At 40.8% G+C, this 105,690-nt stretch overlaps 1 protein-coding gene across 2 annotated transcripts; it reads right to left on the reverse strand.

Annotated features, from left to right (window-relative positions):
- Positions 1-2,052: 2,052 nt before the first annotated feature.
- ENTHD1 (ENTH domain containing 1) lies at positions 2,053-101,927 on the reverse strand. 2 transcript variants are annotated; one of them, XM_059187033.1, is made up of 7 exons: positions 101,833-101,927; positions 96,816-97,318; positions 79,017-79,259; positions 60,853-60,971; positions 47,275-47,398; positions 12,694-13,089; positions 2,053-3,248 (listed from the first exon to the last, which is right to left on the reverse strand). In XM_059187033.1, exons 2-7 carry the CDS (start codon positions 97,162-97,164, stop codon positions 2,647-2,649), a joined length of 1,833 nt encoding a protein of 610 aa, XP_059043016.1. In that variant the 5' UTR covers positions 97,165-97,318; positions 101,833-101,927; the 3' UTR covers positions 2,053-2,646. The 2 variants fall into 2 exon arrangements, with proteins under 2 accessions (XP_059043016.1, XP_059043017.1); XM_059187034.1 differs by lacking the exon at positions 101,833-101,927 and adding an exon at positions 101,275-101,616.
- Positions 101,928-105,690: the final 3,763 nt, after the last annotated feature.

The raw sequence follows: 105,690 nt of genomic DNA on the forward strand, positions 1-105,690 counted from the left end.
TTTAAAAGAACCAAGTAGAATTCTAGAAATGAAAAGAAGAATAACTGAATTAAAAACTTAATGGGAAGATTTAGCAAAGATCAGATACAGGTGAAGAAAGAACTGATTAACTGGAAAGGTAGGTTGGAGAATAATCACCCCGATTCATGTAGTAAGTTGTGTAGTATTCCGTGATGCAGTGTCAGGATATCTGAATCTTCCCTTCACATGGTTCAGCAACACATGCATGTGACTATCTATTTACCTGTCTACATAATAAAGACAGAAACATGTTTAGTAAGAGAGGGAGATAAAGCAAACATAGTAACATGTTAACTATTAGTGAATCTTGATGGATATTTAGATTTCTCTCAACTGTTCTGTCCCCAAATTTAAAGACCAGCAAAAAGGTAGCATTTATAATAGCACAAAAATATCAAGCATGAAAGGATTAAGTCTTTAAAAAGAAATAGAAGCCCTCTGTGCGGGAGATTATGAGTTTACTGAAGAACACTAACAGAAGACATAAATGAACATAGAGATACACCATGCTCATGGACTGAAAGACTAAACATAAAATTTGTAAGAGAACACCCACAGAAACATACAGATATACCATGCTCCTAGATTAGAAGATTAAATTTGTAAAAAAAAAAAAAAAATTTCCTCAATCAAAGAGTAAATTTAATGCAACTCTGATCAAAATCAAATAGGGCTTTGAATCACTGTATTGTACACCTGAAACCGATATTACACTGAATGTTAAGTAAGTGGAATTTAAAAAACTTAAAACAAATCTAATAGGATTTGGAAAGAACTTGGAAAGGTGCTTCTGAAATGCATATGGGAGAAGAAAGGGTCAAGAAGAGGAAACCACCCTGGGCTTCTAAACACTACACACTACTGCTTTGTTCAGAGGTAGCTCCTTCTCAGCCTCATTCATGGATTGCTCAACTTCTTGATGATCTTGTTAGAATGCCCCAAGGGCTCAGGCCTTCAAATTCTCTCCACTCTCATACTCACTCCTTTGGCAATTTTATCCAGTCTCATAGATTGAAATAACCACTCATTACTAACCCCTGCCTCCATTCCAATCTAGGTCTCTCTCTCAGACTCAAGTCTCACATCCAGTTGTCTACTTGCTATCTCCACTTGGGTTATGCAATCTGAGATTTAACTGATCTAGATCCAATGCCTCAACATTTGCCTTATCTGCAACCTTCCTCATTCCAGTTGATGGCGAATTCATCTTGAATTTCAATTGCTCAATCCAATACCTTGGGGTTTGGCTGTCACTCTCCTCTATCATATATTTAATCCAATGCATCAGCAAATCCCTAAACGAATCACTTTTGACATACCTTCACTATGCCTACCTTGGTTTGATCCACCATCAGCTCTTATCTGGGTAACTGCCATTGCCTTCTGATTGGCTTACCTGCCTCACCCCATGGCCTCCATCTCTCCCCCAAAGCCAACACGATCATTTAGAGCCCTAAGATCATTTTTCACCCTAAAATCTTGTCACAGTTTTTATTTCATAAAGGTCAAAATCTCTAACAATGGTCTTCTAGAACCTGTATCATCTGGCACTACTCCTTGCCCTTTCCTCCAGGACCTCAAATCTCCTACGTTCTTTCCTGTCCCCACTTCACACCAGCCACAGTGACTTCCTTGCCCCTCCGCAAATATGCCAAACCTCCTCCCACATCACAGTCTTCCCACTAACAGTTCCACTGGCAGTTCCCTCTACTTCTTAACCCAGTTTGCACAGGGAAAATCAGTTTTGGCTTGGGAATGCACCCAGCATTAGGATATTTTTGAATGTCCCATATTTCTTCAAAATAATCAGGAATTATTTTAGCTTTTAGTTGGTAATTGTCGAAACTGAGTGATGGGTACACAGAGCCCTTGCACTGTCCTTTCAAATTAATATAAAACAGGAATAAAAGCATCTCTGGTGATTCTGGTGTGCAGCAGGGTTGAGAAGCACTGGTCTACGACCCCCAAACTAGATCATTTTCCCATAAATATAACAACTGAGACATTTCTACTTGAAAGGCTGTCAAATTAAAAAGATACATGTTAGATGAAAAATATTAAATTTATTTTCCAAATCCAAGAAAAAAGTATGCATTTGAATTCACTTTGCAATATAAATTAACATAAAAACTCCTGGTCAGTGTCTTACTTGTCTCAGCTTAACCCTCAACCAACAGTGGCAGCCACAAGAAGGGAAAGATTGCTGGCCCTTGGTTTGGGGAATCTGAAACTTGGCACGAGACCATAGGAAACATCTATCCAGGCTGTGAAGGGCTTTGGACTGCCTGCTTATCCAAATGCTCTAGAACAGCCTTCTGTAGTTTGTCTTCCCACAACCTCCACTAATGTTTAACGTATCTTGAGGTAAAGTCCAAAGCGTGGAAGGATGAAATTCTCTTCAGCTTCAAAGGAACATTAGTTCATATCTAAATCTGATATTATCAAAGGTGATACCTTTTCTCTTTAAAAAAATAAACCAAATGAGTTTATTGGTTTGAAAGAGATTGGTTAATAAGCCTGACAAGGAAAAATCAAACCACCACCTTATAAGAATCTACAGGAGGTCATCCTAGTCTTTGGGAAGTGGAACCACATAAGTTCTACCAAATATGGCTATGGAGCTTATTAGATGTGATCCGACGTCCCCTCAGAAGACTGGGGAAGCTGTGAAGATTTGCTTAGTTGTGGACTATTCCCACTCATGCTCACCAGATGGCTACTGATTACATGAAGTTCCCGTATCACCACGTTCAGGTCTTCGTGTAGTCTGACTACGGCATTTTTCACCTCTCCAAGGAGAGCTTTAATGGAATCGCTTCCCTCAGGCTCTTTTGGCAGGCCTTCAGTTGGCTGAAAACTCGGACAGGACAGAGAGGTAAAGTGGTCTACATTTGCAGTGGGAAACTCTGCCCAATTATGGCCAGGAGCAGGACTTGCCTGCTTCCTGGCAGACTCAGAGTTATCTGGAAGACGTTGCAGTAGATTGAGGTTGTCATCTTCCTCTTCATCAGAAGACACTAGGCCCCTAGGAGCTAAGGGGTGACGCGCCCTGGCTCTCTTATCTTTACCCTTAAAGGAGGCAGAAGACTGCTGACGGGACAGAGTCCAGAAGGAAGGTCCAGCCAAAATCGGGTGAAAGAGATGAACAGACTTTTCTGGAGAGGCTGAGTCAGGAGGTGACAGAGATAAAGTAGAAAAGGAGGACGTTCCTTCAGAGGTGGTTGACACTGAAAGGTATAAATGGGAGAGAAAGATTATGCAATGTCCAAACGAGAGTAATAAATAATTTTACAATGTATAATCCTATGGGCAAGGTCTCAACATACACTCCTTAAAATGGTATATGTTAAATATTCATAATAAGCCTAAATAAACCCAAAGCAGGAAGTGGAGAAAATCCAAAGAGGTATCCTATACCACTACTGCCATGGAAATGAAGCTAACAAAGTACCAATATTCGCCTTGACTCTGAACTGTGCTGGACATATTTTTACACTACACTTACCAGAGAGCAGAAAAGTAAAGTATTACACCCTATTCTACTGACTGGTGGCATTTTAAATTGGCATTTAAAGTAGACAGTGTGAGAAAGCTGTAACTTAGATTCCTTCTTCTTTTTTTTTCTACAGAGAATATTATGGCAAAATGAACAACCAACTACAAGAACCCGAAAGCTATGAAACAAATTTCTTTCTCTAACTGCTCAAACACAGTCGAGATTAAACTCCAAACAACCTGAGATGTGAAACATTTGAGTCCATGTATATAATTTTTTTTCATCAAAAAATAATAAATAAAAAGCATTCTAAACCTGTTTTCCACAAAACTAAACATTTGATAACCATTTTAACTCCATTTCAGGCAAAATCATACTCTCTTCTTTTGCATTCATTCTACATCGTTATTTCCCAACCCGTGTTCTGAGGAACGCTGTGTTCCTTAAGATGTAAAAAGATGTTTGGTGAAAACAGGATTGTAAAGTCAGATAAGACTGGGTAATTGCACACTGTGCCTCCCTTGAGGAGTTTAATAATGAACATTAGCACATTGGAAGTTCTGAGAAATCTACAATAATTTATTCAAGGGGTTTCCAAACTTCCTTTGACACAGAACCGTTTCCTGTCTTGGAATACTTACTTACACTCATGCGTGCATTAGTGTACGAGTTCCAAAACTCGTACAAATCCAGTTCAAATTCCAGTTCCAACATCATTACAGCTAACTAGACTTGTTACTTTAGTAATAATTTAAAAAGCTGAGGTCAAAGAACAGGGAAATTAACACCGACCCCTTAACACACATGACTTACATATTATTTTATTTGCTTTACATATGCATGTCCCTTTAAACCAAATTGAATCTCCTGTAAAAAAAAAAATGACTGGGGCAGGCGGCTTCTATTTTCTGCTTCAGAGCTCTCTGAGGCCCATCTCCAGCTTTTAGGAAAAATTCCAATCACAAGACATTGTGGGGGTGAAACGCGTCTTCTCAGCCGATGCGACAGCAGGGCACGGAAAGGAAACCGGGAGCTTCATCGGCACATGGTCGAGGCCAGAGGAGCGCACGGAAGAATCTAGGTCAGCCTCATCCTGACGTCTGTCGTCGTCGTGCTGAAGAGACGGCATGATGGTGATGGGCGCCTCGACGCATTCGGAGTCACACCACCGCTCCGAGTGTGCTCTGTTTGGGCGACAGTTGTCCCCTAACATGGCCCTGCCCCATTCTTCTGGGTTGGTTTCCATACCCGATGTCTCTTTCTTGGTGTCCCCTCATTTGGGGGTAGCCCATTGTCCAGCAGTTCACTGAGAAAGGATAACACAGGTGTGGCAGTCACGTGGGACGACACGATGACAATAACTGGTTCACTTCCACCGGCTTTCTCTGGACGCTGGCGGTTCTCTGAGCGCCCGGAACATGCGGCAGCAGCACTCGGGAATTCGTCAGAAATGAGGTTCTTGGACCCAAGCCCCCTAAACGAAATAAAAAACTAGGGTCGTGCCCAGGAAGCCGCGCTCCAGCTGGCCTCCAGCTCTTTCTGATGCCTGCCCAAGTCGGAGAATCCTGGCTTTCTCCTCTCTGTCCACCTTTCTTTCCCGTTGGAGCTGCAACTGCTGCCTAACCGGCTTATCATTGTTTACAGTTTCGTAGCTTCGATTCACAGGCTCTTGCCCATAAAAAGCCACTTTATCTCTAATTGCCGCACACCAATTTACTTTTGTTTCCAAACACACCACAGCTGTAGCAGACACATGAAGCTCTCTTCAGGGTGCCTCCTGCCCATTGCGTTATCCTGCTCGGGCTCCCCCTCACTGCAGAAGGCTATGTGACTCTCCTGTTGACATTCGTCCTGTCCATACAGTGCAGCCACCAAAGCTGCAATGCAACAGAGACGCGGCAAGAATGGGCTGCCATTTAAAAATCTCCCTGTGTGATAGATGCATGCCAATTAATGTCGCACTTGCTTAAAGATAGCACCTATAAAATGATTCCAACTGCTCATGTGTTATCTTTAACTTTTTATACTCACAGAAAATATCAGACCCGTTGATTATTATATTGTAACTTTAAATTTCAGAAGCATTTAGAAGAACTGCCTTGCAAAAATATAATGACAAATGTGTTTCTAGAAACATTTCTAAACTCTCTCCAGCTGTAGTCATAAATGTAAATTTTTCTGTTAGCGGCAGGTCCTTAGTCAACTAAACACTTCCAACTACTCACTGTAGAACAGAGGAAATTTTTATTTTTTGTCCAGTTCCTTCCTCTCAGTTTTCCTGACATATAATGACTGTCAAGTTAACTGTCCACATGAAATAAGACGTTCTGGTTTTGCTCGGTGATGTAAAAAGTACCATTTTACATAAGTGTCCATAGCAAAATTATTCGTAATAGCCAAAAAGTGGAAACAGCTCAAATATCCATTAACTGATGAATGGGTAAATACAACATGTTTATCTCTGCAGCAGGCTATCAGCCACAAGAAAGAGGGAAGTACTGATTTATGTGACAACATGGATGAACTTTGAAAACACAGTGCAAAGGGAAAGAATCCAGACACAAAAGACACATATTGTATGATTCCATACCATGAGAGGTCCCGAGAAGGCGAAAAGAGAAAGTAGATTACTGGTTCCGGGGGAGCGCTAGGGGGAGGGAGGAATGGGGAGTGACAGCTAATGGATGCAGGACTTCTTTGGGGTGATGAAAATGTTCTGGAATTAGTGGTGATGATTGAAAATTTCTGGCGATATACTAAAACCTACTAAATTGTACCCTTTAATAGAGCACATTTTCTGGTCCATGAATTAGAGCTCAGTTTTTAAAAACACAATATTTGAAAATTTACTTTAATGTCATTATTAAAAATAAACTATATGAAAGAAACAGATTTAGGAATAACATAAAATTTGAGAGAAATGCCAATGAGTCCGCCCCTAATCACTAATACTAAATTGTTACTGGGACGATTGGTTTATTGGATTAATGATGACTTCTCTTACTTATCTGTGAACTGTAAATTTGGTTTGTTGAATATAAAACACCAACTCCGTGTGTCTTTTTGTCTACAAGAAGGCAGGCAGGAGCTGTGCGGCTGGAGGAGTTGCTGGGGCCGAGTCTGGGGGCAGCGCCGCAGGTGCCGCCCCTACTTTCTTGCAGGTACGATTAGACTCGCTTCTACCCTCCACTCTGCCCGCTGCTTCTGAACCAGCCTGACCGGGAGCTCAGGGTCAGCTGAGCAAGTCTGCAGAGCAGTTTTCTACCATTTTCCCCATTTCTTTTTGGAAAATGTTCATTATTTTGGCTCTAAAGATTTCCACAAGCAAAAAATTAAAGGGCGTGTGCATGTGTGTGTGTGTGTGTGTGTGTGTGTGTGATGTGTGGTTTCTTTCCTTAGCAAAGATGGACTGACAAACAGCTCTACCGAACAACCACTACTGACATCCAGGTACAAAAATGGGATCAATGAGACAGAAACAAAGGCTGGAGCCAGGGAGAACACTCACCGCTAACCCAGCACGAGAATGTATAGATTCGTTTCCTCCCCCCAAATTAGAAAGTCAAGTCCAGCGCAGGCTAACACGCTTCCCTGAACTGTGGCTCGTGAATATAATGATCTGACTTCCATGTACCTACTAGTTCCCTTTTTCTTCCAGTGTGCGTGACAAATGATCTAATGACCTAAAAGAATAGTTGGACCTACAGCTAAATAACTTAAAATTTAAACAGAGGAGGAGAAGGAATGGACTTTTCTAGGAACAGAGTTATTTAGCATCAAAAGGTCAAGGAAGTTGCTGCAGCAAATCATTCAGTGAAAGTATCAGAATGAAAATATTAACGTGTATTGGGCGGCTGCCTTGAACAGTCCCCCAATGGCTGAAATCCGCTACACTGTAAGTGCGGAAATCTTTTAAAATGTACCCAGCTCATTATCTCCAAAGAGTTTATACCACCAGGCCTGGACCCTTCATATACACAAATACTTCTTAGAACAGTAAAAATAGAAAAAACAGAAAACAGACGCTGTCTTTCTAGTCTCGGTCACTCTGCACCCACAGACACTAGCCATCAACCCTACCTCATCATTTCCTGAATTCCTCAACCACGAGCGCCTTCAGCGCTTTCTGGAACAGGCCATCACTTAGAACGGCCCTGCTCTGAAATCTTGCTTTCCAAGAGGACATTTTCTTGATTATTTCCAGCCCTCTTCTTCCTTTTAATGCATCTACACTTTGGCCTCATTGAGCCAGAAGATCCAAGGATCCGTGTACCTTCTCTCACTCCATCAACGCCCACCTGCCTCTCCGTTCTTGTCTTCCCTCATCACCTCCGTTACCCCCATTCCTTCCCCCATTACCCCCACCACGTTTTTTCCGCTTTATCTGCTGCTAATTCCTAATCTAGGAGTCATGCTAATTCCTAATCTAGGAGTCAGCAGACCTTTCCTATAAAGGACCAGATGGTAAATATTTTGGGCTTTATGAGACCTACAGCCTCTACTCCAACTAGTCAGCTCTGTTGTTGTAGCACAAAAGCAAACAGAGATTACATGTAAACCAATTGCTGTGGTTGTTCCAATAAAATCTCACTTACAAAAACACGGAGGGGCCTCATTTGGCCCCAAAGCTATGGTTTGCAAGCTCCGGTCCTAATCTTATTTCAATTCAAATATCTACCTTTTTTATTCCTACCCCGAGGCTGCTCAGCACTATTGGAGAAAAGGATCCGGCAAATTAGGATTCCTACAAATAACGGTGCCTGAATCAGGGTCTTATTGGCTCCTTCTTCCCTTCTCTGAAGTGGCTATTCTAAATCTTACCCGTCTTTTTACCGCAGTTCTACGACTCCAAACCCCTCTGTCTGGGCAGGTGACATCAGACAATAAGATACGAAGGCCATGACACATAATGTGTGGGGCAAAAAGCTCCACACATCTCAGTTATGAAAAACCACGAGCCCCTTCCCTCACATCTGATACATCCTCGCCCCTCCTTCGGTACAGGCCCTCGGGATGAGGTGAGTGTGTTCTATTCTGGGTTCTAGCCCGCCTGCTTGCCCCCGGCCGTGCCCCATCTCAGGCTAGTGCCCCCCCTTGTCTCCTGTCTCCCACTCGGTGGTTTCCTTCCCAGCGACAGCCCCTGCAACAGCCCCTGCGGGGCTCCCTGTCCCAGTTTCGCCCCCTCCATGACAATCCTCCACATTCTCTGACGCTAGTTTTTCTAGAACGCATATGAAAAGCCACTCACCAGGCTTAATACCTTTAAGTGACTTGCATTCTCTTCGAAATAAAGTCCACAATAAACTCCTTAACCTGGCCCCCACACCTCCTCTGTCCTGGCATATTTCTCCGGTGTTTGATTCTGTTATTTCTTCATGCACACTTTCCATTCCTGTCTTACTAGGCTGCTTTTAATTCACTTATTAAATACTGGGTACCTATTACGTACACGACACCGAGTTTGGTGCTGGGGATTCAATAGTAAACAGGCAGACAGGGTCCCGTCCCTCAGGAAGGGCTACTCCACTCGGGTGGGGGGCGGGGGAGACAACAAACAATTCAATACATACATAATTATACTACACTATAATTAGACTATACTATAATTATGTAGGTATTGAATTAGAATGTAATGAATTCGAATGAGCACACGCGCTAGGAGGATAATTACAGGTACTAAGACAGCATATAGAGGGAGAGGATTTGAAGTAATCGAGGGGGTCAGGACATCTTACACAAGTGCTCTTTGAGCGGAGGGTGAGCAGGAGCGAACTGGGGAAGGGGTAGATCAGAAGTGTTCCGGTCCGAGGGAACAGCAGCACAAAGGTGGCCAAGCCATTTGGTTTACTTGGCAAACAGAACACCAGGCTGCTGGGGGAGCAGCAGGTTATTTGATTTCTAAGAACGCAGGGAGAAGTCTGGGGTTCCAGTGGGGCGCAGAAGTCCTCATGTTGTCTGGCTGCTCTGTGGAGAAGGACTCGGAGCTCCCTAAAATCTCTTTGGTCAATCACAACATTACTCCTCGGCCTGGAATGCCCTTTCTGGAAGGATCAGAGTTTCCTCATTCCCAAGAATAAGCAAGGATCTCCTGGGGACTTTTGGGAGATAACCAGGATGGATCTGGAGGGTTAGGAGGGGGCTGAGGGCCTCGAGCTTGACAAGTGGAACTAAAAATACAGACGCTGGAGTAACAGCAAACTCTTTTGCTGGCACTCGACGCAGGCAGGTCACACGAGCAGTGGCTGGGCTGAGGCCGTGAGCCCCGGCAGTGGGACTCCAGGGCCCGAGCCGCTAACAGCTCCCCGATTCAGCCTTTCTTTACGCTGGGTCGGAACATATTCTCCGTCTCCATTTTAAAATCCAAACTACAATATGAAATTTTTCCCTTAAATAGTCATATACATTTTCAAAATTAGAATAAAATTGAAGTTTATATTTACCCACATATTTATCATTTCTACTGCTCATCCTTGCCTCCCCCCTCCCCACGCACTGGGGTCTTCTTCTCCCTGTGTAGTTTAACAGTCAGTCAAGGATCCAGGCAGAGTTCACAGACAGAATGTGGGGTGGGGTTCACCCCTTCCGAGTTTTCTTCCCTGTTGGGATTTCCCGCAGAATTGCCCAGCTCCCCGGCCAGCATTGAAGTTCTCTTTTAATATTTCGTAGGACTGAAGTGTGCCCTCAGGGTCTTAATGTTGGCTAATGTATGTTTCCACTTTGGAGCGTGCATATCATTCTTCCCTTACAGATGTTAGTATTCTGATGAAATCCTCCATGTTTCCCTCTGTGCTCTTGGTCTTATTCACCCCAGTTATCCTAAAGTGCCTGTCTTACAATGTCAGTACTAGCTTATCTGTGGGTCTGCTTCTGCTGTCTGTTTTTCTTCTGGATTCTGAGTGCCAAAAATCTTGTGCGAAAAATGACAGGAGCTCTTAGGAAAGGATTTCGCTGTCATCTAGAAGAGAGATGGGATACAAAGGAATGACTTTGCTCCAGCTGGAGCTGGGTTTCAGCATTTGTGAGGGCTGGTCTAGTTCTGGTTTGCGCTTCCCCCTGGAAGGTAGTTCTGGTGCTCATGGGGGAGCCTGTCAGAGGTCCCAGCTGAGAGCATGGAGTCCTTACCGGAGCTGCTATGGCATGGCCGATCCTGCGCTCCAGCCCGTCTCCTAGCCCCAGGAGAAAGCCAGAATCTCTTTTTAGCATGTTGGGCCCTAGAAGCTGCTTCCTGTTTAGTATCCTGGCACCACATCCAGAATGTGTGCAGCTTTAGCAGGAGGCAGATGTTTCTCAGGAGGAAGTTATGCAAAGACTTTTGGGCTTTCTCCTCTGGACTTCCTCTCCTCTGGAATAGTGACCCTGGAGTCCCTGCTACCAGGGAGGCCCTGAACTCCAAGCCTGTCTCCCAAGGTCAGTGAGACCGTGGAGAGTCCAGGCCTCTGACTTTCCCTCAGTTTCTATGATCCTACTCTGCCAACAAGAAAATGATCCACAGTGGGAAAACTGAGGTGAATGTGGGACCAACTAAAAGTAAACTAGTTTCCTACTTCGTTCTCACCACTCTTGATGCCAAATGTGTGGGTTTTACACACAAGGATTTCTCTCATTCTCTGTATGTGACAAAGACATGTATAGGACACCTGGGTGTCCTACGATTTCACTCCACTCTGACATTACCCAGAGTTAGTGCAGACCCAGAGATTAAGGGCTCGATTCCTTAATCTCAAGACTCAAGTCTCAAGACTGCCCTGTGCTTTAGATGCCAATCAAAAGTCCACGTTTCCCATCTCTCTGACCTGCTGTCTGTAAGTTGACGGATCCCATGATCCCCTCCTTGGGTCTGATACTTCACTACAATGGCTCGTGGAACTTAGGAAAGTGCTTTACTTATTATTAGTGGTTTATTATAAAGAACACAACTCAGAACAGCCCATGGGAAGGATGAGCAGGGCAAGGTATCGGGAAGGGGCCCAGAGCTTCTTGTCTTCTCTGGGTGCACCACCCTCCCAGAAACTTCATGTGTTTGTCAACCAGGAAGCTGTCTAAACCCCACAGTCTGAGGCTTTTTATGGAGGTTCCATTATAGAGATATGACTGATCAAATCATTGGCCCTGGGTGAATAACACAACATCCCTAGTGGTCAGGGGCTGGGGAGAAAAGTTCCAACCCTCTCACCACCTGACTGGTTACCCTGGCAACCAGCACCCAACCTCCAAGTGTCACCTCAGCATAAACTCAGAAAGGGAAGGAAGGGGCTTACTACAAATAACAAAAATATAATTCTTCTCACCCCTATCACTCAGGAAATTCCAAGGGTTTTTGGAGCTCTGTGCCAGAAACCAGGGATGAAGACCAAATTCACATTACTCATTATATCAGAACATCACAGTCCTTTTCTGGAGGGTCCTAACCCATTCTGTGTTTTCTACCTTGGTTGTTACAGGGCTTCAGACCAGCTTTTAGTTTTCCAGCTTTAACCAGCATTGTCCACGGGAAGGTTAGAACAATACTATGTACTTCATTATAAACAGAAGCAAGTCTTCCTTGCTAACTGGCTTTAGAGGAACTCTCAGCTAATTTTCATAACTAAGTGTACTTGGTACACAGGCAATGGCCAAAAACTATTTTCAATGAACTTTTGGGGGTATTTGTGGAAGAGATGAAGTCAAAGTAACAACTTCCCAGTGGACAGCCATGCACCAAAACCATCACAGTCACTGTGACCGGTACGGCGTGGTAGGGAAGAGATTCTCCACCACTGTTTTGCAATCAGTACAGCCCTTTAAAAAAGGCCACACGTACACATGCACACACATATATTGTGTGTATACACAGCAATAGACATAATAACTAATTCTTTTTTATACAGTCTTTTAATAAATAACCTAAATGTCTAACAGGAAGCTATTATTTAATGTTAGTTCTTTCTAATTTGTTCGGCATTAGAATCGCTCAGAACCTGTACTTCAGCCAAGCACTTGGAGCCCCGAGTTGATGAAGTGCCTCTTGGATCTTTAATAAAAGGGGTGTTTTCCCAACGAAGAAGTCCCTCACTCTGGCACGTACATTTTAATACCACTGGATGGGGAGAACCAAAAACAGGGCCAGAAAGCACAGAGAAGTAACAGATGAATGCTTCAAAAGAAGGATGTGTGTGTGTATGTGTGTACAGACTCACCCCATGTGGTCACAGACTTGAGGTTTTCCTCGTCCAACTGAATAACGCTGGATTGGGTTGGCTTCTGAAAGTCCTTACTGCTTAGAATCTCCTTCACTGGGTTAAAGGTTTTAAATGAGGGAGAGACGAAAAGTGTCTCTACAGAGGCCTGGTTGTAGAAAGTAGACTCTGACTTTGACACCCTTAAATTAGGGCTGATAAACTCCTCTTTATCCGGTGACTGAAATGACGGTAAGGTTGTCAACGTTTCAAAACTTTTTGCAACTGACTTCTTTTCTAGAGGCATTTGCAAAGGGTGTTCAGTTACAGTATTTGTAATGGTACTGTCCGATTTCTTGTCCAAACTCACATTTGTCTGCCAAGATGGGCTCTTTGCCGAGGGAGCAGGCACAGCATCTGTAAAATAACAAGTAAAAACTATGGTCAAAAAATACAGCGGAAAATATTCTATTCAAAGTCCATTGCAATTTTACTTTTTTATATTTTTTAAATTTTTATTTTTTTGAAGTAAACTACACCACATGTGGGGCTCAAACTCATGATCCTGGCTCAGGCTCCACTGACTGAGCCAGCCAGACGCTCCCAAATCTCTTGCAATTTTAATAAATCAGATTTTTTAATGCCATAACAGGATTCTCTATTTAGTTGTTTCTACTTTCTTACTATGTTTCTCTCGTGCCTATGAAAAGTATACCCCGGCGATTACTGATGTCTTAGTCATTTGGTGGCCGTTTCTCTCTCTCTCCTCACTAAAACACAAGACAAGGAAAGCTTCAAATAACTTGTCTTTAAATATTTCTCTCTTCACCCACTTATCTGTCTCTGAAACCACTATATTTTTAGTACCTTCAAACATTTGCCTTTTACAAGATAAACTAGAGAAAATATGCCACATCATACGGGTCTATCCCTATAGAACCTCCAGCTACCAAAAAAAAAGAGAGTCTTTTCCTCTGTAACAGAAAAAAAAATGTCTTCTTGGGGCACTTGGGTGGCTCAGTCAGTTAAGCGTTTGGCCTCAGCTCAGGTCATGATCCCAGGATCCTGGGATGTAGCTCTGCATCGGACTCCTTAATCAGTGGGGAGGCTCCCTCTCTCTCTGCCCGCTGCTCCCCCTGCTTATTCTCTCTCTCTCACTGTCAAATAAATAAATAAAATATTATTTTTAAAAAGTCTTCTTGTCCCAGTGTCTATGCAGAGCCCATGAAAGAAAACCCAACTTTAGGTAGCAGCCTAATTTTAATAAACCCTTTGTCTACGCGGGAGAGCAATCTTTTAGAGCCGCTGTGATGATTACCAAAATGTAAGTTCCATTTGGTCAGAATCCTTGTCCATTTCATTCATTCCTATCACCACAGTGTACCTAGACTATGACAAAGGACCTGGAATGTAACGGAGAAGTAATATCTATTATAAATAGAAAGAATTGAAAGGAACAGATATTTAAGGTGGGTCTGATACAGAAAGATCTATTGAATCTATAAATTATGAGCCTGGTCCAAATTTCTAGATGCCAATTTTTATCAACACTCAGTGCTAGGGCTTTGCTCTCCAGAAGTTTTACCTGAAGCTGGATATGGAAGAAAAGAGAATTATTTTAAGACATAGGGTTGATGAAATGAGAGGCATAACGAGACGAGAGTGGGCAAAAGGAAGATGAAATCATCTGAAGCTCCCAGAAGAGAAGGTACAGGAACTGTGTAATCCATTGTCAATGGCTGACATCATTACCTCCCTCACAACGCATGTTTATCTGCTGTCACCATCACGGTCAGGCTTTGAGTTTTTAAAGAAAAACAAATTTCCTTTCACTCTAAAAACCTTCCTTCCCCACTTCATCCACCGTTGGAGGTCAGCCTGGGCAAAAGGGCTGCTGGGATGCCCCAGCACTGGACCTCACCGCCGCTGTCAGGCATTCTGTTTTTTCCAACCCTCTCAGCTGCAAGCTTTCTCATCTTTGCAGATTCAATTCGAGTTTCACGTTCTCCTGCCCTAATCCTTTCCTTGCCCTATCCTGTTCTGGTCTTTCTTAACCAAGCCCTGGTCGGAGCCCTGTGACTCATCAATACATTTCATCTTGTCTCTCCCTGGTCTGGCCCCCACCCGAGAACAGGGCCCTGAAGAGATATTGGCAGGGGTCCTGTTTGTGCTCCTTAAAAGCACAGCCCCTAGGATGTGTTCAGTGAATGCCTGTTGAGGAAAAGAACAAATCAAAGCACAAGGATAAAAGAAAAATAATAATAATCTTCCTTTTGCCCACTCTTATCTCATAAGGGGCTCCTACCTGGGTCATGATCTCAGAGTCCTGGGATGGAGCCCCACGTCATCAGGCTCTCCCTCTGCCCCTCCCCCCGGATCATTCTCCCTCTCTCTCTTTCTCTCAAATAAATACATTTTAAAAATCTTTTAAAAAATACTAATATATGGGTGCCTGGGTGGCTCAGTGGGTTAAGCCTCTGCCTTTGGCTCAGGTCATGATCTCAGGGTCCTGGGATTGAGCCCCACATTGGGCTCTCTGCTCAGCAGGGAGCCTACTTCCCCCTCTCTCTCTACCTGCCTTTCTGCCTACTTGTAATCTCTGTCTGTCAAATAAATAAATAAAATAAAATCTTTTAAAAAATACTAATATATTCCTGGTAGAAAGCTAGATTTATGTTATTCTCAAGTACATGTGTACATCACCATATTTCCATAAAAGCATTCCTTGAAAGTTAATTATAGTCAAAAATTTCTCCATTGATTTCCATTTTACATTAGAGAAAAATGGGGGAAAAGCATTTTCTATTGTAACAGAATCATCTTAAAATTTAACAATATGTAAAGTAAAATAACTTAGAATGACAATGACTTTCTGATGGAAATATTCGTAATAACACTCAATCTAAATCTCAAAGCTAGGATATATAAGCTCATCTGTACAGCCATCGTTTTACTTTATTATTATTTTTTTAAGTAATCTCTATACCAGTGTGGGGCTCGAATTCATGACCCCGAGGTCAAGAGTAGCATGCTCTATCCACTGAGCCGCTGGCCATCATGTTAATGTTTAGTACAGAAACTTAAAATTACAAAAGAAAGAGTAATCTTAAAATTCAATGAGACAGGGTACCTGGGTGGCTCAGTAGGTTAAGCGTCTGACTTTTGAGTTTGGCTCAGGTCATGATCTCAGAGTTGTGAGGTCTAGCCCTGCCTGCATCAGGTTGGGTATAGAGTCTGCTTGGGATTCTCTCCCTCCGTCTGACTCCCAGCCCCTACCCTAGCCACTCATGCTTGGTTCTCTCTCTCTCTCAAAAAAAAAAAAAAAAAAAAATCAATGAGACAAACCAGACTGAAGTCTATCCACCCCCTTTCCTAATTGTCCAGGAAGAAAAGAACACAGTCTTCTGATTGTTTAGACTTTCTGTTTGTTTGCTTGTTTGTTTTAAGGATTTGATTTGTTTATTTGTCATAGAGGGAGAAAGCACAAGCAGGGAGAGTAGCAGGCAGAGGGAGAAACAGGCTCCCTGCTGAGCAAGAAGCCTAATGCGGAACTCAATCCTGGGACTCTGGAATCATGACCTGAACTGAGGGCAGATGCTTAACCAACTGAGCCACCCAGGTGTCCCTAGACTTTGTTTTTTAAACTGACAATCTTTTTTTTTTTTTTTTAAGGTTTTATTTATTAGAGACAGAAAAAACAAGCTGGAGGCAGAGAGAGGGGGAGAAGCAGACTCTTTGGTGAGCACGGAACCTGATGTGGGGCTTGGTCCCAAGACCCCGGGATCAGGGCCTGAGCTGAAGGCAGATGCTGCACCTAGTAAGCCACCAGGTGCCCCTAAACTGTAATCTTTTTAATGAACAAAACACTATGATCTAAAAGAAGAAAGTATGAAAACAATTCAAAAATCATGATTTTAAATGCAGAGTGGGTGACAGAGGAAATGTTTCCTTAACTGGAAGGTGGAAGAGGCCTAAGAGTCCAGAGAAAGCAGCACAGGGTCTCCGCCGCCTCCTTGCTCCACCCCTTCCGGGGCGACAAGCGCAGCCAATCCTCCGCAGAACCGCCACTGCTTTAGTTGTAGTTAATATTCACAAATCCTTCAAAAACTCCCTCTTGTTCCAGTGACAAAGTCTAAATTTCTTGGGCTTTAAAGGCCTTCCATTGCTGCTGCTTTGTTTTGTTTTGTTTTTCCTTTCCTTTTCTTTTTGGTTATAGTCACTTCAGAAAACGAACGGTACCTACTGAGGCGGATACTGAGTAAAGAGAGTCTACCCCATCTGCATGGGCTCTACAACCTCTGGAGGATTAGGTGTGGGCATCAGCCCTACCACAGGGTTTGGTGAGCTGCTAAATGCCAAGTAGGAGGTGGCAGGCTTGGATCTTGCAAATGCTCTCCTGGTCAATGCTTCCAGTTTGGAAGGATTGCACCCCTGGAGAGCATGGCCCTAACAGCTTCATTCTTCATCAATGGACCCACTGAAAACCCTCCAACTTGATTTCCATTTATATACATATTATCTAGAAACCTCTGCTGCCTTTCAACTAATAATAACTTCGTTTTATTGTTTCTTTTTTTAAACTGAGCTACAGTTGACATATAACTGCACTAGTTTCAAGTGCACCACATAGTGATGTGATGCGTGTGTTGTAAAATGATCACCACACTCAATCTCCTTAACATCCACTACAGTTACAGCTTTTTCTTGTGATGAAATCTTAGACTCTCTTAGCAACTTTCATATATACAACACAGCACTGTTAACCTCAGTCACCATGCTGTATATTACATCTCCACAACTTAACTTATGACTGGAAGTTTGTACCTTTTGATCACCTTCAGCCATTTCTTCTTTTCCCATTATTATTATTCTATTGCTTGTTTTCTGTCACTGCTCAACAGGAAACTAGCCTCCGGCCAGGTGCTCCCTTCCTCACTCACACACCCCACGTTCATTCAGTTCCCTTTAGCCTCATTCTCCACGGCTCTTTATCTGTACTACCATCGCCGCCTCACCCGGTATGCCACCATGGAATGCCCTCCCCTTCCTTTATCTATTTTTAACCCTACCACCTTTCAAAGTCCATCTCAACTACTTCTGGAAACTACTTCGAATCACTCTACCAAATCCTTCCCTTCTCTGCCTAGTAAATATTCATTTCTGTAAATTTTTTTTTAATAAATTCATTTTTTCCACAAATTATATGCTCTATAGAGTCTATACAGCTCTGTTCGCTTTGGACTATATTAGACTCTGGAGACATACCTAAATGCAAGTCATTGTTTCTACTGTCATTGAACGTAAGATCATGGGTGGATTTTATATAGGTAGATAGGTAAAATATATATACATTCTTGCATATACATACATATATACACACAAAAGTATATGTATGACAGGGGTGCCTGGGTGGCTCAGTGGGTTAAGCCTCTGCCTTCAGCTCAGGTCATGAACGTAGGGTCCTGGGATCGAGCCCCACATTGGGCTCTCTGCACAGCGGGGAGCCTGTTTCCCCCCTCTCTCTCTGCCTGCCTCTCTGCCTACTTGTGATCTCTCTCTCTCTGCCAAATAAGTAAATAAAATCTTTTTTAAAAAGTATATGTCTGACAAACAATAGAAATAACTAATAATACAAGTTACCAGTTCAATTTCATAATGTGTAAGAGATTGTAGTTTCTCAATAAGTGAGTGAACAAAAAAGAATATGTTTGTATAATACGTAAATTGAACATGTTTCAGATTGGGTTCCCCCAGAAGCAGTCTTTGAGAAACAGACTTGGACCCAGGTAGCTGACCTGGGCACTGATCCCAAGAGCATGCATCAAGGAGTGGGAAAGGTCAAACAAAATAGGGATAAAGTCAACAGAGCTTATTAATGGCCCGATGACCATTGTGGGCAAAAGAGGTTTGATCCTGCTGCAAAGCTGTCCTTTCAGGAATGGGATGGAGTCTCTCGCTTTCACTGGTTGAGTGTTGCCCCCATGAATAATAAATCGGTGGCCCTTCCAGGCTATCCTGTGCTTATGCTGAACAAGCCTCTGGGCTCTAGAGGAAACTCTGGTTGAGAACTTGGGAAACATAAGCACTCTTGGGGCATATGGGAACCGGTCACCGGGACTGCAGTAGTCCTCAGAGGCAGGCCCAGAGAATATGGGGTGGGGCATTCACAGCACTACTATAAGATATATTCCCTTATTACCTTTCCTTCCCCAAAACCCACTGAAGTGACAGAAGTGGAATAAAGAGGTATAAATCTAGAAGGGCAAATAGAACAGGAGAGAAGAGAGGACAAGAGAAGATGGGAGATGTCAACAAATTGTTAGAAAAGGGATAGCTGATGGAGTAAGGAACCAAACTCCCAGACGCTGTAGAGGGGAAGGCAATGGGAAAAACAGTCAATTCCTACCACTGAACTCCAGAAAGTTTCAGGAAGAGGAGGGTGAGCACTTTGTGCCTTATTATTTCAGGGAGAGGATCTCTTCATTCGGACAAACAGTGAGAGATGTTCTTGTCTGGATGTTCCAATATACATAGAAGAATGTGGATGGATGCTGAGTAGCCAGTGGATAGGCTGGGGCAGTTTTAAAGCTATTGTCTCTTAGCTTTGCGACACTGGGGACAGGACACCACAGACCACACCTCTGCTTTGCTGTCCCATTTTGTAGAACAATTCTTCCTAAACCTGTCTTTACCATGCTTAATTTCTTTCAGTTCTTCAAATTTATCATGTTTCTCTTCCTACCAAGCTTTCACCCACGCTTTTTTGTGCCTAAAATGCTCTTCCCCCTCTTTATATGTGATTTCCAATTTCCAAGGTGATGTCCATTAGGTAGACATACATTTACATATCTCTGGTTTTGTTCATTCTGCTCCCTTAGCCTAGAATATCCTTTATCCCTACCCTTCTCTATCATTTGTCTAAACTCAATGGAAATACTACCCTTTTGTGAAACCTTTATCCTCCAGCTAAAACGAATCCCTCTTTTCTTTGTTTTTGCATAATACAATGTGGATATTCATATTTTTCACTTATTTCAATTATTAGTCTCAATTTGACAGCTATTTATTAAGTACAAGGATGTGACCGGCACTGTCCTAAGCTCTGTAGTAGCAGTAAACAAATTTGTTGCTTATGATTCATTATAATTTCTTGTTTACAGACACATCACCTCCAGTATACTGCAAACTCCTTCAGGGCACACATCTTCTCCAACTTGCTCAACCCATAAGGTACTAGCAGAGGATGTGACAGTCATTTGATAAATGCCAGTTCAATGATCCATTATATGGATGGTCTGGTATTAAAATAAACTCAACTGTTGAGAAATAAGTCCTGGGGACATCCTAATTCAGCCCCTTTGTGATACACACGGGAACCTGAGACTTCCAGGATCAGGAAGGGTAGAGCCTCCAATTCCTGAATTCTAAATCAATGCTCTTTTTACTAGGGGCAAAGAAGAAGAAATAAATTGTGTGGTAGAATCTGCTGTACCAAGTACTTCTTCACTGACAATTCTTCTAATGGTCCCTAGCAGGGAAGTGACTGGTGTTTACCCTGAGGGGTCACTCCTTTTGTCCCTGGTGCCACTTTTAGAGATGCAGGGCCATGTGGAGGAGGACTGAGTTAAGTACACAATTGGCCCAGGTATCACTGCCTATTTATCTCCTCCCAGGAAGGGCTTTGGGGTAGATGTTTTCTTGGGTCCGTATAAGGAATGCACAACATTTATGGAAAATTTTCTGAAGCCCATAGGAACTCCTGGGGATTTTCTGGAGAACAGCAATAAATATTATTTCTATATGGTTGAACGCAAAACACAGAAATGTATAGTCTGTAAACACTAAAGCAATTGTTTCACAAGGGCCTCCCAACTTTCTCTGGGAGAGAATTTCTCTGAATTCCACTAAAAAGCAGATAGGACTACAGAGTGAATTAATTTGGTTGGCTGGCTTTATCTGGTTTCTCATTTTCTTTCAATTTAAACCTGAATGTCAAAGAGCTTTGTTCTCAAGTATCTATCTGGCAGACTCCTGGCTGAGAAGCTCAGTATTAAATTATGAGACTGTACCCAGTTTTCTTTATTGTACAATACTTTGCACTTGCCAATATCCTTGATTAATGCAAAATAGGACCTTGAAACATCAGTCATTATAAAGCTGGTTTGATTACTCTTGATAGTTATCTTTAGGAAGAAGCTTATTCCCTGTATAAGACATCAGGCTGCAAATTTAAATACAGACTATCACTAAAATGCCTAAAGTAAGGAGGTTAAAAAAAACACACACACACACACAAAAAAGAACCCCCCACCAAAACCCAACAACACCTCTTCATGCTTCCAGCCAAAGGGCAAAAGAGAAGAGCTGTGCTGTTGGAGGTACTGAAAATGTTTTTGCTCGTTTGGAGATGATGATGATGAAATCATTTTTGAAAGGGAACATCGGATTTAATTCTGAGTTAAGAGACTTTGCCTACAGATAGGAACATTCTATACTGGTAACTCTCTTTCATTTTTCAATAATTCTACTGCCTTATTTCAGGTACTATAATCATCACATATTATTTTATATTCTATGATATTGTGAATCTAATAATGGGTGTTAATTCCAGCAGAGCTATTGCTGTGATCAATGCTCCTGTTGGTCTGATACATTGGATCCAATTACAGCTACAAAGCAGAGAACTGGCAAGCCTGACAAAAGATGGATGCCAAAATATGTCCTTCTGTAGTTTAAAAATGTGTAACCAAAGGAGCTTCTACTTTTGCAGTTATGTTAATCAAAGGAAATAGGATCTGATGATAAGAGGTCCATTTTGCCAAGATGCCACAGCTATAAATTATTAATATAGAGGGCTGATTTGAATTACTCATTAATATATTGGTTTAACGTAGACAGACAAACCACTAATTTAAAATGGATACTGAATGTGAAACTTGAGTAACATGTTTGACATGACAATGACAATCTTAATATATTTTTCTTATAGGATATGCATAAAACTCCAAATAATCATATTAAGTTAGATCTCCCTCTGATCTAAGTGTGTGTGTGTGTGTGTGTGCATAGTTGTAGGTTTTTGAAAATTTCATTTCATCATATATCATCACATTTAACTGCAGAATATACTGAAACCAAGTTTAAAAAAATATTTTGGAAAATGTGGCTATGAAATATAGCAAGTATAATTACTACTTCAATATAAATTGAAGATAATGGCTTAACTTCTCAAAAGAAAATAGAGATATGGGCACATTTAAAGGTGCTTTAAAAACCTCTTCAAGTAGGACAGCTGAAGACTTTCAGGCCATGAAAATGGATCATAGAGAATGGATTGTAAAATGGGTACCAGATGCTCATTTTTAAATTTTATATCATAGTTATGGTTTCATCAACAATAAAAATCATAGTTTCTCTTAATAGATTATCATTATAAAAACTGAAGCTGAACATGTCTTTGGGAAGCTAGTGATCGTTACCTAGCGCCATGTTTCCTGTTGCTTGGGCTAGGGTTGAGATGGAAACTGATCTCTGGCATGGGAGGGTCTGCTGCTTTACAGAGCACATGCCAGGCTGGAGGAGATGAGCGGATGCCTGAAGGCACAAGTGTCTGTGGCCATTAGACAAAACCTTAACCTGCCAATAAAAGCCTACAGGGCACCCTTGGAGAATACAAAATTAAGATAAATAGGTCAGAGGTTCAACTCTGACAAGAATTAAATATAGGAAGTGCTTGAAGTGGTACCCGGCACACAGTAAATGTGACAGCGCCCTGGGTATTGTTATATGGCGCAGTCCGAAGAAGGGGGTAGAACTCTTGAGGAGTTCCTGTCACGTGTGGTCCTGACTGGAAGCAGATGGGCACCAGAGCACGCACACCTGGTACTCTCCCCTCCCACCGAAAATTCCTGTGTATATCGACCGCAAGCATGATGGGTCTCCTTTGTGCCTGCTGTTTCTAGTAGGTGGTATTTGAGACCAGGAGAACTGATGTTCTACGGAGAGATGATGAAGAGATGAAGACTTATCATTCTCAGTATTTTCCTCATTAGTACAGACCGGTAACTGACCTTGACTTCAATATGGTATAAAGTCATGTCTTAAGTCTGCAACACTGCAACGAACCTGAGAATATCATTTAAACTGTGAATTCAGATGAAGTGTTATTTCTCATGAAGTAGAAATTCTCTATTTACCACAATAAGCCAAGGGGAAAAACCTCACCTATGACAACTTCTTATGTCATGTAACATATATCCTTTGGAAAATACCTTCCTGAATACCTAGAGGACACATACCATTTCTCTTTCTCAGGCAGAGTCAGTGTACTGTCCTCACTCTTAAAGCTCTTTGCTTATATTTTTATAATATGACTTACAGCACTATACTGTAATTTGCCTATTAATGTTTCATTTGCTCTTTTTATTCCAACACCTCCCACATATTTTCATTCGTTCATTTATGTAACAAATATATTGAGGACAGACTCTGTACCATGCAGTGCGCTTACAAGTACAAAAGCCACCAGAATTACACCGGGAAAGTCTTCCGACATGGTAATTCATTTCAATTACAAAACACAGAGGATAAAATAACCATTGATATACTTAATAAGCTTAAAAACATGCAAGCTTGAAAATATGAGTGAGGAATAAGAAAGAGATTATAAAAACAAAACCAAGTAGAAAATCCAAGTAGAACTTCTAAAAATGAAAAATAAATAACTGAAATTAAAAACATAATTGCTGACTTCAACAGCAGATTAACTCTTGTTGAAAAGAAGACAGAACTGAAGATAGGTACAAAGAAATATTTAAAAATACAGCACAGAGATCAAAGCGAAAGAAAATCTGGGAGTGAGTTGAGGAATAGGGTGGATGGAGTGTTTTCACACTAACGTCATTCATGCCCAGTCTAAGTGCGACCTTCCTTCCGGTCTCCAGTGACACACCCCAGCACACATCAGGTGTTCGGAATCACTAGAAGGAGTCCCTGTACCCCTGGTGCTATCCCACTCCTAGGCTTTTGTGCTGGCTGCTCTCCCTCCCTGGCCTGCTTTTAGTTCTCTTTCCTTCCCTCATCTGGAGGTTGTCTTTGACCTACTTACGAGACGAAGCTCCTTCCTCAGAGCTCAGCTCTATTCAGTGTCAGAGCAGAGGAAGGGAGTAAGAGACAAGTGTCTATCTCCTTTTCACCTGGCCACTGCTATAGTCACGTATCTCCTGTCTGGGGCTACTGCTTTGGCTAGTACGGCCATCCACAGCCTTTCTACAGCAGGCACCCAAATGCTGGCTCTCTTGTGGAGTGAATGTGAAAGTTCTCCAGTGCACCCTAAGGAGCCCCCTAACCACACCATTCCCTAAGGTGGGGGATCCAGGTCTGGATCCACCACCTCCCGGCTGCATGCTCCCCTCAGTGACTTTCAGTGTTAACATCTAGCACCTTGGGCCTGGCAAGCATCTGATCCCCTCATCCTCTCCCCTGCCAGTGTTCGGAGTTAGCTGGACAGTGAGGTAGTCAGAGCCGGGGTCCCCAACCACAACAGATGGAGTCGGGACAGCCAAGATCAAACAGCACTGATATCCTGTTCTGCAGCTGAGACAGGACCCGCACTAACATTCTACTTTGCAGCCTTGGCAGAAGTGACTTCTGCAAATCATCCTAAAATGAAACAATTAACCACAAAGCACTTGTCAATATCATGGGCAAGGAGCATAAGGAGCAAGGAGCTCCTTGCAAGGAGCAAGTTAAGACATAAACCCCCAGATATCAGCCCCAAAAGCCCATTCGTGTATAGCCATTATCCTAATAGGTAGACAGATACGTGACCAGAGCCCTGATTGGCACGACTCAGCACAGCCTGGTTACTTAACATAGCTCTGCAAAAGAGCTCTTTTATTAAAAAACAAAACAAAACAAAAAAAAACCAAAAAACCCTAAACTTAGAAACTCTGAGGGGAACCCTCTTGGGGCCCCATCCCTCTCCAGGAGCTTGTTTTATTTATTTATGATTTTTTTAAAAATTTATTTGAGAGAGGAGAAAGAGAGAGAGCCCAAGGTGGGGGGAAGGGCAGAGAGAAAGGGAGAAGCAGACTCCCTGCTGAGCACAGAGCCTGATTCGGGGCTCCATCCCAGGACCCTGAGATCATGACCTGACCTGAAGGCGGATGCTTAACTGACTGAGCCACCCAGGCACCCCTCCAGGAGCTTGATACATTTGCTCCATAAACTTTGCTCTGTTGCCCTCCACTCTTCGTCTGGGCTACCTCTCCATTCTTCAAAGCAGCATGACCAAGAACCTCGGGCACTAAGGGAACAAAAAATCCTGTAACACCAGGTGACTGACTGCTCCTGGGGGAAAACTCTCAACTCGAAGTTCAGTTCGTGGTCTCCAACCCTCGGGGCTGTCACGAACTCTTTCGCTCATCCTCTGCCCTCCCATTTCTCTCACAGACAATTGCAAACCTGCATTGCTCTCCTCGAGCACCCTTGCCAACCGGACATTTTCTCTTTCATTGGTGGGAGATGAACTTCCCTATTCCTCAAGCAGAGAGAGGTTTTTCAAAGGATTTGTTTCAGCTTCTCGTGCTCCTGCCAGCCAACTGAACTACTGTCTATGACCACTCCTCCCCGCCTTGCCCTCAGTCTTGAGGGTCAGAAACACTTCCTATGACTGTTCAGGTGTGTCTTCTCATCTGGGTCACCGAAACGCCACCCAAGTTGCCTCCTCTCCTAATCTTCAACTCTTCTTTTTTGTTGGCTTTCTCCTCTCAGTTCACAGAGGTGCCTGGTCTCTTTTACTTTAAATACTTCTCTGGGCCTCTCTGTCTCCTGCTCTGCTCACCCAAACATACTGAAAACCAATGTTTCCCACCAAGGAACTCATTTCCCTCTTTCCTGTTTGCCTCCTTAGAACACCACAGTCTGGCTTCCATTCCTATGCATCGGCTGAAGCTGTTCTCTCTGAAGACCACTGACCTTTTCATTGCTAATTCCAATGAACATTTTTCCGTCTTTGGTCACAGGATGACTCTGTGTCATTTCAGATGGATTAGTCCCCCCCCCCACCCCCTCCACGAGCCCTTCATTTCCTACTCTCTCTCATTCAGAAGATTTTGAGCAGTCAGCGTGGCGCACACCATCCTTGCGACTAAAAATACAGCCTTGAACAAAACCACAAAGTTTCTGTCCTGGAGCGCAGGGATAACGTGCATTACAGGAGCAGAAAGTTGTTAACAACCAAAGACCCATGCGCTGAGCGCCAGACGGTGATGAGTCCTGGGGAGGACAATGAAGTGGTGGGCGGCCGTGGGGAGGGTGGGGGGGGGGGATGAGCAGGCCCCGCGGGGTGGGTGCGGTGGGAGGTCTCCCTGGGAAGGCGGTGCTTAGCAGCAAGCTGAAGGAGCTGGGCAGGAAAGGCATGTGGAGTAGAGGAGTGCGGCATTGCAGTCGGAGGCAAGGGTCACCACAGGTCCCAGAGGCTGGAGGGCACCTGGCCGTCGCTGGGACGGCCCAGGGTCTAAGAGATCGTGGCAGAATGAGCAGGGAAGAGAAGGGACAGGAGGGGAAGCCAGGAAGGAAGCTGGGAGCTAGATCAGAGCTACTCTTGCGTGAGATGACAAGTCCCTGGAGGGTTTTTAAGCAAAGGAAGGACATGACTTCTTTTTAATAAAATCACTTTGGCTTTTAAGTGAAGAAAGGCCAATGGGGAATCCGGGGAGGGGAGAGGTCCTGAGCAAAGAGACCATTGCAGGCCCCGTGTGAGCAGTAACTGTGAACAGGACCAGAACCAGCGGGGGAGGTGACCAGTTTCTCGATATATTCCAGAAGCGGAGCTGCTGTAAGAGCAAGCCGAGGGCGACTCCAAGGTGTGCGGGGATGAGATTCCGTATCCCGCTGCCTGCGCGTCACACCGTCCTCACAGACCTCCCGCCTCTTCCAGCTGCGCTCTTGTGGCTCTCCTGGCAGCCCTACTGGACTGCCCAAGATGACCACCGTGGCTTTCTTCCCATCTGGCCCACATCAGTGCGGCACTAACTCTGATCAGTCGCAGGGGACAGGCCAGGCCCCAGCAGCCTCACCTCCAAAGCTACAGGTCAGCTTGTCTCTCTCCCAGGCCAGAGTCAGATCCTGACTATGATCTCAGGCATGAGTCAGGCGCTGGTTCTCCAATTCCAGGAAGCATATGTCAAAGCCTCTCTCCCTGGGGCTGAGTGTGAGCGGCAGTGTCCCCCCTCCCCCAAAGGGGATCCAGTTACCTGCTCAAAGCCTGGCAACAGTCCTCCTCCCCAGAACTCTCCTCCCCAGGTTCTTTCTGTCCCGCCACAGTGTCCCCTTAAAATCTTCTGAACTCTCTCTTGCTATGTGTGTGTGTGCGCATGTGTACATGTGTGTACATGTGCGAGTGTGAGTGCATGTGCGTGCGTGTGTGTGAGTGTGGTGATGGTGGGGCTCTAGGTTTTCATCCATTTTTTTAAAAATTTTTTATCCATTTTTTAAAAAATCTCCACACATGGACTGGATATCTGGTATCTATTTTATTATTAACACCTAAAACAAAAGAGAGTCAGAAAGGGTCCCATTGAATGTTCTAATACACATACGTAGCCTGGCTAATATAGTAACCTCACTCCTGAGTTTTTATTTGGAGAGTTTGGAACCTGTAGCTCTAACCTACCCTCCCTCAGTTGCGCACTATTGTTATCTAGCATTTTTGTTCTTTTCCTAACACCACAAATTAGATATTACAATTAATTTTAAAAGGCTAATCTGTTTAGATTTGACATACATATTTACCAAGTTCTCTTGGTGGGGAGGGGTAGAGGGAGAGGGAAAGAGAGAATCCCAAGCAGAGTCCATGCCCAATGCTGAGCCTGATGCAGGGCTTGGTCTCACAACCTGGAGATCATGACGTGAGCCAAAATCAAGAGTCGATGCTCAACAGATCAAGCCACCGAGGTGCTCCTACCAATTTCTTTGTTCACTATTCTTCTCAGTCTTCAGACCTTTCTCCTGGAATATTTCTTTCTTCCTGAAATAAATGTTTACAAGTTCCTTTACTGGGACTCCGTGGTGATAAAACTTGCTTTTTATTTGAAACATCTTTTCTTGGAAAGCCTCTTCATTTCACTCTTGTTCTTTAATGACTACCTTGTTGTAGGTTGACAGATATTGTTCCCTGAGAAAGCAGACAATATTCCATGTCTTCTTGGTTTCTTGTTGAGAAGTCTTCTCTTTTATTCTTTCATAGATCATCTGTCTTTCTCAATACCTCCGGTGTTGTAGACGTTCATTCTAACATGTGAGTCTGCAGATTTCTGTAGTTACTTATCCTATTTGTATATATATCGTGCTCCCTGTATCTTAGATTGCATGCTTTTCATCAGTTCTGGAAAAATGATCTTCTATTAGCTCATCAAATGTTGCCTCTAATTGGCCACTACACTTCATTTATCATTTGTGTCTCAGTTTTTAAAAAATATTTTCTACCTTCTTGGCCTCTTTGTTGCATTCTGGAGAGTTTCTCTGGATACACATTCCAATTCACCAATTCTCACTTCAGTCTTATCACATCTAGCGTTGAATCCATCTATATCCACTGAGTTTTTACTTCCAAACAGTTTTATTTTTCCTTTCTGTAAATTTTATTCGGTTATTTTCCAAATTTGTCTAGTCATCTGTCCCTCACTGATTCCATCCTTTTCTTTTTCTTTAAATATCTCACAGCCAGCTAATATTGCGTGGCTAATAGTTCACAGCTGAAATCCTTGGAGGCTGAATTCTGCTGTGTGCGTCCTTGTAGACTCAAGCATGGAGGCTTATTCCTTGTGTTTCTGGCAAACACAGACTGTGAGATCGTGTTTGTTTTGAGGTTAATCTGTAAGAGTCTTGGGTCTCAGTGGGGCCCCCAGAAAGGCTCTGTATTTTTGTCAGGAGCTGGGATGCACACTGGAAGCCAGGGCAGCCCCCTTTGAGTGCCCCACTGAGCGCCAAGTCCGAGACTCCACTTCCTCCCCGCTGCCAGCTCAGGGGTGCTGATGTCAGCATTCGCCCTCAGGGAAACCTGTCTTTACAGTCCTTCACGCTCTCAGCTCCCTGATCCAAAGAGGTTCCAGGTCTCGGGTTTACACGGCATGGTTTTTGTTCTGTTTTGCCCTTAGAGATTTCCTTTGGTTCCCCAAATCCCAACAATGTATCAAAAGGTATCTTTTATCCAGAATCTAGGTTGTTGGGGTTTTTTTTCCCCGTAGCGGGAAGCTCTTCAGAGCCTCTAGTCCACCACACTACTGAAAATGTAAGAAGTCCGGAGTATAGTTTTCATCTGTAGATAATGAAAAGCCATTAGAGGCTGTTTTGAAGGCTTGTGTGTTAGATCTCTGTGGAGATTATGCGACTGATAGGAGTGAGGTTCCGGAGCAAAGATCACTGACAAAGGTATCCTAATAGAGCAGGCAACGGATGACAAGAGCCCCCAAAGTAGGGCCAGAGATGACAGTTAAGATATGATTGTCATAGAACTGTCACAATTTAGTGACTGAATATTTCTGAATAATTAAGCTTTCCCGAAGTCTGTGGGTAGTAAAGGGCTAATAACTCTCATTAGCGAAGCACGAAGTACTCCTTTCTGAGCTTTTCTTTTCTCAATCAAATGAGTCAAATACCTTCCAGGAAGCAAGACGTCCTTTTAATCTATATTTATTCAAAGTCTTTGACCTTGGAACGAACCACACAAAGCTATCAAGATTTGTAACAGCGACAGCCCTTTGCTTATCTTGCGGCAAGGCCATACTGTGAGCTGATCCCGAGCATAAAAGAAACACCTGCTGCCAAACCCTGAGGCACTTCCGAATACCTCTGTAGGGCATTAGTGCTGCCATCTCTCTCTGTCTCTCTCTCACACACGCACACACGTGTGCACACACACATGCTATAACATCTTTCAAAAGGGAAAAAGGACCCTTGTAGGAGTCTAATCAACCCATGAGAAAGTAGGTCATCCATCGTCTACCTCACCCAGTCCTCTGAAGCATACGAAGCCATAGGAAGAGGAGAAAGCAAGTACCATTATTTGCATTTTGTGCAAATGGCTAACTTCAGGGAAGGTGAAGCTGTGGTTTGAACCTGCGGGCGTGCTGGACTGAAATCAATAACGAGGGCACAGAGATGAACCCCTGGACAATACAATTCTGCCCTCAGAATTGTATTAAGGGATTGGGCATGTCTGGTGATGACCTATATTTGAGGTTTGTGGTGCCTTTTTTTTTTTTTTTTAATAGTAATGGAATGCTCAGATCTCTGAAATGCAGAGCACACATATAACCAGCATCCCAAAAGCAGAGTTAAGATTTTTTTTTTAAAAATGAGGTGTCTCCACAAAAGAGGGACTGATTCGAGAAGTAGGAAAAACAATCATCTAAGCCCCAATTTGGTTACTTTAGTGTACTGATATTCAGCATTTCCAGAACACAGTGATTGATATGGATGTCTCAAAGGAGCCTCAAATGGAACATATCCAAAACACGGCCTTTAACATACCCCCCGAACAGCTGTCTCCCCACCGTCTCCCCCTTCTCAGTAGCACCATCACGCGCTGCTCCCCAAAGGCAGATGCTAGGGCTCATCTTCGTCCCCCCCGTCCTCATTCCAACCACCAGTCACCAGCAGTCCTGAGGGCGGAACCCCAAAACCAGTCTCTGATCTGTACACCTTTCTCCATCGCCCGGCCTCCGCCCTCAGTCATGGTCACTTGGACAGTCTACCTACATTTTTCATTCATCTTTCTGCTTCTGACTCCCCCATAATGCCTTCTCTCCCAGTTTATATTTAAGTGAATACAGGCCAGATGACAGCATTCGTGTGCTTCAAACGCTCCCACCGTGCTCAGAATTCCATCTGAAACCCCTCCCTCTGACTGTCCGTCCTGCGTGACATGGCTCTGTCTACTATTCGCTGAACTCTGCTCATACCACTGTCCCCTGATTCGCTTGCAATTCTAGGAGCAAGCTAACCTCTTCTTCCTGCCCCTGGGCCTTTGAACTTGCTGTTCCCTCTGCTTAGAATGCTCCTTCCAGGCCTCTTCATCCTTATCTCACCGCACACCATCTCTGTGTGGGGCCTTCTCTTACTGCCCTAACTAAAACTTACATGCGCGCATCCCAGTGCATTTCCTTAATAGCACAGGTTACAGCCTGTACTATTTTTTTTGTTTATTACTGGTTACCTTCGCCAGAACAGAAGTTTCTTGAGGTAGATAGGGACTGCCCTGCTCACAGCTATATCTCCATGCCTACCACCAGTGCTGGACACATGATGGAAACTCGAGAAGTACCTGTTGAATTAAAACCAAATTTCTCAATCTTCCCTTTTAGAATCTTATTCCTGTTTATCAACCAATACCTAGTTGTTGATAGCTATTTCAGTTTATTCTATAAAAAGCTGGGCAATCTCCGGTTTGGCTCAAATTTGGAGAGCTGCTTTCCTAAGTTGGGGTCTAGGGAAAACCTAGCATTACAATCAGTAAGAATTATAGCAACACTCCTTATTAGAATTAAAATGAACCAATCTTGTGGCTTTGTTGAATAGAATTCTGTTTCAGCCAAGACTCGCGCGTACTGAGCTTCCTTCTAGATCTCCTTTCCATCTTTACTCAGACAACCTCCCCAAAAGCTTCCACTCTTCTCCCTTCAATATCTGACCAATTTCTGACTCATCCAGGATTCAATTCAGTAAAGAACCGAGAACCTAGTCTGTGCCAGGCACCATGCTAGGAACTGCGGCCTAGAAGTTGAAGGTAGAAGGATGATGGTGAAATACTAACAGGCAGAGTCTCTCCACGCCCCTCCCCGCAAGCTGAATCCCCAAGGCCCTTCCCAAGCACAGTCACCTAAATACAAGCTCCTGCTGCCCAAGAAGAACCGTCTTGATGGGTCAGAGATGACGACTTCGATTCAAAACAAAAGCCAGATTAACTTGTCACAGAGGGAGTTTGGGGAGACTATCACTTCAGCCAGACTCTCCCTGCCCTACTCCTCTAAGTATCCACCTCAGACTAGAGGTCTCCTGAGGGAGGAGACAAAGAGAAGAAGCAAGAGTTAGATACTGGCAAGGAGGTCTTGTGCCCTGAGTCTGCCCAGAGCCCAGGCATGGGAGCCGGGGAGACCAGGGGGAGGCCAGCCATCCCTCTACCCACCAAGTACTTCTCGAGCATGTACTGCTGGCTAACCACACTTCTAGGCCCTGTGCGCTCAGCAGGGAAGAGAACAGAAGAAAACGTTCTTTCCCTCATGCTGCTTTCATTCCGAGGGTGAAGAGGATTTCTGCTTGTTCCCCCAGTGGAGCTTGGAAAAGTGAGTGACATTTAGAATCCCCCCACCTGTCTTTACCTCATGCCAGTGGCCCAGGATGGCAGCAGCTGAACAGTGATGCAGGGAGGTGGGTCTGGGAACAGGGCACCTGGGGCAGTCATTCGGAGACCCCCACCACGTGCGACAGGGGTGGGCTGAGAGAGAGAGAGAGGCAGAAGGGAGAGGGCTTCACCAGTGGGACAGAGAGGATGCCGCAGACACAGCCCCATACCTTATACCCGCACAGTGCTATTAAGATACCAGTGGACTCTGGCGGAAAGAGATGTAGACAATTAGACAACAGTGAGCTGTTTCCTCTCAGCAGAAGACAGTTTTAAGAGATGCCCATCCCCAAAGTCCTGATGCTAAAGCTGGTCTCTGAAACTTGAATGCCACCCTCGAGAGGAGGGAGAAAAGGAAATCCTGAACTGACTGAGTTTAAACCAGAAATGACTGAGGAAACAAAATAAGCTTTTATTTTCGGTCATCAGGAAATTTAAGATTATCTTGAATTGTAAAAAATATATAGCTACTTCTTTTGGCACACTGGGGGGGGGGGTCATAGCTTGAAAATATCATGCCGATGACTCAGGGATGAATAAGACCCACCTCCGCCTTTGAGGGAGGCTCCTCCATCTCTCAGAAATCCCTTGGTCTTGCCTCCCCACAAAGAGCTGCTCAGCTCTCTCTCTGCCCTCCAGACTTTCCTCCCTCTACAACCCACTACCTTGAGTAACAGCATCCAGAAACTGAGGAGAAATCACCCATGCTCTCTTTGGGCTCTTGCCACATCAGAGACAGATCCTGCTTTCAGACCAGAGTTGAGGTGATGTGAGAGGAAAAGCTAAATAAATAAAAGCTGGGCCGTCACCAGGGCTCTTGTATATTCCCTCTTTATATCCTTGAACGTGATCTCAAATTTTATGTGTTTCGAGCACTTCTTCCTTTTCAACAGACTATCCCTTGGCTAATGTAACAATCAAGTGTCAACCAGGGATGAGGAAAATCCTACAATATTTCAAAAGCTGACTCTGCCGGTAGTGAACCTCATCGGTAAACTTGGGAGTACAACCATGTGCTGCTCCTGCTGCTCTTCTACAAAACTATGATAACTCTTCTCTGGAGACACTACTAAAGTATACGCCAAAAATACAGAAAGAACATTGGGAGGGTGACTGTATTCCATTTAGGGGTATTTCAAAGGACACTTATTTAGTGGATATTTAGTGGATATTTACTATATGCTAAACACTGGCTTAGAGGGAACAAGACACAGACCTCTCAAAAAGAAATCATAGTCAAGTCAATGGAACAGAATAGGGTGCCCAGAAATAAACCCGCTCCTATAATGATCAACTAATTTACTACAAAGCAACCAAGTAAGAGACAGTCTCTTGAGTAAATGGTGGTGGGAAGACAGGACAGCCACACGCAAAAGAATGAAGCTGGACCACCACCTTCCACCGTATACACAAATCATCTCAAAATGCCTCAAAGATTTCGGGTAAGACCTCAAGCCATGACACTCCTTAAGGAAACACAGGTGGCAAGCTCTGTGACGTGTCTTGGTGAGGACTGTTTTAATTGGACACTAAAAGCAAAGACAACAAAAGCAAAAGACGGGAAATAACAAGCGTTGGTGGAGATGTGGAGAAAGGGAGATCTTGTGCACTGTGGGTGGGAAGGTAAGTTTGTGAACGCACTGTGGAAAACAGTGCGGAGGTTTCTCAAAAAATTAAAAACAGAAATACTGTATGATCCAGCAATTCCACGTCCAGGTATTTAACTGAAGAAAATGAAAACACTAACTTCGAAAAGCTATCTGCTCCTCTGTGTTCACTGCGGCATTATTTACAACAGCTTAGATATGGAAACAATCTAATCTAAATGTCCACTGATGGATGAATGGATACAGAAAATGGGACACACACACACACACACACACACAGAGGATTATTTAGCCATAAAAAGGAAGGAAATCTAGCCATTGCACCATGGATGGAACTTGACTACATTACACTAAGTGAAATAAGTCAGACAGAGAAAGACAAACTCCTTATAATCTCACTGATGCGTAGAATCTAAAAAACAAAAGAAAGCCGATCGACCAACCAAACACAACAAGCTCATGGGTATAGAGAACACCCTGACAGTTGCCAGAGGGGGCAGGGGCTGGGCAAGATGATAAAGGGGGTTAAAAAGTACAAACTCTCAGCTACAAAATAGGTCAGTCAAGGAGACCTAATGTATGGCATGGGGGCTCTTAGTTAATACCACTGTACTGTCTATTTGAAAGCTGCTAAACAGCAAATCTTGAGGATCATCACGGTATTCTCTGCCTAAGAAAAAAACTGTGGCGAAGTACTGGTGATAGATGTTAACTAGACTTACGGTGGTGATCGTTTTGCAATATACACAAATACCGAATCATTAGGCTGTACACCTGAAACTAACATAATGTTCTACGTCAGTTTTATCTAAATTAAAAAATCATGGTCTAGTTGGTTTGACAGCAGGGAGGAATAACAGGCAATTACGAGAAGGAATCGATGCTAGATCTGGAGCACGCAGACCCCAGAGGATGAGCAGTAACCCTTCCTTCGGTGTGTCAGAAAAGGCTTCCAGGGAGAAAGAGCATCTTAGTTGAATCTTAAGGATTCACACAAATAAATTCACATGCAAGGGGTGGGGCTTCCCAGCCGAGGAAAGGGCACGTGCAAAGCACTGGAGACAACATGGCGTTTAAGAAAAGTAGTTCAGCAACTATAGCTGGACCATCACATGTGACAGGGGAGGAGGGTGGTGACAGGTACAGCTGGAGAGAAAACCAGGAGCTTATCTGCCATGCTAAGGTGCTAAGACTTCATCCTAGGGGAGCTTCTCACAGTTGTGACCTGATTAGAGTTGCATTTTAGAAATGTCTGAAGTCTCTAATTCTGTTTTGACCCAGTTGCTCTTTCTAACTTGCCTCCTCCGATCCTTTCTTTCCACCACCTCCACAGCCACCTTCTTGAAGTAAGGTTGTATCACGTCCTTGCTTAGAACACTTTGAAGGCTCCCCATTGTTTTTCAGACACAACGGACACCCTTCAACATCGTTCATCAGGAGACGGGGCACACACGCCGGGCTTAGTCTGTCAGGATTGTGATAACAAAATGCCACAGACTGGGAAGCTTATGAATAACAGAAATTTATTCCTCACAGTTCTGGAGGTTGAAGTCCAAGATCATGGCGCCAGCACAGTCAGGGTCTGGTGAAGGCTGCCAACCTCTCACTGTGTGCTGGCAGGGTGGAAGGGGCTAGGCAGCTCGATGGGGTCTCTCATAAATCACTAAATCCATCCACGAGGGCTCCATCCTCCTGACCTAATCACCTTCCAAAGGCCCCACCTTCTAATACCATCACTTCGGGCATGAAGTTTTCAGGATATGAATTTGGGGAGGGGGGGGCACAAACACCCAGATGACAGCAACGTCCCTTTGCCTAGGGACTTGAGCATTACATCTGTGATCCTGGCATAATTATTCATCCTGCTGCCCTTCACATCAAAAGTGTCCTGGTCTCAGGGCTCCTGAGTGGCTCAGTCGGTTAAGTGTCTGCCTTCTGCTCGGGTCACTTTCTCCAGAAAGCCTCTCCTAACACCTGAATCAGGGACAGGTGCCCCCCCGGGTGCTTCCCTGTCCTCTCCCTATTCTTACACTTACCTCACTTGTCCCATTCGACTTGACCCCTGGGCTGGGGGCTACAGAAAGGCAGGGATCTGGTATATCACTGAGTATCAAGTAGTCAGCACCACGGCTGGCACTGTAATAGGTATTCAGGATATTTTTACAGCACAAATAATTTACTCATTTTGGGAAAAACATACACAGTCATTTGTTTCATTCATATAAGTCCGCTCGGGACTTAGATGTCTGAGAGGCCAGTCATTTTGATGAGGAACCTATCACCTCACTTTAGATTGTCTGCTTCTCCTAATTTGGACTGTTGGTGGGGTTATGTGACATTTTTATAATACACAGACTCATTAGTAAGGGAGAAAAGGATTTAGGCCTGGTGGTTTCTTGACCTAAAATTCACAAAGAATTCAAAAGTTAGTATCTCTTAATATTTCTTTTAGTCATCACAATGATGAACAAATTTGGTCAGTGTGTGACAAACAAAAGGTGACATCTTTAAATGTAGTTATATCCTGCCAACCTTTTAAATTATTTAATTGACTTCTACTGCAAATGATTGTGATTTTGCTCTATTCACTCCTTTCAATGGAAGCCTTTAATAGTTTCGTTTATGTCTATTTTTCATGTGTGAATCATGTTTTCTTATATTTTTGAGGTTAAAAAGGAGGGAACAATTAAGTTAAAAAAGATTTTAATTGGTTTTCTTAATACCAGCCATATAATACACAGTTGCTATGTTGATAACCTCTCAAATTTCTGTAGTCAGTTCTGTAATTCAAAGCGGGCTTCGTAATGCTCTGATGATTGATATAAAGACACTTGCGGAGAAATGTGAAAGCATACAGCAACTGCCCTCAGAATGGAAGACACCAGAACAATGTACCCAGTTCATGAGCAGCACACAAATACAGCATGCAACTGCTTTGAAAAGCAGAGTATATACCTAGAAGCAGCAAAGAGCAGAGCCCAGCGTCAAGGTGGATTCACATGACACCCATGGGTGGGCTGGGGAATTCCCGCATCAGACCAGTCTCTTGCTAAATCAAATAGGTACATGCTTCAGAGGCTGTCTAGTGCTACTGAGAAGACAGAGTGGGGGCAAGGCAGGGTGTGCCAGTGGTGTGTCAATTTTTAGTAAAATGTTCAGGAAAGTCTCCCAAGACCCTAACTTTTCAGCAGGACTGGAAAAAAAGAGGGAGAGAGAGAGCGCGCGTGCCAGAGAGCGAGAGAGCATCCTGTATGGGACTCAGGAATGGCCTTCAGAACAACAGGTACTTCTCTGGCACCCTGGAAAGGAAACCTCAAGCTTCCACACGATGGGACTACTGGGCGGGATCTGTTACATACAACATGCTCCACCACCTTCTAACTGTCCTGGAGGACACCTGCTTCCCCAGGGCATGAGGAATGCACTCGGCAAGGGCACCAGTGTTCCCCACGAGCTTTGTCATGCTTGTCTTCTGTAGGCTGGAAATGACCCCAGGGATGATGCAGAGGTAACAAGACTGAGGACAAAGAAGTATGCGGATGGACCTGTCGGGATGTATATGTGAGGATATTCACGACCTGCAGAAATGCCTGCCATGGGACATTCCCTGTGGAAGAGGCCCTCAAAAAGCAAGTGGAGAAGACACTCTGTTTACTGGCCACCAATTGTCCTCTTTTCCTGGTCACTCCTGTGGCTGTCCAATAGGCTTTGACCATGTGGCAGGGATGGAGGCTTGGCAGGGCTCCCTGACATGAACTCCTCCTGGCCAGGGTGACCCGGCCACCCAACTGCAGAGTGCCTAAGCTGTCGAGAGTAGAGGTTACAGCTACATCCATAGCCTGGCACCATCTTCCAGGGAAAATAGCCAGTGACCCAGTGTCAGCTCGGTTATACCGGACCTCTCCACTATAAAGGGAGCAGTACTTTGCCCTCATGGGGGTGCATATATTCTGGGTGGACTTGCCTACCCGGCCTGCAGCCCTTCAGTGGGCAGTGTGAGTGAACTTACAGAAGCCCTTAGCTACTTTGGCATCATCACAAACAATCCTACACAAACCAGAGTATTCAAAAAAGAGCAAATGGTTCCAACTCTTTTTATGAGCCTAGCAAAATCTCAATACCGAAATGTGATAAAGAGAGTATTAGAAAAGATAATCCCAGTTAATTTCACTCCTAGATGTAGAAGCAGAACCCCTAAACGAAACACCAGCAAATCAAAGTCAGCAACATATCCATAAGAAAATAGAGCACGGCCAAATTGAGTGTATTCAAGGAAGTCAAGGTGGTTTTAATATTTGGAAATCAACTACTTCCCAAATTAATAGCTCAAGGGAGAAAAACCTACAAGCATTAATACAGATGCTAAAAATGGAGAAAATTAAATGTATGCTCATGAGAAAACCGCTAATGAATTAGGAACGGAGATCTGCAAAATACATACAGCAAATCTTGTCTTTTTTTTTTTTTCTAAAATATTTTTTATTTATTTGACAGAGAGAGAGATCACAAATAGGCAGAGAGGCAGACAGAGAGAGAGGGTGAAACAGGCTCCCCGCTGAGCAGAGAGCCCGATGTGGGGTTTGATCCCAGGACCCAGAGATCATGACCTGAGGGGAAGGCAGAGGCGTAACCCACTGACCACCCAGGCACCCCCAGCAAGCCCATCCTAATGGCATAATGTTGAAAGAATTCTCTTAAGATACAGACCAAGTATAGGAAGCCCATGATCACACTTTCATTCAACATTGAGTGGTTCTACTTAGCATGGGGAAGTAAGAAAACAATACGAAGGATACAGTTTATAAACAAAGAAACAATTTTGCCATCAATCACAGATGATATAACTTTCAACATTAAAAACCCAGAAGAATCTACAGATAAATTAGGAAAATTAGTGAGAGTTAATTAAGCAAGGTCACTGCCTACAAAATCAATATACAAAAATTAATTACACTTCTTTTCACCATCAACAGTTGGAAAATGCAATTTATAAAATACCATTTAGGGTAGCAACAAAAATATCTAAACATCTAGGACTTAATCTAGGACATGGGAGACCTGTGTGCAAGAAAACTGTAAAATGTATTAAAGAAGACTTAAATGAATAGAATGATATGGTGTTGTAAATCGTAAAAACTGATTTAAAGATCTGAGGCGGTAGGGGACAAGTCCCTCTGCACCTGGGACACTCCAGCCGGCTATTACCACTTTTTCTAGCAAAGCACCAGCCAAGGAGCAAGCCTAGACCGGTTAAAACTAGTCCAAGACAAGATGGTCACCAAATTGGACTTTTCACCAACTTTCTCCCTCATTATAATGCGAAAAATCCTGCCCAGAGATGGAGACTTAACATGAAAATGAAACATACAATGTATGGAGAAGCTTGTTCTGCCAAGCCTGCCTGCGAGCCCAGTTTTGTGTACTGGCCCACCCCTACAGGATTAGATGTCACTCCTCATGTGGCTTAGGTCCTTTAAAACTGTCGCTGGCTAGTGTTTGGGTCTGGCTCCTTTGTCAGGGCTGTGTTTCCTGTCAGCTGCAGCTGTTGCCCACATTAAGCCTTGCCGGTGCCTTTAAATTTGTGGTTCAGCCTCGTTTCTACTGTTGCTGGGTCCCAGGACACAGTCTGGTAAAGACTGGCAGTGTCAATCAAAACTAATAGGCCCCCCCCCCCGCCCACAGAACTTGACAAGCTTTTATGTGAAAAAGCAAAAGACCAAAATGAGACAAAAACACTCCTGATGAGGGAAAAGTCATCAAGAATTATTGCAAAGGTAGGGTAATTAAAACTATTTGTTGGTGCAGGGACAGTCACATAACTTTTGGAGCAGAATAGATAGAGTCCAGAAACAAATCCATACATATGGGAAAACTTGCTTTAGGATATAAATAGCATCGCAGCTTTTCAAACGTTCATTGGAGAAAAAGCAGACTTTTCAATTAATGATGCCAGGACAGCTGGTTATCCGTTTAGAAGTAAAACCGGACTCCTGCTTCAACCACTCATAAAAACCAGTTCTAAAGGCATTAAAATTGTAATTGTGGAGAGCAAAACCAGGAAAATTTTAGCCTTGAAAGAAATGGGCTATATGGTCTTGAGACAAGAAAGAATTTAAATAGCAAGATACAAAAAGTACAATCCATAAAGAATAAAATTCTACCTCATTAAAATTGAGAATTTCTGCTACTCAAAAGACCCTTGCAAAGAGAAAAGACAAGTCACAGACTGGAACAACTTTACAAAATGAAATGTTTAGTTTCCAGAATAGGTAACAGAATTCCTACAAATCAACTAAGAGAAGGACAAACAACCAAATAGAAAAATGGCCAAAAGATATGAACAGACATTTCATAGATGAGGAAACATGAATGAACTACACACATATGAAAATACGCTCCGTTTCATTATTTGAAAGAACTTTTAGAACAAATACTATACTAATTCTCACTCAATAGATTGGCAATTTTTCTTTTCCTAAAAATGACAATATGAAGGCTGGGTGAGGATGTGGGACAAGTAGAACTCTGGAGAAAACTGGGCATTACCTAGTTAATTTGAAGATATGTATACTGAACCGTCAGCAATTTCACTTCCAGATCTATGCCCCAGACCAACTCTTGTTCATGAGAGGCAGGAGGAGTATATAAGTACGTTCACGAACAGCACTGTTCACAATGCAAAAAACCTTGCCATGGTACTGATGATAGTGGAACGGAACACACACACTCAAACGTACGTGTACAGTAAACACCATACAGCATTTGTGGAAACAAACGACAACCATGACATTGACAACAGGCACAGATGAATCTCAAGAACGTGTTGAGTAATAAGTCACCAAAAATAAATTCAAAATGACCCCATGTAGGTAAAGTTGAAAACCTGGTAAAACCAAGTAACATATTGTTTGGAGAATAAACGTAAGTAGTACAAGTAAGAAGAAAGCAAAGAACGATGAGCACAAAATTCAAGAGTGGCCACTCAGGCAGTTAAAGAAAGGGATGGGGTCAGTGGAGCCATGTCGGGGGGTCAGTGGAGCCATGACGGAGGGTCAGTGAGGGCGCAAGGACTCCCCCACGCTGCAGGCCGGTGGGACCAGCAGGCCGCTGAGTGCCCGAGGAGGGAGAAGGCGCGAGAGGAGAGGATGTTGCAGTTGCACAGAATGACTTTCCGCCTTTATTTTTGCCATGGGCTGAAGTTGCCAAAATCATAACATGTAAAGCAGAACCATTTGACGACAGGGTAAGTTGTAAACTGGACAGAATTTATCAACAGAAATTCAGAATAATGTATTTTAGAATCTGCATCAAATTGTGAAAAATAAAATAATAATATAAATAATAACTAACAATGAGATAAATAAAAAGCCTACCTTATTTGAGAGGGGACAAAGATGTCATTTCATCATTATAATAGTAAAAATATGGAAATAACTAAGTTACAATTACTATAGTACTGGTTAAGTAAAATAGAATACATCCATACTATGGCATATTATTACATAGTTACAAAAATTTAAACAGACCAGGACTGGAAAAACGGATCAAGAGAACAGAAAAGAGTTGTTAACAGATACTATTTAGTACAGGTTAAAGAGTCATTTTAAAACAGTAGAGAAAAATGAACTAGTCAATAAATGTTCTTGAGACAAGTGGTGGCCCATCATATCTAGAACCAATAACAAATACTTTAAATCCAGATGGATTAAAACACTAAAACAACATTTAGAAATTGGTGAATACGTACTATGAATTTGATATAAGGGAAACCTTCTTCAAAACACATAAAGGGGGACGCCTGGGTGGCTCAGTCGGTTAAGCCACTGCCTTTGGCTCAGGTCATGATCCCAGGATCCTGGGATCAAGTCCAGTATCAATATCGGGTTCCTTGCTCGGCAGGGAGCCTGCTTCTCTGCCTGCTTGTGCACGCTCTCATGCTCTCTCTCTCTGACAAATAAATAAAATCTTTAAATAAATAAAATAAAACACACAAAGGGCCACCAAGGTGGCCCAGTTTGTTGGGCATCCAACTTTTGATTTTGGCTTGGGTCATGATCTCAGGGTCCTGGGATTGAGCCCAGAGTTGGGCTCCCCATTTAGCCGAGTGTCTGCTTGAGCAGTCTCTCCCTCTGCCCCCCTGCCCTGCCGCTTGCACACATGTGCACGTGCTCTCTCTCTAAAACGAAACAAAACACACACACACACACATATGGTATTTGTCTTTCTCAACTTATTTCCCTTTCTCTACTTATTTCACCTCTAGGGTATAATTTGTTGTTGTTACAAATGACCAGATCTCTTCTTCATGACTATACATGTGTATATCTATGTGTATATATATGCACAAACACACAAAAATACATACACACGCAATGGAATATATACGTATATATATATGCAATGGAATATTACTCACATATATATGAATATATATACACACACATCACATCTTCTTTACCATCCATTTATTGACAGACCCGTGGGTTGTCCAGTATCTTGAACATTGTAAATAATACTGCAGTAAACATAGGGGTGCAAGTGTCCTTTTGAATTACTGTTTTTATCCTCTTTGGGTAAATACTAGTAGTGGGATTACTGGATCATAGGGTATTTCTATTTGTAATTTTTTGAGGAACCTCCATGTTGTTTTCCAGTGGCTGCACCAATTTACATTCTCACCAACAGTGCACACAGATTCCTTTTTCTCCACATCCTTGCCAACACTTGTTATTTCTTGTCCTTTTTATTCTAGCCAATCTGACAGGTGTGAAGTGGTATCTCGTTGTGATTTCCATTTGCATTTCTCTGATGGTTACTGATATTGAGCATCTTTTCATGTGTCTGTTGGCCATCTGTTTGTCTTCTTTGGAAAGTTATACCAAAAAAAAGACAAATACCATATGATTTAACTCATATGTGGAATCTAAGAATTGAAACAAAGGAACAAACAAAGAAACAAAGACAAACAAACAATAAAACAGACTCTTAAATACAGAGAACAAACCGGTGGCTTCCAGGGGGAGGTGGGGAGGGAGATGGAATAGATAAAGGGAATTAAGAGGTACAAACAGGAAATAGAGTCAATACAACTGCAATAATGTTGTCCGGTGACAGATGGTGACTACACTTATCACGGTGAGCACTACTGGGTAGTGTACTGAATTGCTGGATCATTATGTTGCACACTTGAAACTTATGTAACAGTGTATGTTAATTATACTGCAATATAAAATAAACTTAACAAAATATAAAAAACAAAAGCTCTGGAAGGAAATAATAATACGCATGACTACATAAAACCTCTACAAAAGCAAGAAAACAAAAATCTTCTATAAAGAAATCTGAAAAACAGCCCCTAGCCTAGAAGGTGATATTTGCAACATAAGTCACAGAAAGGATTAGTAAGTGGAAATTAGTAATGGAGAACCCTCACTAAAACAGAGTCTGGAGTCTCCCCAGGGGAGCTCTCACGCCCTACCACTCCAGTCGGTTGCAGGTGCAGCAGGAAGAGCCGGAGCTGACCTTGCCTGAGCACATTACTCTACCATTTAGGTGGGGGAAGAGTAGCTTTCCTTATCCCCCTCCCCTCCAGCAACAGCTCAGCCAATGAGAAGCCTCTACACTTGGAACTCTCAGTTTACCCCAGTGGACGTTTAGCTTATAACAGCCTTCCCAACTATCCATTTTCTCTTTAAAAAAAGTGTACCTCGCCCTTGTTCCTTGGATTTGCCTTGGTTTGGCCACCACTTGTTTATCCTGGATTGCAATTCTTCTATTCCCAAATAACCCCATCTTTTGCCGGTAAAATAACTGGCAGTTTTTATTCTTAAGGTTAACAACATATATAAAAACGTTCCAGTCATTTAATTTAAATAAACACAAGGCACAATCCAAAAGAAAAACAGATTAAGGATAAAAGCAGGCAATGCACAGACGAGGAAATACATGGAGATATGCAAATTATACCTACCACGCAATGCAACCTTTTCCAAGTGATAAAAATGTAAGACTTGAAAAATATCAAGTGCCAGTAAGGGTATGAGTGAATAAGTACTCTTATAAACTGCAAGCCAGTGTAAATTGGTACTGATATTTTGAGGGGCTATTTGGCAGTATTCACTAAAAAATGAAAATTTTTTAGTTATGACCCAGGGATTCCATTTCCAGGAATCCTCCCTAAAGAAACACCCACATATGTGCACAGAGCTATTCACTGAACCATCACTTGTAATAGTGAAAAATATAAAACACCAACTGTCTATCAGCAGGGAAATAAACTATAATATCCAGGCAATGTAGGAGTTAAAAAATATATAGGTAAATCTCTAGATATCGACATACACTGAAGGATTGCCGAGTGATATTGCTTTAAAAAGTTCCAGAAAAATACAGAAAATTCCAAATCCAAATAAAGTCAGTTCTCCATACTTCCAAAGGTACAGGTATGTATACAAACGCACAAAAAAAGACCTGAAGAGTAACCAACAAATTGATAATAACAGTTAACTCTGGGGAGGGAACTGTGCTAGGGTGAGGGACAGTCAAGGAGGATTTTTGACTCTATACTGTTTGAAGTTAAGAAATAAGAGTATATTCACTTATTACTTATCTAATAAAAAATAGATAAAACTTATAAAATGATACACAACTATAAATTCATATCTAATGTTATAGGCAAAGTCTCATTGGAACACAGTGAAAGGAAAAACTGGTTATGTAGAAAAGATTTTATAGCAATAGTGACATTTGAGCTGGGCCTTGCTGTTTAAATAGAATTTTGTCAAGCATCCATAACTTTGTGGAGGACGGTGGCAGATTGTATTTTCCAAAGATGACTGTACTAACACACACATCAATCTGTATGCTTTTCTTTCAATATGACATTGACACTTGTCCATAGAGGCGTGGGGGGTCTACATTCCCTCCCCTTGAACTTGGGCGAGATTTTATGATTGCGTTATGAACTGAATGGGAAGGAAGTACCACAGCACGACTTTTGAGATTTTTCAGCTTCTGCCCAGTCCTTTCTTTTACCGGATGCTCACCCTTGGAACCTAGCCACCATGCTGTGACAAAGCCCAAACTAGCCTATGTGGAGAGACCACATGAAGAGGCTCATGTGGAGAGAAACTGAGGCCTCCAGCCGATAGTGGGCACCAACTACGAGACACATGAGTGAATGCGCCTTCAGATGATTCCCATCCCCAGGCTTTGTGTTCTCGGGCTGAGGCCCAAACATACGTCATGGGGCAGAGAAAAGTCATCCCCACTGTGCCCTGTCCTAATTCCTGACCCAGAGAATCCATGAGCAGAATAAATGGTTATTTTATGCCAGAAAGTTTGAGAGCAATGTGTTACACAGCTGAAGTAACTGGAACAAAGACTTTCTAAGGAGAAGAAACTACACAAGTAACAGAACGTTGCAGAGCAACGGGAATGTTGGCAGTTCTGGGTGATGAGGTCACAAATGTTGGCGGCAACCAGGCCATGAAAAGTCTCCTATGACAGCGTGAAGAAACTAGACATCCTATTGGCGTAGAAAACTGTGGAAAGTTTTTAAGCTGGGAAGTGAAATGCATAGACCTGCACTTTAGCAAGACACCTCTGAAATTGGTGTGAAGGAAAAGCAGGAGAAAAGGCAGGCTCAAAAGTAGGAAAACTCCTCCAATCAAGATGAGTTCCAACCAAGGAACATGGTGGAATCATCCTTCACTCAATATGTTTTGTGACTCTTTTCCTCCACAGGGCTGCCTCTTAGGCTCATTTATATTCCATTTCACTTGTATTACAATGTTGGCTGGGGAAACTTATTTCCACACGAGAATGGGCCCATGGATATTCTCAGCAGCTTCATTTAAATGTGCCCAAACTTAGACACAGCCGAGATGTTCTTCAGCAGGTGAATGGGTAAATACCCTGGTATATCCCATTCGGCACTAAAAAGGAAGTGGCTATCAAGCCATGAAAGACATGGTGGAGCCTTCAATGTGCTGCTGAATAAAAGAAGTCAGTCTGAAAAGGCCACATCCTGTGTGAGCTCAGCTATAGGACTTCCTGGAAAAGGCAAAACTATGGAGACAGTTAAAGTATCAGCGGCAGCCAGGGGTTAGGAGGAAGGGAGGAACGGCAGGCAGAGCACAAGGAGTCTGGCAGGGCCGTGAACTAGTCTGTATGATACTGCAGTGGCGGATACATGTCTTCAGACACTCGTCCAAACCCACAGAACACAACAACACAAAGAATGATCCCTGATGGAAACCACGGTCTTTGGGCGATGAAAGCGTTAACGTAGGTTCACTGACTGCAACAGATGTAAGGTTGTTCTTGTCTGGAGGCAGGCGTATGTGGGGAAATTTCTGTACCTTCCACTCAATTTTACTGTGAACCTAAAACTGCTTTAAAAAATGAAGCCTATTTTTAAAATGTTGGGGGTGGGGGACTATGAGGGGACATTAGATCACAAAAAAGGTTTTCCTTACCATTCTTCTTTGAAGCTTCTGGATCTGGATCAGTTGACATAAAGTGTATTCTAAGAATATGGAGCAAGCTGTCTTGAAAATGGTAAGCACTTATAACGAATTATCCATGTGAGTAATTATACCATCCTTGTACTACAAATATCACCATAACCCACAACTCCGTGATCCGTGTTTATTGAAATATCCTCCTCATCATTCTCATGATGAGTTTTATAAGAAAATTATATAAACATGAACCCGTAAAAGAAATCTATTCTAATCGACTACAGTTTTTATTTGGATATTGGGGATCTATAGGAGGAGGAAAGCACAGCACGTGGCCTAAAGATGAGGGAGCAGATGAAACTCGAAACATAAGGAGCCACCTCTGCAGTGAGGGAAAGGTTGCCTGGCTGAATAGAAAAGCACGGATAAATGAAGGGCTGAAAGATACTAATGAGAATGTTTCATTCCCATCTTGGCAGAGGGTCCTGAGTCCTATTTTTTGAGAAAAGCAAGAGGAAGGATGTATTAAAAATCGAGTTTCTGAAGAACAGGGACAGTATGGAGTGGCTCCAGTGTGAATCAATCAGAGCCCGAGCAGCAGCCAAGCCCAGGTGGAAATGGATATGTCATTTATTGGAGGGCAGTCTGTATCATTTTATACCATACTTTCTCTAATGTTAATTATTCAAGAGGTGATTAGCCAATTTGTGGGATGCCGTACATCTTGCTTTTCACATTTTGGTCCAATGCTTGCTTATGAAAAATGTCACAATTTAAACTCTTTATCAAAGCGAAGTTAACACAAATGAAAAAAGGAACTCTAATTTTTCTGCATTTAAAACCATTCATAAGAGATTTGAGGTTTGCAGTTAATAATTTTCGACACAATGTAAAAGGAAAAAAGCAAAATAGAGGGACTAAAACCCCACTGAAACAAATGTTAATTAAGATTACAGGATCATGTGTGGGTTGAATTCATCCATGCTAGTCTCATCCCTCATTATCGAAGTTAAATTAAAGCCACTGCTGCTGTATTTCGCAAAATAAAATCTGATGAAAAGCAATTCCTGTCAATGCTGCTTATTCATGTTTCTGAGTCGCCTTTCTAATCTTTTAACCAATTTACCTGCATCCCAGAGGTTACAAACGTCTGCTGGTCCTTCTGATAGCCATTTAGTTGACGAGATAATGGAAGGAGGAATTGTCGGCAAAAGTGGCTTTGGATCATCCTCATAAAATAACATCAAGTCCTTAGAGAAAATAGGAGAGCACATGAAGGTTGAAAAAAGTAATTGATCCCAGTGCTTCAGTTTGTTATAGTAGGTGGACAATTTATAAAGCTACAGTGTGTCTATATGGGCAAACATAAACACATTTTAATTGAAAGAACCCATATATAAGTTAGCTATGCACTCGGTGTCCACTGGGTACAGGGTGGTTTTCTACCCTTGGAGATCCTCACTCCTTGATGAAGACAGCTGGTGCAGGCAAGCCATGATTCTCTTTGAGGCATTAACTGTCCCTATCAGCCCTTGAGCTATCTGGGAAGATGATTCTTCTGTTCTACTGGCAATAATAAAGCTACCCATGTGTATCTTTCATTCATATTTTAAAACTTTACCTTTTTATCATGGAGTAAAAAAACAGATGATAATCCAGCCGTGCAGGTTAAACAAATCAGTGCATGGCCAGTCTTGTTTTATCCATATACTCCCACTCCTCATCTGTTTTATTGTGGAGCAAATCCTAGATGTATCACTTATTTCAGTATATCTCTTGAAATGACAAAAACTCTTTAACAATGATTATTATTTTATACCTAGAAACTTCACAACTCTCTAATGTCATCAATTAGAAACTCATCTTTTCAATTTCTCCTAAGTGCCGTAAGTAGGTTGTTCTATAGCTTGTCTAAGAGAGGATTCAAATAAAGTACATGGTGGGATCAGTTGACATATCTTTTCACCCCCATGAACAGAGATTTGTTCCACAGTACTTTATTTAAGGTATAATTAACATAGAATGCATAAATCTTAAGTGTGGAGCTCAATGAGTTTTAACATTTTGTGTACACCTGTGTAGCCACATTTCTGTCATTCCAGAAAGTTCCTCCAGCTCGTTTCCAGCTGACACCATTCCCCTGCTACCAGTACACAGTATTGTACCTTCTACCGTAATCAAGGAGTTTGCCTGTTCTTGAGCTTCCTGTCAATGTAATCATATAGTATGTATTCTTTTGTATCTGATTCCCATGGCTTAACATGTTTGTGAGATTTATCCATATTTTATGTGTATCAGTTCCTTTTTTTTTAATAAGAAGTATTCCATTGTATGAATATACCACAATTTGTTTATCCATTTTCCTCCATATGTGCATTTGGATTGTTTCCAAATTTCAGCTGTTATGAATAAAGCTACTATGAACATTCTTATTCAAATCTTTTTATGGACAAATATACTCATTTCTCCTGGATATTTACACAGAACTAGAATGGCTAGGTCATAGGATAGGTTAGCTTTTAACTTCCTTGAAACTGCCAAACCATTTTCCAAATGATTTGCCACTTCTTTTATTTTCAATTTTCATCTTAAAATCATTGTTGATTCATATTCAGTTGTAAGAAATAGTAGAGTGATCCTGTGTATCCTTTACCCAGTTTTCCCTAAAGGTAACATCTTAAAAACTGTAGTACAATATTATCCAGGATATTGACATTGATGCAGTCAAAATAGAGGACATTCTCTTCACCATAAAGATCCTTCCTGATACTTTTTTATTACCATAGCCTGCCCCCCACCACTACTAATCTGTTCTCCATTTCTGTAATTCTGACATTTGAAGAATGTTATATAAAAGGAATCCTACAGGACATAACCTTTTGGAATTGGCTTTTTTCACCTGGCATAATTCCCAGAAATTCATCCAAGTTGTTTCATTTATTAATAACTTGTTCCTTTTTATTGCTCTGTAGTATCCATGGTATAGATGTATCACAGTTTGTTTAACCTATCAAAGGAAATCTGGATTGTTTCCAGATTTTGGTTACTATAAATAAAGTTGCTGTTAACACTATGTACAGGTTTTCATATGAAAATGAAATAAATTTTCATATCAAATAAATTTTCATATCACTGGGATGTATGCCTAAGAATGCAATTGCCAGGTTGTATGGTAGTTGCATGTTTAATTTTTAAGACACTGCCAAACTGTTTTCCAAAATTGTTACACAATTTTACATTTCCACTGGTAATATTTGAGTGATCTAATTTCTCCACATGTCTGCCAAAACTTGGTGTTGTCATTATTTTTTATTTTAGCCACTTTGATATTTCATTATGTGTTTATTTTTTTTTTTAAGATTTTAAAAATTTATTTATTGGACAGAGAGAGATCACAAGTAGGCAGAGAGGCAGGCAGAGAGAGAGGGAGAAGCAGGCTCCCTGTTGAGCAGAGAGCCCGGTGCGGGGCTTGATCCCAGGACCCTAAGATCATGACCTGAGCCGAAGGCAGAGGCTTAACCCACTGAGCCACCCAGGCACACCTATATTTCATTATGTGTTTAAAATTACATATTCTGGGCGCCTGGGTGGCTCAGTGGGCTAAAGCCTCTGCCTTCAGCTCGGGTTATGGTCTCAGGATCCTGGGATCGAGCCCCACATCGGGCTCTCTGCTCAGCGGGGAGCCTACTTTCTCCTCTCTCTCTGCCTGCCTCTCTGCCTATTTGTGATATCTGTCAAATAAATAAAATCTTGAAAAAAATTACATATTCCTAACAGGTGATAATGAACATCTTTTCATGTGCTTATCTGCCATTTTTATTTGCTGAAGTGACAGTTTTTGTCATTTGCCCATTTTCTAGTTGGATTGTTTGGTTTTTAACTGTTAGGATTTTGAGGTTTTTTTAATTTTTAAAAAAGTAGGCTCCCTGCCCAACATGGGGCCTAAACTCATGACCCTGAGATTAAGAGTCACATGCAGGACTCCGAGAAGTTTTGTTTCGCTTTTATGCTCCCGATATTAGTCCTTTGCTGAATATGTGGGTTGCAAATATTTTCTCTCAGGCTGTAACTTGTGTTTATACCCTTGTGTGATGAAGTCTAACTTTTTTTCTTTTAGGGATCATGTTTTTGGCCAGCCTTAGATCCCAAAGATTTTTCTACAGTAGTTTTAAAAAGTTTGATAGTTTTACATTTTATATTTAAGTCCATGATCCACTTGGACTCAATTTCTATGAGGTTTACATTGAGGTTCATGGTTTTGCCTATGAATGTCCAATTGTTCCAACATCATTTGTTGAAAAGGTTATCTTTCCTCCATTGAATTCCTTTGGTTCCTCTGTTAAAAATCAATTGGCCATATTGGTGTGGGTCTTTCTTGGTTTTCTATCTAGAAAAAGATAGGTATCTATCTCTCCACCCATACCACTCTCTCTTGATTATGGTAGCTATGAAATAGGCTTTAATAGGCAGCAAGATTAGTTCCACTTTATTCTTCTTTTTCAGATGGTTTTATTTATTCTAGGGCCTATGCCTTCCCATATGAATTTTATAACTTTGTTATCTCTGTATTAAAAAAACTGCTGAAATTTTGACAGGAACTCCATTAAACTTATAGAGTAATTAGGGACATCTTTATTATGACAAATCTTTTAACCCATGAACATGGTATGTTTGACTAGTCTTTAAGTTCCTTCATCAGTATTTTTATAATTATGTATTTTATAATTCTCAGCATACTGATTCTACATATGTTTTGTTACAATTATATCTAAGGATTTCATTTTGGAGCATTAACTGCAAATTGGATGTGTCTTAATTTCAGGTTCAACATGTTCACTCTTAGTACATAAAAATGTTAACTTATTTATGTATGTTGATCTTACACCCTATAACCCTACTGAATTCACGTGCTGGTTCTATGAGGGTTTTTTGTTGTCGTCCTTGTTTTTTAAGATTTATTTATTTATTTTAGAGAGAGCACAAGCCTGAGCCAAAACCAAGAATCAGATGCTCAACCAACTCAGCCAACCAGGCACCTGAAGTTTGTTTTTGTCATCTCTTTGAGATTTTCTATGCAGACTATCTCAAAACAAGGACAATTTAATTTTTTCCTCTCTATTTTCCATACCTTTTTTTTGTTGCAGTGGCTGGAACTTCCAGTGTTATGTTGAATAAGTCCTGGCCTTGTTCCTGATCTTGAAAGGAAAGCATTCACTGTTAAGAATGATGCTATTGTAGGTTTTGTGTAGGTTATCTTGATCAAACTAAGGAAATTCCTTATTTCTAGTTGCTGAGTTTTTATCATAAATGGGTGTTGAATTTTGTTAATAAATGCTCATCTGCATCAATGACAAAATCCTATGATTTTTCTTCTTTAATTTGTTGATATGATGAATTGCATCGACTGGCTTTCAAATGTTGAAATGTTAAAAATACATGGCTGGATTCGATGGGTAAAATTTTTTGAGGATTTTTGCATCTAATTTCATGAGAGATAATAGTCTATATTATATATATATACACTTTGTAGTTTCTTTTTCTGGGTTTAGTAGCAGAATAATACTTGCCTCATAAAATGAACTGGGAAGCATTCCCTCCTGTTTTCTGAAAGACCTCTGTATGAAAATAGTGTCAATTCTTATTTAAATCTTTGATAGAATTCTCCAGTAAAACCATCTGGGCCTGGAGATTTTTCAGGAGACTGATACTACAAATTCACTTAAAAAATGGTTATAGAACTATTCATGTTCTTTTTCATCATCTTTGAATTTTGGTAGTTTGTGCTTTCTGAGAAATTGTTCTAGTTCTTCAAATTGTCAAACTTATGAGCATAGAGTTGCTGGCAGTAATTCTTTATTATCCTTTTATAGCTACAGGAACTGCAGGAATATCCTATTTCATCCTGATATAGGTAACCTGGGTCTTCTCTCTTCATCAGTCTTGCTAGAAGTTTATCAGTTTTATATTTTTCAAAGAACTAGGTTTTGTTATGTCATTCACTTTCTGTTAACAGTTCTCCTGCTTTCAATTTCACTAATTTCTATTCTTTATTTTCTTTCTTCTGTTTCATGTAGGTTTATTTTGCTTTTCTTAGTTTTTTCAAAGAAACTTAAATTGTTGATTTTACACCATTTCTCTTTTCTAATACAAGCATTTAGTGCTATAAATTTCCTCCCCACAACTATTTTACCTGTGTCTCATATATTTTGATACGTTGTGCTGTCTTCTCATTCAATTCTATGCATTTTAACACTTTCTGTGAGACTTCCCCTTGACGATGAAAAATTTAGGAGTTCATTTTCCAAAAGATTTCAGGTAAGATCCTCATGAGTTTATACTGATATACCTTCAATCCAATTCAGGTCTGTGAGGTCATGACAGTCTCTTCTATCTTAAATTCATTATCTCCTTTCCCTCATGCCAAGAATCCCAGTTCTCAAGGGCACCAAAGATGATACAAAGATGATATTCATTTGATTCATTCCACATTATACTCACAATAATCTTGGGTCAAAAACACCAACATCGTAGAATAAAAACACCAACTGAATGCAATGAGCGTTTGTTTAATTTTATTTTACATTTTAAAGGATTACTTTCTTTAGTATAATATTGTTTTATAATTATGTAAAAATATTTCCAGGATTTCAATAACAAATCTGAAGCCACTGTATAATCAAAGGATCCTAGCTTCTATTTATCCTCTCCACCTTATTCCCCTTTCCCTTTATGAGTAACCTCTTCTTTATTTTTAATGTTATAGCTGATCTTTTAAATGGTACATCTTTAATATAAAGAAATGGAAAAATCCAAGAATGGACCTAAACATAAATGGGAATTTATTATGTAATAGAAACCACAATTCAAGTCAATGGGGAAAACATGGATTGTTCAGTAAGTGACATTGAGACAACTGATTATCATTTATAAAGATATAGTTTGAAAGATGAATCTTTACCACTCCCCATTCAACAAATAAATTTTTGATGGATAACATTTAAATAGATTTTTAAAATTAAAGCATAAAAGAAGTAGGACCCGTTCTTTACAAAACTAAACACTCGCTTATCACACAACCTAGCAATTGCACCCCTCGGTATTTACACAGAGGAGTTAAAAGCTTACGCAAAACCTATACACAAAACCTACACACAATTGTTCACAGTAGCTTTATTCATAATTGCCAAAAGTTGTAAGCAATCAAGATGTCTTTCAAGAGGTGAATGGGTTAATAATCTTTATATCCAGACCATGGCATATTATTCAGTTTTAAACAGAAATGAGCAGTCAAGCCATGAAGAGACATAGAGGAATCTTAAATGTACGTTACTAAATAAAAGTAGTAGTTTGAAAAGGCTACATACTGTATGATTCCAACCATATGACTTTGGAAAAGGCGAGACTAAGGAGATAGTAAAAGGAGCAGTGGTTGCCAGGGGTTAGCAGGCAGAGGAATGAACAGATGGGAGTGCAGAGGATTTTTAGTACAATGAAACTATTCTCCGTGATACTATAATGGTAGATATAGGACATTACACATTTGTTCAAAAGCCAGAGAACACACAACACCAAGAGTGAACCCTAGTGTGAACTATGGTCTTTGGATGGTAACGAGCACTGATTTAGGTTCATTGATTATAACAAATGACCACTCTGGTGTGGCTGTTAATAGTGCGAGAGGTCATATGGGGCAGAGGCAGGTGGGGGTACACATGGGGTATATGGGACAGCTTCTTGCTTTCCATTCACTTCTGCTGTGAGTCTAAAATTGACCTAAAAAATATCTTGTTAGATAAAAAACCAGGATGGGGTGGGTGCCTGGCACAGTTGGTTAAGCGTCTGACTCTTGGTGTTAAGTACCTAACTCTTGGTTTGGGCTCAGGTTCTGACCTTGGGGTCATGAGACTGAGCTGAGCACGAGCCTGCTTGAATCTCTCTCACCCTCTCTCTGTGCCTCTCTCCCGACTCTCTCTTAAATAAATAAATAAATCTTCTAAAAAAAATCAGTAAAAGCCAGGGTGATATTTAATAAAATCTTAGACTATAGAAGGTCTTTCTAACAATGACTTAAAATCTAGAAGCCATAATAATGGAAAGGAAAATTTGATTACCTTTTAACAAAAATTGAAGACTGCTTTAAGGCTGTGCTAGTGTGATTTATAATAAAAATATATTTAGGTTTTATTTACGGTTCCTGGCACAGAGCTCCGTAAGAGCACTAGGAGTATCTTTTGTTTTAATATTTGGTCTTTGATCCCCATTCCTGACACAGAGCTTCTAAATCCATTGGAATTTTCAGGGCAATCAGAGCGTCTTTTGTTCTATGAAGTGATTCTTTTTCTTTCTTTTCTTTTTTTTTTTTTTTTAATTAATTTTTTATTTTTTATAAACATATATTTTTATCCCCTGGGGTTCTTTTTTTTTTTTTTAAGATTTTATTTATTTATTTGACAGACAGAGATCACAAGTAGGCAGAGAGGCAGGTTGTGGGGGGGCAGGCTCCCTGCTGAGTAGAGAGCCTGATGTGGGGCTCGATCCCAGGAACCTGGGATCGTGACCCGAGCTGAAGGCAGAGGCTTTAACCCACTGAGCCACCCAGGCCCCCCTATGAAGTCACTCTTGATGGGCTCCTAGACAGCTTCAGGATGGGGACCGGTCATCGGAAAGACCAAGCCATGATTAGAAGCCTGGAACTTTGTCCCACATCCCATCCTCCCGGAAGGGGAGAGATACTGGAGATGGAGTAAAGGATCAATCATGCCTGTGTGATGAAGCCGCCATGAAAACTCCAAATATTTTGCGTTCAAGGTGCTTTTGGGTTGGTGAATATATGTACATGCCAGGAGGGTGACATAGACCAATTCCATGGGGATAGCAACTCTTGCGCTTGGGAAACTTCTGGGCCTTACCCTATGCATTTCTTCATCTGACAATTCATCTGCATCCTTTCTCATATCCTTTATTATATAATAAACCACAACTGTAAGTAAAAATTTTTATGAGTTCTGTGAGCTGTTCTAGCAAGTAATCAAACCCAAGGAAGGGGTGATGGGAATCCCAATTTCTAGTGGTGGGTTCGAAGTGCAGGAGACAACTCTGGGCTTGCAATAGGCGTCTGAAATGGGACGTGGGGGAAAGGGAGCTTTGGGGACTGTGCAAGCAGCCTGTGAAATCTGATGCTATCTTCAGGTAGACAGTGTCAGAAATGAGTTAAATGGCAGGACACCCAGCTGGTGTAGCAGAGAATAGCTTGGTGTGTGGAAAGCCCACATCTCTGCTGTCAGAAGTGAAGTGTGACCACAGTGTGAGAGGAAAAAAGAAACAAAGGAAGAGCAGTGTGCTCTCCTTTCACAAAGGCCTAAAAAAAAAAAAAAAAAAAAAAAAAAGCCATAAAGTAAAAAATCAAATGTAAAATTGAAAATGAATAGACAGATAAAGAAGCAGACAATGGGCTAATCACTTAATAGCCAAATAGCTCTTAGAAACTGGTAAGAAAGGGGCGTCCGGGTGGCTCAGTCAATAAGCCTCTGCCTTCAGCTCTGGTCCTGGGGTTCTGCGTCCTGGGATCGAGCCCCACATCAGGCTCCGTGCTTGGTGGGATGCCTGCTTCTCCCTCTCCCACTCCCCCTGCTTGTGTTCCCTCTCTCACTGTGTCTCTCTGTCACATAAGTAAATACAATCTTTTAAAAAGAGAAAAAGAATCTGTTAAGAAAAAGAGAAACCAGGAAAAAGTGAGCAAAGGATATGAATAGAGTTCATAATAAAAAAGAAACACAAATTCCCAATAAAAACATCAAAATTTATTCTAATCTTACCTATAATTATTGTGGGACAAAGTAAAACAAACTTTTCCCACCTCTCAGACTGACAAAAATGTACAAGATGGTAATACTTCGTTATTTGCAAAGATGAAGGGATATGCTTTTGGTGGATATAAATTGTGCAACTCTGGGGAGGGCAGTTTAGGAGGACTCTTCAAAATGAAAAATAAATGTAACCTTTTAATAACTCCACTTTTAGGACAACATCAAAATCAATGTACATAAAAGCCATTATTACAACATTGCTTTCAATAGACAAAAACATAAAAATATTCAGGGGGTGATGAAATAAATGAAGATTCATTTACGCATCAAGAATACAGCAGTTATACAGACTGATAGAGAAAGGAATTCATAATCTATAGTTTAGCAAAAAAAATTTGGGACGATATATATTCAATGATTACACTGATTACTTAAAAAGATGTCCAAGATGTATCGCTTAGTTCACAGCACACTGCAGAGCAGTACATACTGAACGGATCCCTTTAGGTTAAAGAAATGCACGGACACAGAAAATTTCCCTCCCAAATCTCAAAGAACCTAGTTAGTAATGGATGCCTCTGAAGAAGGGAATAGAAGGTGCACACGGAATTAAGAAGAAACTTTCACTCATTACCATTTCATATCGTTTGAACTTTTCCCCATAATTATCTTCCAACTCAAAAAGAATAAAAATACAAACATGAAAATAAAAAAGGACTTTTAAGCATGAGGTAATGACGCAGAAAAGAAGTAAAGGGATGCTGGGTTAGCATGATTAGAATGGGTATAATTTCCACTTCCCTAAGAGCTATGATGAGTTCAAATTTTTGCAAACATAATGAATGATATGCTAATAAACCCGAGGATAAAAACTGTTTACTCTTCATTTAGCAAAATAATAAACAGAGACAGTAGGAAATAAACATTTATCTTCCATCACTAGCAATTTAGCAACTCACAACTAGACTGAAGGCTTTGGTCAGCTTTAATTTTGTGTGAACCAATTCGTAGCATCCCTATCTGTTGCTATAGAAACAACTGTGACAAAAAAAAAAAAAAAAAAAAAAAAAAAAAACCATAACCCTTATTATTGAATCTCCTCAAACAGGAAAAGAGGAAGGTCTTTCAAGGTGGCAAAAAGCTACATATAACCTTACTAATTAGCAAATTTAATAATAAAAATTCTGGACAGTACGCAGAGAGAAAACATATCCTTGTCTAAGTGTCATACATTCGCAGGCTTTTCTTAGTTTTGAAAGTATCACAGGCGAGCGCTGTTCTGCTTTTGAAAGCCCTATTCTGTTAAGAATTTTATTTACTGCTTTTAGATCATTCTTTCATTTGTAGAAAGAGAATAAAGAGGTTTCTATTTAAAGTTTTTAAAAGATATTTTTAAGCACCCTTCATCTGCCTAAGCAATCAACAGTATCATTTCTATTTCATTCTTATTAAGAACATGAGAGTTTTAATGTAGATGTAGTACATTTGGCAACAACAATTGGATTTTACTGTTCAGCCTGGTAGGTGTTGTCTTCTGCCACAAAAGGAGATTTCTGAAGAGGACATACTGGGTTGCATCAAATGTTCCTGATGGTAAGAAGAGGAGATGCTTGTCAATAGAATGATGGAATCGTGTCACGATATAGTGCTAATGAATTGAAAAAGGAAAATCCAGCTTTAAACTTCTTTTGAGAGAAGGGCACCATTTCATGCTAACTGATGGAAGATGCTGAATGATGTAAATCAGTTATAGTGGTTCCTCTCAAGTAAGAGAAAACAGTAATAATGAGAAGTGGAAGACTGATACAAAAAAGCCAGGTGCTATTTTATGCCTTTGTTAGAGTCCAAAGCATGTAAGATTATTCAAGTCTATTTTCTCCCTTAAAAGCCAGCAGCAGCAAATAAAACTGGTCTCAAATTTAAGAATCAATTTTACTTAGAGTCAATTTTTAAAAAATAATCTGATATAGGAAAGACTTTAGGGTTTGAAGCCAACAGCTAAGAAAGAAATCTTGAGATGTCTTTGGTGTAAAAAGGTGGTTTTATTAAAGCATGGGGACAGGACCTGTGGGCAGAAAGAGCTGCACTGGGGTCTTGAGGAGCGGCCGATTATATACTTTCAAGTTGGGAGGGGGTTAGGGATGGTGTAAGCCTCCCAGGTATTTAGGAAGGAAGGTTTTCAGGATCCTGAGGGGGTTAACTATTGTTGGGAAAAGTCATTTATTATTGTTTAGTAAGCTCTCAGTCATGAGACCCTTCAGATGTATATCAGTGGGTCATATGCTTGGAAGATGATTGCCAACATGTATGGCGGCGGGGGCGGGGGGCAGGAGTGGGAGGGTAGAGACAAAGGAAGTTTCCAAAGGCATCTTTTTATGTTAAAGTAGACTTACAGGGTCCTGGAGGTTGGGTTAAGATTACCTTTTGCCCTTGGCAAAGTATTAACATTTAGGCAGCTGAGTCCCTAGAGGAATGTCACTCTGCCTGTTTCAAGGACTTACCAATGGACTATAAGTAATAAGGAAATTTGACGACTTTTCTTCTGCCTTTGCTTCCCACGTCATAATCTACAGATTTTCAGTCTGTGGGCTACAGTGCAATTAAGGAACAGTGAAATTTTAATTTTATGTACTTTTCTGAGCTGCTAGAAAATCAGGTAAATCTAATACCTGAGTTCGGGAAAGGGTTGGGAACAGATGGTGAATAAATAATTCCAGCCACTCTCACTGGAACAGTGGCAGGCCAAGCGGAAGACCAAATACGTCTCTTTTACAAGAAAGGGAAAGAGGGAAGTTAATATGGAGCATCTACTATTCAGTCATATCTACTATTCAGTCATTTCTTCATTAACAAATATTTGGCAAATAAAGATTCAGTAACGAGTAAGACTAAAATGGTTTCTACTCTCAAGGAGCTTGCCTTAGAAGGAGAAACATACACAAAACAGAAAAACAAATGAGCGAATGAGATCATTGCAAATAATCTTGAGTTGAACAGATTGCCAGTCAAGATGGTTTTCTAAGTTCACACTTTGGGGATACCAACCTTCCCCAAACACACAGCAATGGCAGAGAAAATACGAATGTTAAAATTAAAGACACAGGTCATGCTCAGAAACAAGACAGACATCTTCATGGATAAGAGCACGAACAGAAACATGATGGTATTCAGAACATGCGAGGAACTCTCAAAACTCAATGGTGATAAACAAACAGTTCAATTAGAAAATGGGCAAAAGGGGCACCTGGGTGGCTCAGTGGGTTAAGCCATTGCCTTCGGCTCGGGTCATGATCTCAGGGTCCTGGGACTGAGTCCCGCATTGGGCTCTCTGCTCGGTGGGGAGCCTGCTTCCCTCTCTCTCTCTGCCTGCCTCTCTGCCTACTTGTGGTCTCTCTCTGTCAGATAAATAAATAAAATCTTAAAAAAAAAAAAAAAGAAAGAAAGAAAATGGGCAAAAGATCTGAACATACATTTCACCAAAGAGAAGTTATGATGGTACAAAGGAGCACATGAAAAAAATGCTCGACATCATTAGCTATTTGGGAAACACAAATTAAAACCACAATGAGGTATCATCACAGACCTATTCAAATATCTAAAATAAAAACGGTAATGGCAAAAGTTGGTGAGGACGCAGGGAAACTGGAGCTCTCATACACTGCTGGTGGGAATGCAAAATGTTATAGCTGCTCTAGAAAACAGTTGGACCTTTTTTTTTTTTTTTAACCAAATTTAGTATGCACTTACCACACCCCTCAGCAATCACATCCTTAGGCATTTATCCTAGAGATATGAAAACGTCACAGCCTGAATGGATCTCAAGAGTATTATATTGAGTGGGGGAATAAAAAACTCTCAAAATGTTGTATATTGTCGGGGTCCATTTACATAACATTCTAGAAATAATGAAACTATAGAGATGGAGAAGAGATTAGGGCTATCAGGGCATGAGGTGGTTAAGGGGTGGGGAGGAGACGGGGTGGGCAGCAGGACAGACTGCTTTTGTGTGGACATAACACTTCTGGATCTTGATTTTGGTGCTGATAACATGAATCTATACTTCGAATAAAATTGCTTAGGAAACTGCCGGCCCCCAACACACATACATAAATACAGGTTAAAAAACTGAATACTGAATTGAAAATTTGGAAACTGAGTAAGGCCTGCAATCAGTCAGCAGTAACACAGCGACGGCCATCTCTGTTTCAATACTGTGACTCGTACCACAGTCACAGACGATGCCAGTGGGGGGGGGGGGGCGTGGGGGGAAGAGATGCTGGGTGCGGGGTACTTGGGACTCTGTACCTATAGCTGCAGCTGCCTCCAAGTCTATAATTTTATTTCACAAAAAAAGGTTTTTTTTAGATGAGGAGAGAAAGATGGACTGTCCAACAACCAAAATATTATTTATCTACAGGGGTGCAAAGACAACAAAACCCATCTTACACTATATAATAAAATTCTAGAGGGTACAAGGAGTCCATTTAGAAGAAAAAGTCAGAGATCTTTATTATATTGGCATAAAAAGAATTTCTCAAATAAGATGTTTTTAAAAGATCAGCTATAAAGGGAAACTTCGATAATCTAAACTTATTCTTATTTAAAACTGTGTATAGCAAAAAAAAAAAAAAAAAAGCCAACAAAAATGAAGTTCAAAGACAAGCACCAATTCTCTCAGAACACATGTAGCTGCAGCTGGAAAGGACAAGGAGACAAATTCTCCCCTTGGGCCTCCAGAGAGGAATGCGGCCTGCAGACGCCTGGATGTGAGCCCAGTGAGACCCGTGTCAGACTTCTAACCTACAGAACTGTAAAATAACCCATTTGTGCTGATTTAAGGCACTGGGTTGGCGGTGATTTGTTAGAGCAGCAACAGGAAACGGCTGCAAGTGACTTACCTCTGTGGATTTCCAAGCATTAGTCTTGACCGGTAGTGTTCCCTGGGACAACACGGTTCCACTGGGCAACTGAGTGTCTTGACACTGCTCTTGTTTCGCTCCTGCCTTGGAAGTGTTTTCTGTCAACAACATAAAGCTAAGATTTCACTTTGGCAAAAAATAGTAACGTTTTTATGTTAGCTCCCAATTTTTAAGCTGATTACTTCTGAAGACCCATTTTGTCTGCAACAGGTACCTCCTGGGCCGACGGTCATTTCAATTTATCCCTTCATAATAATTGACAAATTTAGGCCAATTTAAAAATATAACTTTGATTCTAGCCTTTTTACCTACCAACACTTTTATTGTATGCTTTATTATTTGAAACATCTTTTTTTAAATAAGGCACAATACAGTATAGAAAATTATTGTATGAAAATTATCCTTAGCAAAAGCAGGAATGACACTAGAATTATCCCAATTAATATTTAAAAGAAGTTCATTACTGCAGTGTGAATGTCAAGTGTTCACATATATGAGGTGTAGGCTGTATGATGAGAAAGCACTTTTAAACAAAATTTAAAAAATTTTTAAACATGCTATGCCAGTGAAATAGGAGATTTCTCCTTGTATGTTTTAACTGAATTTAATGGTTTTGTAGTTGCTGTTTTCCTTTCTACCTTTTCTTTTCCTGGGTGGGGAGGGGCAAAGGTGTAGGGAGAGAGAGAATCCCAAGCGGCCTCTGCACCCAACATGGAGCCTGTCACAGATTCTCGGGACCCTGAGATCATGACCTGAGCCAAGACCAAGTCAGATGCTTACCCGACTGAGCCACCCAGGCACCCCTCCTTTCTTTCTTTCTTTTTATTTATTTATTTGACAGAGATCACAAGTAGGCAGAGAGGCAGACAGAGAGAGAGGAAGAAGCAGGTTCCCCGCAGAGAGCCCAATGCGGGGCTCCATCCCAGGACCCTGGGATCATGACCCAAGCCGAAAGCAGAGGCTTTAACCCACTGAGCCACCCAGTCGCCCCTCCCTCCTTTCTATCTGAATTACTGCGTAAACGAATTACCGCCAACTCTCTCTCAGCATGCTACTGGGTACAATAAGTGTAAGGAAGCGATCTTCAAACCGGTATTTGCATACCACTGGGGTACTTAAAGACTCCCCAAAGGCCAGGTGGGCATACACAGTTTTAAAGAACTCAATGTCCAGACCTACCACTTTTATATATACTCTTTCCAAAAACTGACCTGCCTAAGAACGGGACTGTGTGGAAGCATCAGGCCAGTTCTTCCCTCTTCCGCTTTCATAGTGGGTTTCCTTTCACTTTACACAGACAGACCCACCCTCTCCCCATCTTCTTACGATGCATCGTCCTTTAGGCTACCACTCTTAGAGCCGTCGAAACAAACAACAGTAGAACAGTACAACAGTAGAAAAGACTGGGGTAGGGAAGCCTCCTTCAACCAAGGCAGGAAAAACCCAAAGTAAAGCTCCAAAATTTGTCCTACTTTACACATATTTCTCTTAATGGCAAAGCAGGACATAAATAGCACAGTATTTTGGTCCATACTGGAGTGTTTGGTTTTCAGACCTATTATAATATGGAAGAGCGGGACAGTTGACAAATTTCATTTAATGTCCTGTGCTTTTCATCCCTCAGCTGTTGTCCAAAAATGCATCACTTCTGAGGAGGACAAAAGGAAAGCACAAGCCCGGGAGACGGGGCAACTTCTTTCATCAAAGCGACAGACTTACAACAAGGCTCCACATCTTAGCCATCTCCCCTAGGAGAAGAATTCAAGAATGTGAGTGCAATCACAGTGATGTTTATTTGAATGAAGTAAGATGTTTTCTGAAAGAAAGTTGAAATCTGATCTAGCAGACTATTTTGACAATAAAGGCTGGCTTTGCCAACTAGGTAAATATGGTCAATGTTTTCCAAAAGTGGAATGAACGAGATCTGTAGTTCTGAAGAACTGCTGAGACATATTTAAAGCATATGAAATAATCTCAAAAATTGCTATACTAACACGCATTCCACGATGAATGTTTTTCTTTTTCACACTTTGTGAGTATATTGTGTTAAAGTGTAACTGGCAATAATTAATAATCTGATAAATTTTAGTAAAGGTTTTTTTGATATTATTCCCCAAAACTGAGAAAGTCCATTACTCCTAATGACTGTTTAACAAATCTTTTTCTATGAGGGTTGTTTCCGTTTCTTTGCTTTCAACAACACTGAAGACAGACCTAATCAAGTCAACAGCTGACAAGAGATGAAAACCATTTTTATAATAAATTACTATATAATTCTGGAATATTACTTAAAAGGAATTCATCGAATTGACTGACATTGCTATAATAAAACACCTTCTATTCCCACCTACAATTTTATGTGAAAAAATCTTCTTAGCATTTCCATCCATAAAAATGTAAAAAAGAAACAGAATTTATGCTGAACCCTGCTTACTTCCAGCAGTAAGTAATATTCATAGGTGGGTCAATAAGCAGCTCCATGTATCTCATAGAAACATGCATTTCCAATAAAATGGTATTCTTTTTGAGTATTTATAAAAATTATAATATACTTACATGGTTTTGGTTTTGATCAATTGTGTGCTAAAAATAATTGTAATGATAAATCAATCTAGAAAGAATATTTTACCACTTAAAAGCCTCTGGACCTAGAAAATGTAATTTCAATTTATATACATGTTTGATGTAAAGAGGACTTCCAGGCATCAAAATACTTTCTATTAGGATGAAATCCTACGAGGGATGTAGAGGAGAAATATGAATTCAAGGAGAAAAAGAAATTACGTGATGTAAAGCTTCCAACAGTTAAAGACTGTGTTTTTTCAAATGAATGGCTGCAGGTAGCAGTTACGCAGTGTTTAGGTTCCTTTAGATACTATTAAAAGTCTCGTAGAACCGTTTCATTTTGTTTTCTTTTGTCCTTAATGTCAGTATTTTGAATTGTGTCCTTTGCAGTGACTTGTGATACAATTTCACATGGCAACCTAAAAAAAATGCAGGAGGTATTTAATTTTTCAAAATCACTTTAGGGGCTATGCAAGAAAAATAGCTTGAAAACCAACAGTCTAAGACACAGTGGTTCTCGCCTTCAGAAAGTTTATAGCCGGACTCAGGAGGTAAGACTGACACACAGACTTAATGGGAAACAATTAGAGGAAAATAAGACCGTGCCGAACTTTCTTAAATTAACGAACTTTGAGAATAAGCATTCTAAGGAGGAAAAAAAAACCCAGTGTGCACTAACCAGAAAGTGCCTCATATAGGAAGTAGAATTTGAACAAGGCTTTGAAGGATGACTAGGATCCTGATCAGTGTAGAATGAGAAATTATCCCAAGTAGAAGGAGCTACGTGGGCAAAAGGAGTATGATATATGCCAAAGACACCGAAGAAAGACTAAGAAATTTGCAATTATGACTCTAACTTTTCATCTTCTCCTAATGTCACATGAAAATGAATAATTAAAATGAGCTTATTTGGGGGCCCAGAGATTTTATAATGATTACTGGCAAACAGTAGGGGTTTGAGGCTTAGATCATCTCTGTACTTTCATGTGATTCATCAGGAACTACCTTTATGATCACTCTTTGAATATTCAGCAACAAAATTATCCTTCAAGTGATACGGACTTAGGTTTAGACATCACAAAGGTAGATTAATAACAATTGCAGGAAGTTAACTTTGAATTAAAGTGTGAAGAAAACTGAAGGACAGCAAGAACTGTGAATGAAAAAAATATCTTGAATATTTAGAGACACATTTTAGGCTAAACAACTAAAATATTCTAAACCTATATTAAATAATCTTCTAGGGCAAGAAAGAAGGCAGTTAGAACATAGTGAGTCTATGGAAATTCATTGAGACTTTTTTTTTTAGTACCAGCACAGCACTGGAAGTGAGGTGTGCTTAATTAAATTAGGTGATTACACCAGATTTATTTCTGGATTTTCACAAGCAAGTGCAAGCCGAGAGCACAAGTTTAGTTTCTTAGTGGAAATGAAGGCCCTTTGGTATCATAAGCTGTTTACCAGTTGAGACGGTGAAGTCACAAGTCAGGGGGACTCGTGTGCAAATATGAAACCCCAGAGGGAAAAGTGAAGGTGCTGAGGCAGTGATGCTATCGGGTCATTTGAAGATGAGAGGTTAGATACCAAAGCTGGAGGTGCCGGGAGGAAACCATTGAGAGAGAGCCTGTAGATTTCAGTGAGCCTGTGCAACTCAGATAATACCGCAGAGCAGAACTGGCAGCCCTGAGATACTTCTTAGATGAGATAGCAAACTGACATTCAAATCATCAGACATTAACAAGGCAAGAGCACACTTTGGAACCAAAATGTGGCACAAATTATGTAAATTCCCAAATTCCTCCACTTATTATTTAATCTAATAAATAGCATTGCTATGTATTGACAGCATCCTTTCAGGTGTAAGGTAAGTCATTTACTTAACAAAATCAGCTTTAAAAAGAAAACGCATCTACCAAAGAAAATACTCCGTGGGCTGATGAACTGATAAGATGGGGAAGTCTCATTGTGATTATCTTTATATCTAACTTTTGCAGAATCATGAGTTTGGAACCTTAACAACTTCACTGTCTTGGAGCATAATTGCACTTAAGCATCTTCAAGTAATAGATGTTTGTTCTAATTTTTTAAACTTTCATTTCGTAATTACTTCAAACTTATGGAAATATTGCTGCTAGAAGACTACACAGAACTCCCAAATACTCTTTATCTAGGTTTACCAATTGTTAACGTTTTGCTCCATTTGCTTTATAATTCTCTTTCCTCGTGGACACACACATATTATGATACTCCAATGTTTTACACCTCGAGGAAAAGCCATTGTCGTAGGTTGGGTACCCCAGGAAGCAGATCCCAAAGCTCAAGTTTGTGTGAGGGAGATACACTAGGGAGTGAGCACCTTCTGTATCAGCACCAGTGAGGAGCGGGGAAGGCAGGACCGGGCCAAGGGAGAAACTCATCTGTCACGTGGCTGCAGCAGAGGCCGGACCGATCTGCCAGAAGCTGTGGAGCTGGGATGGCTCTTCACTGTGGTCCTGCCTTGAAGCAAGGGAGTAGCCCAGCCACAACCATGGACCACTGGATGTCATTTCCCTCAGGAAGGGACTGTGACCTTGAGCCAAGAGGTTCCCTTCAAATGTTAGGAATTCCTAGAGAAGGACTGAGCTGAGACCCCCTCAGCTGCCCACCCTCCCAGCAGCAAAGGGAATGAGTGCCTTGATCTGGGAGACAGGGTCTGGGGGGCACCACAAAGTCCACGGCAGACCCCACCTGCAGACCCTGAGAAATGCTGCAGAGGGATTGGAGGTAGAATGTGAGTACTGTAAATCTTTTTTGAAAGGCGAATTTTGAGATTAGCAGAGAAAAGGCTTCCCCCCACCCCAATGAAAACACAAAGAATAGGAAAGCAGAGATGTTTAAGCAATTTTAAAAATCAAATTTTAAATTGGTAGATGAGAAAAGGTGAGAAAAGACAAACTTTTGTTGCAGGAGATCCTAAAAAGGGAATTAAGGCAATTTTATTTCTGTGTTTTGCTAACAATAGCATACAAAATTTGAGACACCGCCAGCAGTTCTTTCTTAGGACTAACCGGGAATGGGAAAACGCCCAGACCGCATTAAGAGCTCAGCCACAGAGAGGAGGAGCACACAGTCACTGCGCGAGCAGGATTAAGTGTTCAGGGCTGGCTCCTAGGTTAAGACAGCACACTGAAACGGCACCCCATCTTTACTGCCTTCAAAACACACATTTCCATCCTAAAACTTAAGAAGTTTTAAAAAAGTCAAAACTAATTTTTAAAAAATGTACAATAGCAATCTAACATGAAAACAGATACAACCAAAAATTTTTAAAAGGAAAATGACTGGTGGCCAAAGCAAGCATTCCCTGTCCCCCAAATGTGATAGTGATGAGTTGATCAGATTCTGAGATTTCTCAGGGACACGTGGGGCGGGCAGGGACTCAGTCCATTAAGCATCTGCCTTTGGCTCGGGTCATGATCTCAGGGTCCTTGGATAGAGTCCTGCTTTGGGGCCCTTGCTCAGCAGGGAGCCTGCTTCTCCTTCTGCCTACCACTCCGCTCTCCTTTTTCTCTGACAAATGAATAAATAAAATCCTTAAAAAAAAAAAAAAAAAAAAAGATTCTGAGATTTCTTGTCACTATCCACATGTCTAGAACAAGGAGAACTGAGCGGACAATGCTTTTCTCACTCCTTGTGACTGAGAAGAGGTGGAAATTGGTAAAGGGGAAAAAAAGAGGTGTGCCAGAGTGAGTAAATACAGATGCCGACACTTTCATGGAAGTGAAAGCTACAGTTTCACACTGATTGCGTGGATGATCTGAAGTTCAGGAGCATCTCCCCACCCCAGGGCAGCAGGACACATTTCCCAGCTAGACAGGATGAGCAGGATCCTGCACAAAATGTTCAGAGGACAGAGCAGAGCCCAGGTGTTCTAAATAAGATCATGTAAGGCCTCATGAAGGCTTCCCTTCCTCACTGCTGCAGAAAATGGATAAAATAAGAAATAGCACTAAAACCACAGCTCAGTGGAGAAAACAAACTGGTCTCAAACATGGTGGGAAGAGTGAAGAAATCACTCAGTGTGTCTGAGCCTGTAACTGCTGAATATGATGGTGCTGTCCCTCTATCTTCTCTTTTCCTTAAGACAACTCTGTGGATGGAAACCATATTATCCTCATTTTACACTGTGCTACAAAAGCTTGCGTGCCCGAGGGCACACAGTCCACACAGACTGCGTCAGGATTCAAGTCCGGTCAGTAAAGTGCCAGGACCCAAGTGCTTAACCCTTAACTCCTCATTGCCTTCAAAACACACTGCCTCGGGAGAGCTGCCGGAGCATCAGCAAGATGGAAAGAGACCCGGCAACTCCACAAACACATTCCAGGGGGGAAAGAGGAAAAGAGGAGGAGGAAGGGAGGGGGGAGCAAGAGACGGAGAGAGAGGGGGAGGAAGCCGGCATGCAAAAAATAGACTCCAAATGTACAGGAGAATGTACTTCAAGGAACAGAAGGACGTTCCTCACAATATGGCATTAGATGGTTTGGGAAGTTATTGTAAATTGTGTATTTTCATAGATTTCATTTTAGAATTGTTGCTACTGTATGACAATACAAGGTTGAGCTTTTTTTTTTTTCAATGTTTCTTGGCCTTACATGTTTCCTCCTCTTTTTTTAGGAAATGCTTTCCATAGCTCCTTCCTATTTTTTTTCCGTTGGGCTGTCCTTTTCTCACCGATGTGCAGAAATTCTTTATATATTCTGGATAATCCTTTGTCACTTACATATGTTAGAAATTTTTCTCCTAGTTTGGGACCGTCTTCTTCACTTCTTATAGGGTGTTTTTTGATGAAGAGAATTTAATATAGTTTTAGAAGTTTTCTATTGCTGCCAAAAGTTACAATAAATTTAGCGGCTTAAAACAACGCCCAAAACAATGCTGCCGTTCTGTAGCTCAGCTGTCCGGCAGGCTTAGCCAGGTGCTCTGCTTTGGGTTTCAGGAGGCCAAAATCAAGGTGTTAGCCAAGCTGGACTCTTCTCTGAAGACTCTGAGGAGCAATCCACTTCCAAGATCATTCAGGGTGTTGGCAGAATTTGGTTTCCTTGTGGTTGTAGGACTGAGGTCCCCATTTCATTGCTGGCTGGCAAGCAGGGATCATTCTCAGCTTCTAGAAGCCACTTGTGTTCCTTAATCACTCCAGTGATACCACTCCAGTCCCTTTTCAGCCCAGTAAAGGTGCATCAAATCCTTCTCACACCTGGAATCTGTGACTTCCTCTTCTGCCACCTGGGGAAAACTCTGCTTTTAAATGGTGTGTGATTGGATTAAGCTGGTCTGGACATTCCCTTCCCCTTTTTTGGAATGTTAAGTGGCTTTATTAGAAAATTTGTTTAATGGAAAATGACTACAAAATGGTAGGCATTTTACATCAGTAAACAAAGGATATCCATTATTTTTATTCTATTATTTATTTAGAATAAATTAACATATAGTGTATTAGTAGTTTCAGAGGTAGAATTTAGTAATTCATCAGTTGCATATAACACCCAGTGCTCATTTCTTCATGGGTCCTCCTTAATGCCCATCCCCCATTACTCCACTCCCCCCCCCAACTCCCCAGCAACCCTCAGTTTCTTATAGGTAAGAGTCTCCTGCGTTTGTCTTCCTCTCTAGTTTTATCTTATTATTCCTTTCCTTCCCCATGTTCATCTGTTTTGTTTCTTAAATTCCACATATGAGTGATATCATGATATTTGTCTTTCTCTGACTGACATTTTGTTTAGCAAAATACTTCTAGTTCCGTCCACGTCATTGCAAATGGCAAGATTTCATTCTTTTTGATGGCTGTTTTGACATACAACGTAACATAATCATGGGAGGTAATCATCCACAGGTAACGCCCACCTCTCAAAGGGGAGGGGATTATATAAAGACAAGGGTCATTGGGGCTTATTCTCAGAATTTTCCCTACCACAAGAGTAAAACTTACAAATGCTTTTTTAATAGTTGGCACTTTTTCAGTTATGTTTAAGAAATCCTTCCCTATCCCAATGTAAAAAAGATATTCCCCTTTATTTTCTTCAAAATACTTTGACATCTTTTTTTTTCTCCTTTAAGTCTTTAATTCCTCTAGAATTTGTTTTTTTGCATATGAAGTAGAGACCCAATTTTGCTTTTTTTAATATGAATAAATAAGTGCCTCAGCATTATTTATGAAGCAGTTCATCCTCTCCCCACCAGTGTGGAGCACCGCTTCTGTCATATACTAAGATAACCTAGTTGCACAGTCTGTTTACTGGGCTCTACAGGTTTGTTCCACTGGCCCACGTGCCTATGCCTCCATCCATACCACACTGTCATGATGACTATTGCTTTAGTCCTGTCACCCAGAAAGGCAAGCCCTCCAACTTATCCTTCTTCAGGAATGTTTTGGATATTCTTGACCTTTAGATACTTACAGATAAATTTGGGAATCACCCCAAATTAAGATCCTCTTTGGATTTTGATTGTAATTGCACTGATCAGTGGTTCTCAAACTGGGGGCAGTTGTGGCCCTCAGGAAACGTCTGACAATACCTGCAGACAGTTTGGGATCTTACAACAGGTGGGGAGCTGTACTAATGGCATCTGGTGGGTAGAGGCCAGGGATAAGCTAAGTATCCTCCACAGCCCCCACAACAAAAAATTATCTGACTTAAAATATCAATAGTACCAAGCCTGAGGGAAAACCTCCACTAAATTTGTATAATTTGGAGAGAATTGGTATTTATCTTTGTATATTTCAATAAACAAACATGAATATCATTCTATTTATATAGGTCATCTTTAATGTATTTCAGTTAAGTATTATAATTTTCAGTGAACGGGTCTTGTATAGTTTTTTTAAAGATTTATCCCTAAGTAGATAGTGATTTTTTTTATTATAAATGGTATTTTAAAAATGTTTACTGTTTTGTGCTGGTACATAAAAATATAACTTGATTTACACATTTTGAGCTTATAGCCAGCCATATTGCTAAAACTCTATTTCTAATATGTCTGTAGATCCTTTCAAATTTTCTATAGGAAGATCTTATTATCTGAAAATACATTTGCCTCCATTTCTATACTTTTACTTTTAATTTCTCTTACTTATTTTATTGTGATGGCTAGGGATAGTACAAAGCTGAAGCAAGGAGAATGGGAACATTTTTTCCTACCTGATTCTAAAAGGAATACTTCCACATTTAAGTGTCTGAAAAACTTTAATTTACATTTTAAAAATTCAAACTGAATTGCATTTTTTCTAGAAAAAGAGATCTAACATAGATTCTTTGAAATGTTAAGACTTTCTTTATAATATCAATTATAAAATCCATATTTTAAAAAGATGTTTTATTCACTTGATTTATCAGAGAGAGACTTTAAAGTCATTACTATAATGGGATATGTTTCAATCTCTTCCTGTAGTTCTACCATTTTTTTGCTCCATATACTTTGAAGTTACTTTATTCTGTATACTCACATTTAGAAGTGTTATATCTTCCTGGGGATTTAAGCCTGTTATCGTTGTCCTTAATAATGCTTTTGGCTTTAAATTCTACCTTATCTGATACAATATAGTTATACCAGTTTTCTTTAGTATATGTCTGGTTTATCTTTTTCTACCCATTTGCTTTTAACCTTTATGTGGACTTAGGTGCACAGCATATATCTGGATTTCTTTTTCCTCAATTGATAATCTCTGCCTTAAGATGAGTTTAATCCACTGATATTTATGATTATTAATATATTTGGACTTATTTCTACCATTTTACCTTTTTTATTTCCATCTATCCCATTTTATCTATGCTTCTTGCTCTTTTTTTAAAAAAAGTCTTATTTATTTGACTGAGAGAGAGAGAGAGAGTGCACATACACAAGCAGGGGGAGTGGCAGGCAGAGGGAGAGGGAGAAGCAACCTCCCTGCAGAGTAGGGAGCCCAATGCAGGGCTCGATCCCAGGACCCTGATATCATGACCTTAACGAAGGCAGATGCTTAACTGACTGAGTCACCCAGGTGCCCCTCTGCTTCTTCCTCTTTATATTTTAGTATATGTGCTGCCGAAGCAAGCACTGCTTCTTCCTCTTTATAAACTTTCATTTTCTCATTCTATTTTTTCACTACTTTGGAATTTATGCACTCTATTTCTCTTCTTTTTGGTGTTAAACCTTTCAAGTTTATCATGCACATTTACTTTAACAAGTCGAGGATTGGGACATCTGGGTGGCTCAGTTGGTTAAAAGTCTGCCTTCGGCTCAAGTCACGATCCCAAGGTCCTAGGATCAACTCCTGCATGTGGCTCCTTGCTCAGGGGGAACACTGCTTCTCCCTCTGCCTGCCATTGCTCCTGCTTGTGCTCTCTGTCTCTGACAAATAAATACAATCTTAAAAAAAAAAAAAAGGGCTGAAGGTCAAACAATATCTTTACCCCTCTCTCAAAAAATAGAAGGATCTTAGAACACTGAATTCTGTAGACTCACTTCCAACCTACAGACCACGGCTACCCACTATTTTTGTCTGTTTTTCAAACCCAAAAGTTAGACATTACTACTTTACACAGAAAGTGTTCATTTTACATACAAGTTTATTACTTGTTAGTCACTCCCTCTTGCATTTCCAACCATTCTTCTGGAATAATTTTCCTTCTTTTTCAAGTATATCCTTTAATGAAGGTCTCCTGGTGGTAAGCTCTTGGGTTTTTTATTATCTGTAAGTGACTATTTCACCCTTATCTCTGAATGACAGTTTTGCTGGGTACATAATCACAGGCTGTTATTTTCTCTGAGCACTTTGAAAATGCTGTATCATTGTCATCTGGCCTCCACAGTAGCTGAAGAGGAGAGGTCACTGGCAGGGTAACAGCCATTCCCCTGCAGATGTGTCCTCTATGTCTTAACACTGCTTTTCTGTTTTCCTCTTCCTTTGGACAGATCTTCTGGTTCACTAAATTAAGTTTTTTTATTTCAATGGTTTTTCTCATTTCTGTAAGTGTCCATTTTTCAAGTTAATATATGCATGCCTAATAATCTTTTTTCCAAAGATTTTATTTATTTATTTGCAAGAGAGAACACAAGCAGGGAAGCGACAGAGGGAGAAGCTGAACAGGGAAGTCCAATGTAGGGCTTGATCACGGGACCCTGGGATTGTGACCTGAGTAAAAGGCAGCCGTTTAACCAACTGAGCCACCCAGGCTCCCCGTGATGTTTTTTGTTTGTTTTTAAGTAAAATAGTTTTAATTTTTAGAATTTGGTTTTGCCCAAGGAGCCAGGCAATGGCATATATAACTGACATTTGAATAACTGGATTAATTTAGAGAAGGATCAATCCAATTTGACACTTTTGCTTGTATGTATGTCTTTTTAAGATTTTATTTTTCAGAGCAATCTTAGGTTTACAACAAAATTGAGAAGTAGAGATTTTCCATATACCTCTCTCTGACACATGCATTACCTCTCCATATCAATACCATGATTAATCCTTTGTTTATTTAGATATTTAAATGCGTAGCTATTCTATGTCATGTATCTGGCCTCTCTACTATCAACAATCTTTGGGGGGCTACTCATTTTTTCCCGGGTTGGTGATATAGATTGTGAGCTCATTGCCTGATTTTAATTGGAGGGAATCCTATGGACCTAACTTGTGAACTGGTCTTTATTTTTACAGAGAAAACTGCCTTAATCACTCAGTCCCACCTGGTTCAGCACAACAAACCCAGGCTTTCCTTTCAATGTTCAAGTCAGGCCCCAAACCATTTTCTTAACTATTGACAAGTGCCCTTAAACAATTCAAGCCTGAAAGACACCTGCAGGGCCTTCAGGCACCAGCTCCAAGTCACTCTGACTCTTGCTCACCTGTCCTGTTCTTTTTTTTTTTTTAAGATTTTATTTATTTATTTGACAGAGAGAGATCACAAGTAGGCAGAGAGGCAGGCAGAGAGAGGGAGAGGAGGAAGCAGGCTCCCTGCCGAGCAGAGAGCCTGATGCGGGACTCGATCCCAGGACCCTGAGATCATGACCTGAGCCGAAGGCAGCGGCTTAACCCACTGAGCCACCCAGGCGCCCCACCTGTCCTGTTCTTATTTACTTAATTAAATTAATTAATTAATTGAAATTTTTGGAAGGCAAGATCTGTGGAGATTTCCCATACCCCCAACGAGGCCAGAAATGTTGCAATGGTTCATCATTTAGTCTTTGGTTACTATGCAATAAATGAGTTTCTTAGAATCCCTCGTAAGTCTTATCACTAGAAATAGACCTAAAATACCTTTTAGTAAAAAAAAAAAAAAATACATCTAGTACAATGCCAGTTTTATAAAAATAAGTTCTCTCCAGTTATCCATTTTCTGTATGTATATATGTACAGAAAGATGCCTAGAATTTATGCTCATCTGACATGAGTTATGGCTATTTCTGAGTGAAGACATTGAAAAATATTGATTCATTAGTGTTTTTGAGCCTGCATTGTTTTTACAAGAATAGAGTGGTTTTTTTCTGAAACAAAAATAAAAAAAAGAAAATAAGGGCACTTGGCTGGCTCAGTTGGTAAAGCCTGTGACTCTTGATCTCTTGATCTTGGGGTTGTGAGTCTGGGCCCCCCATCTGGTGTAGAGATAACTTAAAAATAAAATAAAAAGAAGAAGGAAAAGAGCCAGACTGGAAGTGAGTATTCTAAGGTGTTAATGGCAGTTGGGTTAGGGTGATAGAGATGGAAGCTACTGTTGTTTTGTTATTTTCTTTATTGTATACTTAAGTTGAAAAAAATCACTGCTTGACATTCATCAGTGCAGCTGTTTTAGTAGGAACTGTCATCCGTGCCATGAGCCCTGCCATCTAGACTGTGTGGGATATGGCCACCAAGTGTGACTTCACATCAACTCTGTTAGTACAAGGTTCACCGTAGGAAGTAACATTAACACTGGAGTTTGTGCTTATAAAATCATTACTACTTTGAAGTTCTACTTTTGGTCCAACAGGAAATACACACGATTTTTGGGAAACATTTCCATGACATAGAGTGCTACTACATTTAACATAGACCAAAGTAATCCTTCTCTAATAGAAGTAAAGTTCCATTGCAAAGTATAGCACCAGTGTGAAAATGGAAGCTTTTTATGGAAGATCAGGTGACCAACAGAGGTAATTAATGCTTTGCTGGTCTGGTTGTAAGCAGTGTCTCTGGTGATAGCTTTTTATCGTTATCACCTCTAAGATAAGGGCATGACTGATGCTTACAGCTCCGAGAAGCAAGAGTTTTAACTGTGCACATAGGGTTTTCCTTGTATTTCTGTTCTCTTGGAGGTTATGCCCAGTGGTAGCTTTCAGTCTGTTTTTTAAAAAAGATGTTCAAAGGGAGTTTTGGTGAATGATGGCATCACTGAGATGAATTCGTAGCGAGAGTACATGTACATCAAACAATAATTATCATTCAGTCCATCTCTTCCTTCAAGCAATAAAATACCTAAACAAAAACTTTCCAAGCCACCTACCACAATCAAAACTTGGAGAAAACATGTAGGAATAGAAAAAAAGGGGATAGAGGTAGTAATGTGTGCATAACACCTTCTCCAAAGCACCTATTTCCCCTTGCTAATTTACCACAAAGAAGCTAGGCACAGCTGTTTTAGCTCTAGATCCTAAAGCCTGGGAATCAGATTTCTAGCAATGATTCAACTTTACATTTCAGTATAACTAAATAATTTAGAGATGTCTTTAAATACCTCCTGATGGAAATGCACCTGTGTAATACCATCACTTGCCTCTCTAACTGAAATGTTAGTCGCTTTCAATTTCTCTTTCTTCTCCAATACATCATCTGCTTACCCCATTTCCTCTCCATATTCTATCTTTACACATTACCTTTCCCTCATTTCAATAACCCTAGAGCAGGATGCTGGATTGAAAACAACTGTCTCTTACAGAGCTTCTCTCCAATTCGTATGGCCTTCATTCCTACACAAAGCAATAAGAATTATCTTCCACCAACAGCTGTTTTCAGTAATAAGAAAGCAAAGTTCTGTGACTAAGCTAAACACCCCTTCTGTTCTCCAAGGCCTACAGTGGTTCCTAGTTGCCGGTGGTACCGAAGTGAAATCTCCAAATACTCTTCATTATGTCCTTTATGAACTCTCAATGACCTGTCCACATTTTTAACATATTCAAATTTATGTGTTCTATTCCATTTAGTCTGACAACCATGCATTAACATGATTAATTAGTTTCTTCTTTTCTTTACCTCTACAGTAGGGACTATTGAATTTCCCATATATTTATTCTCTCCTTCCTTAATAATAGATCCTCTAACTTTAATCAGGGCACATGGCTGTCCAGGATAAAAATTACATTTTTCAGCCTCTCTGGAGCAACAAGACAGAAAGACCTCTGGGTCCCTGACATCACGAAGAGCCATATCAGTCCTAGAATATCTAGCTCTGGATTATTTTTAGGAGAGAGAAAAAAAATCCCATTTTGTGTAAGCTGTTAACATTTTTGGTGGCCTCTTCTACTATCACTTCTGAGAACACTGAATTCTAACTGATTCATCTATCTCTGAGTTTTCATCAGCTACTTCTGTCCCACTATTAATGCTCCCCCACTTCATCTTCTTATCTCCCTCAGCACCCCCAAAACATATACACCAAAACATATACACAAAATTGTCAGTTTCCTTTCTTCTTTTAAAATACAGCTTCTGGGGCACCTGGGCAGCTGAGTCAGCTAACTACTTAACTCTTAGTTGCAGCTCAGGTCATGATCTCATGGGTTGTGAAATCCAGGCCCAGGTCGGGCTCCGTGCTCAGCGGGGAGTTTGCTTGAAGACTCTCTCCTTCTGGCCCTCCCCCTGTGTTCATACTCACACACTCTCTCTAAAATAAATAAGTAAATCTTAAAAAAAAAAAAAAAAAATACAGGGGCGCCTGGGTGGCTCAGTGGGTTAAAGCCTCTGCCTTCGGCTCAGGTCATGATCTCAGGGTCCTGGGATCGGGTCCCGCATCGGGTTCTCTGCTCAGCAGAGAGCCTGCTTCCTCCTCTCTCTCTCTCTGCTGGCTTCTCTGCCTACTTGTGATCTCTGTCAAATAAACAAATAAAATCTTTGAAAAAAAAAAAAAAGAAATACAGCTTCATATTCAAATGCCCATGTGGAAACAGTTAGTTTGCTAAGCTTAATACAATTACTCTTTTTTGAACACAAACACACACATCTATGTATCTAGTATGTTTATGTGCATCTATACCTAGTGGTGGATAAATGAAGTTTTTAAATAATTTAACAGATTTCTAACACACTAAGTTTTTACATCCAAACATTCACTATTCACTTTTAAATAGTACTCTTAAACTACAATTCATTTTGGTGATGCCATCATTCACCAAAACTCCTTTTGAATATTTTTTTTTAAACAGGCTGAAAGCCGTCACTAGATATAACTTCATTTTTTAAATTTAAAAAAATTTGTTTTGACAGAGATCACAAGTAGGCAGAGAGGCAGGGAGAGTGAGGGGAAGAAGCAGGCTCCCTGCCAAGCAGAGAGCCCGATGCGGGGCTAGATCCCAGGACCCTAAGATCATGACCCAAGCTGAAGGCAGAGGCTTAACCCACTGAGCCACCCAGGCACCCCAATAACTTCTAAGAGAGCAGAAATACATCCAATTTGGTTACCAGTCCTAGAACAGTGTCTGGCATATAATAAGTATTCAATACATGTTCGTAATATGAAAAAAAATGAACTGCAGCAAAACTTCATTTGAAGGTAGACTGACTTTTTAAAAGTAGTCAAAAGTCATTCCAAGCTCAGTTTAGTGAACAAGATGTGTCATAAAGCTAGAGAATATCATTTGGGGTTAAAAAAAAAAAAAAAGCAGTGACTATAAAGCAATAAACTCAATTTCCTTGTATGAATCATAAAAATGGCTCAGAGCTAAGCTACTTCTTTGGCAATTTAAAGATTCATTTCCTACGTTTACAGTAAGTTCACCAAGCTCGCCCCAGATTACACGTGGAGTTTCCTTTGCCTGGAACACCCCAGATACAGATGGACTGTCCCCTCACTTCATTTGGGTCTCCTCCTCCAAAAGGCCTTCCCTCACTCCTGACCTAAACTAAAGCCATCCCTGTCACTCTCTGTCCCCTAACACTGCTTTCCTTTTCTTTATAGGACTTGTCCCTAGCATAATATTTTATATCTATTTTGTTTGTGTGTGGTTAGTATATGTCTCTATCCCTAGAATATTTGCTCCATGATGAAAGGGACTATGGTCTACTCACTGTTATAGCTCCAAATTTTTGCTCAGTACCTTCAAATAAATTCAAACTTCAAATAAATTCCATAAATATAAGTTTATAATGAAAGAGAAAGGAAGAGAGAAAAGCAATGGAGGGAGAATAAGAAAGGCAACAGAGCAATTGCAAAAGGAGTGAAGAAACTCTGGGCCAGTTCATAGTTGGTGATTTTACTTTGTAACCCTCTTCTGTAGTAGTTTGAACTGAAGGCTTCCATGAGAAAATTTCAGAATGAGTCTCTTATCATTCCTGGAGATTTATTTCAAAATAAAATGGCCGCCCTCAAGAAAGAGGTTCCACTACATTTAGAAGCATGTAGATGGCATTTACTGTCTTTTACTGTCTTTCCGTCTCCGCAGTCCACACAAGCACAAAGTGAGAGAACATTTGAGAACCTCTGACCGAGTCAGAAAAGTACTTTAGTGATTTTTAGGATTATTCCACGTTGGTATTACTATGAACATTCTTAATTTCCAGATTTAACTGACATTTGGAACATCTGTTCGAACTGAACACCTGTAGCTCTTTCAGGATCTTCCTTAATAGAGTTGCAGGATAAAGCTAGCAGGCCAGCCTCTGAAAATACTTTTAACTCTACATTACTCCTGCTGTGTCTCTCACTTACAGCATGAGGTTTAGTTCCTTTCAAGGGACAAGGATCCAAGTCACATTTCTTTAATGTTTTTTGCTTCCTCAAACTGTCCATTCCTCATACAAAACTTCACAACAGGATTTGTACCGGAGAAGACAGAGTCCGTTGACATTCCTTTACTTTTTAGCAAATTTAATAGGAAAGATAATTGTATCTCCCTACTGATTTCTGTAACGCTACAAAGAAATTCCTTTTTAAAAAAGTTCAGTTCATATTTAAAATGTATGTACTATGAGGCACTGTCATCCTGTAGGAGTTTTAGACACTTTCAGAATTCTGAGGCACCTTTAAGCAAATGTAGGATCAAACAGCACAAAATGCACAATACCCAGACCCCGAGTCTCACATTCTAGTTATAATGAAAATCTTAAAATGAATCATGATGCCAAGTAAGCATCACTTCTTTAATAACATTTAAGCTCAAAAATCCCACTTTTTTTGAAACCCAGAAAACCTGTATTCCAAAAATAATCACAAAATTTTCTACTATTACTCTTCATCTCTGTTTTGTACAGTACAATGTCTAACACAGTAATAAGAGTACTAATATAGTATTAATATTTCAGCATGAAAACCTAATGTTTTATATTTTTTAATTGTTCTTAAATGATACCTACTACACTGTAGGTCTGTGTTCAGTATACGTACTTTTATTACGTAGCCTTGCAACCTTAAGAAGCTTACGTTTCTTCTCTGAGGCAGGAGTTTCTGGTGTGTGGGCGGAAGCACATGCTGTTGGTGAGTTAGATGTACCAGGTAATCTTTTAGGAAATGTCATAGAGTAGGAGGTACGCCGTCTTGTCCGACATGCTACTTCCCTCTCTCTGTGCAGCAACTGTTCATCCATCAGCAATGTTATGACTTGCTTAGACTTCTCCCGGATATAATACCCTGAAAAATACATTGAATTGGTATAGGTAAGAAAATATTCACTGAAGTTACAATTAATTTCTATTCTAAAGAAAATTAGGGAAAAATGCAAACAGTGTAGCAAAGCAGAAAAAATCTGTAACAAGTCAAAGGGAAACCTAAGTTTCATTGGAGTTGTCAATAAGTACTCTTTTTCTTATACCTTAAGAAGTACCTAAATGTGTGATGAAATCCTATCACTTATTGACATGACATTTTTCACTCTAAATATATTTCCTTTTAAAAACAATTCATTCTCTGCAATAAACCAAACAATGTAGGCATAAAAGAAGAGGAATGAATTAGATCTAGATATAGGACAATGACATTGGCTAAAGATTTAAAGTAACATGCACGGTTATGAGTCGAATCAGTAAAGCACACGGGAAAATCAATCATTATATATGTATACAAGGAGAGAGAAGTAGATAGAGAAATACACGGGTGGATGGATGATGGATAGGCCAGGCAGATGGCCAGCAGTGTCCCCACGCATTGTTAATATCGGCTACCTTGAAGGAGGACATTAGGGTGGGACAAGAGTAGGGAGGACAATTAGATTTTCTTTGACAAAACGTCTTATTAAAACAACTTGATGCCATTAATAGAGTGCCAGAGCACAGTCTAAGACCAGAATCCCAATGACAATACTGTCCTTAACCAACTGTGTGACTCTGATATGTTAGGTGGTCTGTATGGGCTTGAGTTTTTGATGTGAAAACCAGTAGAAGCATATCTGCTCAGTGTAAATCACAGATACAAAAGAATACTCATTCAAATATATAGTATTATTATTACTAATCTCAATCCCTTCCCATGAAAAATGATAAAGGAAAACCACTTCCCTCTCCACATCTCGGGACCAACTCATAATAGAACATCTCACGTTTTCCCAAGCCTTCCTCCAGGAGTAAAATGACAAGTCCTTAAAGACCCACTACTGTGTTCATTTGGGCTCTAAGCGTGGTGAATTGAAATATTAATATATCCAACTATCACTTACTAGCAGGGGAAGTAATGAGCAATGGTCAGATGGAGGGTGCTTTTGACAAAACCGGCCAACATGTTCTCTGCCAGTCACTTCATTAAGGACTGCTACAACGGTGTTAGAAACCTTTGCTTAAGTTGCCATCTCTCCCAAGATTATTTTATCTACTCTCAGTCTCATTTCTTAGTCACTTCCTCCTTCCAAACTTCCTTTATAACTGCTGTGAAGAGTGCCCTTCTTGACGCCCTTAATTTCCTTTGAGGAACCTACAGGCCATAAACAAAAAAATCCTGCAGGGTTTTGGGTTACCACTCCTTGTCGCCTGATAGAAGCCTGCTGTGACTGTCAGCCCTTGGGGACAACATGCCAGACACCACTACTCCCTTGAAACTGCCGCAGCTTAGTTTGGGGGAAGGGGTGGAAAACTTGTTTTTCCATTTCTAACTTCACAAAAACTCATCTCCTTTTTGCTTCCTCTCTCTCCTCCAGCTGAACCACCCAGACTGCCTTATTCTGCTGTCACACCAGGCTCTCTGTCTCCTTCAAGCTGTGTGTTAGCTGTTGCTTCTGCCAGGGACTCTGCATGGCTAGGTCCCTAATTCATTCAAGTCTCTACTCAAATGTCACCTCCTCAGAGAAGCCTTACTTCTGCCCACCCTATCCAAAATAGCCCCATTCCCATCACTCTCTATTCCCTTACCCATTTTATCACCACCTGCTATTGCGTGTGTGTGTGTACATATATATGTTTGTATATACACACAATAATAATTATATATATACACATAATAATATATACACATTTATTTACTTGTTTACTGTTTGTTTCCTCACCTACAAGCTCCATGAGGGCAGAGAGCCTCATTCACCCAGTATCTCCAGTGTCTGGGAGAATGATTGGCACATAGGAGCTACTCAATAAATCTTTGCTGAGTAAAAAAATCGATAAGGAACAAATTACCAAAAAGTCTCCATTTTCTCCCTGACATAACACAAATGGAACCAGATGGATGAAAGGTATCGAGTGCCAATTTATAGTGTAGCTGCCTGAGAAAGGTGCCTGGCCTGAAAAAGTTTCTTGCAACACCCTTAATTACAAGAGGTCAGAACTAGAAATTATGGGACAGATGTGGATTATTTCAGTCGGAGTCTGCATGAACTGGTGGGACTTGAAAGCAGCTACAAAAGTTCAAAGGTCCAAGCAGGTACATCAAGCAGAAAGCCAGCCACAATGACGAAGCACTTCTCCCTGAAACATGAAGGCTTTTTCCTAAGGGAGCAGGTGACAGCCTGCCACAGTGGTTTGCTTCATTCTCAAGGCTGTGCATGGCCATGGCTACTCCCCCACCACCATTGAGATGCTGGACAGTAGAAACCCAGCTGTTCTAAAGCACCAAAGTTGAAAGTGAAAAAAAATCGAAAACCCCAATAAATGTGCTTCAAGGATGAGTAAAAAATAACAATTAGTACCAAAAAGATGGTATCTCCTTGCTGCTAAGCAATATGTTTCTGAAAGGAAAGGAGCGACCTAGCACTAGAACGGAATTGGGGAATAGAACACATGTAGGAAGTCACGGCTCTGTGTCTGAAAGAGAGAAAGAGACAGGGGGGAAGAATGTGGGAGGGAGAGGGAGAGAGATCGACAAAGAGAGGGAGACATGGAGTCTCTGAAATGAGAAATCAAACTATGAAACAGATCAATACCCAAAGATATACCAAGACATAAAGCTTGTTATTGACATGAAGGGTAAAGTAAAAATAAAGCTATATTCTATTTTAATTAGGAAATCAGGGATCTTTAGGTTATAAGTGACAGAAACTCAAACTGAACAGGCCATGGGAAAACCAGGGGTTGCCACTGGGCTTCAAGTATGGAGAGCGCCCAGGACTGCTCCCCCCCCCCCCCCGTCCCCCCCGTCCCCCGTCCCTTCCTCCCTCTGCATAATGCTTTCCTTTTCTCCTCTTGCAGACCAGCTTCCTCCACCTGAATGTGGACATGGCCACAGAGAGTTCCAGGTTCATGCCTCACACTCTGCCATCTGAGAAGCCTCCCTCTTCCTTCACTCAAATTGGAAAAATCCAGGAGAATGACTAGGCTTGGCTCAGCTTGAAAGTCACATGCCTGTCCCCTTGGCCAGAGAGTGGCACGCTCCCACTGGCAACCGCCATCAGAAGGGCCCAGTGGACTGAGGGGACAGTCAAGAAGACAGAAAAATGAACGGACAGAAAGCCAACCTGAGGAGGCTTCTCAAACTCACACAAAGGACCGGGACATGCAAATCACTAAGCAACTCTGTGCCAAACCAAAAGCCAAGGAAACGCACTTATTCACCTCGGCGGTCATTTGATCATTTTTTCAACACTTAAGTTTCAGGAATTGTTCTAGAAACATGAGTGAGAGAAAAAAAGACAAGATCTCCAAACAAGAAAATTTCAGATACAAATACATGCTCTGAAGGAAGTAAAGCACAGTAAGGAGCTAAACACCGAGCTGTGGTGCAGGGACGGACAGGCATCTCGCTCAACAAGAAAAGGCCAGGCCTGCAGCCCTTCAGGCAGTGAGAGCAGCTCTGCAGCCCTTCAGGCAGAGAGAGCAGCTCGGCTCCGACTTCACCTCCTGCTGAGGGATCACAAGCCCCTCCCGACTTGCCCTGCACACTCTCCAGTCCCTGCCCTGCTCTCCTACAGCACTTCCACCACATGCTGCAATTCTTATTGATTTGATAAGTGTCTTTTTCCTCCATTACAGCATAACATCCATGAAGGCCAGAATTATACCTGCTTAAGAGTTACTTCGGAAATGTCTATTAAATAAATGAAGGAACATGCTGAGAAAAAAATGTCCCAAATGCAGAGGAAGTGCGCCTGTAAACAAACACATGAGCAGCATGTAAAGAGATCTGGAAATAGAGTAAATGCAGAGATGTTGGGCAATGAGATGTGACAGCAGCAAAGGCACACAGCAGACTTCTAGGAAAACCTGTATTACGCCTAAAACTGTGGTCATAAAATATCTTAACTCCCCTTCCTCCATACCTGACCCACTAACCAACCAAAATTTACTTTTTTTTTTAAAGATTTATTTATTTATTTGACAGAGACGGAGAGAGAGAGAGATCACAAGTAGGCAGAGAGGCAGACAGAGAGAGAGAGGGAAGCAGGCTCCCTGCTGAGCAGAGAGCCCGATGCGGGGCTCGATCCCAGGACCCCGAGATTATGACCTGAGCCGATGGCAGAGGCTTTAACCCACTGAGCCACCAGGCACCCCTACTCTTCTTCTTAGATTCCTTTCTCAATGAATTTTACGTCTATTCTAAACCCAAACTGTGAACATTCACCTCCCACGCCCGGGAACCCGTGTCCACTGATGGGAGCAGCTAGCAACTTCTACATCTGTCCTCTGCGCTCCATTGCCCTTAGTTTAGTTCAGGCGCTGCTCTTTTCTTGCCTGCGGAGTTCTGAATTATTTACTTATCTCCAGTCTCCCTTCTCCTGTATCCTCCACAATGTCTCTGCAGGTGAGCGTGAGGGTAGGGTGGGGAGGGCGGGGAGCAGTAGCCCCAACAGTGTCATTTTCAAGTTAAAAAACCTTCAGTCAAGTTGGCACAGTCAGTTCATGCTTCGAAGTACCCCCATGCTCCGCTCCAAACACACAGAGGGAGAGACATCGCCGGCCTCACAAACAAGGTAAAAACCTCCAGAAATGTACGAGGAATGAAAAGGCGATGACCAGGGCTGAAGCCACAGGGCTGCTGGGCTCTTGACCCGGTTCCGCTCCTCAGGCGTTAGGGAACCAGAGCTGGTCTCACTGGGGAGCATCCATGTTTGTGAGAGAAGGCTGAGAAGAAAAGAGAAAGAAGGGGAAAAAACCCAGCTGCTAACTGCTTCCTGGGTTGTCGCGTATCTGCGGCTGTGATCTAGAAGCTAGAAGACACGTGAGCAGCCTTAAGGCTGGGAACTACACCGAGCCACCCGCCACCTCAGCGACCGCATCCAAGACACTCCGGTTCTGTCACAGGGCATGAGCCCTGAGCTGCCTCAGTAAGGGCTGTCCTGGAGGCTCTAGGGACGTGGGGGGCAAGAACTGAAAACCAACATACAGCGGCGAACACAGCACCCACAGATGGAGGAGGAAGAATGTCCCAGTCAAAAGAAGACAGAAAACTCAAATTCCAAAATAGTTTTTTAAAAACATCTAATGCTTAAGAAAGATGGCTGATAAAAGCAGCAATCAAAACACACCCACAACTTCACTGCAAATGAAATCAGCGCTTCACAGGGTTCTATAAGCAATATTCTAGATTCGTTAGAAGACTTTAGAATCGGAAATGAAGATTTTTATTTTCATGTATAATTAATTTAGTTAGTTTATCTGAGAGAGAGAAAGAGAAAGAGCACGTATGTGTGAAGCGGGGGCGGGGGGAGGGGCGGGAGGAGGGGGACAAACTCCCAAGCAGGTGCCACGCCCAGGGCAACCCCTATGTGGGGCTTGATCTCAGGACCCTGATACCCATGACCTGAGCTGAAATCAAGAATCAGATACTTAACCACCTGAGCCACCCAGGTGCCCCCAAACAAAGATTTTTAAGTAAATGCGATTAAGAGAGATTAATACAGGAATCATATCCACAACCAGAAATATGAGATTATGAACCAAAACAAAACCAGGCAGAAAGGAAGTAAAAACAGATGGATATGAAAATAGCCAGTTAAAAATCCTAGACATGAAAACTGTTGTCAGTGGGATTAAAAAGAAAAAAACCCTCAACATCTGAGGAAAACTCCAGAATTTAACAGTTGAAGAGAAACTGAAGACGAGTTGGTAATTGAAGAATGGTATTAAGGAATTCTTCCAAAATACAATCCAGAGAGGCAACAAGATTAAAAAGATTAATTAAAAGTCATAAACACAGATTGCAAGGCCCAGTATTCACTTAGAAGAAGTTTCAAAAGAAGAAACTTATGGTAATCACAAAAAGGCAACATTCAGAGCAAAAGGGGGCTAGAATTTTACAGAAAAGACATCAATCCTCACATCAAAAATGATCTCCAGGGGCACCTGGGTGGGTTAAGCCTCTGCCTTCGGCTCGGGTCATGGTCTCAGGGTCCTGGGATCGAGTCCTGCATCGGGCTCTCTGCTCAGCAGGGAGCCTGCTTCCTCCTCTCTCCTTCCTGCCTCTCTGCCTACTTGTGATCTCACTCTCTGTCAAATAAATAAATAAAATTTTAAAAAAAAATGATCTCCAAAGACCAAGTAGGGTAAATAAAAATAAACCTATATGTAGAAAAACAGAACATTTAGGATAATGAGCTCTTAAAACTATCAACCCCCCCCCCCCAAAAAAAAGGTACCAATCCTTTCTTTGGACCACTAGTCAGCTGTTCAGCCAGCAAACATTTATTTGGCATTCCACCAAACTGGGTGAAGAAACAGGGATACCAATAAAGTCACCTCAACCCTTCAAACCCGGCAGTGCAGTGAAGGGACTGACAAGTACTTGGGTCAGACAGCTGCGTGCTTCGACAGGTGTGTGGACAGGTGCACTGGATGGGCAGGAACTGTGGAAACAGGGCAGCTGGCAAAGCCCTTCCTAGTGAATGGTTGCGTTATTTGGGCATGAACATACACTGCAGGAAATAAAAGTAATAAAAATAAAAATACGCCAAGGACTAACAGTATTAGCCAATATTGACTGATGACTCACTAGGTTCCTGACTTTCAGACATTATCTCCAGTCCTCACGAAGTCCATTTTACAGATGAGAAAAGTAAGTTTAGGGGGACAAAATCTTTCCCAAAGTCATAAAGTCAATAATAAGCTAGAAGGTTGAGACTGGCTCTATAGAAAGACCATAATATAGACTCCAATTTCTTTGACTGAATTTAGCATACATATGTAAGTTTTTTTGTTTGATAAGAACCTTGAGAAAAGAATGTGTGGCCACAGCCCCGAAGTGCTAAACTGGTTATTCTCCCTTGTTTGTTTACTGTCCTCTGTTATCCACGTGTGTACAACATATTAAGTGGAACGTGGGAGGACTGGCTGGACCACCGTATTTAAGTTTAAATAAATTTCGTGGTTTGTCTCTTGCTGTCGTGATGACCAATGACTATATTTGTTCAAAGGAGCAAAAGGTGATCCAAAATATTCAACTGTTTCAGGTAGAAAGGTTTTGTTTGACCTCACAGTAACATAACTCTTAAGTAACTTGTAACAGTAACAGAACAGGCTATGATGACCCAAAGCCTATATGTTTGCTTAAAGGAAATTCATCTGTTTATCAAAACTCTAAGAATGTTTGTTACAAGAGACCACGGTCGTTCAGCAGCCTTGTGTTAACCCACCTCTCGGAAGACGAGCACATCTACCTTGCAGTAATGAATCCAACCACCCTTATCCATCCAGGTGGGTCTGATGGTTAGAGAATTCTGACGACTGCTGTCTGACAGCTAGAGAGAGAAAATCAAGTCTGATGCATTGGAAAGCTAGAGTCTGTCCACAGTGCTTAGCCACTATCCCACATGCCTGGGAACGGCCTATCTCACCCTCCAGCCCCTGTTCTGTCCCTTCTGTAAAACAAGAAATATCCTCAGATTTCAGTTAGTTCGGTTTTAGTCTTAAAGCAGCCAGCCAACATCTAAAAAACTCTTTTATACTTTTAAATATTTTTTTTCTTGAACTCACTTTCCAGATATCCGGGCTCTTTGTAATTTAGTACAGTCGCCTTGAAAGGGAAATTCCAGTCATTCCTTTCTGCCTCCTACTTGCCCGCATTCTCTCTTTCTCTAAACCCTTTCTCTAAACCTGGTGTCTTCTGCCCTTCTGTGAGAACCTGAACTCGAAAAACAACCTCCTCCTCCTCAAAATATATGTAAATATACAAATGTAAAATCTATAAATTTATAAATGAATCACATTGTCTAGAGTCTTTGCTGTTTACATTTTAGTTTGAATTAACTCTGGCTCACCAGGCTTTCTTCCTACTCTAAGACATTATTTCACTGAGCAAATGGGTAGGTGATTGGGAAGGGCCAATTCTGGAGGCAGAGAGGCAGCCTGTACAAAATCAGCCATGGATATAAGTGTGAAGCATCTAATTCCTCAAATTAGATGACTGATAATGACAGTGAAAAAATAAAATGGCACCAATGTCACCAGTGCACACTATGTTACTTCTAGTAAAACTGTTTAACATTACTTTTTTAAAATAGATTTTATGTATTTTATTTGAGAGAGAGCATGAGCAAGAGAGAGAGAAGGAGCAGTAGGGGGAGAGGGAGAAGCTAACTCCTCACTGAACAGGGAGACCCATGTGGGGCTGGATCCCAGGACCCTGAGATCATGACCTGAGCCAAAGGCAGAGGCTTTTAACCCACTGAGCCACCCAGGCGTCCCTAAAATATACCTTTTAAAAGAAATCTACTTTTAATTCAAATATGAGTGTGTGTACATATAAAATGGCCCATTTAAACAAAATTAACTACAATCTCATGACTTTACCTAATTGAGAATAAAGAAGTACATAAATCTATAATGCACACATTTCTGAGAACCTGAATTGGTTTTATAAAAAGAATGCCATAATTTGTATAAATAAATAATTTGATGGTATGAAACATTCAACTGGGTATTTTTCAGATAATTTTAATTAAATTCACTCTATTAGTTTAGTGAAACTTTGTTCAGATATTTTTAAAAACTCAATTAGAAGAAGCTGTGTAGCGTAATAATAGAATAGGACTAAACAGTATTAGGATATATGAGCTTTAATCATGTTCAGTTATTAATTAGCTGTGCAATCTTACCTAAATAATCTGAGTGTTAGCTCCTCATCTCTGTAAGAGAGATAACACATAACTTTCATTCCTCTAAGATGCTGAAAGGCTCAAATGAGATACCATACATGAAAATGCTGTTAATAAAGTCTAATAATTCAACTAGATACCTCATGGAAAAGAATGGACTTTACTTCTACCTCACAATATACACAAAAGTTAATTCTAGATCAATCAGAGACCAAGCTAAAACCGTAAGATGTCTGGAAGAAAACAAGAGAATTCCTTCATGGCCTCAGGGTAGGCAAGTTTCTTGGACAAGACACAAAAGGCATCAGCCATAAAAGGAAAAAAACACACTGCGCTTCACCAAAAGACATTTAGAAAGTGAAAGTGAAAAGACAAGCCACAAACTTGGAGAAAATACTTGTAATCCATATATCGGATAAAGGACTCATATCCAAAATGTATGAAGAAACCCTACAAATTAAATAAAAAATAAGCAAAAAATAAAAATTGAAAATAGGCAAAACACTTGAATAGGCAAAAGACATTCATATGTCCACGAATTATACAAAAAGGTGCTCAACAACTCTTCAGGGGAATGGAGATTGAAACAACCCTATATACCCATCAGATTGGTTAAATTAAAAAAAAAAAAGAATAACAGTATTTAACTACTGGCAAGGATGTGGAGTAACAAACTCTCAAACACTGCTGGTGGGAGTGCGAAATGGTAAAAACCACTTTAAAAGACTTTAGCTGAATATACACCTGCACTATGACCCAGAAATACTACTCCTAAGCATATGCCCAACAGAATTGAATATATATGGCAACAAAAAGACTTACATAAGAAGGCTCATAATAGCTTTATTTATAATAGCCAAGAACTATACACACACCAAATGCCCATCAACAGAAGATGGGCAAACAGACGTCATATAATGGATCAGGACTCACCAATAAACAGGAACCATACTGCTGAAGATGCAACAACATGCCCAAGTCTCAAAATCATTAGTGGAGATAAAGGAGCCAGAGGCAAAAGAACACATATGTTTCCATCTGAATGAATTTCAAGAACATACCCAACTAATTTATGTAGTAGAAGAAATTAGAATGGCAGTTGCCTCTGGGAAGGAGGGAGAATTGACTAGAAAGGGGGATAAAGGAACTTTCCGGAATGATGGAAATGGTCTTTATCTTGAACAATCTCGAAGTTGGTTATACTTACCAACATTCATCAAACTGTACATTTAAGATCCATGCACGGTTTCAGTTAAAGTACCTCTAAATTTAAAGCAATGTGCTCAACTGTCAACCTAAAAAACCCTAAAACTATAATATAATACAGAGTGTCCCCAAGACCTGGAAACAGTGAAAATCATGTATTTTTCATAAATTTTTTTTAGTTTGATATTTAGGCTGGCTGCTTTAAGCTTACTTCATCTGAAAAGCTGTCTGGAGGTTGAGGAAAACCATACTGAGAACATTATTCGAAATGTTAACTAACAAACTATTTGAAAACAAGATTCTCCTCTTCCCCAAGTTTTCCGAACTGTTTTCTCAACTTTTCCCGCCTATAGTACGGTTGCCTCCCCTTAGCTATGGGAGGCAACACCTCTACTGGAAGTCTGAAACTGTGGAGGGTATTAAACCCTATATGAGGTTTTTTTTGTACACATGAATACCTATGATGAAGTTTAATTTATGAATTAAGCACAGTAACAGATTAACAGCAATAATAAAATAGAACAATTATAACAATATACCGTAATAAAAGTAATTATATGAATGGGGTCTCTCTCTCAAAATATTTTATTGTTGTCCCCTCATCTTTCTGCATGTGGTAATGTGAGATAATGTCTACGTGCTGAGATGAAATGAACAGCGTAGGCAGGGTGTCATAACACTAGGCCACTACCAACTTTCTGAACGATAGGTCAGAAGGTAGATCATCTGCTTCCGGACCATGGCTGACCACAGGTAACTGAAACTGTGGAAACTGAAACCACAGATAAGGGGAGAATACTGTAATACTTCTATTAATCACTGGGCAGGGATGGTGTGATAGGCACCTTTGTAATGTTGGGAGATAGAACACGGACAAAGCAGACATAAAATAACCCTGCCCTCGTGAAACTTACATTCTGGTAAGAAGAGACAGAAAACAAATAAATACTAAAATAAAATATGTCCAATGTCAGATAAGAAAAGCTACTAAGAAAAATAAAACAGAAAGTGGCTAGGGCATATCAGTGCAAAGAGTGGGGTAGGACTGATTTTTTCATAAATAGGGCAGATATAAAAGGCCTCACTAATAAGATGACTTTCTCAGCAGAGATCTAAAGTGTGTGGGAAAAGCAGTGCAGGTAAGTAGGGATGAGTACTCCAGGCAAAGGGTAAAAACCAATCAAGGAAACAAACAAAAGGTCTTTTTTCTATAATTTGTTCTGCTTTTATCTTTTTTCTTTGCCCCTTCTTGATAACCTGTATCTCAGGTAGGATCCAGCTACAGACTACTTGGATCACTGCAATTTCTCTTCCATTAATTTCTCAGCATAAACTTCACTCTCTTTTTTTCTTTTCTGATCCAACAAAATCATTCTGACTGAGCAGTTTTTCAATGATCGCATTTCTTACCTCAAATCTCCCGCTCTTTTTTATGACTTCTGCTCAATAAAAATTCACTGATGTCTAATATGTACCAAGGCCTGATTGTAAAAAGATGATTGTCATATGACATATACCCTCAGAATCTAGTCAAGGATGTATTTGTACATATAGATGTATATGTATACACACAGGCATACATACACACATACACATATATATCAAATGGATATACTGTAAAAACACACACACTGATATTATTAATGAAGAACTGCAGCAATTAATTCTGCCCAGTGAGGAAAAGAGGAGATCATTGGAGATATAGAGGAAAAGACCTCTGAGCTAGAATTTGATGACTAAGTAGGAACTCAACAAACATACAGCAAGAAACGACTATTACAAGGAAGAAGAAACATCTTAAGCATCAGCGCAGAGAGGTGGAAGCAAATAATCTACCAGTAATGCTAGATGCAATATGTTAGATTGAAGACTAAGAAAATAAGAGTAGAAAAGTCAGTTGGGAACATGCTAAGGGGACTGACTTTATCCTGAGAGCGAGTGGTTCCCAAATTATTTTGACGGCATACCCAACCAGTAATAAATTTTTGTGCATGCATCTTCTCTCTCTCTCTCTCTCTCTCTCTATATATATATATATATATACATTTGTTTATGTATAAATTAAATTATGCCAAGAGCTACTATTCTAATATGTTACACTCATTAGAAAACAAACCCAAAAAGATAAATGCATAAAAGATAAAAATAAGTAATATTCTTGTCATCTTGGTGCTACCAAATCAACAGGAGTATTTATAAAATCTAAGGTAGTATACCTGTGCTTACTTCTTTGACACTAAGCTCAACTGTTAGGAAATCTGAAAGGCTTTTATGATAGTGAATTTAAACATATCTAAATATACCATACCATAAATATACTGTACATCTAAATATACCATACATAGAAATGGTATAAATGCATAAATGTTTGTTTATAATTTCATGCTTATCTATTTTATCTCTCAAAATAATTAATAAACTCTTTAGAGCAGGGGCTGATCCATTCTTTCCACTTAAAAAAATCATTAAAGTGCTTAGTATAGGGGCGCCTGGGTGGCTCAGTGTGTTAAGCCGCTGCCTTCAGCTCAGGTCATGATCTCAGGGTCCTGGGATCAAGTCCCGCGTCAGGCTCTCTGCTCAGTAGGGAGCCTGCTTCCCTTCCTCTCTCTCTTCCTGCCTCTCTGCCTACTTGTGATCTCTGTCAAATAAAGAAATAAAATCTTAAAAAAAAAAAGTGCTTAGTATAGTGATAAAATACTCTGTAAAGTTAAAAAAGCAAAAAAACAAAAAGATTATATCCCATTCACTATCATCCAAAATATTATGCCTTTTTATTTATTTTTTTTAATTTTATTTATTTATTTGACAGAGAAAGATCACAAGCAGGCAGAGAGGTAGGCAGAGAGAGAGAAGGAAGCAGGCTCCCCGCTGAGCAGAGAGCCCGATGCGGGGCTCAATCCCAGGACCCTGAGATCATGACCGGAGCCGAAGGCAGAGGCTTTAACCCACTGAGCCACCCAGGGGCCCCTATTATGCCTTTTTAAAACCTAATTCTTGGGGAGACAAAATCTTAATTAGTATTTTATTTTAAGTTTTAATAATAAGTTTAATCCCCATGGAAATCGATATCTTTACAATTTCTAGATTAAGAAATACAGCATGATCAAAACCCAAGAAGATTTTCTCTAATTTCATCATTAAACCTCAAATCTGGGTGGCTCAGTTGGTTAAGCACCTGACTCTTGATTTCAGCTCAGGTCATGGTCTCAGGGTCATGAGATCATAGCCCTGTGTTGGCCTCCACACTCAATGTGGAGTCCACTAGAGATTCTCTGCCTCTCCCTCTGCCCCTCCCCCTGGTTGTGCTCTCTCTCACGCATTCTCTCTCTTAAAAAATTAATAAAAATCTTTAAACCTCAAACCTGACCTTAAGTAAACAGTTCAAAAATAAAGAGGATGCACATCATAACCAAGTGGGATTTATGCTAGGGATGCAAGCCTCGTGCCTACATGGAAATCAATCAATGTAATACACCAGATTAATAGAGTAAAGGGAGAAAACACATAATCACCTCAACAGATGCCAAAAAAAGCACTGAACAAAAGTCAACAGCCTTTCCCCATAAAAACACTCAACAAACTAGGCATAGAACTCCTACAACCTTATGATAAAAAGCATCTGTGAAAACCTACACCCAACATCCTACTTAATGGTAAAAGACCAAAAGCTTCCTTTAAGATCAGGAACAAGACAAGGATATCTGCTCTCACCACTTCTACTCAACATTGTCCAGGAGGTTTTAGCCAGGGAAATTAAGCAAAAAGAAAAGAAATAAAAGGCACCCAGATTGGAAAGGAAATGTAAAACTATTTCTATTTGCAGATGACATGATCTTGCATGTAGGAAATCCTAAAGAATCTTTAAAAAGTAATAACTATTATACTAATAAACGAGTTCAGAAAATAGCAGGACACAAGACCAATACACAAAAATAACTTGGTCAGTTGTACTTCTATACATTAGCAATGAATAATCTGAAAATGGAATTAAGAAAACAATTCCAGGGGTACCTGAGTGGCTCAGTGGGTTAAGCCTCTGACTTCAGCTCAGGTCATGATCTCAGGGTCCTGGGATCGGGCCCTGCATTGGGTTCTCTGCTCAGTGATGAGCCTGCTTCCCCCTACCCTCCTCTGCCTGCCTCTCTGCCTACTTGTGATCTCTGTCAAATAAATAAATAAAATCTTAAAAAAAGAGAGAGAATGAAATACTTACAAATAAATTTACCAAAAGAAACATTAAGACTTATGTACTGAAAACTACAAAGCATGCATGAAAAAAATGCAAGGAGGCCCCAAACAAAAAAAAGAACATCTTGTGTTCTTGGATGGGAGGAACTGATGTTAAGATGGCAATATTCTCAAAATTGATCTATAGATTCAATGCAATCTCAATCAAATTTCGAGTTGCTTTTTTTTACAGAAATTGACAAGCTAATGCTAAAGTTGAATTGGAAATGCATGGGGCCCAGAACCTACAACAGGACCTACAACAATATTGAAAAAGAATAAAGCTGGAGGACTCAAGTTTATTTCAAAGTTTACTACAAAGCTACAGTAATCAAAATTGTGTGGCATGGGGCACCTGGGTTGCTTAGTGGGTTAAGCCTCTGCCTTCGGCTCAGGTCATGATCTCAGGGTCCTGGGATTGAGCCCCACATCGGGCTGTCGGCTCAGCAGGGAGCCTGCTACCCACCCCAACCCCCGCCTACTAGTGATCTCTCTCTCTCTCTGTCAAATAAATAAATAAATAATCTTTTTAAAAAAATGGTGTAGCATGGCCTAAGGAAGGACGCAGAGATCATAGCACAGAAATGAACCCTTACATCTATGGTCAGATGATTTTCATAAGGCTGCCAATATAATTCAATGAGAAAAAAAGTAGTCTTTTCAGAAAGTGGTAGTGGGACAACTGGATACCCACATGAGGCTGGACCTCTACCTCACACTATACACAAAAATTAACTCAAAATGGATCCAAGATGTAAATGGAAAAGCCAAAACTATAAAACTCTTAGAAAAAAAACACAGGTATGAATCTTCATGACCTTAGATTAGGCAATGATTTCTTACATATGACACTGAAAGCATAAGCACCAAAGGAAAAACTGATAAATTGAACTTCATCAAAATTTAATAAGAAAATAAAAAGACAACCTATAGAATGGGAGAAGATATTTACAAACCACCCTCTGGTAGGGGTCTTGTATCCAGAATATATAAAGAACTCTTAAAACTCAACAATTTAAAAAAAAAAAAAAAGTTAAAAATGGGCAAAGGATTCCTACAGACAGTTCTCCAAAGAAGATCTATAAATGGCCAATAAGGGCATATAAAGATGTTCAACATCATTAGTCTTTAGGGAAATGTGTATTGAAACCACAATGAGATACTACTTTTCACATTCAGTAGAATGGCTATAGTCAAAAAAGATGGACAATAATAAGTGTTGACAAGGATGTGGAAAAACAGGAACCTTTTTACATCATTCTTAAGAATGTAAAATGGGGGGCGCCTTCAGCCAGTTAAGTGTCTGCCTTCAGCTTAGGTCATGATCCCAGGGTCCTGGGATCGAGCCCCGCATCAGGCTCTCTGCTCAGCAGGGAGCCTGCTTCCTCCTCTCTCTCTCTCTGCCTGCCTCTGCGCCTACTTGTGATCTCTGTCTGTCAAATAAATAAATAAAATCTTTAAAAAAAAAAAAAAAAAAGAATGTAAAATGGTGCAGCCTCTAAGGAAAACAGGTTATTGGTTCCTCAAAAAACTAAACATAGAACTGTCATTTAATCCAGCAATTCCACTCTTAAGTATACACCCAAATGAGTTGAAAGCAGAGACTCAAACTGACACTTGGATGATTTCATTAATTGCAGCAATATTCATAATAGCCCAAAGGCGAACACAACCCAAGAACCCACCAACTGATGAACAGATAAACAAAACGCGGTATGTTTATACAATGGAATGTTATGCAGCTATAAAAGGAATGACGTTTTGATACATCCCACAGTACAGATGAACTAGAGGACATTATGGTGTGTGAAATAAGCCAGACAGAATAGGGCAAATACTATATGATTCCACTTATGTGAGTGTACCCAGAATAAGCAAAAGTACAGAAAAAGAAAGATGAGAGGTTAGCAGGAGAGTCTCTGCTTAATGGTTATGGAGTTTGTCTACCGTGATAAGAAGTTTTGGAAGTAGATGGTGGTGATGGTTATGCAACATTGTGAATAGAATCAATGTCACTGCACTGCACATTTAAAATGAAAAATTTTGTTATTTACATCTTATCGCAATTTTAAAAAATTAATAATACACCTAAAGCCACAGGATCTATACTCTAAATGGGCAAACTGTATGGCATGTTGAATTGTATCACTATAAAGGCTGATTTTTAAAACAGGAAGAAAAAAAAAGAAAGGAAATCTGGGGCTATAAAAAGGATATAGGAGACTCTTAAATGCATACTGTCAAGGAAAGAAACGAGTCAGAAAAAGCTACATACTGTATGATTCCAACTAGACGATATTCTGGAAAAAGCAAAACGGTAAGTACAACAAAAAGATGCATGGTTGCCAAGGGTTCCAGGCAGAGGAGAAAGAACCAAGAGGTGGGGCACAGGACATTCTCAGAGCAGCGACACCATTCTGCTTGATACTGGAATGGGACATACATGACAAGCATTTTTCAAAACCCACAGAACTGGAAAACACAAAGGGTGAACCTTAAGGTAAACAGAGGACTTCAGTTAATGTATTAACACTGATTTGTCAACTGTAACAAATGCACCCAGTAATGCAAGACGTTAATAGGAGAAACAACAGGGAAGGGATAGGGAAGGGTATGTGGGAACTCTCCTCTTCCTGCGTAAACCCAAAACTGCTCTTCAAAAAGTCTATTCTAAAAATGTATACTTAACACAAAGACTACACTGAATTTTATCCTCTTCTCATGATTCCTAAGACGATTCACTTTAAGCACAAATTTTAATTTTACATCAGATGAGGAGGAAGTGCTGATTCTTTCAGCATCGTAATCCCAGACGCTATCAAACCATCTCAGTTCAGGACTCCACAGGCCCTCCCCCTCGTTCACCCCCTCCTCCACCCCTGGCAAAATTATGACCTAAATTTTTGAATTCATATAAGTACTTTCATCTAGATCGTCTTTGAAGATTCTGTTGTCTTTGGAAACGCGTCCTTACATTTATGACTGAATTCCAGTCTAATTATAATTATGAATTATAGTGACATTATTATACCAAGCTGCCATGCCTCCTGTTTTATTCACTTTGTTCATTTTCTATTAGGTATCATTTTATCAGGGAGCTAGGTGTGTTAGTTTTACACATCTTTTGGGGGAAGAAAAAACAAACAAACAACTGTTCTCCAAGACCCTCAAGGGTCAACACAAAGGGAAGCTATAACTGTCCCAGAAGAAAGGTGGCTAAAATTTTCAGAACTTTGCCCCAGCTCCTGGTTTAAAATGATCCCCTGCCAAACCTCTACTCTTTCTTGGCGCGCTGCATGCATTTCTTTTACCTTGGTCTTTTCCAGCTTCATCAATGTGTTGAAAATCTTTTAGTGTTTGAAGGTTACAGAACCCCTCTCTGCAATGCTGAATAACTTTCTTTGATCCGTTCTTGATGAGATAATCCATCAGCGTAAGGGATTTATATACATGGCGCCAGTTCTTCCCGTGATCATTGAGTCTCTGCCATAGCATATTCATGATCTCTGACAGAGAAATTGTATTGAAAGTCAGGTCACTGATATCTAACATTAGAGAACTAGAAGGACCCCAAGGGTCATTAGAAGTTGCTTCTCTGACTTTTATTTCAGCATCTGAGTAATTTTTCACGAAGTTCTTCACTTGCCTCCTGAATGCCATAGGTAAGACAAGTTTGAAGGTGAGCTGGGGATGAGAGCAATGGAATAGGAGTTATGACAATTGGTTTATAAAACTCTTGAGAGGTAATTGGTCCCCAGTTCTGCTGCTCCCAAATACAAATGATTAATCTCCATTTTGATGAGACATCAATTTCCTGCAAAGCAAAGCACAAAAAAATATGTACATTAAATGCTTTTTGAAATGTCTATAAAAGACCAAGTCAGTCTGAAAAATCTAGGTTTACTTAGAAATCAGCCCCTCACATCAGCCAGAATTGAGGCACCATCTAAATTTTCCTAGCATCAATATGGGAAAATCTCTCATAAGGGATTGGTCTATATTACTTAAAGAAATATACAGGGTCTTTCTAGTCCTAAAAATTTCTGCAGAAGATAACCTTCAGCTTCTTTGGCCAGGAATAAGACAATTTTAAAACATAATAGGACAGTGGGCAAGTTAGGAAAAGAAAATGGGACTTGTAGTCTGACATTCCCTGCTTAAGATTTGTCGTTATGTATAAAAATGGTATGTCTTGGGGCACCTGGGTGGCTCAGTGGGTTAAAGCCTCTGCCTTCTGCTCAGGTCATGGTCTCAGGGTCCTGGGATAGAGCCCCGCATCAGGCTCTCTACTCTGCAGGGAGCCTGCTTCCTCCTCTCTCTCTGCCTACTTTTGATCTCTGTATGTCAAATAAATAAATAAAATCCTTTTTAAAAAAATCGTATGTCCTAAAGATAATTAGGATGGGAACAACTGAGTTGGGATCATCATGTGAACCCTATGGCTGTATTCTTCTTAGAACTACATGTCACTAGAATCGGATCTAAATACGTTCTGCTTTCTTGTTAACCTGAAAGTAGAGAGGGTTGTCAACTATTAACACAAGTACTTGCACCACAGGAAACCCCACATCTAATTCATGGTACCCTCGATGAGTATTTCAGTACTGGTAAGGTTAATAAGGTTCAAGGAAAAGGATAAATTACTTACTTTACTGGGCCTTAGAAAAGGAACTGTGCGTTTAGGAGTAAATGATGTCAGTAGTAGGATTCAAATCGGATAAAAATTTCCCTAAAAACTGGAGTGATCAGCATGTATCTGTCACATTCCAAAACAAGTACACACAAAGAGAGGCCCATTTAGGTTGATACAAAATACATTAAAACCTAAGGAGGTCTGCAGCCGCCAAACCTTAAATGAAGCTTATGAGTGAGTGATCAATTCACAGTTCACATGAAACCATTCCCTACCTTCTTTTTCGCTGTTTCGCATTAAGGTGGGTTAGTTAGTTTGCAATCTCCCTGGTGATTCACCCCGATGGTCACCAAGATAGTATACTAAATTGATTTCAAGCCCTGCCAAGCATCCAGACCCAATGAAACCTTGATGATCTATAATCAGATTTTACTAGAGAAACCGCATGCACAGAAAAGAAAGACATTAAAATCATAACAAATTTGTCTTGTTTTCAGTTTTGTTTCTCTGCCTTGACCTTCACAGCTCCTAGCTCGGGTCTGATTAATTACTGTGTATGTATTTAAGAAGACATAAATTTTCAGAAGGAAACTATATGAGCTATCTTTTTTTTTTCCAAAAAAATAAGAGAAAGGGTAATTAACCTTTTTTTTTTTTTTTTTGGTAAAAGTATAACACATCCTCAAATAAGTAAGATGGAAAATGTGTCAGTTTAATTAACATTTCTCAGAAAGAGACTATCGTCAACCCTAGGAAAAAAAAGGGAAGTTGTGTGTTTTCACAATTTTGATTTTCTCTTTTGTTTGCATTTCAAACACAGGCATTTTTATCTGACTCATTCCTGCAGTGAAAACCAGACTTGTAATGTGTTTCAATAAGCCATTAAGATTTTCAGTCGTGAGTGTTTTCTTTCTCTACTGTCCTTTTTTCCCTTTCAGCAAGCTCACGCGATGCAGAGACGCACTGTGACATTGGCTTAGAGAAACAAATATTGATCTGTTTCCTCACAAGTCTACTAAAAAAAAATCTGTTAGAATCTTTACCTGCTGGAATTGAGCAAGAGTCATTAAAACACTATTGTCTTTTTCTTTTTTGGCGATACTATATTTTGGAGAGACAAAAATTCTAATTTTTAGGTTTTCCTATATTCTCTATCTTGCATTTTAAAAATGTTTTCTTAAATGAAACTTCTGCCCCAGGAAATTATCCAATAATAGGCTTCAATCCAATAGAGTAGTTTAAAATGGATGTGTGTAGTATCATACTGAAATTAAATACCCAACCATTAAAAAAAATTAAATTCCCAACCATTTAAAATTCCCATTTTAGTTTAAATTCCCAACCATTTAAAAAAAAAAAACAACCCACAAAGCAAAAAGTCTGGCTGAGTGAATTAATACCATTTACTAATGCATAGTGCTTTGTGACATGACCATAGAATATGTAAGACACATTCCACTATTGTTATCTTTTCAGATTAACAAGGAGCTCAGTTGGTGTTAGTGGTAAATTATACGTTAGTCTTCTGTGTTTTAGACACCTGACTATATGCAAATGTTCAGTTTATTCATACCACTAGAAACTTGAGATTGTAATTACAGTGATGGGACATCTAAGACAAAAGTGGTGCCCAAGAGGGTAATTTTCACACCTGAATATTGGTTTTCTGGCTACCCAAATCCATAGAATATTTAGAAACGGAGGCAAGTTAAGATATTCCATGTTGCCAATCTGGGTCACCTACTCTGAGAGGCCTTCAGTAAGCACATTAGCTACTCAGATCTTCCCAATATGTTCTTTCTGCACCTGATTTATTTTCTTCATGGCACGTACCATGATCTGTACCTGTGTATTTGTTATTTGCTTTCTTCACCACCAGACCAAAAACTCCATGACAGCAGGGACCATGACCATCTTATTTACAAAGCAGTATAATCCTATTGCTTAATAGGTACCTAGAACATGGTAGGTACTCAAGAAACAGGTGCTGAGTGAACGCCCAAATGACTGACAGATTCTGCTTGGGATAAACTTGCATTGATTCAACAGCTTTGGATCAAAACCATGACATTTTAAAATTATATTCCAGCCTTGTAGTTGTCAAGTAAAATTCTAGAGTTTAAATATTTTCAGTTCAATCAGCAAATATTTCTTGAGTATCTACCGTTTGTATGCCTTTGTGTAGGATATAAGGAATTTAAAACATGATTCCGACACTCAAAAACCAGTGTTTGATTAAGGAGCTTAAATAATTCTCCCTTAAATAATTTAATTCTCCCTTAAATAATTCCAAAATAAACACATGATGAGGTAGAAAAAGTCTCTTGGTTTCCTTTTCAGACTTATTTCCATGTTTTGGCAAAGGCCGTTTCTTCCCCCCAGCTTTACTTTAACAGGAAATCATTTAAGTTATCAAATGGCATTGTGGAATTCAAACTCAAGGTTTTTTTTTCAGACTTTTGAAGGGTCACACCGTGTCTGTATCATGTTACGTGATACCCACAGTAAGGTGTGGGGCCGCTCTGAACAAGCAAACACATTAACGTGACCACAGCAAAAGCTTGTAGATATCTGGAACAAATAAAGACAAAATGCCTCATTTCAATTCAGGTCTTGCTGCCAAATGAGTTGGGGGGAAAACTGGTCTTCAAAATTCTTTGGATATCAGAATTGAAATAAGGAACTGAGGAGCTGAACTGACTTGACCCAAAGACCTAGGACAATAATAGCGGCATCTAAGAGGCTGAGTGTGAGGCATCTGGAAAGATGCATTTAGGGGTAGAGAGCAGCTTTCCTCTTTGTACAGTTTCTGCCTGTAGACTTAGGTTTACTCAGGAGAAAATAAGCTCTGGCCAAGATTGTTGTGGGAGAATGATTATAGAGAATACCATGGCATTAGGAGGTGTTATTGTTTGGATGGGAAGATTACTGCAAGAGGCAGAGAAATCAACTTTTTGGAGCCCTCCTGTGTGTTCATTAATTCATTCCACTATTAGTTCTCTAGAGTTCACCATGTGGCAGACTCCATTCTACAAAATGGAAAAACAGGTACACAAGACACAATCCCCATCCTCTGGAATAAAGGGCTACTCTCTTTCGAATGCTCATAATGTGCTCACACCTAGGCATTCACCTACCTCATCTCATTACTTTAATTAGGATTCCAAAGGCATGGACTTGAGGTCCTGCTCTGCCCTTTCCTAATTCAGGCTCAACGACTTCACTGAGCCTCAGCTCCCTCGCCTGCACCACAAAGAATAATCACCCCATAGAAAGAACAGCTGAGAGGAAGAAATGAGATGCTTGAGAAAGAATTTTGAACATGAAGAGTGAAGACTCAGAGAATCAACTTCCTGCAGACAGCGTCTTTCCTTGGTCTCCATTTCTTCAGAACGACCACCGTGTACAAGGCAGGCCCCATGCCAGGTCTAGAGCCACACAGATGAGCCCGACTATGGACTCCCCTCGGAAAGCACAGAGTTTACTTGGAGCGGAAGCCTGGGCCACAGAGAAGCTTCTAGAAAGAGGGAGTGTGACACGATGGCGTCACACAATGGGGACCTTCTCTCACGCAGGCCGTAGTGACCTCGGTCCCCTCTCGCCCGCACGGAGTCAGCGACGCCACCGCTTGAGACAAGAGGCGGAGACCCCACCCTTCCACGCCCGTCTGAAGCCCCCAAACAGGAATCTACTACCTGAGGGGAAAGTCCTGCCACAGCGTCGCGAACTTTTCCCGCTCAAATTCAAGCCCCTCGTTCCTAGGCTGATCGCCTTCTGCAGCCGGGCCCAAGCGCCCACGCCCTCCCCACTTCCGCTTCCTCACTTCCGGGCCCTCACTTCCGGCCTCTCTGGGGTCAGGTGTCCGACTCCCAGGACATCTAGCGAGGGGGATGCGAGGAGTTAAAATGACCGAGGTTCTTTTGTGGGGAGGGGCGGATATCAAGTGCAATGAAGGCATGTGTCTTCGTTTAACAGTCGCTGGGGCTGTGATGCTGCCCTCAAGCTCCTTTCAAAGAAAAATTTTACAGTTTGTGTTACTAATGTATTCTGACGAGACGGTGCCTGCCGCTGATCTCCACCTCAAACGACAAAGAAGGTAATGGTCGTTTGCTAGGGCCGAAAAGAGTAGTGTGTGTGTGATGGGCAGTGATGGAGTGTCTCCAGGGAGGGCCTCGCGTACCCCTGATGGGTCGTTGTTGAAATATTTAACTGATCTTCAGTGAGCAGCCCCTCTGTGCCAAGCATCCCACCGAGCTGTAAGGACCCAGAGATAAAGCATGAGTTTACAGGCTAGTGGAGGTGACAGGCACCGTCACGGAAGACTGTGACAAGATATGTATCTTGTAATAAGAGAGGAGAGAGCATCTAATTCTGCCAAGGAGTATTTAAGGGCAGGTTTCAGAGAAGACTTTACATCTGTGTCTTAAAGAATGACAGGGAGTTCACTGCATAGACAAAGTGGAGGAGGCCATTAGAGGCAAAGGACACATCATGTGTAAAGGCTTGAAAGCTGAGAGAGCCTATTATCTTGGTAAAACTACAAGTACTGTAGTTACTATGGCTGTCTCAAAAGGTATTAGTGGAACAGCAGAGAGAGAGGAAGTGGCAGAGGAAATTCAGATCATGAAACACCTTGTCCATGCTGCTAGGTGACTTTATCTGGTAGGCATTATAAATATAATCAAACCCATGTTTTAAAAGCACGTGGCTGGCTGTGTGGACTATGTCACTATTCCACCAGGGTGGAGGGAAAAGACTTAGACAATAGAAAAACTCTTCATAGATGAAAGTAACATTTGTTTTTAGCTCCTACAACTTCAATCATAATAATTATTAATGATCGATACTGACATGTAGTTAGGTAATTATGATATAAAATGGAAGATATGAAAGAAGTTGGTGTGTTTGAAATACTACCTAACTGACTATCATATAGTGTAGTGGGCATGGTAGCTAGAGGGAAACTAAAAAGGGTGGCCTGGAAACAGATTGTTCAGGACCTTGAATGCCACGCTAAGGTGTTATTCTATAAAATAGTGAAGGACAAACAACAAGTATTTTGTTTATATAGTGAGTTATAATTTATAAAGATTTTTTTGAGTCATAGCTTATGTAAATTTCAAAGGAACTCTGAAAAGTAGGTATAATTATTCCATTTTACAAATGAGGAAGCTGATTTGAGGGAACATGCATTCATTCTACATTATTGAGCACCTGCTAAGTGCCAGGCACTATGCTGAGCTATGGGAATACAAAGAAGTAATAGTCCAATTAAAAAGACAAAAATAAATTAGCAATTATAATAATGCTTTGGGAGTAAAAAGAGGATTTGCCTAAATCTACATAATTAGAGAAGTCTTCCTGGAAGAGGTGAACTTGGGCTGAGTTTGAAGGAACAAATAGGTTACATGAATTGCTCAGAAACATTCAACTAGCAAGGGATTTAGCTAGAACTTGACCCAAATTTGCAGTGTCCGGTTCCGTGCCCTTTCCTCTACCCTAAGGACTATTTTTGGTTCTTAATCTTGAACTCCACCAATTTTTTTTTTAAGTATTTTATTTTTAAGTACTCTCCACGTCCAATGTGGGGCTCAAACTCACAACTCCAAGATCAAGAGCTGCACGTTCCACCAACTGAGCCATCCAGGCTCCCCTCCATTGACATTCTCAGTCACAAATCATAACCTGTTACATTTTTAAAACATTGGAGATCCATTTTTTTCCTTTTTAAACCCATTCATTTCCTCCTTTTAGAATGAATCTTTGGGTGTTTCTGAAAGGATGTTGACTAGGCTCAGCAAAACTGTAAAGTGTTACCTACCTAGTGGAATTAACTTCGTTAAAGTAACATGTGAAAGGTCTTTCTTCTCTGCTTTCTTCCATTTGGGGGCACCAAAATTTAGTTGCACTCTCTAAATACAGGCATGGTTTTATACTAATAACTTGGTGTGTTGGTTTTTTTTTCCCTTGAACTCAGAGTTTGATTAAAGTGAACAGAGTTTTCTTCACTTGGTTTCCAGGAAACCATTGCTCCTTCTCATCTCCTTGGCTGGTTTCTTCCATTTCTCTGACCTCTCTACTTTGAAGGGGTCTGTTCTCTATCAGTATTCATTCCCTGGGTGGTTTCATCCAGTTTCATTACTTTAAATAACCTTTTATCTCAACAGCTCTCAAGTTTATCTCTAGCCCTAAACTCTCCTGACCTCCAGACTCATCTCTATCTTGACATCCCCAGTGGTATGGCTCATAGAAATCTCAAACTTAATACACCGCAAACCAAGCTTCTGATCTTTCAAGCTTGTTCCTCTGTCTCAGTAAGGACACATCCTTGCTTCTGATTTCTCAGGCCATGAGCTTTGTAGTCATCGTTGGTGCCACTCTTTGGCTTTCAGACTTCACATCATATAATCAGCTCACCTTTAACGTGGGGTGGCCATCAATGCAGTTGGTAGGTGATAAATGGTTTATTGATCCCACATTCTAATTCATGAAAAAATAATAATATTTATTTTTCTAGACTCTCTGGTCACCCCATATATTCAGAATGTAGTCATTTCCCACCACCTCCACTTTCTACCACCTGTCCGAAGGTGTGCCTTCTCTTGGCAGGACTACTGCAGTAGCCTTCTAACGTCTCCCTGCCTCTACCCTTGCTCCCTTACAATTTAATCTCAATACAGTAATGAGAGCTATTCTAAAACCTAAACCCAAATTAGACCATGTTCAAAATCTTCCATTGACTCTCATCTTAACTCAGAATGAAATTGAAGACCTTGCCATGGCCAACAAGGCCCTATGTGTTCCAGGCTCTGCTCCCTCTCTGACCCCCATCATGACTGCCCCCCCCTTACTCATTGCATCAAGCTTACTTCCACCATAAGGCTTTGTACTTGCTGGTCCCTATACCTCCCTACTCTTTCCCCAGAGAGCCATCAAGCTGGCTGCTTCACTTTGTTCTGGACTTAGCTCAAATGTCCTTTGATTTCCCAATAAAATTGCCACCCTCCACCTGGGCTACACTTTCTCTAACTCTTTCCTCATTTTATGATTCTCTGTAGTAGCACAACTATCTGACATACGTAATTATTTCCCTCTCTTCCAGAAGATAAGATCCAGGAGGGCAAGGACTATATTTTGTTCACTGCTCTATTCCCAGCCCCTTAGGACAGGCCTAACAGACTAGGTATTCAAACAGTATTTACTGAATGAATGAATGAAACAAGAATGTCTGAATCGGTACTATTGAATGAAAAGTACACATTTTACCATAAAGGTAAATTAAACATAATTATGTACAAGAGGTTCTGATATTAGCAATGACCCCTCAAATAGAATTGCTGAAAAATTGCAAATGAGTATGGTTTTAGAAGAAAATTCTCAAGAATAAATAAAAAAATAAAAGAAAAATCTCTAGTATGAGTAAGTCCACTTTTCACAGATTCTTGAATCCTCGCAATTTTGCTGATATTTTCTGAGTGTCCCGTGACTGTGAGGACTGAACTAATGGCATTCTCATATTAGAGTCTATTCTTAGGTTCTGCCTCTGCACTTGT

The sequence above is a fragment of the Mustela lutreola genome, chromosome 8 (genome assembly GCF_030435805.1).
Source record: "Mustela lutreola isolate mMusLut2 chromosome 8, mMusLut2.pri, whole genome shotgun sequence".
NCBI lineage: Eukaryota > Metazoa > Chordata > Mammalia > Carnivora > Mustelidae > Mustela > Mustela lutreola.

Coding starts and splice junctions, on each gene's coding strand:
- ENTHD1 (XM_059187033.1), bottom strand. CDS start 97,164: ATGGCATTCAGGAGGCAAGTGAAGAACTTCGTGAAAAATTACTCAGAT. Junction 79,260..96,815: donor TGAAGCTGGAAAAGACCAAG/GTAAAAGAAATG, acceptor TGTATTTTTCAG/GGTATTATATCCGGGAGAAG. Junction 13,090..47,274: donor TTGTAACCTCTGGGATGCAG/GTAAATTGGTTA, acceptor GTTATTTTACAG/ATGCTGTGCCTGCTCCCTCG.